This window comes from Scleropages formosus, chromosome 1 (genome assembly GCF_900964775.1).
Source record: "Scleropages formosus chromosome 1, fSclFor1.1, whole genome shotgun sequence".
Classification (NCBI taxonomy): domain Eukaryota; kingdom Metazoa; phylum Chordata; class Actinopteri; order Osteoglossiformes; family Osteoglossidae; genus Scleropages; species Scleropages formosus.
Window position 1 is genome coordinate 40,364,262 of NC_041806.1, and position 121,686 is coordinate 40,485,947.

General features: G+C 43.0%; 5 protein-coding genes across 11 annotated transcripts; 3 read left to right on the forward strand and 2 right to left on the reverse strand.

The window, feature by feature from the left end:
* Positions 1-3,462: 3,462 nt before the first annotated feature.
* Positions 3,463-43,899, reverse strand: mboat2b (membrane bound O-acyltransferase domain containing 2b). 4 transcript variants are annotated; one of them, XM_029253999.1, is made up of 13 exons: positions 42,953-43,899; positions 26,340-26,485; positions 22,996-23,073; positions 16,962-17,057; positions 15,163-15,218; positions 11,750-11,804; positions 10,627-10,810; positions 9,526-9,718; positions 8,633-8,736; positions 8,418-8,482; positions 5,838-5,970; positions 5,470-5,621; positions 3,463-4,967 (listed from the first exon to the last, which is right to left on the reverse strand). In XM_029253999.1, the coding sequence occupies exons 1-13, from the start codon at positions 43,034-43,036 to the stop codon at positions 4,793-4,795; spliced, it is 1,521 nt and encodes a 506-aa protein (XP_029109832.1). In that variant the 5' UTR covers positions 43,037-43,899; the 3' UTR covers positions 3,463-4,792. The 4 variants fall into 4 exon arrangements, with proteins under 4 accessions (XP_029109832.1, XP_029109839.1, XP_029109838.1 ...); XM_029254006.1 differs by lacking the exon at positions 42,953-43,899 and adding an exon at positions 42,371-42,385; XM_029254005.1 differs by lacking the exon at positions 42,953-43,899 and adding an exon at positions 42,177-42,201.
* Positions 43,900-44,038: 139 nt separating this feature from the next.
* Positions 44,039-50,289, forward strand: e2f6 (E2F transcription factor 6). 2 transcript variants are annotated; one of them, XM_018743822.2, is made up of 9 exons: positions 44,039-44,486; positions 46,407-46,486; positions 47,182-47,246; positions 47,676-47,904; positions 48,190-48,345; positions 48,663-48,777; positions 49,092-49,251; positions 49,458-49,500; positions 49,771-50,289. In XM_018743822.2, the coding sequence occupies exons 1-9, from the start codon at positions 44,148-44,150 to the stop codon at positions 49,817-49,819; spliced, it is 1,236 nt and encodes a 411-aa protein (XP_018599338.1). In that variant the 5' UTR covers positions 44,039-44,147; the 3' UTR covers positions 49,820-50,289. The 2 variants fall into 2 exon arrangements, with proteins under 2 accessions (XP_018599338.1, XP_018599339.1); XM_018743823.2 differs by lacking the exon at positions 49,458-49,500.
* A 2,650-nt stretch (positions 50,290-52,939) lies between these two features.
* On the forward strand, positions 52,940-77,664 carry asap2b (ArfGAP with SH3 domain, ankyrin repeat and PH domain 2b). The gene is made up of 28 exons (XM_018743821.2): positions 52,940-53,519; positions 59,380-59,452; positions 63,275-63,420; positions 63,586-63,660; positions 64,468-64,517; positions 65,353-65,482; positions 65,637-65,722; positions 65,828-65,903; positions 66,075-66,161; positions 67,903-68,006; positions 68,288-68,357; positions 68,696-68,783; positions 69,035-69,083; positions 69,287-69,453; positions 69,849-69,982; positions 70,460-70,554; positions 70,991-71,180; positions 71,821-71,906; positions 72,031-72,146; positions 73,100-73,167; positions 73,472-73,579; positions 73,855-74,101; positions 74,442-74,570; positions 74,700-74,922; positions 75,500-75,558; positions 76,208-76,284; positions 76,378-76,497; positions 76,880-77,664. Exons 1-28 carry the CDS (start codon positions 53,394-53,396, stop codon positions 76,952-76,954), a joined length of 3,054 nt encoding a protein of 1,017 aa, XP_018599337.2. The 5' UTR covers positions 52,940-53,393; the 3' UTR covers positions 76,955-77,664.
* Positions 77,665-82,380: 4,716 nt separating this feature from the next.
* Positions 82,381-90,648, forward strand: cpsf3 (cleavage and polyadenylation specific factor 3). The gene is made up of 18 exons (XM_018743744.2): positions 82,381-82,558; positions 83,286-83,349; positions 83,439-83,536; positions 83,672-83,800; positions 84,279-84,456; positions 84,567-84,656; positions 85,025-85,175; positions 85,731-85,906; positions 86,080-86,238; positions 86,558-86,704; positions 87,049-87,201; positions 87,300-87,408; positions 87,566-87,664; positions 88,085-88,179; positions 89,009-89,096; positions 89,218-89,284; positions 89,538-89,634; positions 89,825-90,648. Exons 1-18 carry the CDS (start codon positions 82,488-82,490, stop codon positions 89,924-89,926), a joined length of 2,073 nt encoding a protein of 690 aa, XP_018599260.1. The 5' UTR covers positions 82,381-82,487; the 3' UTR covers positions 89,927-90,648.
* An 81-nt stretch (positions 90,649-90,729) lies between these two features.
* ywhaqa (tyrosine 3-monooxygenase/tryptophan 5-monooxygenase activation protein, theta polypeptide a) lies at positions 90,730-102,553 on the reverse strand. 3 transcript variants are annotated; one of them, XM_018743745.2, is made up of 6 exons: positions 102,483-102,553; positions 99,820-100,296; positions 93,814-93,937; positions 92,872-93,035; positions 91,877-91,972; positions 90,730-91,734 (listed from the first exon to the last, which is right to left on the reverse strand). In XM_018743745.2, the coding sequence occupies exons 2-6, from the start codon at positions 100,111-100,113 to the stop codon at positions 91,675-91,677; spliced, it is 738 nt and encodes a 245-aa protein (XP_018599261.1). In that variant the 5' UTR covers positions 100,114-100,296; positions 102,483-102,553; the 3' UTR covers positions 90,730-91,674. The 3 variants fall into 3 exon arrangements, with proteins under 3 accessions (XP_018599261.1, XP_018599263.1, XP_018599262.1); XM_018743747.2 differs by having other exon boundaries at positions 99,820-100,163; positions 102,483-102,530; XM_018743746.2 differs by lacking the exon at positions 102,483-102,553 and adding an exon at positions 101,250-101,286.
* Between the last annotated feature and the right edge of the window lie 19,133 nt (positions 102,554-121,686).

The following is a 121,686-nucleotide window of genomic DNA, read 5'->3' on the forward strand; positions in this document are numbered from 1 at the left end:
TGCAAACATTTCTTTGTAAGTCCTTCATAAAGACATTCCTCAATTTATTCACAGTCTGGGTTGTGAAAAAAATCCTGGTAATAGCTGTAATACAAAAGTACTTTTTTTTTTTTTTTTTTTTATAACGTCTACCTTTTGGCTACCTAAACACGAAGACCACAATTTGCTCTGCAACAACCTGAAAAGGAGAAAAAACAGAGAAGTGAAGAAGATGTAATTAAAAGCAAAAAAAATATGGTAGAAAATGTGAGGGATCTTTGAAAACTCATAACCGGGCCATTCATAATAGAAGGTAGAAGACACCACTGGACACAGAAGCCCAAGTCCAGCCAGAAACACCAGCTGATGGCCTTCTTCTAATATTTCATCACAGGTTTTTTGAAAAGTTTATCCCAGAGTATTTTATTTGGTACAAACAGGACTATTATGAAGAACATGGTTTTGTAGCAGGGATGCAGAGATGAAATGAAAGAAGCAGTAAAGCTTAGTCTTGTGCAGAATGGACTCCGTTCACCTCAAAGTGTCTGTCAAGTGCGCAGAGGTTAATGCCACTTTAAATAACTTTAAATACTGTCACATGAAGTGGCAGACTCTCATAAAGGACATTTCTTTGGTTTCTTACAAAAAAGTCTAATGGAGACCTTACCTTTATGATAAACTTTGTGTTCCTTTTGTCCCGAACCAGCTTCGTTAAGAGAAGTGCACACAGTTAAAACGTGAACAGCAAAAGCAAAAGTGTGTATCCTCGCGCACAGGTTGTGTACCAGTATCCTAGCAACTGTAACAGTCCACCCAAAATACAGCGCCACCCAGCTCACTAGCCCTCAGAAGACTGGTAAGAGAGACATCATCATCATCACTACTTTACTAATATCAGTCACATGGCTGCTGGTGGAATTTTACCAACACCTTGCTCTCATGGCTGGGGTGCCTCCAGGAAACCTTTGGGAACTGAACCTCTTCTTCTATTGCTTCTCGACCTCTTCTCTCACAGCACGTCTGTCACTTTCTATAAAATCCAAAAAATCTCATTTATTGCATTTGATTATTTGTACTTGTTCTACACTAGAGTCCATTAGCGTTTGCACGAGAGCATATAGAAATGAGTGCCAATTCTCTCCTTTATGGTCTGGAATTCTTCTCTTGGCATTAGAGGAACACCAGCAAGGTGATAAGAGCTGCATTTGGGAATGATGGGAAGGCCTTTGTACTTTTTTTTTTTTTTCCTTTACTTTTAAAGGGGAGGACAGCAAAGGTTTTCATCTAGCTCTTCCACTTGATTTTATTTATTTATTTTTTTTTTTTTTTAAAATGCAGCAGCATAGTAAGAATTATAGTAAAATATTGTGTGGGAGAGTAAAGGACTCAAGTGATCTGTCTAGAGCACTTCTGATTGTTTGAATTAGGGTTTACCTGTGTTAATTTTCTTTTTAAAAAAAAATGTGGCTTAGGAATACATTGAGTCTTCCATTTAAATTTATGGTAATGAGTTTGTTATACAAGAATTCCTTTTATGAGCAAATTTTCCAGATGAAATGTTCATTATGCAAGGGAAGTCTGAATTACAGTAAAAACTACCCAGCTGTATAAATGAGAATTTAATTGTAAGTAGCCAGCATCAGCTAAATAGACACACACACACACGAGCTGAATTAAAGAGGTCCCACACGCCTATTCTGTTTGGCTGTGCTTGACAGACATCCCTTGGCTGAGCACATTAAAACAAGTCATGTTCACATGCCTGCAAGCTGGTGTTTTAGTTTAATTACATTTAGAAAATGCAATTAGAAATAGACTGGACAATGTATGCTCAAAATTCATGTTAACTTTGTTACACAAGGAACCATTGTATGTAGCTTACAGCCTTCACAACGGTCTTTCGAGACAAACCTCGCATACAACAGAATAAACAACTGGGATGCACACAAATATAGATTGTGAGCAATATGCACTGTGCCCTTCAGACAAGATTAGTGTCCATAGGAACTAAACCTCCACTGGATTAAACATTTGTCTTAATACAGTTCTTGGAGCCTTTCCAACATGAAGAACGAACATATTTGTTGAGCGTAAAATTCACATATGGCAGGGATCCTAGAAGCCTGGCAGGAAGAACTTGGTCTTTGTTACAGATGATCAGTTTGAACCTATGGGCTGTTCCCCCTGGGGCTTGTACTGTGGTATTGCTAGCTGCAAACCTACAGGTTCTCACCGAGATCTACAGATCAGCCTGCAAGACTATATCCCTTTCCATAGCAGTGCAACCCAACAGCTGCTCTGCAAGGGAGGGTGGTGGAGGCAGAGCAATCATACACGTAAAATCACTATAGCATTAAAGTGCTATTTTCTGACACAAACTTGTTCAGTTTAACTACTTGTAAAACATGTCAAAAAGTGATTTTTGAAAAAGAATAATCCTTACCTTTCTAGTAGACAATCCTGACATAGCTACTTAAAAGTACACTCCCTTTATGAAGTACTCTCAGGTTTGGCTCAGGAAGTTCAGTTGTATGTATGCAGATTTTGCATACTGAAGTGAGAAACAGTGATCCAGTCAACATTTTACAGTACGAAGGTCAAACGATGGACAACATGTGTAAGGGAGTCTCTTGGATGGAATCCCTGCACACGTGAACTGATGTCCTGTCAGCTTAAGGACAGTGACACTCATGCACAGCAAATCTAGATAAGGCTTAGTGAAGAGCCCTTTTCTTTTGAGCAGAATCAAGCTAAAAGTTGGATGTTTCCAGTAATTTAGTTTGCAGTTCAACTATACCATATTGATAATTGGGGGGGAGAGGAAAAAAAAAAAAAAAGTTTGTCCAGGCAGCCTCTGTTTTGATAGAATTCTTTATTTTACAGAATGTTTTCCAGAGCATCAATCCCTTTGAGTCTTTCCCTAGAGCCCTTCTGATTAACAATCTCTTCTGTCTGTAGTATCTGCAGACAAGGTGTGAACCAGATACCAGAGCAGGTGATGCAGAGCAGTTCAGTGACTTTGTGCTGGAAGAGAGTTAGCCAGCTGCACTGGGAGGTGCTAGGAGTTATTATTTATTAATATATTTGTTACACAACTGTACAGAGCTACTTGTGTTGCTGTGTTACAAACACTAGGGGGCATCACTGAGTATGTCATTGGCAAAAGACCATTGAAAAGAGCCCTGCAAAGTTTTGTAAAAACCAGCATCTGTCACTTCAGACAAAATGCATTTATCTCTTAAGCACATTTTATACCAGAGAGGAGGGGGGGGGGAAGGAGGGGGGAGGGGAAAAAAAAAAAGTCATGATGTACAAAAATCTGCACATACACAAAAAAACCCCACGCACTGCAGATTTGAGCTTCATTCAGACTTGCGCCTCCTGGTGTCTCTCTCTCTCTCACTCTCACACACACACACACACACACACACACACACACACACACACACACACACACACACACACACACACACACACACACACACACACACACACACACACACACCCTCTGAATTAGGGCACCTTGAAGAGGGTTGGTTCTCTCCAAAACCAAGTTCTGGAGAAAACATACCCAGCTTTTTGAAGATATGACCAGCGAAGGGGGGGGAGGAGTACATCTCAATCAGAATAGGAACCATTGAGGCAACATTTTTCCCCATACTGGAATTAAACTTTGCTTTATTTACAAATTAGTATGATACTGCTTCCATAACCTGTTCAATGACTTGACCCTACTGTCAAATTTCACAAAATATTCCTTAAAAAGCAACTTCAGGGAAAATTAGATTTGAGCAACTCTGTTCCAATTATCAAAATTTAAGTGATGCATTACAGACCCACCAACTTTCCCCCCCCAAAATAAAGACCCAAGTCAACAGTTTTAATGACCTTTTTGTGAATTACCAAGGTAACCAAACAGTGTTTGTCATGTCTTATGCCCACATCCTCTGGAAATTCACCCTGGACTTGACACCTGTAATGTGGAACTTAAAAGGTGGGGAAACTTCCAACAAAAATACAAATCAAATTTAATTTCAAAGGACTGAACACAGGGGAACCGCTTTACCCCTGTAGTGCTAGAGTGCAGTTTGTCCCTATGATGTCAAAGATTGTTAGGTCTCCTTCCAGGAGGGAAAGGTGCGAGTGACAAACCCAATTGTGGCAAGAGGACGACTTCAAGGATAAACAGAGGAGACTGGAATCTGAAAGTCATCCTTCACTTACCCCACCACACAAATATATAGTCTTAAAGAATGCCCTGATCTCTGCCCTGACTGGGACATTATGATGTTTGTACACAGACAAGATCTACTAGTGACAGAGCACCTCCTGCTGGATAATCGTGCAAGTCAAACGCTCATCTGATTGGACACCAGAATGTGGCATCACTTCTGACAGAACCCCCATGGCAAGGGGCTGCTGAGTAGATAGTGGATTTAAGGCAACACAAGAGCCATTTTGCACATTTCAGCAAGCTGCAGATTCAACCAGAATGCTCTGTCCTGTCAGTCCTTTAGTGCATCCACAATTTTTTTTGCCATCCAGGTCATTGTGTCCCTGTGCTCAGTGTCAGTTCCACAACTTCCAGCAAATGGAGGGAATCCCCCTCCTCACAATGAGAATCTTCCCCCCTCCATAGCAGCTGTCAGAAGGTTGCCATTTGTTGCTTGTCTGTCCATCTTTTGCTGCCCCCCCCCCCCCCCTTTTGCAAGAGGGGGGAAGAAAAAAAAGGTAAGAAAAAAAAAAAAAATCTGCAGTGGTCTCAGTGTTTGAGAATTCCCCAGCTCAGCAACTGGACTGTGACTCCACTCCCTCATGTGGTCTTCAGCTTCAGGCTGCTGTAATGGTCTGTGCCTGTGAGGGGCTGCTGGTCAAGGGTCTGATGCGCTCCGCTGTTGGACATTTCCTTGGTCCGCAGGTGCCTGGGCTTCACAGGCAGAGCTACTGCCAGCAGGAGGCAGGCGATATGACCACAGAAATACCACGACCTGAGAAGAGGGCAAGGTAGGTATGGGAACTGGTGTGCATAGTAAACAAAGATTTATCCTTATTGCATATTAAGTGCTCATCAGAAGCCCACACGGACTTCAGATGACCTCACTTGAGAAGATGCCACATCCCTGCAGCTCAGTAAGCAGCTAGCCAGTAATCTTAGCCATTTGGAAAAACTTAAATGGCCATTTTTTTTTATGCTACAAGTACATCTATCCTTCAAATGACACCATAGATCTTTGTGCCTAATAGTCTGCTCATATTCTGCCATTTTGTCTGCACTCTAGTAAGTTACTTTGCTCAAATATACATGGCTATGTCTTTCCAGTTCTGTGGGTAATGCTAATGCAAGCATGAAGGTGAAAGTTGATGCATCTTATTCAACACGTTTACTCGACTCATTTAACAGCCGACACAGCCATGCTTATGGGCAGAATGTCACAGCAATATCTGTCTGAGCGTAGATGCTGGCTCAGGCAGTTCCACGTAGTCACTCACCTGTAGAACTTCAGTGACGGCGCTACTGAGAGAAGTACAAATGGCACTACGGTGTAGCATATGGCTATCTGAGTTCCTGCCCATGTGATTATATCATAGACCAGCTTGTGTGTTGGGGAGCCCAGAAAATATGGTCGCACGTTGTGTCTCATCTGAAATGAGGAGAAAAGCAGACAAACAAACACTCAGAGCAACATCTTTTCAGATTTCATTTGGTCTCCAGGTTGAGACCCCCCCCCAAAGTGTGCTTTTCTGTAGCACTTCTTGCCAAAGAGAATGTCAATGCAAGATAAACAAAACTAATCATTACATTGAAGCAAACAAAAGGAAGGATTCCACACAAGCAGGGAAGGGTGCAAGTGTCTCACCGCTCTGGCTGCAAGCGTGACCAGGATTCCGGTGACAAAGGTGAGGTAATAACCAGGGTATGCGCCATGCCACATGGCTGACAGCAGGAAGGTGGCAGCCGTTGGGTTGTAGGGACAGCGTTCGTAACACACCCTGCACACAGCAGGTCTTGGTCACTTCACACAGCCACTTGACAGTGCAAAGTCATTGTCTAATGTATAATCTGTTAATACATGTACAATAAATGACAGAAGCAGCAGACAGTCAATCCACCTGGTTCCTTTAAAAACTCCAAAAACTGTCAGGCAAGAATTAATACAGTGGTATTTCTTAAATGTTAGTGTTCTTTATGTTCACACATCCTTAAGAGGCACACCCCAGTCAGTCACAATATAGTAAGCAGAGACTGACAGTAACAAGTTGCATTTACTCCCTTATATTTAACTGGGGAGAAATTATACTTTGAGTTTGGCATCACTATTGTTTGTTTTACTTCTACTGAAGTACTGTAGAGTCAGGTTTTAGTGCATTGGCAGGAAATGGCTCTTCTACAGCAATTCAGAGATGTACGACACTTTTCTGTTCAATTCATCCTAAAGAGATAACTGCCCAGGTGTATTTTTCATTGGTGCTTGGGGGGGGTACAGACAATCCCCAGGTTACAAACACCCGACTTAAGTACAACCCGTAGTTACAAACCAACCCTGGTAAAGCCCATTAATTTGTTACATACAATGGTCCATAATGACAGGCACTACTTTGCATGTCAAAATTTGCACATCTACAGCAGTTTGTTGGCCCAAGGTAGGACAGACTTTCAGCTGGACCACATTGATGTCGTGTCACTATTTGGCTTTCATTTTGTTCTCCATTAGTTATTACTGTATAAGTATAGAAACATACATGATATGACAAACATTTGTTAGACAAACTGTACCCAACTTCTACATTTATTAATTTAGCCAACACTTTTCTCCAAACTGACTTACAATATTGTCAGCCTACAATTGTTTACCCATTTATATAGCTGGGTAATTTTACTGGAGCAATTTCAGGGTAAGTACCTTGCTCAAGGGTACTACAGCCAGAGGTGGGGGATTGAACCTGTGACCTTTGGGTTCAAAGGCAAAAGCTCTAACCACTATGCTACCAGTTGAGCCTTACTTTTTTGACTTGCATACAAATGTAACTTAGGACCAGAACTTGTTTAAACTGGGAACTGCCTGTACTTTTACTCATTGTCACATTCTTTACTTTTGTTACTGTGTCACTTTAAAAACCATAGCGCCGTAAACTGAGAAACCATATGTTGGATTTATGGCAAATTCAGGTCATTTGCTGATCAGCGATTCCCCCCCCCCAAAATAAAATTGATTCAACGTGAGCACATTATCTTGTCAACTTCACAAAAGCACTTCTGTACTTCCAATACTAAGATTGGAAAGCAACTGAAGTGGAACCAAAAATTAAAGTGCACTGAACATACCACATACAAAAATAAGTTTCCATAAGTTTTTGTCTCTGAGAGGAAAAAAGATGAGGATGTGAAGAGAAGCTTGCTTATTAGGTGTGCAGTTACAACAATTAAGCAAAAAGACATCACTGGCTCCCATGCTCTGAATACCAGTTTGGATTCTTGAAAAACCTGTACTTGATCATTAGTTCACAGCAGCAAAAACCCACAAGAGTCATGTATAGCTTATGCATTTACATTTAGCTGATGCTTTTCGCTAAAGCAACTTATGCTAAAATAAGTATGTTATTGACCCATTTATAGAGTTGGGTAATGTTACTTCAGCAATTTATGGTAAGCACCTTGCTCAAAAGGTATTGCTGCTGGAAGGGGGATTTGAACCTGTGACCCTTGGATCTAAAGGCAGTAGCTCTAACCACACTACCAGCTGCCCTGTAAAATGTACAAGTAACTGTTCTATCTGCAGTTAACATAGTGGTGCTCACACTTACCACACAGTTTCTATACCTCTCTGCAGCCATTAGATGGCATGCTTTTTCAAAAAAAAGTACCAAAATGCACAAGACAAGCCATTTCAGTCCTGTTTAAACTAGTTAAGGACTCTCACCAAGTGAATAGCTGGCAGTTAAACCCCTATGAGCAGCCGAAGTCCACACTACATCAGCAGGAGTGTTCTGCTGTGGAATGTAACCAACAACTCTTTTCAGAAGGAAGGGGTTTGAAATAGACAGCACACCTGTTGGACAAACCCCTCTGACCCATCTCTTAATATGCTGTCAGCGAGGGGGTGCAGTGAAGTAATGTACCATGTGACCCACAGCATGTGCAATGAAAGCGGAGCATGAGTTAAATATGGACATCCTGCCTTTAGGAAGGCAAAGGATAGCTCAGCAGTGTTTCATGGACTTGGGGGGAAAAAAAAATATTTAACTGGAGTGAAATTTAAGTGCACATTTTGACATGATTGTGCAATTTCCTTGCAATTAGAATTGGCTTTGGGGCTACATTAAGTATTTATATTAATGCTGTATCAAGTCAAGGGCTTTCACATCCTCATTGTTAATGGCAAAGCCATTGTTTCACACAACATTATGAGGTGGATGAGAAAAATTTGTTAATCATTTACCTTTTAAGCCAGTGCGCCGTTTGGATATTCCAGTTATCAAGGAACATCTTGAAGCTGGTGGCAAACTGAAAAATTCCAGGTAAAACCATAAGTAAGCATTATGGGATATGGTTTGCCCTGGATGGTTTTCTGTTCCCACTGGCAACTGAATATATACTTGTTGTGAGTGAATGAAGATACAATTCAGGACATCAAGGCTTTTTCCTTTGTCTAACCTCTATGTTTAGGATTCTCAGATTGGATATGAGATCCCATCTAGGCGATCCATCTTTGTTGTAGCCATTGAAGCCGAAGCCAGCAGCATTGTTGATGGCGTCAGCTGTCCGCAGAGTTCATACAGAAATGAAAGCAAAGAAAGTTTAACACCAACCAGCATATGAAACTAGATTAGAGGACAAATTGTTCCTTCATATAAAAGACATTTGTTCAAGAACATGAAAACAGTAACAGCAGCACCCAAATCCAGGGACCAATAGCAAACTCTACAGGAGACTTGTCCTGTTAGACTGGTTTCCTTAAGAACATTGCTGTATGTTAGGTACTGGGACCAATACAATCAATGTTTAATGCTCCTTCCTTCATCTTACAATACAATTTACCACTGTTCTGTCTTCATGTCTAATGATTATGTACCATTGTAAGCAATGTCAGGTATCAATTTTTAAAGTCAGAGCTGAAGTCCTGTATAAGAGACCGATTATATGCAAAGGCAGAAGACAAACTGCACATGAACACATGCGTTATGATCTTGATCATGACACAAGCAGTGAAAAATGTGTACATATCCCAGAGGTACTGGGATTTTTTTCCCCCCTAAACACTGAAAGTATTGAGGCTGATTGCATATGTACCCAAGAGGTCCAAAGTCATAACATCCCATCCCAGTGCTTGATAGGATGGAAAATCTGCACAAAATAGCCTGATTTATGAAATTAACTTCTGAAGGTCCATCATTTAGAAGCAACCGTAAGCAGAAGTTTAATATTAAACGTTTGTTCAAAACATCCAGATTGTTATAGTAGTTACTTACAATGTTATTTAGCATTTTTTGCCTTGATGCAAATCAGCCTCACAGTACAAATGAAATATGCCAAGACATAATGCTTACCTAGAGTCCACACAAAGTAGTACTTTGGTCTGGTTGTTAACATGGAAAGATAGAGGTAGACCACCTGTCCGTAGAAGGGTGTGGTAGCAATAAATTCATCATCGATGTTGCGCTCCACAGGAAACACCTTGCACACAGACAGGAAGACCAGCAGCGAGATGGCGCAGGTGCCCAGCTTCTGGATCACATCCGCCTTGACACAGGTGAGGATGTGCCGTCAGCCATGGCATGCATCCAGCACAGTTTGACCTTTTGGGAACAAGAGGCTCTGGTGTGCCACACCAGTCACTGAACTAGCAGGGAAAGGCCACCATCACTAGTGAATTTAGAATCCCTCAACATCCATTTTCTACAACAGAGTCCATTCTCCTCATGAGCATATACAATGGAAAGCGTGCAACAAAATTTCCTTTTCACCTTCTGGGGGGCGGAGTTAGGATGCTGCCTGGCTGTAGGATAGTGTTTCAAATAATCTTGAATATTTAAAAGGAATAGTAACTTTTCAGACAATGGGACAAATGAGGGACATGTAGCAAAGCCCTACCTTGTCTGCTGTAACAAAGCCTAGATAAGAACTCCAATAACCCTGGACTCCAGCTCACATCTTTCTACAGCAGGCTTGTGTGCCTCATACTAAGATAGTATTCCCTGCCCTGGAAACATTTCTGCACAAACTGATTTTACTTCAATAAAAAAAAAAAAAAAAAAAAACTAAATGCTCCATCAAAAAAAAAAAAACATTATGGTATATATGCATTAGCAATGAAATTCTCCTGCTCCATTTAACAGGGCATTCTGATGTTTACAGTTCCTCCATGTTCTGCTGTGGAATGGAAAATGACCACAATACTGATCCTGTAGAAAGGGGAAACTTGTCTAAGTTAATTTCACCTATAATCCAGAAGCACCAGGCTATCTAGCAAAAGCTGAAACCCCAAATACAGTATGTACACTTCTAATCACACTAATGCATAAAGCAACTTTAGTGTCACTTGGTTTCTCACATTAATAGTGTGGTTATGTGACACAGCAGTATGCCCTGCTGTAGTCTGTGGCTCCATCACTATTTTTGCAAGGGGCTAGTGCAGAAGAAACACTTGCCTTGGGAGAGGGGTCGTTCTGCTTGTGCGCGCCATTGACCTTGCTGTTGGTGTCCAGCTGCTTGGAGCGGTATGACCGGCCTTCGATGAAGGCAATGTAGTCATTGTAGGAACACGTGGGCCCAGCAAGGATGCCCATAAAGTTGCAGTTATAACTCAGGTACTCAAGCAGGCTGGGCATTCGCCTGCAGGACAAAACATTGACATCCTTCTGAACTAAAGGCAAGTAACCCAATACCCTCAAACTGAAAATAGATGCATTTGCTTGTCTGAAGGATCAATGTGCAAACGAAATTAAATTCACACCACTTCCCCTTTAGTCAGATTTTTTTTGCCAGGGTACATTGTTTAAGGGAAGGCACCAAACATTTCACCCAGGCCTTTTCTGTTCTTTCACAATCATGTAATAGTCATTTTTATTCTAGCAAACCATTTCTCAGGTCACATTGTCAACTTTTTTTTTTTGCTGCAAACTAGATATCCTCTGCTTAATGTCTCCAGGTTTTTATTATTCATTTTGGGGTGTGTTCCAGATTGTGCTGTAGCAAAAGCTAGTGTTCGTGGCATGACAAACTTCAGTTACAAACTGGTTGAACTTCCTATTGCATTTTAAACACTTCATAAAAACTGTTTGTCCTCAGTGTAATCAACATTAAGTTATAGTTCCTCTTTTGTCAGACCTTTCTTGGTAACTTAAGGCATTCTGCCTCAGCTCTTTGTACCCAAGCAGTGTTTTAAGCAGATAAACACTCTACTCTGCCAAATATAATACAAAATTACAGCACTTGTAATATAAATGACTCCACGACTATAATTACATGATTGCATTTAGCATGGATACCCAACCTATCCCTCTGCCTTCATAAAGCAAAGCAACAGATTAAATTTGGAAATGAATAGAAGTTTCTGTACTGCTGGTAAAAGCAACACCCTGTCATCCATACCCAGGACAATGAATGTTGTAACTCTGGATGAGAACAAAAAGGTAAAACCATGCAAGCCACAACGAAATAGTTTAAAATTAAAAACCCACCCACAGACCCTCTTTCTGCTTTGGAAGAGGTGCAGATGGAACATGTAAACCACCCAGGTCACCCCAAGCAAGATATACCTTTCAAACATACCTTACAGCAAGATACTGCTGACTAGGTGTGAGTTGCTCTTCCTTGCGAGCCATACCTGGGGAAATCATGTGGGCAAAAACAGTGTGAACAGTCAAACATTTTCCAATACTATCCACTTGGACACAACATAGCACACAAACAGGGCACACATACATCTGAATGTATACAGTAAGACAACATCCATTTTAATAATCCAATAAACCCAATGACCAATACAAACACTTGTCAAAATACATTTCCATATGAATGTGATATGACATGTTTCCCCAAGTACTATGCATGTCAATACATTGAATATCCCAAAACAATTAAAAACCATTAAGTTTGTTGGACCCCTGTGCTTATTTAAAAAGCAACATAGAAAGTTGGCACATTTATGCTCAGGAAGGAAGGTGCCTTTTGAAAAGGCAAAAGTCAATCACATTGGTCACAAGTCAATGGCCTTAAGTCATTGCCCAGTGGAAGATGGGCAGCCAAGCTGGCAGGAGACAGTAGCTAGGTCATGGCACCTAGATCAGTATCAAGGCCAGGTCTATGACCAGTAGGACACATGATCCAAATGTGGCAAGTAGTCCACTGTGTTTGGCACTTAAAACAAGCGGTCTTGGCACAGGTTAACATAAGGCAATTTTCCAAGCACAAACTGACAAAGTACAGATTAACATCTGTGTCTAGTGACCAGCAACCAGTTTTTTCCATTTCAACTGAGTCACTTAGTTGAACATTCTCCAAAAGTCAGATATGCCAACATTTGCATTGCCGACCGATGTCATTAAAGATGTGTAATAAAGCTACTAGTTATGAGAGAAGCATTTTGATTAGCCAAATATTGCAAATCATTTGAATTTCTGAATTTTATTTCCCCTAACCAAAACAGACCTCTAAGGGTATCAGAGACAGGGCAGGGGTGGGTGAGCAGACTGTCCACTGACAGAATACAAAAAGAAATCTCATTAGATTAGTAACATGAGAAATGTGCTCTTTCCACGCTGCAGATTTTATGCAATCTGCTTCTGCAATGTGTCCCAACTACTGCATCACATACAAGACAGGAGGATGAATAACAGCATACAGAAATAATGGTGGAGTCGTCATCATAAACCAAGTTTTTTGCTTTATAAGTCACATTGGACAGTGTGAAACTCTGCCATTACCCATAGTCTATAATGCATAGAGTGGAGGCAAACCTATTCAGAATCTCACCATCAAGAGATCTCTGGTGTAGCTATAAATATTCAATTTTTTGTCATCAGCTTTTGCATTCTATAACAGTTTTTGAATCAAGTTTAATACTTTGTTCCTGCAGACTGTTCAGTATTCATAAGAAAAAACAAAATGACATCTCTTGCTATACTCCACATCTATTCATATGCATCCCAGTCTTCCTCTAGGTTTGGCTGAGTTGTAAAATGAATAGCCGTTTCATCAGCACCCTTTTGCTCTAGGAAGGTACAGCACAGTATTTTTAGACATTTACACTTCATGCAAATGAGCCATCATGCAGTTCATTACAATGGCACAATGCAGCATCCTTTCTATGCTGGGGTTTATCTTCAGAGACACTGGTCTGGCAAATCATGTCTACCATTTCAAACAAATGCAGAACATCTTATCTTGATGTACAGAAATTACATTGCTTACTTCAATAGCAATTTGTGGCAAGCATTACAGAAACAATGGAACTAGTAACAAAACTGCATTCAGTTAAGTGCTCATTGTTTTGCATTTGCAAAATAAAATCAGTAGGTACATTCCACAAGAGCCCCTGACATGCCAACTGCTTTCCAAACAACACTTAGAAGACCAAAATTTACTTTGCCCTCTGAATTAGTATCAAAGAGTTCCCACTAAAATGGTCCAAATCTTACCCATCACAGACCTTAGCAGGAAGTTCAGCATCCTGCTCAACAGGTGTTCCACAGGGTTCAGTATTTGGCCCATTAAACTTCTGTACATATACTGCTTCCCTTGGCTCATTACTTCCCACACCTACTTGTATCACTGGTATGCAGATGATATGTAGGTCTCCCATCCCTTCCCTCAAAATATACTTGTATATAGACACACACTGCAGCATGTCTTAATCACATCTAAAAGGATGAAGTCACCACCCACAACTCAACCTCTTCAAGACTGAAATTCTTGATCCCCTTGCTAGACAGACAACTTGCTCGTTTCATCCTCACTGGCTGTAAAAAGCCTGAAAGTAACTGCATGTAGCCTTTGCTTTTCCCAAAAAATAATGCATTCTCACAGGCATAACCTCTTCAACATCTGTCAAATTCAGCAATATCTCCAACATGCCACCTCACTCCTGGTTGAAGCCATGATATTACTATGCCTGAATTACAATACCCTTTCTGCTTGGTGTTCTGGCCTGTGCCATCATGCCTTTTCAACTGTTACAGACTGCCGTGGCATGACCTGTGTTCAACCTGTCAAAGCGTTACCCTCGTTTGCCTGAATGAAGTTCAAGACCGCTTATGGCCTCCAAGACTCAAAGAACTATGACCCTGAATTGCAGAATGTGATCTGTCCCTATATCCCAGCAAGAATGCTACCGCAGTCAATACTACTTCACTGCCTCACCCCCCTCACAAGGGGCCCCAAAATCTAATTTTGACTTTGTCTTGCTCCCCCCCCCATTGTGTTGGAATTAAATCTATATCCGTATGAAATGCTGATTCCTATGAAGCATTCAAGTACCATTAAAAAAAAAAAAAATCAAAAGCCACTCACCCCAAGTGGCCAAATCAATAGTTGTGTGTATTTAAGCCCACTGTTATGGGATGCAGTTTTACTTGCCCTGAGCTGTGTCACTTTGGTGACAAAGGTCTGTCGAATATATCAATGTAAAATGTTTCTCACTGGCCAGAAAGAGCACAGCAAGGAAGGAAAAGATTCAAGAGAATGTTTTGAGCACATCTCATCTCAGAGCTGTGCATTTCTCCACTTTTAATTCCTGCCATTTTGTCATCCATATCCCCATCCTTTATTTTCAAAAATTTTCTGGCAATCTAGCCATCTGTATTCCACTTCCAAGAAGTGTGATGGGAATGACCCTCAAAGTCAGGGCAGTAGACAGAGGTCTGCATTTGGAGCAGGCAACCCCAGAACAGCACAGTGAAATACTACAAGGTAAATTGCTGAGGGTCAAATTCCTAATTAACATTACATTGTGTCTTCAATGGCAGCTTTACAGCAGGGTAAAACAATGTTTTATTACAATTTTACAGCTACTCTGAATTACAGCTTACAAAGGATAGGGTAGCATGTTTACACAGCAACATTTGGCTAGCCAAAAGCCAATAAATACCTCCTGCAAGCACTACTATCTCAGAGCCTTAATCTGACCTACTGCCATTTTCTCAAATTAAACTTGATTAACAGATGGTCTTGCAGTTCTACCTTACCATCATGCATCTCAAATGCCAGGCTGGTGATCTTCTGGGTGATGACCATCATGGGGCTAAGTAAAGGGAACAAATAGTAATGCCATGATTGGACTGAACTCTGCTCAACAGAACTGATCAGGTCTTATGGGGCATTATCTGACAGGTGTGCTGCAGAGTGATATCTGTATGCCTTACCCTGGTCACAGCATTCCTAACTAAAGTCTGGAGCTCTGCACATGTCACAAGTTATCCATAAAGACAATTCACCAGCAAGTGAATCAGTTGGCCATATTGTATGGGATGTTCTTGCCTATAGTGATACCCCACTCAAAGAAATTCCAGCTTTCAGTGTGTATTGCCACTGGATGCTTTTATTGCATGGTGGCACAGTGAGTATCACTGCTGTCTTGCAGCTCCTGGGTGGTGTGAGGATGTGGGTTTGATTCCTGCTCAGTCTGTGTGGAATTTGCATGTTCTCCCTTGTCTGTGTGAGTTTCCTCTGGGTGCTCTGGTTTCCTCCCACAGTTCAAAGACATGTGGTTCAGGTAGATTGGTGTGAGTGACTGTTCCACTGATGTATGGATGAGTGACCCATTGTAAGTAGTGTATCTTGCAGTGTAAGTCACCTTGGTGAATAAGGTATGAGGGCTGATACTACAGAGTTCATTGGAAGTTGCTTTGGAGAAGTGTCTGCTAAATAAATGTAAATCTGACTGACATCATTCTTTATCCAATTACTTTAAAAACAAGTACAGTAGCTTTGTTAAACTGAATACATTGACTTTCGTTTCCTAAAGGAAACAAAAACTAATGAGCTTATACTGGTATTTTTAAAATTAAACAAATGCCACATTTCAGCATGCATTGTATGCAAGGTGCCGATGCACCTCTGGGGCATTCACCACTGAAGGAACCTGACATTTGGGTCAAGGATTACAGCTTAGTGGGCCTGTCCAGAACACTGGACCATCATTCCTGTGCATCCTCCAGCCTGTGACCTTAACTTTAAATAATCACCTTCTGCAGTCACTCATCTCTAAAGGTGTTCAACATTGATTTCCATTGTTTGAGGTACCAATAAGAAGTTTGAGAATGCATGCTGGAAACTGGAAATAAAGTTTGAGCAGGGAGTCAGCCAACATGGCTTTCCAGCTCTTCTCCAGCAATTCCCAGGGAGGTAGGACACCCACGGGTTGTTCCGCTTTCATTCGTCTGTCCAGTTTGTCCCATACGAGTATTTCCCACATTTCTCGGGTATACTTGCATTACTGACTGATGCTGTGCATGTTAAAGGAAATGTTATTTCAACCACTTGACAGATATTGCAGAACTGAGTTCCAGGTCTGACTCCTTATTTCAAATAATCTTAAAAGCTAGTTACATTCCACTACTCAGTTATTTGTTCAATGAGTAAATTGAAAACAATTCACTCCCAAGATTGAGAGAATAAAATGCAAATGCACATTTACAGCATGGAAGCTACTGTAACAGTAGAGTGGATATTCAAAATCAGTATGGATTACATCATTTAAGCACATCAGTGCAAACAGCTACTTAACATGAAACTTGTGAACATTCATTACATACTGGCTGAAAACATTTTAAAGGTAGGCCTTAGATCTACAGCACAGCAGCCACGATTACAAGGTCATTTCTCCTTAAACTATGCTGTAAGTAAAATTTCCCGTTACTCTCTCCTTTGCATATTTAATCAGTTGATTAGCCTAGATATTGTAAAGTACTTGAATGACTCAGTGCTGAGTGTGTTGTGGATTCCACCAGTTCTAGCCAGCTAAACAAATATGGCAAAGGCTTACCCAGTGAAGTCTGCTGAGTACATCCCATAGTCAAACACGTAGACCCGTGTTATCTGGCAGATGCTGAGGTACCCCAGAGCTACCACCAAACAGTACCTGAGAGGAGGAAATGGAGAAACGGACTGAGAAACCATGTCAATTCAGCATACCTTTGCATCTACAGTCTGAAACTGCTTGTCCTGAGTGAGGTTATGGCCAGGTTGGGCTCCGGCTTGCAACATGGCAGAAAGCTGGAGGGGAAAACACCAGGGATGAGACCAGTTTTTCAAAGCACCCAGAGCAGGAACGGAACCAGACCCAGAGAGCAGAACCTGGCTAAACCTGCTGTGCCACCCCAAAAATAGAACATTAAACGGTATTTTGCCAAATTGTGTAATACAAATATAAAAAGCTCTCAGTCTTGGTCAGGAAGACATTTCACATTCAGGACTTAAGGCATAAATTCAGAAGAGCAACCTTGATGCAACTTGCAGCACAACTTAACTGGACAGGTTAGGACATGTTTAACAAAAGCACAGGTGAGGGGGAAAACTATGCAGACTTAACAGCAGACTCAATGTCAGTTAATGGAACCCAACCAAAAAAAAAAGCACTGCCAACAATGGCCCCTCCCAAAAAAGGTTTTGTAGTGAGATTCAAGGTGTTGGGAAATGCAAGTTTCCAATAAGCATGGAAAAGACAGCCCTGCTCTACATTTCAGAGTCCAAGGGTCAGAATGGCGCACACTATCATCGTGATCACATTCCACCTAAACTGACATGAGGTTTCTTGATAAGAGCCATTTGCCTATTCAAAGCTGAAAGCAATAAAAATTTTTGCAGTTTAAAAAAATAAACTGGTGTCCCAAACAGATACACAAATTCAGATCTAACCCAGTGCCACATGGTCCTTTAGTCAGTTCCAACACCTTAAAATACCACAGCACCTGACCCTGTTCAGAAGTAATGGTGAACTACCTTTAACAGCCAATGGCCAAGAAACTAAAGAGAAAAAGGAAGAGAATCCCCTCCTCCCCAGTTAAATTTTGGCATTAGCTTCAAGAGAAAAATTTAGTTCTCCAGCATTTAAATTTGTTTAGCGTTGTTTTCTCCAAAGCAACTTTCAATAAAGTGTTTCATCAGCCCACATACCTTATTCACCAAGGTGACTTACACTGCTGGATACACTACATCAGTGCATCCACATATCAGTGAACCACACCGTCACTCACACTATGGGTGAACCTGAACAGCATGTCTAGACTGTGGGAGGAAACCCACACAATTTCCAAACTTTATCAAATAAGTTAATACACAACAAACAATACATTGAAATCCACAATAAAACAAACCCAACACCATTTTCCTACAGTTGGTCAGCAAAGTTACTAAACAACCATTACATAAAATACATTGTCAAGACAGTCTTTCCCATAACAATCCCTTTCTAGCTTCAACCCACAGACAAGGGGAGAACATGCAAATTCCACACAAGCTGAGCAGGGATCAAACCCACATCCTCATACCACCCAGGAGCTGTGAGACAGCAGTGCTACTCAAGGTGCCACTGTGCTGCCCAGCAGTGAGCAAAATCTGGGTGTCATTTGTAGTAATCTTGAGACCTTTCACCATCACTCACACAGGTTCACTTGCATCTGCCTTTTCCATTTCTGCTGTTTTAAGATAAGTCTTACCATCTCTATTCAAAGATTTAATTAACTGCACAATTTGCATAACTGTAAAAGCACCGATGCTGTAATGGGCTTTCCTTTACATACATCACTTCTTCACAGTAGTACTACTAGTACTTATGGTAGTCATTTCCAAATTAGCAACAAACCAGTATCTGATCCCTTATGGTCAGAACAAAAGCTTCTGGCTTATTGATGTCAAGACAAAAGCACCAGTGCAGTGGCAGAACATTTAGGTCACCATGGAAACACCAATATCAGAAAACCAAGACTGAAGTGGAACTTAATCCATTGTCTTGCTTGCCTTTCTTGCTGATCATCCTAACTAACACAAAGGCTTGAGAGTCTGTCCATTCAAAATACTGACATGCAACAAACCCATGGAGGGAAATCGAAACAAGAGCCACACAATCAAGGAAATGCTTCACTGCTGAGCAGGTTTGCGGACATCCTGAGAAAAGCAGTCATGTGTGGTCCTTTACAGCGCAGCATGTCCTTTGTTGCCATCTTTTCAATGTTTGCCTCCAACCCTGGGCTGGAAAGCTGCTCTGACACTACAACCCCACTTCACCAGAAGGCAGCAGCCAACCAAAACCTAGCATTGTCACAGAGCACACGTAGATACAAGTAGGACACAGTGCTGGGATGAACAAAGCAAAGTGCATCTTAGGATGCTGGGCTTCATGCTCCTGCTGGTAATGCTTCCTCTCAAAAGATGCAGGGATTGCAGAAGCCCTTAGATACCAACTGTGTAACAAAATCACTGTCTATGTGGGGGGGGCTGGTATGGACCTAGAAGCAAGAGTACTTCCAGCTGCCGAAGCTTTTCTATGCCGAGGGTGACTAAGACTTCGTCACCAGCTATTTCCTTCCCGGGTTTGTTCCCATGTTCTTTTCTGAATACCCTTGAACCTGTGGGCTAGTCCTGCTGACAGCAGTACTGGTCCTCAGCTACTATTCCTTGAATAGACCTCACCCAGCAGGACACATTCTTATAACATGGATGACATTTCCAACAGCAGCACTTGGCTGTAGGAGAGCTCTGGAGCATGTTGTACGTTTGTGAATACATCCTAGAGAGCCACTCAAACATGCCACCATTCATGCTGGGAGCATATTGAAGGACAAAACAGAAATAAAAAGGATGAATGATGAAATGAGACATTAAGTTAATTTGATACTATTAAGGCCCATTTTTCATGCATGCAAATGTCTTTGGGAGGCTTACTGCATAGCTGCAACAGGAGGATGCATGCTTTTCATTTACTAGCCAGCTTCACCCCTTCAAACAGGCCAAACAGAATGTCTCACAGCATCTTGTTCCTACTAGTCAGCTTCATCCCTTCCAGTACCTCCCTGGGGCTCAAAGAAAAGAGTGAGAAATGGGGAGGACGGACAAAAAAAAAAAAAGGCACATGAACAAAAATCAGAAAGTAGGTCTATAGAAAACAGCAAAGAAAGGAGTCACTGAAACTGGTCTGCTGCCAGTCCTCACTGCACTGACCGCTTGGCTTGCTGAGTGTACCCAGTGGTTCGTGGTCTTGGCAGCACAGAGCAAGTGGATTATAAATCAAGCAGCTGCTCCATGCCAGCAAGCCCACAATGAGCACCAGGATATCAGCACAGTTGAGCTGCAGAGAGCAGAACTGCTGTAGTGACTGTTCAAGGCTCTGTGCACGAGTGGTGGTACTGCATCAAGTCACTTATCTAGAGCAAGCAGTAATGAAAACAGGCTTGAGGTTCTGCTGTCAAGCCTCACTTCAGCTCTGTCCATAGGCCTTCAGATAATGTCCTTTTTACTCCTAGTTATTTGAGGTGCCCTCCACAAAACTACATTAAATGTAGACATTTCAACTGGTATAAGCAGAAGTTCAGTTATGCAAAAGTTACAAAAGGAATGGATTAATGAACTCAAGAGGCTGGAGTCAGTATTGAGGACAGACTGATACCTTAGTCTTTGCCTTGTTTACCAAGGACACACCTAGAGCAGTAAAATCTGAGATATAGTTGCAGAAACACCAGTAGGTAATGCCCTAAATAATCCAGTTACACAGAAGCAAGGGGCATTTACAGCATATGCTCGTTCAAATTATATTTTTCTGTGCTTTGGTCCACGCAGAGTACAAGTATGAAAAACACATTTCAGATGGAGAAGCATCAGGCATAAGCACATGTAAGAATATATAAATGAAAGCCAAGTAAAGACAAAAAACCATTACCAATTCAATTACATTCAGTGGTTGATCACAGCATCCATTTCTCACACACACAAAATTGTGTGTGAACAGCTGATTTAGGTGTGTCCATTCACATAAACCTAGATTAGTAAGGTAACCTGTCAGGCACCAAAGACCTTTGACCCAACCCTATGCGCATGGATCCAAGAGCAGATGCCAACTAGCACCATGCAGAACCAGCATCTCCAAGAGCATAACCCTACTTAGGGTCATCATGTGAAACTGATGAAGCCTGTTGGTTCCTAGATAGGACTGAAAAGGCACACCAGTTTTTTTTTTTTTTTTTTCCCCCTTGGTTCTTACAAGATTGGCTCAAGATGCCAGGGTGAATGCTGGGTTTACTGAGGCACTAAAACAGCCCTGCCATTTCCAGTAGGTTTATTAAAAACCTGGGAGACAGACAATCTCAGTGTGAGGTGCAATGGGTTAATTATATGCAGTTATCAATTGCTACTTAATCCTATGCAATTAAGAATTTATTAGCCCAATTTGAAAACTATAACCTTAAGTGCTTTGCAACACATCAGCAGCACTGCAAGCTCATTTGACCCAATCTGATCAGGGGGGTGCGGTGGTGCAGTGGGTTTGACCAGGTCCTACTCTCCAGTGGGTCTGGGGTTCGAGTCCCGCTTGGGGTGCCTTGCGACGGACTAGCGTCCCGTCCTGGATGTGTCCCCTCCCCCTCTGGCCTTATGCCGTGTAGGCTCCGGTTCCCCACGACCCCGTATGGGATAAGTGGTTCAGAAAATGTGTGTGTGAGAGAGATTTGCTGAGTGAGATCACATGGTGCAGCATCTCTGTCCCTGACAGCTACCTTTGTGTATAACTGATGACATTCAAGTATGTGGCCAATGAAACTGCAGACTCTCAAGCACTGGTGACCCTCACTGCAGGGTTCTGAGGCCTGCTACCAACAATAGCCTGACAATCAGATTGGGCCTCTGTTGGCTTCTTGCCAAAAAGCACCATTAGAGGCTGCATAGGACTGAACCGCAGTCTGGCAGACCGCATCTCTCCACTATGTCCAGCTAACCCAACAGCACACCTTATCTACAAGCCATTTTCAGGTGTCTGGGCAGTCTGAAACGTGTGTGTGTGTGTGTGTCTTTCCTCCATTAGGTGTTAAAACAAATCCCAAGGGTCATCCTAAAATTACAAGTTATGTATTCAGCCAACAATTTAAGATAACTTGTAATGTTAGGTTTGTATAGCAAGATATTTATCTCAATTATGCAGCTGGCACAAATCTGGGTAAATACTATAGTGCCCCCCCCCCCACAGAACTACTAGAAACTGGCTCAAGAGTCAGGGTAAAGGAACATGCTATTTACAGGGTACATCTTTAGCTGCAGTGTTAAGACACTTCAGACAGTACAAGTCATCCCAAACACTGGAGAATCAGAGTCACTCCCAGCCCCCCTACAGCATCTCAGAGTTGAGGCCACCCCCAGAATTCCCCTCACGACACACCCAACATAGAGAACACCACATGCATGTACAGATATGAACAACTTTACACAGAGACATTACAACTCCCCTTAGTGCAGTTGCAATACATTGCTGAAGGATTTCTACAGCGGGGCAAAGTAACAGTTCCTTCAATTGTAAGGCAACAGCTCTTACCACAGTGTTACCAGCTCCACCTAATTAAGTAACATTCAGCTGATACACAGGTGTACTGCAGACAGAGCTCATCCTTTGGTAAGACAGTTTATATTTATTTAGCTGACACTTTTCCAAAGCAATTTAATTTATGCATTTTGTACAGCTGGGTAATTTTACTTGAGCACTTTTGCATACCTTGCTCAAGGGTACTACAGCTGAATGCAAAAGTCAAATCAGTGACCTTTGGGTCCAAAGGCAGGCTCTAAGCACTATGCAACACAGGGTGCTGCAGCCCCTCAGTCACATGTATGACTGCCAAATGGAGTACAGCAGACTGTTGAAGACACTCCAAAAGCTCATCTATACCCCAGTAGGAAGCAGAGTGACTTCAGAGTTATGTCTGTACCAAAGTGGAGGGCAGAGATTTCCCCAAAGCCCTGGGGTCTGCATCCTAGTGGCTAGTAGAGGGGACTCTAGGAGCCTTGGCAGCTGGAGAATCATTGTGTTCTGTTAAGGAACTCACTTGTGCATGTGCTCCACTCCAGACAAGATCATGATGCCATAGGTGATTCCACTTTGGACCAGAAAGTGCAGGGCATACCTGTAACAAAAAGGGGTACACAGTCAGTACCACAGCACAAAAGCAAATGCCCAGCAGTCACTCTGCAATAAACCTTTCCAAAACTAAGAAGCAGAACATTGACACCTTTTGTGGAATGCAGATTTAAAATGGAAGAAAAATTCTTCCAAGAACATGTCTACACCCCCTCATTAAGTAGAGCATTCACAATTTTTCAGGAAGTCCTATTGAAGAACAGCAGTGACTGCCTTCTTGTTACAATGCCATGATGTTGGGACAGTATTCACAAAGGTGAAATCATCCCCCATTAAGAAGCAAACATGGTAAAACACCCTCCATTCTCATACCCCAGTATGAAAGTACCTCATACCCCTACTAATACACAAAAGAAAATCCAAGAGTGCCTTTGAACAGTTTGCTTTTCTTACTTGCCTTCACTCTTGTCTCAAAGACATCCAGATATTAACAGATAAGCTCTGTTTACAAGCTTTATTCTTTACAAAAGAAAGTATGATACCTCTGATCCTGTTGTGTAGGCTCAGATATATAGGTATTCGAGTTAGGATTTATGAAAACAAGTTGAGAAGTTAGTGACTGGCAGACCTGGACCTTGGGCTAGAGTAAGCACAACACTTGGTGCTTGGGATACTGTCTTGAACTGACAACACATCTTCAGCAAACACCTCAAATGTGAGCTGTGTCATGTACTGACGATCATTCTGGAACCGGTATGGAAAACTGACATGATATAGCTTTTCAGCCAAGGTCCAGGTAGGGCATCTGAGTGGAAGCAGTCTTGCTCTGACCCTAGCAGGGACCTCAAAACCCAATTCCAGGAATGATGGGCCAGCATCATCATCCTTCCCCCTATGATCTGCCCAGCTGGATGTAGTCTATAAACTGAGACCTAGGAGTTGGTTACTGGGTTGTCAATACCCATACATGCTAATATCTCTGGGAAAGTAGCCAGACAACAGAAGCATAGGATATAACAGCAGCTTTAAGAACAGGAGGTGCAGAGAGACTACTCAATGACACCACAAAACTTGACAAGATAGAACATGACTCCAGTACCCAAAGGTCTTGAGGAGTACTCAGGAGACATCTGGAGCAGATATTAGCACCCCAGACACACCAATACCTGGTTACAGAAAGTCAAACTTTGCATGCTGCTTTCCTCTTAGGCCAATCCATGCAGAAAGTCATGGGTCTTAGGTTTCAGGTTCTGTGCTGGAATCTGAATAAGCTCCTGATTATCGGTTTCAATTACCCACACAATAAGAGGATTTAAGCTTTGTAGAGCCATATTAAAAACCACAAGCAGCTGTATGCTGACTTAGGCCTTCTGTGATCAAGGACCCATGATCAAAGTCCTGATTGCTCACCCTGTGGAACCAGCAGAACAGTTCAGGTGTGGTTAATTGCAGCATATCTGCATAAACATGTATTGCCACAACCAGTGGCTGAATTTAAGTGCTCAGTTTTGTACACTGAAACAAAACAATGCTGGTTTATGTACATGGAATGCATCATCTAAGGGAGTGCAACCTCCTGCACAACAAAAGGCAGGACTAGGAGGATCACTGGAATGTATGGAAATTTTCTGGAGCCCCTGTCCACAGGCACAACTAGTTACTGCTTGCATAATCAAAACCAGCAAAAAGGTGCTTGCCCTTCACTGGCACATGTTCAATCTTACTTCAACTTCCAAGTTAAAACCAGTTAAGGCACTGTCAGACTGTTTTAATCACAGCAGTCATGCAACATCTAGTCAGCAATGGTGCATAGGTGTGAGAAGATCCTCTAGAGAATCATAGCTTTCCATTAAAGGGAGGAGTTTCAAATATACAACTCCAGGATTTACTTAACACAAGGAACAAAGTAAAAATCATCCTCAAAGCACATCTTGGCTAATTAGCTTTGGAGCTTCACAGAGTCAATTCAATACACCAACTCATTGATTCCTTTAGCTTATTAAGCTAAAGTAACTGTTTGTCACTCCTAAATATTAAACCCAGAGACAAAGGGGAAGATAATACACTACATATCCATTCAAATAGAAATTCCATTAAGGGTATAGCTTCTCCAACATACAGAAACCAAACTTTGCTCAAATTAAACATTATAGGAGTTTTACTAAGCTTACTGCCAGTAATGAATTCTAGAGTCACTAATTTGACATTCAACAGCAAATTACATTTTTAGTAGGAAGCAAGCCAAGTCATAGTAACAATTACAAATTGCTATATTTACAATGTACAGAAAGACATGACAAATAAGCCAAAATATGAAATTCTCTAGAGTACAACCCCCTGGCAAAACTCTAAAACTCTAGATTTTATTCACTTTGATATTTTCTGAAACCCACATACTACCCTATGGACCTGCCCTTTGCCAACAACCCAATGCATGTACTGCACTGAATTCTGGAAGAAGTGTCTCCTGCTAGTTAATTTTCAGTAATGTTTTAAGAATGTTCAATTCAAGTTTACTCTTAAAGAGAATTCCCCCACTAGAGTGACTTGGCCTATAAAACTGACTCCAGGCATGACCATTTGAAGTCTACTTGTCTCATGAGCTGCACCAGTCCAACACAATGTAGACTACTCCAGATGGGACCTGGACACAGCAGAGATTCAGTATCACTATGTACTGTATTAAGATTAATTCAAGAAACTACAAAAACTTAGCCATCATCCATTTAGTTGTGTGTGTGTGTAGACATTTTGAACAATGTTACTCATCTTTACATTTGGACACTTCTCCAAAGCAACTTCCAATGAAGTCTATAGTGTTACTAGCTCACACATCTTATTCATCAAGGTGACTTGCATTGCTGGTTACACTACTTACACTGGGTCACTCATCCATACATCTGTGCAACAGTGTCATTCACACTACAGGTGAACCTGAACAGCAAGTCTTTGGACTGGAAGGAAACCCATACAGACAGGGAACATACAAACTCCCCAGACTGTGCAGGGATTGAATTCACATCCTGTCACACCACCCTGGCACTGTGACAGCAGCGCTATTCGCTGTACCACTATCACCCAACTTTCATGCTGTAACTCGTTCCAAAAAATTGGTTTGTGCTGTTTGACAATGAAATTATCAAGCAGGAGATACAGAAGCTGACTTCTGCATAAAACACCTTGGTCAAGTCATTTATCCCCCCACCCCAGTTTTTCCCCAGTGTCACCACAATGTACAAGGCATGAAGGTAAGTGAAGGTCCAGGACATCCCATAAACCCAATGGATACGGAGACAGCGGCAGGAAACTCACCAACCAAAGCAGAAGAGTGCAAAGTAGAAGCCCAGCAGAGTTGCTACAACATGCCGGACTAGGGGGCTTGTCTTACTCGGGTGAAGATAGAGCCGGAACCAGACGGCTGTGAGCAGAGCAAAGAGCTGGCACACCACGAAGTTCACCTGAAAGAGAGAGAGAATCAGAGTAATAATGCAAGTAAGGAGTTGATCCACACAAATATGCTACCATATTTTACCTTACAGAAAGTAGAAATGTGAAATTTCTTTAGCCGATTTTGTCCAAGTTGGTTTACATTATTGGGTTGCAAGACACTTCCACAAGTGGCGCAGTGGGTTGGACCGCAGTCCTGCTCTCCAGTGGGTCTGGGGTTCGAGTCCCGCTTGGGGTGCCTTGTGGCGGACTGGCGTCCCGTCCTGGGTGTGTCCCCTCCCCCTCCGGCCTTACGCCCTGTGTTACCGGGTTGGCTCCGGTTCCCCGTGACCCCATATGGGACAAGCGGTTCTGAAAATGTGTGTGTGTATGTGTGTGTTTTGTCCAAAGCAACTTCCAATGAATTCTATGTGGTGTTATCAGCCCACATGCCTCATTCACCAAGGTGAATTACACTGCTATATACACTTACAATGGGTCACACACACTAAAGGTGAACCTGGACAGCATGTCTGATCTGTAGGAGGAAACCCAGATAAAAACACAGAAAGCACATGCAAACACCACACAGACTGAGCAGGGATCAAACCCATATCTTCTCACACCAGGTGTGGAGACAGCATAGCTACTTTTGATGTACACAAGGGACTGTGCCAGCTCCTCATCCACAGCCCAAAGATTAGGTGCAAAATAGAGGCAGATTCCAAACAAAAACAATTTCAGCCTGTGTTCCTACTCTAGCTCAGTCAATGAAGGTCCTATGTGCCCCAGAAATTGTTCCTGTTCACTGGTCTTCTACTCTGGTCAGAATATTCTGAAAGAGCAAGACAAAAACATTTTCCACTGTCTCAACTTTGCCTGCTTTGGGCCTTCTTGCATCATAAAGTTTTACATTTATAGAAAACCACAAAAGCAAGAACTGTTAGACAAAAGCCATGAGTGCCACTGTAAATACACCCACTTAAGTCTTTCACTAACCCTCAGACCTATCTTATGCAACAGATCAATGGTGCTTGCAGTTAAAGGTATCCCAAGGAACCAGGCATGACAAGACAAAAAAAAAAAAAAACGCACTGCAACTGAAGTATGACTTTCCTGTATCAAATGCCTTAACAGCTAGCTACCTATAAGGAATAATCGCCAAAAAGGCCCATTACTAATAAAGTTCTCCAACCGGATGCCTCCAGGAGATCAAAAATAAAGAGATTGAGAAGTACAAGGCAGCAGGACACAGAATGACTAATATTCCGATCTTCAAGAAGCCCCCATGCCTAGTTCCCCACCCCCTGTGGCTCCCTTAATGAGATCTTGGGAGCCAGCTGAGAGCCCAATTCAATGGTCATTTGGGTTAGCTAACCCATCTGCTAAATGCAGCAACAATGTACTGATACCACATGGTTCTGTGCAGGAGCCTGAACGATGCTCCTACAGCATATAGCTGCATGTTCTTTGGCTCTGCCCACCCCCATTCCTATTGAGGAAATCTTCTTGATTGATGAGCCACCTGAACAGTGTCACCTTGAAGCAGTATGGTGTGAGGGCAGAAAAGATTAGTGCTTCTAAATATGCAGATGCAAATACAGGTGGCTTAATTTAAGTGTGCAGTTCTAAAGCATTTTTACCATTTATATGCATACATACATACATTAGATATGTACTGCATGAAGCTGAAACAAACAGCAGTCCTTGCCAGAAAGCAATTGTTACAGACCACCCTTTAACAACCCCCTTCTCTGTCCCCAGAGCACCATAGTCATATGTTCATGGCAGTGACAGCAGTCATCAAAACAGAAGAGCCCTTAGTACAGCATGTCAGAGGGCAGTCACCCCAAAAGATCTCCATGCACGCAATGAAAGTAACATGACAGGATTTTTTTTTTTTTTTTTAAAAAAGAAAAAAAAACCCCAGGGCCAGCATTCCAGCTGGCCCATCCTGCAGGAGTGCTCTTCAGGACCAGACAGCTCAGCCAGCATCTTCCAAATTGTACCGCAATATTTTATTTATGGGCCTGGCAGCTGCCCAGCTAAAAGCACTACCGTTACACTCCAAACAAAGGAGCTATTGTTTTGGTGTGGCAGCTGTTGAAGTTTTCTGAAAAGGCAACAGAACAGAGATGGAACACAAACAAGTTAAGACAGGGAATTACAGAGACCGAGAAGCAGGTGATCACCTCCTTCAGCACAACCTGCCTCTCACCACAATAAGAAGAGCATCAGTCAGCCTAATTTTCTCAATTGTTCTTCCCCTTGCAAAACAATGCACATTGACTTTTCAATAACACATTTAAATTACCCTCACCACAGAGGTCAGCAATACCAAGGTACATTGTCCACACCTCAGGGATGTTTTCCCCTTTATGATTAAAGCTGATCTGAATGATCAAATTAAATGATTTCAGGTGAGGAACACTGCAGCAGCAAGTTGGTTTCAACTGCAGGAGTGTTAGAGAATGGGACCATGATGATTCCTGGTTAGCATAATGTGCGCACAAGCATGCACACATGACACTCCCTTGAGCAAGGCTTGTCAGCACTTTGCCTCCACTGAGATCACGTCACAGGTGGAGGTGAAGGCCAGATGACATGAAGCACACCTGTGTGTGTTTGCACCTGCAACAAGGTCTTTCCAAGGGGGGGCTGTGTGTTTAACCAGCTTTTCCTGCAAAACACTTGCAGACTAAGACAGGAACCCAGACCAGGTTTTTAAAAAAAAAAAAAAAAAAAAAAAAAAAAAAAAAAAAAAAAAAAAAAAAAAAAAAAAAAAAAAAAAAAACTTAGCACTTCTAAAAATTACTCACTGAAATTACTTTCTACAGGGTTTCCTGTGCTGAGCAGGACTCAAGTAACTTTGTGATACAAAAATATTCCCAATCTTGAGATGTCTGTGGGTACATTATCCATAATTACTACATGTGGAGGGTAAACATGTATACTACAGAAATTGCATTATTTGTTATATATAGTGATGGTCACACACTGCAGTATTAGTTTCTGTAGATTTACCTGGAAACATCTTCTGAATCAGACAAGGAAAGGCTAGAGTAATTTCTTCACTTAACTGCATCCCATCTGAATACAGTGCATCTTTAATATGTTATTCAATCAGCAGAGCAGACTGGTCCCCTGGTGCTCCAAGGTTCCCCTTACACCAAGGTGTTGTAGAGCAGTTGAGAGCCCCATCCCCCACCAACCCTCCAGCGGGTGGAGAGGCAATTTGCTCCTTACTGATCCCTAGAAGATATTAATGCCACCAGGGAGTTGAGGAGAGCAGGCTGCACCATCACTGGGGTGGAACACAAACATATCCCAAGGTTCCTAAATGAAACTGTAGGGCAAGCAAACAATATCTCAAGAATAAAACAGTCCATCTGAAAAGATGACTTTCAGGCTAACAGCAAAAATCCTAAAGGGTGTTTGGTGGTTAGCATGTGATTTACTAGAACACTGGCTCAAACAAGGACTGATTTGGAAGGGGAACTGCTCAGAGGACCAACAAGCCTGGATAAGCTTTGAAGCATTGTGACCCTACACTGGAGAAGTGGACCTCAACAACGGAGGGATGCATCTACACAATTTCATGTTTCTCACGGTTAAGCAGTGCTACTTTGTATACATTTTAAGCCAGAGTTGTTTATGTACAAAAGTTACTCCACAAGTGTCAGTTACTCATGATGCCATGTGGAGGTGTTACTGAGAACCAGCCACTTTCAGTAATAGAGACTTATTTATGAACATGTTCATAGATGCAAACTCAAAGTGTTAGGATGAAGTTAAATAAGGAAGGTACACTTGGACAAAAAGCTTATACTACTACATTCACCAGTGTGGGCATGAATACAGCAAACCAGAGGTCATTTGCTTCCCTAACAGATAGTCAGTTTACCCTTAATGGACTTTGAATATTTTAAGAAATGTGGCAGCATGTCCACATTTGGGCAAGACAGTCAAGCTGTCTTAAGTCCAACCTGTTGTGTGTAGGAAGGGTGAGTCCATGTACATCTGTGAAAGGGACACAGGCAGCACAGATCTCACTGGTCACTGATTAAACAAAAAACCCCAAACATATAGTATATGGCAGCAGCACAGAGCTGAGATATACAACAATCAGGATCCAGAAAACAAGCTTTTTATGCTTCATGTCACTGAGGGCAACCCTGATCAGCTAACAAGCAGATTGTTTCACATAGTGATGAACAGCTAGGCAATGAGTTTCATAACCTCTTTCAATGAAGATGGACAAAATGCTGTACAAAGGAAATTAACCTGTGGCGATTTCTCTGCGGAAACTCCAATTATTTATAGCTTTTGCGATGACCCACTAAGTAGCAGTTCACTTGAGAGCCATTTGATGAGTTAAAACAGGACCATAAATTACAGAGCAGCTAACCTCTCCTGCTACCTGACCTCTGCCACAATCTGCACTTCCTCCACAGCTCCTTGACACATGCAGGCCTCTGCTGGCAAAGCTGCTCTAGTCTCTGCAGTTAAGGAGGGAAGACTAAAACAAGCTTTTAAAGAGTACAGCTGATGGGGGGGGGGAGGAGGAGAACTGGACTACCCACCTTAACAGTTTGAGACTGGTTGTGTGGTACATCACTGATGTTTTGACAACCCAAACAGCAGATTGATCTACCCAAGCTTCCCACCACACTAAGCCAGCAAGAGCCTCATTAAAAATACCCAACTAAAAATTAATTGATCTATGTGATATGAAGGAGGGGGCATGGTAGTGCAGCAAGCTTGGGCAGCTCCTGCTCTCTAGTAGGTCTGGGGTTCAAGTCCTGCTTGGGGTGCCTTGCAATGGACTGGCTTCCTGTCCTGGGTGTGTCCCCTCCCCCTCCAGCCTTACATTGCTGGGTTAAGCTCTGGTTGGCAGAAACCCTGCTTGGGACAAGCAGTTTCAGCCAGTGTATGTGTGTAATGCAATGATAGAAAAATGCCCTTCAGATGTGGCAGTGGCTCAAGGGTATTTATCCTTCTGTAAAAATCAGGGGGGGAAAAAAAAAAAAAAAAAAAAAAAAAAAAAAACTCCTGCCAAGAATTTTTCACCATATGTATTGTTCAGAGTCTTCACAAGTTACATGAATGACAGTTGAAAGATACAACTTCCTACTCCTGGATTTGTTCAACTGATTGGTCTTGCTGAATGGAAACTGCTTTCTGGGTTAAGTTGGGTAATGTCATTTCTGTGAAGTCATGCTTTCAGCTTAGCCTGATAGTCACATGAGATGGTTCCCCTTTCTTGGGATTTACCTTCCCCTGCCAACAGCAAAAGAGACAAAGGATACCTTCAGGGCAATTGTGGGAAGCACACAGAGCTCTGTACAGAGCACACAGCTGGCACTGCACTGGAGGACCAGGTTCCTGTTTCACTTGGGGAGGGTAGGGCCAATGCAAAACCCACAGCACAAACAGAACTTTTCACTGGGGTCGTGCTGAGATTTAACTGCTACGGACTGCATGGCAAAAAGCCACATGTGCAGATAGAAACAGGTCCTCAGGATGCAGAGTGGCAGAATGATCAAGACTGGTTAAGAGATGGGAAGTCACATATTCACTGACACAAAAACCATAACTGCACCCTAAGGCCCACCCCATCTAATCAAAGACATTTAAGGAACAAGTCAGTACAATGACAGTACTTGCACAAGAATGTTCATATATGGACTTCTGTAAACTAAAGTAATGCAATTATTCTTGGGTAATGTGTTCAGAGGAAGAGCAGTACTGCCTGTTTTAACTAGCACTGGGGAAGGCCATGGGCTGCTGTGCTGTCACATGGTGGTGGATGACTGCCAGCAGGATTTTTTAAAAAGCAAGCCAAAAGGAAACTGCTTCTCCAATGCCCAGATTTCTCTTTAGGGAAGCCCATCCAGGCCCAGTGAGAAGCAGTTATCAATCTCACATGAGATCAGTTCCATTTGATATGGAAACAAGCACTTGGTAACTACACTGGTATGATGCAAAATAAGATTGAAATCTTTAGCCACCAAGCTATCTTAATTGCCAATGATGGACAGCACCTTCAGTAACTGCTACTGTGGTAAGAGTTGTGTAGAGGTGGTTGTTGGGCAGTGCTCTTCAAGGAGAAGCCAAGATTGACTGAATTCCCTATTCTTGATTTTGAAAATGAAGACTGGGCAGCAATACACCGAAAGGCTGAAACTGATCCAGAAAGACCCATTGATCAATGCTGGAGAACTAAAGAGGAGCAACATCTGCTGATTGTCACAAGTGTGCCTCAGGATGACTTGTGGAAATGACTCACTCCATGCAAGTATGTGTGACACCAGGGGCTTTTCTTGCAAGGGAAAAAAGGAAATGCAAAATCATTTGTGATATGAAATAAAGGTTAAACAGCAGCAAAAAGCTAACCAAGTATCATTTGTACAGTGGACACTGCATAAAAATAGGAGACTCCTAGAGCTGCACTACTGGAAGCCCTGAAGTTCAATGTATTTCTCTGATGTGAAACTGGATTAGGCCCAACCAGCTGGACAAAGTCCAGTTCAATGCTGGGTACTGGGGTCAGCATCACTATCAAATCCAACAGCAGCCTGGCCAGGCCTTTAGTTGTGCCTTTTCTCACCCAAATACTTCAGCCACCATCACTGATCATTGCTGCTGCTGCTGCACAGACAGGTGACAGTGTTTGACTGCAGCTACTGATGACAAGAGCACAAACTCACAGCTGTACAACAGAGAGCTGGAAGGAGATGAAGATGTTTCTACACAACATTTTTGGCATCTATCAGTCTTAAAAGGCTGAGGGGGAATCAATCTGTTCAGTAATTGTGTGAAATAAAACCCAGCATGACTATAACAGCTAAAACGGAACAAAAGCATGCAGCCAATAAGGGATTTTAGGATTTTGTTCCAGGGATTTATTCCACAAATGATAGCCATTTATTAAAAGTGGAAGGAAATTAACCTTCCCATGTGCCAAGATCACTTCCTTAATGTAATGAACATTTTAATCAGTCACAAAAACATGACAAAAGCACCAAAGTTGCACCTGCATTTGATCAATGATTGGGAAAAATTACTCATTTCTTAGTACTGAGCCATGAATATAGATGCCTATGTTATGATTACACCACTGCAAAGATTGGCTGCACAAAAACCATCAAGAGCCTTGATACAGGAAGGACCAACCCATCATAACAGCTCACTATGGTCAGAATGACATGCTACTCCCTGTATCAACATACTTCATTCCAACTGTTCCCCTCTATAGCAGAGGAAGCTCATTGAGGGATTACCATCAAAAACCAAAATTTTCCTAATGTCAAGTGCCATACATAGACTGATTTAAGCTTTACTACAGTAGGAGTTCTATGGGGATTAAACCCATGGGATTTGTGGGGAAAGCCTGTCTGTCCCAGTGAGGCACTTCTACAAGTGCAAGGACCAGTGTCACCTGAAATTAAATATTTAGTCACATCTACTCCAGAGAGAGATAAGGGGGGGCAGCAGGGGCAAAAGAACAAACCATGTTGGAATGAACACAGTACATACTGTGCTCAGATCCTGGGAATCCAACAAGTTCAGATGAAGTTTGTGTATTTATATTGTTATTCCTGTCAGCCATTCCTTATCCATAAGATCTTGTCCAGTGCAGGGTCATAGTATTTGAGTTCATCCTGCATGAGATGCCACTCCATCACAAGGTAATCATTTCCCCACACACACACACAGCAATTTAGAGCCACACATCTTTGAACTGTGGAGGGAAACCAGAGTACCTAGAGAAAAATCCATGCAAACTCCACCCAGACTCCCCATGAGCCCTGACTCGACTGTTCTGGCATCTTCCATTAGAGCACTGCAGCACTGTAAGGCTGTTAATATCCAACAGCCGCTCACATGTATAGGTGAAACCCTCATTCAGCACAGTAACTTTAAGGATGACATGCATGTAGGAATTTAAATCCCTTTTCCATGCTTTCACAGCAGGCTGAAATCACATGATACTTGTATTAATAGAGCTCCAAATTCACACCATGCAGTTACTGCAAAAAGCTTTGGTTAGTCTTGAGAAAAACTGACTTGTATTAATACAACTACTTGGTCTTGTGAATAGAGAGAGACTAATACTTCATCTGCCTCTGAATATCATTAATGCAAATCTGGCAACTGTTTGTCATCTCAAACACATGCCACAAAAGAGGAAAAACCCTGATTCCTCAATGAAAGGGTCATCAGCTCTTCATGTCCTCTGCAGAAGCTTGTTGCTAGGAGACCTGCTCCTAAAGCTGAGGGAAAGGGTGAGGTACAGAACTGGGGCATGCACCCCCCACCCCCCCAAGGAACAGCAAGTCACCCAATACGGACAAGGGACGCATCTCATTATTTATAAACTACTGCAATTCATCACCAGGCTGCTCAGCCGAGTTTTGAGCGCAGGCCTCTCTGTGGAGCAACAACAAGCACAATCGGCAGTGTCCTCTGCCAGATGGAAGGGCCTGAGGCCAGGGAGGGAAAAGCCTGCACTCCAGGGGGCCATATTGTTCACAGGACTTTCCCCTCAAACACATCTGCTACACACCAGCGCTATAGAAACCTATTCCACAGCCCTCCCGTAAAGTTAACACATTAAGAAAATGGCCATAAACAAAAACATGCACCAAGTTTGACAACTGTGGGTACTGCACTTAAAGGGACAACTGTCCTTCAGAGAACACTGCAAAAAGTGAAGGGGGGAATAATTAATGGAGTGATCTGCCCCCCCCCAAAAAAAAAAGGTGGCCAAAAATCCCTTTATAATACAGGAACTATTAAAATGTAAGAATGCTACATGGTTTGATTAAGGTTTTTTCCCTTTAAAAAGCTTTAGTATTCACTTTACCAATACAGAATACTAAATAGTACAGCATTATATTTTCATACAGCAATAGCTCTAGAAGTTAAGATCTGCTTTTCTCTTTTCATTGGCACCAGATCACTCTTTCACCTGTTAGCCATTTTAAAATACAGCAATTTGAAGGAATTCGCAAACTAAATGTTTTGTGAACAAAAAACACAAGTGCTGCTAGACACCCAAACACTGCCAGAGATCAAGGCAATAAGAAATATGGGTGCACTGCAGCAGCACAGCCAATCATGTCATTGTACAGCAGATGGAGCTGTTGTCATTAGATATTACAACCAAATGCCAGGACTCAAAAATAACAGAATATTGTTTATGGGATAGCTGTCATAAGTCAAGGATCACCTGGATTGGTTAAGATTTTCCAAAGGTTCACCAGCCCTCATAACCACACAATCTGACTGTAGACCCAGATCAAATCTCATACACCTGAACCTTGCAAAGGAACAAGACAGCACTTGGGCCAAGTGCATCCCCCCAAAAGGCCTGGTCCCCCAAAGCCTCTGTCCACAGAGATCCTGGCTTCCTTAGTTGCATGAGACTAAGGACCTGTTTTTTTTTTTTTTTTTAAATTGTGAGAAGGTTGTTAGATTTATAAGGGCAGGAATTCTACCCATAGAGGTCCAAAAGCCTAAAGGTTCCTAGTTCTGGCTCCCATGTGGTGGATGAGCTCCCTCAGAATTGCTGAATCCTTCTCAACCTTCAAGGGTCTCAAAACATTTCAGAATCACTTCTCTGCATATGCCATTTACTGCATAAATTTGCATTACATTATCTGTAACAATCATATTTCCTGTCAACTATGTGCTGCTACATATCTAATATTTCCATTAATCTGTTCAAAATATTTACCATCTACCAGTTTTATATGCAGCTACTTGGTGCAACATGCTGGTTGCATCAGACAAACTGACTGTCAATCATGTTTATATCTATCCACTGGTAAAATGGACTTTGTTTTTGTACTATGCTTTAGGGAGAGTGCCTGCTAAATGAATAAATGTAAAAGATGAGGGGAGTGTCATTCATGGAACGAGGAAATGAATCTCAGCAACTAGTGAGGAAACGGCTCAGTGTTCATCAGGAACAAGGAGGTGAAACGGTATTGCCAGCCAGGATGACCAGACAGTATGTTTGCCAGATGTAGTACATCCACTTCAGAGCCCCACTGCAGTGCTGATGTGCTTCAGAGGTCACAGACCTGCAGAGTAGCACAAAAGGTAGGACTGAAGAGCTGTAGAACTTCAGAATTGTCGCCACCCTGCAGGTAGACATGAGAAATGGCACGCATCCATTCAGAGGTGGACACAAACTCCTACAGACATTGTGATTTGAGGAAATTCCCCTCAAACAGGTTGACAAACCCCCCTCCCCCAAAAGCTCACCAACTATGCAGTTTCCTGGCTACTAAGACTTATACCCTGCTGTTCAACTACAGAAAGGAACCCATGAGATGCCAACACTACCCTGCAGTCCTACAGCAACAAGACCTGATGACAAGTTATGCTGCTTATACTTGTCAGGACTGTTTAACAGCAGTTTACAGATATAATTAAAAGCATCTAATAGGTTTTACCAATTAGGCTAACTTAAGAACCCAGACTTAATGGTTCAAACTGACCAATTACAGCAGAGATGAAGAACCATCAGGAGATGGAACAGTGACTGTACTAAAAACTCCCTTGCAACAGAACACAAAGCTCACAGGGAGGACTGATTTGAACAGAAGCAGTTCGTGGGAATGCTGCAAAATCACTCGCACAACCAGGAGGGACTCAAAGATCACAGTCCATAACAGAAGTCTGTTGACCAAGACCTGGTCAAATGCCAAGTAGTCTTATGCACTACATAAAATTCCAGTCCCAAAGGCCAGCAGATGGCTGACCACCTGGGTCTCATTGCCAGATCAGACCCCACATAGCAACACAGCATTGCACTCAGAACCCTTCAAAGTGCATTTCAGACCAAGGCTCAATATCTTGCCCCTGGGTCCCAGCACTGTGTACAAGGTGTCTTGCTGGTGGTGCAAAAAGGGCTTGTGCCTCAGGCCCACAATTACCACACATCCTCTGACCTACATAGCAGGAGAGGAGATGCAAGCCCAGTGGTTACAATGAAAGTTACTGTTGAGAAGCACGCATGTACGCACGCACCCTGCAGCCAGGCCTCCCTGTGTCAACCCATCGTACAGTCCACATCTAGACAGACCCCACCTGGGTCACCTACCTGACCCTGGAACAGGACTTGCACTGGCCCAGCCACTCTCCCTCCCTCCACTACTTAAAAAGATCAGAAGCAGCAGCTTTGTTACAGCACATTGTACCAATCCTTCACCTTCTGGACGCACCACTGAACACCATTAAGCACAGCCCATACAGCAGGGCTTTCCAGTGGCTACTACTGTGTGACATTTCCAAAAACAGCAGGTCCTTAGCATTGTAATGCACTGCCAGTGTGCTGGAGAATGAACATTGCACACACATCTCTTCCATGTGCAGTGTTGAAAGAAGTACATTTTTACAGAAGCCGTTTCCTGTACAATCTTGTCTTGTCTAGTTGACAACCAAGAAGCCACCCATATCACTGCCCAATAGGCTTCCCCAAACAAACAAGAAAACCCACTGCTTCTCAAATCCCTTTAACTTTCAGAATATTACTATGAGAATGATCATGTTCAGACAGGAACATTCAAGTTAATATTCCACTCAAACTGCTAATACTGGGCTGAACAATGCTCTGGTCCTAGAGGGCTGATCTTGCCTCCAATTCTGTCCCTAGGCCTTAATGGTGAAATATCATCAATTCATGTCTCCTAGACAATTGAGAGAACAAAATGTGTTCCTGTATAGAGAGATGCCTGACAGAATGACAGCTGTGTACTTCAGTTGATTTACCTGTGCTAGTCAGCCTGGGGCCCACAAAGCAACACGTTGCTGATGGAGAGGAAGACAGCAAGACCCCTTGACAGCATGCCCAAAAATCAACCTTATTGATTTCTATGCAGCAACATGGCCCCATCAGTTTTGTAGGGATGAAACAGTAATATCACTTTTTCATTTATTTGCTCAATGTATTGAAAGTGGAATCATGTTTATCAAGGGCCCCCCCTCAGGACAAGATTTAATATAAACACCTAACCAGACTTCTAGCAAATTTTTGACAACACAAGGCAGTGCCATATTGAATTGAAGACTTATTGTACTGCTGTGCAATACAACAAAATTAGTGGTACTCAGTTCTTTAGACAATATAATAAAAAAAACCACTTAAAGGCAACTTAAACTGAAAACACAGTAAATGAATAGATAATTTTTATTGTATTAAGTAGCATTCAGTTGTTTCACAGTTCTGGGGAAGAGGCCATTTTTCATTCTTGTGATAAGTGAGTTTTCCTGCATCACCTCCAGTAAGGCACAAAATCTCAGAACAGTACAGTGCAGCAGCTCCAGCTAATTCCATATATACAGGTCCAACACATGGCTCCAACACTGAGCAAAGAATCATCAGAAGAGTGTAGGTTAAGGTCCCAGAAGGGCACTTCCAGAGCATTTCATGAAGCCACAGTACTTGAATCACAATAGAGGTCAGAGGGACAGGTAGATGCCCCAGAGAAGGATAAACTGAGCTGAAATTGTATATTTGCACAGCTCCCAATACTCAATCAACATCTGCAAATCTTACCTCTGCTTAGGCAGAAAGAGGGCGTTCCACAGATGCTCAGTAACAGCACAATGTTCCCCTTATAGCCTGTGGCTTTATTGCTTGCTGCGCCCCCAGAATCCCAAAACCCTGCCTAATTACAGCCTCCTCATTCCACTAGTTCCTTTAAAGTCTAAGCTCGCTGTGCCCGGAAAAGCAAGGGAGCAGCCTTGAGTGAGCACACGAGGTGCAGACAGTAACAGAACACCCTGCGGTCAGATTTCGCAACCCACAGCCAGTCAAAACACTGACTTAAAATGCACCCAAAACAGGACCAACAAGAGGGAACCCAAACAAAAATGAAGCAAAAGTGCTGACAGGTGGGTGTCCATACCTGCAGACCTCCGCTGAACATGATCACCAGCAGCTTCTTGGTTCTTCTCAAACTATAAAACCCATGTCATTCCGGTAGAATGACCAAGGGGAAAACAGTGTTGGAAAGCATAGCCAAGCTTCCTGCTTCTCCTCCAAATCCACATCCAAAGGAGAAAGGGATTATCTCAAAAAGCACAAGTGGCAAAATCAAAAGGAGGATGAAGTGACTCCCTATCTGAAGACACTTGAGCCATTTTAGAAGTTTGACCAATCAATCAAGATTAATTAAACACATGTAATTCACAGAACACAAACATTTAGAAATCAGTGTTCACATGTCTGATTGTCATATGAAGTCCTGGAGACCCTTCTATATTCAAGGCCACTTGTTGACATGTTGTGAAAACTGAAGGCTTGCCTTCCACCCATGAGGAAACATTTGACCCACTCCAATAGTTAGTGGTTTCACAGTTGACTCGGCTGAAGGGCCAGCTCTGCGCTCTTTTACGGCACTGACAAAGAGGCCTTGTCTGCGCTCCTTAGTGTCCAAGCCTGAACCATTTCTCAGATACCACAAAAGAACTCAAATGCTTTTGTAAGCATTCAGCAACAGAGCCCAGAGAAAGAATTAGTGAAATCATACATCCATTGAGATTACTTTTAATTTCTAAGCAAAACAGCTCACTGCAACCTGGCTCAGGACAAGGGGTTGACAAGAGATGGATTCAAACAGGAATTAAGGGGTTGGGGGTAAAAATCTGATGATCCTGGATCAGAGAATAAAAGCAACAGGAAGACGGAGGCTGGTGGTACTATGGAGGGCAGGAAGCAGTCCAGAGACTCCGCAGGCCTTAAACCTGTAGGTCAGACTGAGAAGTGCTGACTAACCCCTACAGACATGGAGAGAGAAGCCACAGGGATCCACACTTGTGGAAATAACACACAACTAATGCACCACAAAGTTTTAGAAACCTGAAGGGTAGAGACTTCATGTGCGGGACAGAGAGGGGGGAGGCTTCAGCCACAGGGGTTTACAGAAACAAAACCCTGCATACAGTGTTGGGTTCCTCTCCCCTCAACCCCATCCCCAGTGCCTTCAGCACTTACATAATGTGCTCCTTGTCCTTGGAAATTTGTTTAAAGGGGGCAATGTCACCATTTATACAAATATTCCCATTTGCATTGTGGGTAAGCATCCAGCCACATTACCATAAACATTAAGTGAAAATGTATTGTATGACCTTTTCAAAGTGGAAGCATAATTAAATTACTTTTGGCAGCAAATGCTGTAACTCAGCCGGTAGTCATGGAGAAACAGGAGCCAAGAGACAACAGGGCAACACAGTATACTGCTGTTCCTTCACAAATGCCATATCTGCTTGACAACATACCATTTAAATTATATTCCAGGGACCCAAATCCCAATTCTGCCATCAAGCACTCAACCGCACAGCTTTTTTTTAAATCTTCAGCTATGATAAGTTTAATAACTCAAAGCCAAAAATACATTTCAGGGTGGGATCAAAAGAAAAACCTGGTCTATTTCAAGTTTGCTGTACACACAATGGAAATAACTGATATATGCAAACATGCAAAAGCTTTTTGAAGAACAAGAGGAAGACCAACTGCTTTCCTGCAGGTAAGGTTAAGACAACATGTCCAAAACAGTGGACTCCGGGCCAAGAGTGAGACAAGCTTCCAGATATTGTTTTACTGTAGAGGGAGGTGGAAGGTTTCTTCCTCCAATAAGGTAATGGGGGCAAAGTACAGATGTTGCTGGACAAACTGGATTCCTACTTTGACAATACAACATGACCCTGCTGAGGTCATAGAGATCCCTTCCACTGGGTCACTGCAAACACTGAATTCAAGTTAGTTTGCAGAACTTAGTGCAATTGCTCCATGAACAAAATCACAATCAAATCAATTTCATCAATTCATTCAAGATTAAAAACATTTCAGTACAGTCACAGCACCAATAATATTTACCCTCAACTTTAAAATTTGCTTACAGATCCTCATGTATAAAAAAGGAAACCGCAACCAAGTATCAAATACTCACTGCCAAAAACCACATGCAATGCTTTGATGTAGGGCATTCTCACAAAGCTACCCAAATTCGTTAGTAAAGGTGGAAAAACAGCTAATAGGTTTACAACTTAACTGGATTGCAAGTAGATTTTAAAGAAGAAATCGGTATATAATTAATAGGTTTAACACAGGAGCTTAAAGACTTCTGTTGCAGCCTTGCGACAGACTACAGAAATCAGTCCGGCAGATCACTGATGAACCTAAAGTCCTTGTTTGTATTTTGGCATTTTGCTTTTTGAAGTGAACCCAAGACACAATCATAAGCCACGGTACCAGTTATGGAAGTACAGAAATCAAATTTCACTCTAAACTTCAGTTATTTAAGTGAAATTACTAAAATAAGATGCCCACAACACTGAATTTCTCAAAGCTCATCAAAACCTCTGCCCCACTGATAATAAACCATAAATCATGAACACTAGAACCTCAGTGTCAGATTCCAGCCTTTAGATCATGCAACTGGAATCCAACTGATTGTAGACTCCAGACCATAAATCTCAGAACTCCCCCCCCTTCCCCCCCTTTCCAGACCACTCTGCCACTCATTCCACACTCTAGGCCATATAAACATCTGAACCCCTGTGCCACTATGAAGATCAGAACTTGGCAGAACAGAATCAAGACCATGAACGTCAGATCCTCTGCTGGACTGAATCACTGATTCTAGACCTGGGTGAACATGAGACGAACCACCTCCCCATTTGACAAAATTTGACTCCAGAACCTACCACTGTCTCACACTGATTCTGGTGGCTCCGCACCACAAACGTGTGATCCTCCACCCCACTACTAGACTCCAAACGACAAACGCGACACTTATGCCCTACTGTTCCAACGAATCCTGGACTCTAAACGATGAGCATCATCAGAACCTCCGCTGCACTGGTTCCGAAAGAGCTGGATAACTTCGGGTCATATTCACCGCTACCGCATGATCCGAGAGCTCCACCAGAAACGTGGCCCGAAGAACAAAAGCGGCGGTAGCAGCACAACCCAGGATGACCCATATCGGGGGCGTAGCGGCGCGTGCCGTCGGAAGGAGGCCGACTGCGCCCCCATCGCAGCCCCCCGCGCTACCCCGCTCTCCGAGGCGACGCTGAGGAACTCAGCCGCGCGCGCGCGCGCCGTGGTTACCGCGCGCAGAGGGACACGTCAAATTATTTCACTGCATTTCCACCACCAGTGACTCAAAAATGCTTCCCAAAGCAATGACTCTGAATTAAGCCCTAAACCGGGAGAATTATTACCGTTCTGTATGTAACCCGCCTACGTTTTTAGAACAAAAACCGTCATACGGTCTCTGTACAGAAAAAAAAAAAAAAAAAAAAAGAAGGACAAAGAGCCCATGTTTGGACAGGCGGAGAGATACCAAAAACACGGCAACTGAGACATCCTGTGCAGTGGACGCCAGAGACAACATTCCGTACGTACGGCATCTCAGTGTCCGCACAGAAAATTGTCTCCATTATCAGTCTTTTTCACTCGGACTACACAATTGAATTACCTGATCCAGAGGAAGGTTGATGATTTCGCTGATAGGCTGCAGCAAACTGGAGCCGGTGCAGGAGGATATCGTTCCAGTGGCCATGATTTTTGGGTCAGGATCGAGTGAGCCCTTCGCTCCCGTCTCTCTCCGGCGACAGATCGCAACCTCGCTCTCCACGCTTCGCGCAGCCCTGTGTCGTCGGTGCGCTATGCCGCTTGTGCCGCTTGTGCCACAGCACCGCCGACCGCCTCAGCGCCCTCACGACAACAAATCCAGTACTGACGAAAAGGGCGGGTAATAAACGTCTTTTGAGCCAATCATCCGGAGAGATTGATGTCAAGTTTGTCCAATCAGAAAACAGGCAGCAGCGCTTTATCTTTGATGGACATTTGTAGAAGCAAAACAGATTGCCGTTTTTATGCCCTCACAGACTCCTATTCTAAGGTTTGGAAATACTGTATTGATAAGAAAAGTATAGGTGGATCCCAGGGAGTTTTGAATTTGGGGGAAGCTACGGGTAATGTCATTTAACTTATTAATCACTATTTTAGAAATACTAACTTTATAAATAAGTTTTTTTTTCACTATTTTTTATTAGCACGTACGCCACTGCACAGACAGAGGTGGCAAAAATCAGGGACCGCGTCTTTTTGATTTAGCACGTAAGATCGTAATATTGGCCCATAGCGAAATCTAAGAATTTGACAGAAAACGAGATTAAATCAAAGCCTCAAATACGGTAGGATTACCTGTCAATATGTGCTGGAACCTTTTCTGCCTTGCAAATAAACTCAAATCTTAATTATTCTCAGCGATGGATTATCAAGTCTAGAATGTGCTTCTCCTAGCCAAGTGACCAGTGATACCGGGATGGGCTCCGGACCGCCGCCATCCTTAAAAGGACAAGCGTCTTTTTTCTGTTATCGCATAGATGTTGTATCCCACTATCACGGTGATCATTGACACAGGAGCTTCTAAATGGGTATGAAGGAAACCCAGCATTTTTTTCCTAACTTCCTCACTTCCCGACACATTCATTGGGCTGCACTTGTCACGTGATACGCACCCTCTGTTTATTGGCCAAAAGTTGTCACGTGACTTTCCACAGATCCGGTCGGTTATGAATGTGCTTCCTACCCGGTGGGAAGGGAGTAGAGTGTAAACAGTTACTCGTGCGGTCCTGTGTTAACTGCACAATCGCTTTCCATTGACCATGGTCAAGTGCGTGGTTCAGGGGTGCCCAAACAAGATCTGCCCCGAGTCGGACCTTAAGAATCGACCGCACAAGCGTTTCTTCAGCTTTCCGAAGGACGAGGCCCGAGTTAAAGTGTGGCTCGCGGCGCTGAGAGAGACAGAGCGCGTTCTTCCGTCCGAGGAGCACCGGATCTGCGAAGACCACTTCCTGAAGGACCACATCACTCAACAGGGCGTGAGTGAGGACGCCATCCCCATAATGCCCCCGTACCTGGACGGCCCGCTGGCGCTCGCGGCGGAGACGGAAATGCCGAGCTGCGAGGAGCTGGGCGAGCTGTCCGAGGTGGAGGACCTGCAGGTGGGAGTCCCACACACACACACACAGTGTGTTACAGAGAAAACTGCTGGAACTGCGCCATTTTTCGTGCATTTAATTTAAATGTCAGACGGATTATTTCGCATTAACAATTATTTAAGACTATTGTAAATTACAAAATGGGGGTATGTAATCCGCTCTTAAGACTTAAGTTCAGCAGATGTTTGTCAAAGCAAACTGCAAAGGTGTCTATCCGGTGAATGTTTTTTTCGTATTGAAACATCCAGTTCCAATTCCTAAAAATATTTCAGGATTTCAGACCTAGGCGTAATGTAGTGATACCTTCCCAATTCCTGCTTGACTACCCTTGAGTAAGGTAATACTCCAGTAAGAAATGACCTAGGCTATCTCTAATGGGTAAATAGTGTGTGAGTCATAGAGAGAGAGTGTGTTCCACTGATGTATGGATGAGTGACCCAGTGTAAGTAGTGTATCTAGCAGTGTAAGTCTTTGGGTGCTCTGGTTTCCTCCCACAATCTAAAGACATGCTGTTCAGGTTCACCCATAGAGTGTGAGTGACAGAGAGAGTGTGAGTGTGTTTCACTGATGTATGGATGAGTGACCCACTGTAAGTAGTGTATCTAGCAGTGTAAGTCACCGCGGTGAATAAGGTGTGTGGGCTAGTAACACTACATAGTATCCATTATAAGTCGCTTTGGAGAAAAGCATCTGCTAAGTAAATAAATGTAAGTGTAAATAATGGTAAGTCACTTTGGAGAAGGTTCTCAGCTAAGTACATAAATGTAACATCTCTGAGACTGGTGCTCACTGCAGCTGGGCCATTTTTTTTAAGGTGTCTGAAATGTCAGATTACAGTGTGGAATAACTTTGCCTCTAGATCTGTAAAGGAGATTTTAAAATGCAGCCTGTCCTGATTGTTAGTCATTGTGCCTCATCTGCTTACTCTGATTTGCAGCAGTAGAAATTCCCCAGGTGAATAAATGGGTAAATTACTGTAACCTAACATTGTAAATCACTTTCTGAATCATTTATATAGCAGAGCAGTGTTGTTTGTTTGTTTGTTTTTTTTACTGGCGCAAGTCAGGGTAAGTACCTTGATCAGGGTGCAACTGCTGGAGTGGGCATTTTAACCTGGGATCTGCAGGTTACACACTCTAGACACCTCAGTCCCTTCAGATCCCCCCCCCCCCCCCCCCCCACCCGAAAGGAAAATTGTCTGTTTATCCTTGCTACAGCATTTACCTGTCGGGCAAATTTGGAACATTTGTGCAAAATTGTAGCAGCACTGTGGTACAACAGATAGTGCTGTTGCCTCACATCCTTGGGCTGTTGTTTTGGATATGGGTTTGAATCCAGCTCTGTCTGTATTCTCACATTTGCATGGATTTTCATCCAGGTGCTTCAGTTTCCTCACACTGTCCAAACTGTGTCCAGTGTGTTTCGGATTTAACGCTCTATAAGTCCCTGTTGCCCTTACTTTGTGAATGTGTTAGAGTAAAGGTATGTGTGATTGCCCTGCGATGAAGTGGCATCCCATCCAGGGTGTATCCTGCCTCACTCCCTCCTCAGGGCAAGGTGGTCCCAAACTGAACAAATGGTTATTGGTGATGAATGGATGGATAGATGGATGGATAAATTTTAAGACACACAATCAACAATGACCACACTGTCCTTGGATTGGTTATATGGTTTTACTCTCAAACGCAGTAGAAAGCCCCAAAAACTGACAGCAAGGAACTCCTTTGTCATATAACTGTAAAGCAAGGTGCATAAACTGAGTTGCTACTTTAAAACACCCAGCTATCTACATAAACAGAAATGTAAATCAGTTTGGTTAAAGGTGATGGTAAGGAAATAAAATAATATGAAAAAATCAATCATAAATAATATATATGTTGGGATTTGCCTTGTCTTCCCTGATATCTCTTTTGGCCATTTCAGAATGAGTTTGATGAAGGCAGAGATGGAGAAGATGAGACGTGGGAAACTGAGGGTGGCGACTGCTTCGAAGATGATCCTGAGTAAGTGTTGTTTACCTGCAGGATGGATGAACTTTCAGATTTTGCTCCAACACTTAGCTTTTCTTGTTTGGTTCTAGGTCTTTATTTCAGTTGAGGATTGTTGCACAAGCTAAATTACCTTGATAAGGCTGAGAAATGAACATTTCTGCCACTGACAGTTTCTAAGCAAGTAGTCCAATATAAGATAGCTTTGTTGCATACACAAACAGTGATGAAGGAGCTGAATAAAGTGTTTAGTTTGCAACTGGGTGGCATGATGGTGCAGCAGGTAGCACAGATGCCTCATGTTGTCTAGACTGTGGGTTTGGATGTGTATTCAAATCTACCTCAGTATTTGTAGAGTTTGCATGATCTCTGTGTGTTCTACATGGATTTCATCAGGGTCTGCAGTTTATTTTTTTAGATGAATTTGAAAAGATACATTTTCTGTAGTGTATCTGTGTGTGTGCTCACGCATTTGTGATATGACCTATGATGGACTGGCATCCCATCCAGTGGTGTATCCTGCTTCATGCTCCGTGCTTTCAGACCACCATGACTCGGCACTGGACGAATAGTTGACAAAAGTTGGATGATCTGTAACTTTAAAGCTGTGGGGAAAGACTTGTTTGTACAGATGTGGGTGAGCAACCATTGTGTGAGTAGTAATAACAACAATCATGCTGTTTTTTTTGTTTGTTTTTTAAACTTTTTAGGAACAAGTTATCCAGAGCGAAAGAAGAAAATGACACAAAAGACAGTATATCCAGGACACCCAGAAGTAAGATGGCTAATTGGTATTTAATAAGGGACTTGTTTGGTGTACTTCTTTTTAAACCCACTTTAAACATGCCTTTTTATTAAACTGTATACTTCAGAAATCTTTAATAGTCAGCTGAATTTTACCATCAGTTTGTTTTAATATGAAGTAATTTTCATCTTGAAGTTTTAAACTCTGTAGTTTGTCCATTGGCTTCTTTTTCTAAAGCTACTAATGTGTGATATAATAAATTGTTGATAGTTATATGCACAATTAAAGCAGTGATCACTTGTTAAAACTCTGCTTAGGATGTGTGTCATACTTTATTATTCAAGGACAAAGATGCTTGAATTTCTTTATGCCATTACTTGTAGCTCATGGTCAAAACAATAACTTGTATATGCAAAGAAAACCCATGGGTGTTTAACCTGAGATCCACACTATCCCTAGACCCAAACCGGGTGCCGTCCTTTCGGAAGAAGTACCGCTGTGACGTGTCACTGGGCAGGCTCACCAAGCGATTCATGGAACTGGTACACGCAGCGCCAGATGGTATTCTGGATCTCAACGAGGCAGCTCGCCAGCTGGGGGCACGCAAACGGCGGGTTTATGATGTCACAAATGTGCTAAGCGGCATCCAGCTCATTAAGAAACGCAGTACCAGTCAAGTCCAATGGGTGTAAGTTCCATTGCTTCTCTAACCCACCCCTTTTACGCTGCCAAGGGCAAGAATCTCTGGAAATTCATACCCCCTCACCTTATGATCCTGTTTTATGCCCCTGCTTTCCAGGTGGGGGGAGAAATTAAGTGAATTCCAAGATTCTTGGAGGTTTTGCTTGTATTTTAATTATAGCATTAGAACACATTTTTATTTATGCAGTTGTCACCATAATGCAACCCAAAAAGAGAGTAATTTTATACATGTGTAATGTGGTGATAATCTGCTTCTACTGTTCCGCCCCAGTGGTTCTGGTCAAGGCAATGAGCTGTGCAACCAATGGGAGAAAAGGCTAAAGGAGGAGCTGCTGAACCTGACAGCCATGGAAGAGGCTCTGGATGAGCTCATCAAGGACTGTGCTCATCAGCTCTTCTCACTGACCGATCATAAGGACAATGCCGAATATCCTTACCGAAAGTTTTGGTTCCTGTAGTCAGTACAGGGGTGTAGCATTGCACTGTTAATATAGTGGTGCGTAAGCAGTTGATAATGTAAAAGTGTCTCATCTTCAGATTTTGCTTTGAACAAGTTCAATAATCTTTCCAAGGGACCACTAATAGAGCCAGACCTTATTTGGGCATGTACAGAAAAACACAGTATCTGCATTATTATTTTGTCGGGGGGTACTGGAGGTCAGTAATGCTTTTAAGGTTTTGTTTTTTTCAAACCTTGGAAATACAGTCGTAGTTTACACCAGTGTTTCTTTAACTCTCTGTCACTTTGGCTTATGTGACACATGATGATATCTGCAGGATCAAGGCTTTCCAGGACCAAGTGGTCATTGCAATCAGAGCTCCTGAAGGGACCAAGTTGGAGGTCCCTGCCCCAAAAGAGGTGAGCTCCAGAAGCACATGCTAACTATGAAGGCAAAGTATACGGAGTGTTACAACGCTGAATTGGAGACAGCCAGGTTATTGCTCTTCATCCTGTTGTTCCGTTAGCCCATAACCATGGATTTCATTTGTTAATTTTATTAGTTTGTAGTATCTACAAAATTCACTATAATAGCTTTAAAGTCAAAAGTGGGTGAACCTTTTTTGTAATTTTTTTTTATTTTATTTTATTTTAAAGATTGTGCATATTACTCATTGCTAGAGCATTCAACATGCTGTGCTATAAAACTGACCAGTGCAAGTTTCTTCTCTTAGGACAGCATCCAAATCCGCTTGAAGAGCACCAGGGGTCCAATCAAAGTGCTGCTGAGTGAGACAGATGGGCCTTGCAGGGGCCGAAACTTTGGAGCTGTCTTGGCAGGCACCTTCTTTACGCTGGAGAACAGCAGAATACGGGTCACCCCACTCATTGCAGGTGAAAATACTTCCTTTGACATCGCTGTTAATGAATCTGTTGCACACTGTAGAATTTGGATCAATACTTTTATTCAGTCATAGGCTGCTGTTATACTGATGGGTGTAAGTTAAACCTCATTTATACCTGAGCTAAGGAATGTCAGCACTGCTAGTATGCTCCCTGTCGTGGACAGAGGGATTCTTATGCTAATTCTCTGTTACCAGACAAGCTCACAATTCACTGTGGAACCACAGACCATCTTTATGGGTCTGTATCAAGCTATGGGCTGAAATGTATTGCTCTTGTCTTTGGGGAGGAAATTCAATGAAAAATAACAGAATAGGAGCTGTTAAATGTATTACTTATAAAACAATTTCTGTGTGCTGTTTATTCATGCCTCTCCCTTATTATTTTTATCTAGATTTGTATTTTGTCATTTGGCTCCACTAAGTCATAGTTTCTGAGTGTTAAATTTAGAATATCTTGCTTCAGATCAGTGGGAACTGCTTAAGTTCATTTGTCATTATCTTTTTGTAGATGGAGCCCCCCAGTAACCCATGGGTGGAAAAAAACTGCACATTTCTGAAAGAATCCTAACATCCTGCTGTTGGAATTTTCATCTATGTAAATAACAAAACACTAAAAGCATCTGTTTTATTTCTGCTTGGATTTTTAATTGTCAGGATGCCCTAGTAAAGTTTTCTTTTCGTTTTCTGATAATTTTTACAATGAAGACTGGAATGCACATCTAAACCTTAAAAACATGGACCAGGTTGACAATCCTAAGAAGGGCAATTTGACAGCTCACAAGCCTAAAAAAAAAAAAAAGTTTATTTTTGTGTATATGAATATGTAAATGCTATTAAAATTGTTGAGAGATTGCACTGCAGTGCCCAGTACCTTTTTAGTTTTTCCTTGACATTGCCTGGAGGAAACTGGCTGCTGAAATTGCCTACTGATGAGAGGCTTGACAACTGTGTTATTACAGCATAGTTGAATATAGCTATCAGTAAAAACTTTCAATATTCTTGTAAATAAACATGCAATATGCAAGTGTGTTTATATCTGAATTTAAAGTAATACAAAATGGTATAAATTACTTGCATTTAATAAATTAACAACTGTAAATGTTTCTTCTTGCTGTCATACTGTTATTCTGTATTCCACCTCCTTCTTTATGTACATTGTACTCTGAACTCCAGAAATGACAACATAATGGCAATGTGCTGATGAGACTGGGCCCCCATGTGTCAGATCCTATGTTCATGTTCTGCTTCCTTCCTGTCAGGAAGTTGCTGATCCACTGACAGGTATTGGGAGGTACAGCTAGCTGAGTTAACTTGCTGTGAAGCAACTCTAGAACAAGAGCGTTGAAAGCGGAGCTGAAATCCACAAACAAGATTCTAACATGTAGGTGTTGGGCAAATCCAAATGTTGAAGGATGTGGTGAAGACAGAAATTAACTACATCTTGAACTCAGCAGTTTGTTCTATAAGCCAACTGTGGAGGGTCAAGGAGAAGGTTTGTGACGGACTTAAGGTAGGTCAGCATGAGATGCTTAAAGATTTTCGTAGCCACTGAGGTTAAAGCAACTGGCCCAAAGTTCTTAAGTCCTGTGATCTTTTCCTTCTTGGAAACTGGGACATTGGTGGTAACTTTTGCGCAGTCTGGGACCCTGCATAAGTGCATGGAGGTTCTGAACCCCGCAGTGCATACAGGACTCAGCTGATCTGTACAATGTCTAAGAGTTGCAGGTAATACGCTATCAGTACCAGCTGTCTTTCTGAAGTTTGGTTTCGCAAATAGCACATGGATGGGCTGAGGGCTGGTACATGTAGAAGCCAATGGATCATCTACAGCTTGTTCACCTTCTGTTTGCTTCTTTTACATATTCTCCTTTCTTTTGGAAAAACTTTCAGCCATTAGCCATTACCAGTTGTGGGCACCCTTTGTCAGCATATTGGATAATACTCTGATGTGTCACTTGAATTTGTATTCTAGCTCTTTTAAAAAAAAAAAAAAATGCTTCTTAAACTTTACGGGTGAAAAGTCAGTACTGTGAAGTTTGTATGCCAGGGACCAACTGTACATTAAGCCAGTTTGTTACACCCCTTAAAGTGTTAATTAGTACAGTTTATTGTTTTAAAAAAAAAAAAATGAGTACTCAGGTTTGTTTTTTACCACATGAAAGTCTTTAGTTTTTGAAGTTGTAAAGAATCTTTCACACACACACACACACACACACACATTTTCGGAACCGCTTGTCCCATATGGGGTCGCGGGGAACCGGAGCCTACCCGGCAACACAGGGCGTAAGGCTGGAGGGGACACACCCAGGATGGGACGCCAGTCCATCACAAGGCACCCCAAGCGGGACTCGAACCTCAGACCCACTGGAGAGCAGGACGTGGTCCAACCCACTGCGCCCCCCTGCTTGTAGAGAATCATTTATGAAAATAGTGGTATCATACTCTATATAGATAAGGCTGATTGCATACTAGAATTTACATTTATTCACTTAGCAGACACTTTTGTTCAAAGCAACTTACAACAGATACTATGTAGCATTACTAGTCCACACACCTTATTCACCAAGGTGACTACATTGCTAGATACACTACTTACAAGGGGTTACTCATCCATGCATCAGTGAAACACACTCACACTGTGACATTCACACACTATGGGGGAACCTGAAGCATATCTTTGGCCTGTGGGAGGAAACCCACACAGACAGGGAGAACATGCAAACTCCACACAGACTGAGCAGGGACCGAACCCACATTCTCTTCTACCACCCAGCCACTATGAGACAGCAGTGCTACTTGCTGTGCCACCGTGCCACCATAATGCATTGTAATAACAGACATCTTAGTAGGTGTCCGTGTAGTTGCTGGATAATACAAATACTGTAAATGAGCCATGAAAAGATGGGGACACAGTAGATGCTCTAGTGGCTGAAACTGACATCTTGAAGTTTCCTGGTTCAAGTCGTACTCTCTTAAGTACCACTGAGCAAAATACTTATCCTGAATTGCTCCAGTAAAATTACCCAGCTGTATAAATGAGTAGCTCATTATAGTCTAGTATACAAGCCATCTTTTTCAAAATTCTCGGCTAAATGATGATAAAATAATAGGCATCCCATTTGCCGCCATTTAGTTTAGGTAACCTGGAAAAGGCGTGATGCTGGTGGACCAATAGAGGGCGCCATTATTCAATGTCTGTTAATTCCCTAGTTAGAGTAATGAGACTTTTACCGTCAAACCAACAGATGCAATTAAATACAGTGAAGGGAAAGTGAACAAAAAACTTATTCAGAAGTAAAAAAAAAAAAAAAAAAAAGTTTTAGTTTTCATGTATGTAAAACATTTTACCAGGCCCGTTTAAAATGACTCAACCAAATAAAAAGCAAAACAAAACAGCTGCTTTGCAGTACTTGCTTGCTGAAACTCTTCTGGAAAAACCTTTTAGTTAAGGCTGTTAATATAAATCAGTACCTAACGGAGTACTTGGGTGGACACCTGAGCACCTAAGACTTCCGCTTCCCACCCTGAGAGTCTCGCCCTGTTAGGGCGCTGAAATAACACCGCCCACGTCTATTGTAATTGGATCAAATCTGTCCATAGCGCTTCCTACTGGGCGGGGCCTGCATTTGACCCCACCCACTCCTCCGCTTACCTTTACTATCTCTGATGGCATTCGTATTCCTACCTTACAGCTTGAGCTGCTCATGAAGTTTACGTCCAGCGTCGATTGTCCAAGAAGCTCAGGAACGGTGTTTTAACTTGTGAAAAAGTGCCACTCGAATGAAATTACTGTCAAAATTTCGTTTGGTATGATCTCTCAAGTTTAAGTGAATTTGAATATTGTAAGTTACGGCCGTTCCTTTTGCACACTTGGTTGGGAGGACTGAGTGAGAACTTTTCAGACTGCTGTGGCGTGTTCTTTTTTTTTTCCGATCGATGTCCTGGAGGAAAGTAAGGACGTCCGTGCAGCTATGATTTTGCTAGGCTAATTTTTTTGTTCTTACAGTTTTCCTACGCTCCTGGCATCGGATGTGACTGAGCTTTTCGGCAATCGCAGGCTGAGGCTAGGAAGAATACGACGGAAAAGAAAACATTATAGTAGCGCTTTACAGTTTAAACTAGAGAACAAAAATGCCAGATCTGATCTCGGTGTCGGAATTCATAACCGAGACCAATGAGGATTACAAAGCACCGACGACCTCCAATTTTACCACTCGCATGTGCCACTGCCGGAACACCGTGTCCGCTCTGGAGGAGGTGAGTGTGGCTGCGCGCGCGCACCTGACCGGAGCTGCTCCGCGCGCCTCCTCCTCGAGATTGTCCCGTGTCCTTGTTTCCGCCGCGCGCGCGCGCGCGCGCGCTGCCCTCCTACCCAACGCCACGGGTGGGAAAAATAAAATGTTCCTTCCGACTGAACTCGCAACAGATCGCTTATACAACTTAGCCAAGCTGACGAGTTTAATGCTAGTATTTTAGCGAGCCTGGAAGTTCAGAACTGACTGAGGCGCGTTGTGTTACCCGCCGGAGAGTCCAGTCTCCATGAGTCCATGTTCGGATGTACAAGCGCCCGAAACAAGCTCGTCCTCCCTCACCTTGTTTGTTTGAATTTTTACTTGTTTGCTTGTCAGTATAAAAAAAAAATTCTCGGCCTGTTTTTCTGTCCAACTGGGTGCCTGGTGGCGGTTTCACTCGCTCTGTGTCTATTAATTTACTACGTTTCCCAGTCCTCCTCCTCCTCCCGTGGCCTACTGACCCTCACTTCACTCCATTTTTTTTTTTTTACCTCACACAGTGTATAAAACCCTTTAGGATTCTAACAGGAAAGTTCTAGAGTCATTATTTTGAACTAAACCCGAATAACCCAATAGAAAAGAAAAGGGAGGGGGAAAAAAACACACATTATGGAGCACAGAGCTCCCACAGGACACACTGCTGGAGAATTTGCTGGATCCTGTAACTAGAGGAATATGGAGGGAAGTGCAAATCCTGTGGACTGTCTAAGGACTTTCAGCAGGTTTCCACGCTAACAGCTGGATCATGGAGATCCATGTCGTTGAAAACACTGTCGCCGCACTGCAAAAAACAAGTGTTGCAAACATTTTGCGGCCGCGTTTTCCGTGTACGCTCTGGGGGAGTTACAGCATTCCGGCCACATATGACAGTTCAAATAGATCTGCAGCAGTCATTTGCCTTTATGTTTGTTTACATGTCTCGTTGAATGGCGTTCTAAATATTAGGGTGGCAGGCAAGTGGCTTTATGACGTTCATCTGAAGTTATGCGTACGCACGTTGTGCAATAGAATGTTCTTAGACGGGAGAAGACCTGGGGCCTGGCAGTCCCTCCGCATGCTGGAGCAAGCCGAAGGAGACTTCTCATTGATTCTTGGTCAATCGGACAGCTTTTTAAGTCGAGTAGCGCTGCTGTCTCACAGCGCCTGGGCGGTGTGAGAGGACGTGGGTTCGATCCCCGCTCAGTCTGTGTGGAGTTCGTATGTTCTGCCTGTGCTGGTTTTCTCTGGCCTGGGTGCTCTGGTTTCCTCCCACAGTCCAAAGACATGCTGTTCAGGTTCCCCCATAGTGTGTGAGTGACAGAGAGAGTGTGTGTGTTTCACTGATGTATGGATGAGTGACCCAGTGTAAGTAGTGTATCTAGCAGTATAAGTTACTGCGGTGAATAAGGTGTGTGGGCTCATAACACTACATAGTATCCATTGGAAGTCACTTTGGAGAAAAGCATCTGCTAGATAAATATAAGTCCTTTAGCCACATGCCGTTATGTGTTAATTTGTTTTGCACACTGTAAAAGTGTTCTTGAGTCATGATGATTCATAACAGATATTTTGTTAATGATAGCCGTGTGCTCAGCTTCTTGTTTATATTATGATCATAGGAGCCTCTCTGAAATATCTTGGCCTGTTATTTGAGTAACCACCTTTGCATATACTTGTTTAGCAGACACTTTTCACCTCTTCAGTGCATGATAAATGTTTAATACTTTTTATTAGAAATTATTGAATAATAGCCTCAGAAAATTGCAATGAGTGCATTTCATCAACAGGAGGAGAGATCTGGATGCAGACATGTGATTCTAGTGAACAGATTATCACATTCCACCATATGTACCAGTATATGTTACATAACTAGCTGTCTAAAAGCTTGTCATAAACACTTTTGCATTATTAGCATCTGAGGCTGTCAGTTGTCACTACAAGCTGTCCCCAGTGCAGTGTCACTATAATATTTAAATTGTACTGTCTGAGTTTGTACTTTGTTTATTGACTCTAATTAAAACTAAAAGCATACAATATTAGCTTTACACCATAGTGTGTCAATTTGTTCTTACATACTGCTAAAGACTATTTAGTGTTCATGTGTCCACTGTTGCTCTGGTCAGCAGTTAAAAGTGAGGGACATGTCACAAGCCCCATCTTTCTACCAGGTTGCATCCATTCAACATTCCAGTTTGATTTCCTGATGTTCAGGGAAGGCAACGCTGTAGCTCCTGATGAATATCTCCAACCCCTGAGCTGTCCTTGAACTGTTCCTGTCTCAGCTTGTATTCTCCTGTCTGCCTTCCCACCAATATCTCCTCCTGTGGGTTTTTTACTTGGAGGAACTTGAGACAGAAAGAGAAAGCAGCCATCGCTTCATCCCATACTCGACTAGTACCCCATGCATTAATTTGTTTCAACAAGTTCTCCAGTCATTTGTTCATATGCAGGCAGGTTCATTCAAGTCTTCATAATAAATCAAACTACAGAGGAGGCCTTAGTTACAGTATCTTTAAAAGTGTGTAATGCTTTATACAGTTTAATGGCAAAAGGCTATAATTGAACACACTCCAAAGGACTTGTTAGGTAAAATCAGCCTGGAGATGGACAGAAAAGTTATCTTAAAGAGCTGTAGTAGAAACAGAAAGAAAGAGACAAAGTGTGCAGTGTGGTCATGTAAAGACTAAAGAAGAACTTGACTCCAAAACTACGTTTCTCTGCAAATCGTTCATAAGTGCAGTTCCAACTTATCCATCGAAGGTTACAAGGCACGTAATCAATACATCTCTGACATGTAGAAGATTAGACACATCCTTGTGTGTCGCTGCTCGATTCTCAAATATCTCTGCATCGATGACTGGTTATCTACAACTCAACCTTTACAAATCCACCACTTAGCAGATCTCACAAGAACCTGTGGAACTGGACAGTTTGCTGGTTCATGGGATAAGAGCCCGAGTAATGATTGGAGAAACGGATAGAGCCAACAACGTTGGTGCCGTACCTGGTACTGCAGGTACCTACTGCTTAACATCCATAGGAGTTACTATTATCTCACAAGAACATTTATGCAGTTTCTGATACAGACCGTGGTGATATCCCACCTGGACTACAACTCTTTCCTCTCTGGTCTTCTAGCCGCCGCCTTCAAACCTCTCCAGCTGATCCAGAAAAGATGCTGCAAAAGTTGTTTGACCTTCCAAATTGGCTCCATGTATCTCCTCTTCTTGTTTCTCTCCTTTGACTTCCTGTAGTTGCTGATATCAAGTTTAAGACTTGGTTACAGAATGCAGGTTCATCAATGGATCTGCTCCCCCGTACCTACAGGAGCTGATCACTTTCACCCTAAGCAGAATGCTACATTCCTCTGGCTCTGGCCGCTTGGTGGTCCCACGCACTAAAGGTCCAAACTCAAAAGCTGAAGGATTCTCGGTTCTGGCTTCAGTGTAGCAAAGTTCCTTCTCAAAACGCATCTCTTTTGTACCTGCTTCTCACTTTATCTGTATTGCATAATTTGCACTACATTATGTGCAAAAAAAACGTTCTACTTGATACCAATTGCAGCCACTCGTAATATTGCTGTTTAGCCAGCATATGCTACACGCTAATTGACTATTATAGATGGAGACATGCGACTCACAACTTTGTGTGTGTTTGAAAGGCACTTGTTTTTTCTTAGTTGTGTGTCACTTTGGATGAATGAATGTAAATGTGGGGTGACAAGCCTTTTCGCTTATTTTCAAATAATGACCACCTTCATGTATGTTGATTTTTCATTCCTTGCTAGCACATGACACATTGGTATCAATGCCCACTGCTTATGCAAATATTTAGAAATGTGGCTTTTTATGAACCATAGTTGTAAATGAGGTAGTGCAAAAAGGGATGTTGTGGAAGAAATGCAGAAAAAGGAAAAGTTGAGGAAAGGAAAGCAAGGTCTGCGATCATCATAAAACATCTTCAGATGAGTGACGTCCTGCTACTGATACATCAGTTGTCAGATTAGTCTCTCCCTTTGACATTAATCATGTGTGCTGGTTTCTTTTCTTTTTTTTTTCTTTCCCCCGTTCAGTCTCCACTCACTGTCTGCCTTACGTTAAATTTTTCCTGGTATTTATCTTTGCTGTCAACCATCTTTTTCAGAGTCATGTTCTCACCAAGGTAAGCAGACCACATATTCGAACTTAGCTTTTATGTGTCTATAGACAGAATAATGATTCGTGTACAAAAAACTTTTTTTTTTTTTTTTTTTTTTTGGTCCATGTCTAATCTGGCCTATATTTTTTTTTTTTTTTTTACGTTTAACATTAGTCAGGTGACTAGTATTGGAAGTACTTTTGGTTGAAAGCTCACAAGCAATTGGTTTCACCCAGTGTTTAGTCAAGCAGCTGAGATTGATGGAGCGCCACTCAATTTCGGAGCGTAAATGCTAATGATTATACACCGTACACGGTATCTGGCAGAGTGAGGTGGTATTGCAATACGCAGGCTCTGTTTTTCAAGAGGTAAACTAATGAGCATTCCCTCAGAATCTTAACAGGCCCATGAATTTTGGCACTACAGACGAGGCTGGGTTTGTGGCCGTGCTCATGTGTCTGCTGGTCAGGGCTCCCCCGATAGATGGATCGGTCAGATTCTGTGGGAATAAGGGATGAGAAAGGGAAGAGCTTGGCATGGTTTGGAGTCCCTTTACGTGGTCGTGTCACTTTTATCCCTTCGGTATTTCTGCCACGTGTGTCGTTTACATTTATTCATTTAGCAGACGCTTTTGTCCAAAGCGATGTACACCTCAGCAAAAATACAATTTGTAGAATTGATGTAGAAAGGGTGTGGAAAAAAATGCCAGTTGATTTTCACGTAAATTTTGAAAATGAAGTATTATACACAACAAGGCAAGATCCAAACAAGAAGTCCAATAGGTCACTGAAGGGTCATGGGGAGATCGATGAAGCAGGAAGAGCAAATTCTGAAGATGAGTTTTGCCAGAGAGAAATGTCAATATATGATCAACATAAACCGTTATTTTATAAAAATGCAACGATGGCTGAGGTCGCGTTTATCGCGTTGTGTTTCGGAAGCTGTATAAGGATGCAGCGTCGTCTTGGTGAGCAATGCCTTCCACAGAACAATAAGCTTCTGTAATGGGCAGAAAATTAACCCAGTGAGTTTCATTCAAAGGGATGTCATTGAACTTCTGAGTAATACTGGAATTCCAGGAAATGTACAGAAAACTCTCTCGCTGGAATAAGAAACAGGGGAACGCTGCTCTCAAACTGTAGCCCAAGATGGCCGTTTGCCCTTCCTGCATGGCTCGACTGAGATCCACCTCCCTTTTTCAGGTGGCGCAGACTGTGTGATCAAGTCCGCTGCGTTATCGCCTGAATAAGGGTACGATGAGAGCGCAGAGGTACAAAGCGTGCTTGCGTCTCTCCGGGTTTCTGGAACGGACACAGCTGCAGCCCTTGCTTTAGCTGCGGCAGAAGTGGAACGAAACGGTGGCTTTCTTCACCGCAACGCGAAGTCCTCTTTCATCATGACAGTTTGCACATGTTTAAATACCCACTTCTGTGACTGTGTGTCACCTTTGTGATGTTCTGTGGGCATCCAGTGAAGATAAACCCTCTCTTGCTTTGTGAAGTGGAGATGAGGAGATCAGATTAGTGCTAAACGTGCCAATGTCCTGCTGCTGGCATTAGGAATGAACCTATGTATGACTTTGAGAAGCTCTAGATCCAGTGTGAGTGAACCTGCATTTCACTTCCCTTTCAGGGTTAGGGTGGCCAACACTTCTAACGCCATGAGTAGGTTAGAATGCCATCTGTTTGACCGGTCCCTTTTGTTACCAGGCCTTGGACGGAGATCGCGGCGTGTTGCACCGGATGAAGAAGTCCGTGAAAGCCCTCTACAATTCTGGCTTGGGTGAGTCGGTGTCCTGACTAGAAGCTTTACCGTACTCTCTCCTGGCCGAGGGAGGTCAGTCACTGTTGATTCACTGTCGTCTTTGGCCTGTCAATATGTGATCATCACTTTACAAGTTTACTACATCCAGCTGCCAGTCAGGGGATGAGTGATCGGGTGTGGGTGTTTTAAAAACAAGAATCCCCAGGTTTTCCCCCGCTTATCTCTGTGTTCTGCATTTGCCTCCCTATCCATGTCAGAGTGGGAGGTGACTAACAGGGTTAACAAAAAAAAAAACCACAACACTGAGTTGGGAGTGTCAGGTGATTTGAAGGCAGGGCATTGCTCACATTCTCCACACTACCTGTCCCAGCAGGCCCACAAGTCACATAAGAGCACAGCTGTGAGGACATGCCCGTGAGGGGCTTCATGAAGCCGTGCGTGTGGAAGAGGAGTTATGCGGAGCAGAAGAGCTATATGTCCTCTGACACGTGCCCTCTCCTTTATGAAAATTGCGCTCCTGCGTGTACATTCCTCTTGTGGTTTGCTGATACAGACGCTAAAGTCTGCGCTCGCAATCGGCGAGGGAAGAGACACGTGAAAGCCACGGAGGACGCCATCGTCTCATTTCTATTTAGGGAACAGAGAATGTGGACTTCTCGCCGCTTCTCTGGGTGTTCCCGTGTTTCGCACTTGTGACCGAGAGCAGCGCTGCGTGAACTCCCAGCCTCTCCCTTGGTCGGGGGCGGGCGTTCGCTCTGTCCTGCCACCCTGCTTTCCGGAAGCGGTGCCTCCGGTAACGTTCCCCGTTAATTAACTGAAGGATGACCCGAGAGCTCGGTCGGCTGCTGAAACCGCCGGGCTTATTTGTGTCGTAAGGCTGAGGTTTTGCTCAATTTCAGTTCCACAAGCAAAGCGGAGCTCCGGCGAGGAAGCGGCTGGGGTCTTTGGTCGGTGGTGGTCTCCTGTCGTTACTCGCTGTTAAAAAAAAAAAACACAGGAAGAACCCACCTGTGCCACTTCAAGCTTCTCCTGCAACGTACAGTGCATTTAGGTTCATTTTGTTAATGCTGTATGAAAGTGCTTTTTTTTTTTTTTTTTTGAGGAGAAGATGGGGTTAGTAATAGTGAAATTCTTGTATTTGCCGTTTGCTTCTTGGTGTCAAACTATGGTAACTGCACGCACAGTGATGGTAAAAGGTTATCAGAGGTCAAATGGGGTTAATTTTTAAAAATCAACGTGTTCAAAAGTGCTCTTAATGGTTTATTCGATTCTAGAAAATCAGAGCTGCATGTATTTGTTGTATGATGGCAAGATTGGGCTTATTCTCCATTTGATCAGTATATCTGGTTCAGCTGTGCACATGTATTTAACGTGATGACATGATTTGGGCTCTGAGGAAATGTCTGTAGGACAACACCATGCTTCAATATCAATAGGATCAGTAGAGATTGAGATGGGGGATGATGACTGAGTAATTTTCAATTATTCATAAATTTAATAAAATTTTTTTATACATTTTTCAAGTACTAAAACCTGTGCTCTTTACATTTATTTATTTAGCTGATACTTTTCGCCAAAGTGATTTACCATGTTAATTTACCTACAGTTATTTACCCATTTATACAGCCAGGTAATTTTACTGGAGCAATTTAGGGTAAATACCTTGCCCAAGGATACTACAACTGGAGGTGAGACTCGAACCTGCGGTCAAAGGCAGCAGCTGTACCCAATACGCTTCCAGCTGTCTTAATATACGTAACTTTGTGGCACGGAGTTACAGTTGTCTGGCATGAAGTCACAAGGCTTGGCAGGTTTGTGGTGGTGTTGGAACTAGTGGCATTCGTGATGGCCCCCAGCTCACTCTCTCACTCTCTCTCTCTCCCCGACCCCTGTCCTCTGCAGAGAGTGCTGGTGTGCTCCAGTATGGTACAGATGAACTGTCAAATTGGGATTTTTTTTTCCATCAGATATGTGAAAAGCCATAAAATAAGTTTTTTATTAAATAAATAAATGGTAAAATCTATTTGTTTTGAAAGTCTGTTCAGAATTTTCTAAACTAAATGAGTGTTCCCACTTCATTAGTTTCCCAAGATACATTATTATAGCTCAATTTTTTTTTTAATTTATCCAGATTTTTCAGTTTCATCCCTGGAGTTCTTTTGTTTTATTTTACACTATAACTTTCGATAAGATGTATAAACCCCCAGAAGAATGAATAGCATTGTGGAACATGGGGGATTATCCAGAATCAGGCCATAAAGCAGGCCTGTAAGTAAGGAAAGTACCAAAACATGCATGTTATGATAGCAGAAGCCGTTTCTTTCGGTGAATTCTCGGATGGATAAAATTGGAGGTGGAAACCTTGGTCTTCAGGCGGTACGTTATGACGCCTTTATATGGACTGAAAGTCACACTGCCTGTTCCTCCAGGTACTTATGAATTTGTGGGTGAGAGGTAACATGAAAACCAGTGACCTTTTTGTTATCAAGGAGTTCAGTTTCCCAGGCCTGGATTAAATAAACTTGGACAACACAACTGGAGACTGGAAAAGAACAAAAAACATCTTGTGTTCCCACACTGATTCCTGGACGAAAGCACTTCCAACCAAATCCTGTATCTTTCTACATAAACAACTCGTCTGATGTGGAAATTCAGTTTCGTGTTTGGCCTTATTTGTAAAGTAGGTTTCTCAATCTTGGTCCTAAGGACCCAGCGCAAGGTGAGTTTTATTCCCACGGAGCTCTGGTCTAATCGGGACTTTCTGAGTGTTTGGAAATACTGATGTGATGTGAGAATGACCACTGTGTGTGAAGCACAGACCTATTGTGTATGCAGGCTGCTCACCTCTGCCATCGAACACTAATCTTCAGCACTTTTACAGGTTGAAAGTCAAACTGATTTTTATGACAAAAGTCCCCCCCCGATACAGTATAACATTTGGCATGCAGCATTTTCCTGGTACTGGTGTTGAAGAGGCTTCTATTAATTTCTGCCCAATAAATATTTATTACGGACTCCTGAACATACATCCATTATGACAGGTTTTCAATTTGAAACTTTTACATACTATAATATCTATACATTATTAATTTTAAAGTACTGAAGATGCTGGTAGTTTTTCAGAAATCAGATTACTTCCCTATTTATCTAAAGTCCTTCTGTTTGTATATAACTCATAGCGATCAGAAAATAATTGTCTGTCTGGGTCAGTTTGATGGTTCTCTATACCCCTATACAGTAGCATGACTCTGTTTATACCCGTTTTAACACTTATCCTTGTGTTTGTGCTGAAGACTCTATCCATGTCTTTTGGTGTCTGTGTATTTATGCTTCTACTTTTGTGCATCCGTGTGTATCGGACACGTGAGCTTGGCTCTTGGTGGTCACTAGCACACAGCTTTGAGTCAGGAGCAGGAGCTGCCATTCTGGTTTTTCCAGCCATGCCTCTTCTCTGTAATTGACATGATCCATGCTTTGGGCTTTAACACATGCTGTGCCCATTGTTTACTTTGGGCATTGTGAGTTTAACAACATGATTTATTTTATGCGTAGTCCTTCTCATAATTATCTCCAAATTCTAAGGTGTTTGAAAAATCAGAGTATTGGAAGCTTTGCATGTGGAGTTGTATCTTTCACTGTATATTCTGTACACTGCACATAATCACACTTTTTTTCTTGGGGGGAGGTGAAGCCTTCCCTCTAGATAGTGAACGTGCCAAGTCTTGGGTACATCTTTGTACATGAAGGGTATCTGGGTTTACTATTTTTGCACATTAAGGGACTGTGGATATTGAGCCTGGGAGTTGAAGAATGTAATTGAGATGTTGCTGTGCATTTCAGCCCACGTGGAGAATGAGGACCAATACACTCAGGCTCTTGAGAAGTTTGGGGAAAACTGCATCAACAGAGAGGAGCAAACCCTGGGATCAGCCTTCATCAAGTTTGCCTTGTTCACCAGAGAGCTCAGTGCCCTCTTCAAAAACCTGGTGAGAGCCCCCTGAGTCTGCATAGTATCTTCTTGCTGAAACCACGTACTCAAACATGCAAATTAGACTCTCACCTTTTAGTGTGAGATGCATTTTATATATTCTAGAACTCTTCAGTTTTTGGAGTGTAAGTCGTTGATAAACGGTTTTCTTTTTTCTATCCAGTTCCAGAACATGAACAACATTATCACTTTTCCCTTAGACAACCTGCTGAAAGGTGACCTAAAGGGAGTGAAAGGGGTAAGCTTTGTTTTAAAAAAAAAAAAAAAAAAACCATGGTGAGCCCTGTATGATACAATCAGAGCAAGCTGCTTACTGTTCGTAGAGTCAGGATACTTTGATTGAATGCAGACCCTCACCAACTGGGAAAGGGGTTTTCTGTGTCATCTACAGTTATGACAGACCTTGAGCAGTTGACTGGCCTTCACCTGCTTGTCCTTGCTTTCTCAGTTATCTCTGTGAGCAAAGGGCACCAGCAACACTAAGAAGCCCTTCTATCATACTATTGAACACCTGGGCCTCTCAAAGGGCAGGAACACCACACTGAGTGACTCTCTGCAGTCTTTCGGAAGCCTTCGGTCTTAGGAAAACCTCCCTGGAAGTGGCGGAGAAGCATTGCACTGTCCTAAGCTCAGTGTAAAAGCCAGTGGAGCATTGAATACAGTGAATTGGGCTTCACATTTTCATGTCAGGCCTTACTCCCCACTTCTCACTTTGCTCTTCCCCATGAGCTAGGGAATAGGTCTAGACCCGTCTGAGTATTTAGCTATGAAATGAAACATGGAAAATCATAACTGCCCTTATAGGAGTGCTCACATCATGGAGGAAGTGTTGCTTCCAATGAGTACAATATGGACCTTAAATCCCATAATTATTAATATTAGTATAATTTATTGCCTTGTTTAAATCACTGTTACAGTAAAATGGCTTTTAAATATGTCCTTTTAAATACATTTGGGAATATACCTAACAATATATCTCTTACACAGAATTGATTTCATGAACCTTGTTTGAAATGGTTTTTTTTTTTTCTTCTTCTTTTTTCAGGATCTCAAAAAGCCTTTTGATAAATCCTGGAAAGATTATGAAACAAAAGTGTAAGATATATCATGTAGTACTCTCTATCCCCTCTGTTCCTGAGACTTTTTAAAAACCCTTCCCTGTATCTTGACTGAAGTGCTAGAGAAAATATTGGCCTGGTTATTATGCTGGATGTTTATTTTTGGTGCTCTGGTTTCCTTCAGTTGCTCAGTTATAATGTCACTGGTTCTTTTGGTTTTACAGTTTTCTAGACAGGAAGTCTGTTATAGAGGCCAGAGTAGAAGTGGTTTACTATTAAACTCTGACTCGCAGACACATTTTTAACAAATGGTTAAACGTCACTATGGCAACATGTTAAGCTTTGGTAAGCGTTCCTGCTGAGATGATCTTAGCATTTTCCCCAAACCTTTTTATTCACAAACCTTTCTACAATGCTGAATTTATTACTTGCATGTAAAGGTCATTTTAGTTTACTCGCAAAGAAAACTTGACATATTACTGTTAATGGTCTTCAGTCTTACTAGTGGTACTAAATGCGCACTAAAAGATATTTGGACCATTTAGGTTTAAGTGTTGGTCTACATTTGGAAAAGTCTTAGTGGCTTTAATTACTCTTGATGATAATGAATGAATGAATTCATGTAGTCTGCCTTGATGAAAAGGTGTTGGTTTTTTTTTTTGCTACATCATCTACCTACAGTGAGTGAATGGCTTTTTCTTCTGTACTTTGAAATACTGTGTCTTATATATCCTGAGGACTACACCTTATATAATATTCCAGACAGTTTCCTGTGTTTGGATTTTTTTTTTTCTTTACATTTTTAATGAATAATAATGTCTGTATCGTAGAATCTCACCCATGTATTCTCTTCAACTCCGTCATTTTGGCAGAAACAAACTCGAGAAAGAGAAGAAGGAACACGCCCGGCAGCATGGCATGATCCGATCGGAGATCAGTGGAGGGGAGATTGCAGAGGAGATGGAAAAGGAGAGGCGCTACTTTCAGCTCCAGATGTGTGAGGTCTGGTGTTTGAATGTCAGCTTGCAAGGGGACTGGGTGCAAAAAAAAAAAAAGATGGCAAACAGTGTAATGTTGGTAAATTTTTTTTTTTTGGGCTGCAAATATTTATAATCTGAGTAAGTTATATTTTCACATTTCATGTTTTGTTTTTCAGTATCTGCTCAAAGTCAATGAAATTAAGGTCAAAAAAGGTGTCGACTTGCTTCACAATCTCATCAAATATTATCATGCCCAGTGCAAGTATGTCGTGGATTCCCTTTTTACATGTCATGTAATTGTTTTGAATTAGTCACATGGTTACATCTGGGTTTAGCGCTTAAACCGTACACGTGAATGTTGTTTCAGCTTCTTCCAAGACGGGCTGAAAGCAGTGGAGAGCCTAAAACCCACAATAGAGAGGCTGGCGACGGACTTGACAACAGTGAGATTGATTTTCAGTACTCTTTAAATTATTTTTCTCTTTTCATTTGACAAATAATTCTGCTCCAGGACATAGTTCAGTGAATATATGAAACGGTTTACTCGCTGATGCCTGCAAATGCCCTTGAGCAGTCTGTTCCCTGCTTGCTCCTGCTTCATCTTCCACTCTCAGATAAAGCAGGCTCAAGATGGGGAGCGGAAGGAGCTTTCTCAGCTGCGGGATGTTCTTAAGGCTGCGCTTCAGGTGGAGCAGAAGGAGGTGAGACTCAGGGACACATTGTGTGACTATCTGTTTTTTTTGTGGTATTTTAACAGCTGTCCGGGGTGGTTTTCCTTCGTTCCCTCTTTCCACTCAAGCCAAAAGTGTTTTATTTCTTAGCGGGTGGAACATTAACCACACACATCAGCAAATGTTAGCAATGCTTTATTCAGTTCAGGAGGGGCAGCCAGTAGCTTAGTGGTTAGACCTGCTGCCTTTTAACGTGGAGGTTTCAGGTTCAAATCCCGTTTCCTGCTCTTGTACAATGTACCTCCCCAAAAAAATTACCCAACTATATAAATGGATAAATAATTGTAGATGGCTTCACGTTGTGTGTCCTTTGAGTAAAAAGCATCACTTAAATGAATACGTGTAAAGGTCTTCCGGCATTAAAATTTGGTAGGTCATAAAGTTCCTGGATTTTCTGAAGATAGTACCTGGCATGTTGGCAGCGCTCATTGCATTCCTATGTCAAGTTTCTCGCTTATCAGTACTGATACATGTTTGTCATGTGACAGTAATAGTGTTAGCTCTGTTATCTGCTGCCACTTGCTGTTCTTTACCAAAGAGATCAGTAGCAGTAGGGTTGTTTTTTAGTGCCACTCTATGCTTGCTCCTTTACACTACCTCTTGTCTTCAAAGTGGTAGTATGTGCATTCAACACTTACACTGCCATTCCAGGCAAATCAAGAATCGTGATTCATATTTGGCCAAACAAAAAGACTGGGTTTAAAAAATCATTACTGGTGTTTGGAAGTATGAATACAAGTTTTACTGAAGACCAAATGCAGACGGTCCCCGAATTACGATGGTCTGACTTACAATTTTTTGACTTTACGATGGTGCGATAGCGATACGCTTCCCCCGCACAAGCAATATGCAGTAGAATACTCTCTCATGATGCTGGGCAGCAGCAGCAATCTGCATCTCCCAGTCTGCCATGCAGTCACTTAGCACATACACCTGATATTGTACAGTGGTCTGTGTTGCCAGCGTTTTTTGGATACCCCCCATATCTATTTTGTGTTGTGCATCCATCATGTCCACGGCATGTCCATCTGTGTCTCCTGCTACATTTACATTTATTAATTTAGCAGACGCTTTTGTCCAAAGCAACGTACATCTCAGCAAAAGTATAGTTTATGCATTATGTTGAGAGAAGGAAACATAGCTGCAGACATGAAAGTCTCAAACAAACCTAGCAAATCTAGTTTGTTCCCTACCACTTGCTACTGGTGAAAAGAAGAGGAAGGCAATTACTCTTGAGGAGAAACTCAAGATAATTGCCCAGCATGAAGGTGGCAAACCCGTAATCGCAATCTCATGTATACTATGCTATGATCGGTAGGTTAGGTGTATTAAATGCATTTTTGACTTACGATATTTTCGATTTATGATGGATTTATCGGAACCTAACCCCGTCGTTAGTTGGGGACCACCCGTATCTTCTTTCAGATGCTTTGAGAGATGGAACACAGGGTTGCTTTCCAACACCGTGCCCAGAAAAAATGTCTATTAAAAACCATTTATCTAAGGAAAGAGCATAATTAACAGGTTCCCTTACTGGGGAATCTCCAGTTTTCATGTAAAGAATCAAGTTGTCCTGTGAGCTTTAATGTGTGCTTGAAATGTGTAAATTGAAATTTGGCTAATGAAAGGCCCCAGATAGGCCTCAGAATTATGTTCTGAAAATGTTTTCCTGACTCTCTTACCAGGGCTTCGTATTATCGCTCTGTTACAGGACTCCCAAACACGGCAGAACTCTGGTTACAGCTTGCACCAGCTGCAGGGCAACAAGGAGTATGGCACAGAGCGCTGTGGGAACCTTTACAAGAAGAGTGATGGGTGAGTGGGCGGATCCTATTTGCAGGTCATCCCCCCCCCCCCCCCCGCCTCAATATGACCCAAGAGATGAAGGTCTACCACATCTAAACCAAGCATCTAGGCTCAATGACAGTTATGCCTCCAGCAGTCCAGACTTAGCAATTAAAATGTTTTTCTTTGTTCTTAACAATGGTGCACAGACATAGCTGAGAGAGACCATGGTAATTCCAACTATCCTGGAGGTATGCATCTGGAGTTTCTGTTGCGGTACAGATTATTGTAATAGTTCCTTTCATGTCCAGCCTCAGGAAGGTATGGCAGAAAAGGAGGTGTTCAGTGAAGAATGGATTCCTGACCATTTCACATGGAACGGTAGGAGAGGAGCGTTCCGGTCACTCGCCGGTTTCATGAATCTCGTCCAGCACACGTCAACTAACGGATGTCGCGAGCAGTCAGACATGTCATCTTTTGCTGCCCAGACGACCGTCCGAGAAAAAAGCAATTCTTGGCTGCTCAGAAATGGTTTACGTCCTCGTAATTGAAAAGAGTCTGTGCTTTTAGGACTTTTGCATAAACATGTAGCCACAGTCAAGTTAGTTCCTTTAAATTTCCACACCATTACACAAGTCCTTGTGAAAGGAGGTTCTGTGTGCCTGGAGAGGCTCTGTGTTCAGCATGTTGCATAACCACCTCTTGATTCTTTCACCCAGGCTAATAGGCCACCGGCCAAGCTCAATCTGTTGACCTGCCAAGTGAAACGCAGCATGGATGAGAAGAAAAGCTTTGATCTAATATCTCGTAGGTCGAACCACTTTTCTCCAAAAGTCAACTCCAGACAGGTTTTCCACAAAACTTAGGAACTTTTCCGGTTTCACGAATATCCAGTATTATAATGTAGTACTTAATATGCCATTCTGTCACAGAAAATGCAGACACCCAGTCACCATGCTCACTATTTGTGTTATTTGATTTACTGTGGTTGTGGACAGACCTTCCTTTGGGGATTTTAAACTGTATCATTAGTCATCGCTCCTTTTCTTCTCTTCCAGATGACAGAACGTACCACTTTCAAGCAGAGGATGAGTCAGAATGTGAGATGTAAGTTAGAGAGCTAGTGTGTCTGTGTGTGTGAATCCATGCATATGTTTTTTTTTGGTCTGTACATAAAGTTGCTGTGGTACAGTCATGCTTCTGCTAAGTACTTTTGCTTCTTATGTTTTCATTCCTTTTTGTTTTTTTTATTTTTTATTTTTAATTTATGGTGACCCGACAGTGAGCCTTTGCTTGTCTGACCTCTTCAGATGGATCTCAGTCCTGCAGAACAGCAAGGAAGAGGCACTGAACACAGCCTTCAAGGGTGACCCAGAAGTAGGTGAGAACAACATTGTGCAGGAACTGACAAAAGCCATCCTTGAAGAGGTGAAGAAGATGCCTGGAAATGATGAATGCTGTGACTGCGGAGCATCCAGTGAGTGAAAATAAGGAGTGCAAACCCCACCACCACTTCAGTTTTCACCTTTAGCTCAATTTGGAGTATACCTGGTCAATGTTAAAATCAGGAAAGGGGAACATTGTTGGATATACAGGGAATACACGAAGAAGCAAATAACTGAACCCTTGTAATGTCTAACAGCAAATATCTTATCTGAGTCCCCCCCCCCCCCCCCGAAATTGTGACCTGGCTGTTTTATATCTTCACACACACTGCCTGAAATCAGTGTCCCCAGAGGGGTTGCGGCAAACTGGAGCCTGACCCGACAACACAGGGTGTAAGGCTGGAGGGGGAGGGGACACACCCAGGGCGGGTTTTATATCTTCAGTTGATTATCATTTTATGTCTGAGTTTTTCTATCTTCCCTGTAGATCCTACCTGGCTCTCTACCAATCTGGGCATCCTGACGTGCATTGAATGTTCTGGAATCCACCGGGAGCTGGGTGTGCACTACTCCAGGATTCAGTCCCTGACACTGGATGTTCTGGGAACATCTGAACTCTTGGTGAGTATGGTATGAAAGAGGTTTGGTGGAAGAGCTCAACTCTCCATCTGACGAGAGTGTAGGAACTGCCAGTATCTGGATTCTTTATCCACTCAGTTGGTTATGCTGATGAAAAGGGATTACAAACTGAAGGATAGAGACTAGGTACAAATGTTTAGAGGCATGCCATTTGTAGTGCTTGATCAGTGTTGACTTCAGGGAACACTTCACGTGCTAAACTTGTACAGTTATTGGTGGCACAAGGTGTTTCAGATTAGCATTGCAGTTTTTTTTTTTTTCTCTCCTTTTCTCTCTCTCCAGAGCACCCTGTGTCAAGAGTTTATCTAGGACAGCTTTGTTTATGATGAACTTTAACACCTCTACATTTCCAGCTGGAAAGAGCAGTATAATATGTGCACATGAACCTTACATGGCTCTGTCTAGTTAAAGTATCCCATTCAAATAGCCCTGACTGGTTGGATATTTGTTTGCATGCAGCTGGCCAAGAATGTGGGGAACATGAGTTTCAATGAGATAATGGAGGCCTGTCCACCAACTGAAGGGATGGCCAAGCCTAATTCCACCAGCGACATGTACGTAACACAGGAGCCTTCTCCCCCTAAACGTGTTCCTTTGAGACACCTCCGGTCCCTCGTGAAGAGGAGCAGGCTGTAGAGCCAACTGACCCAAGGGTGAAAGAACACGCCAGGCTCCTGGCAAACTTCCTGTGATCCCTTCCCACATGAGAGCATTCAAAAACAATGATGACTTGTTTCAGAACTCTCTGTAATTTCCTGCTTAGGAATGTGATGGCAGTATTTCCAAAGACTCAAGTCCAGGGCTTGCTTTTCTAATAGCAGAATGCTTATGCTTTCAGAGAGAGTTACAGAGCCTGCTGAGTGTCTTATGCCTTTCTAATATGTGAGAGACTCAACCTGGCCTCCCTTTATGTTTGGATGTGTGTATGGTTCCATTCCAGGTAATGCTGTACCTATGGATTTTTCTCAGGGGTGTGTCTCTGTCCCTCAGGTCAACACGAAAAGAATACATCACAGCCAAGTACGTGGAGAGGCGCTTTCTGCGTAGAAAGTATCCCGATCTAGCATCACGGCTGCAAGCCCTCAGCAATGCTGTTATGGAGCGTGACATCTTTGCCCTCATCCAAGTGTATGCTGAGGGAGTGGACCTGACAGAGGTCATCCCACTGGCCAGTGAGCACGTGAGTCTGAACCTGTGGTCAGTCTCCTCATCCAGAACAAAATAAAATATTTTCTGTTTCTCAGATCAATTTTTTGCAGCAGCAGCAGGTAGCATGGTAGTTAGAGGTGTTACCTTTGGGCTCAGGTTCAAGTCCCACTTTTTGCTGTAGTGCCCTTGAGTAAGGTTCCTACCTTGAATTGCTCCAGTAAAATTATCCAGCTGCAAAAATGGGTAAATAATTGTAAGTAGCTTAACACTAAGTGACTTTGGAGAAAAGCATCAGCTAAATGAATAAATGTAAGTGTAAGTATGGACATTGAGCCTAATCATTTCAATTTCCATTGGGACTATTTAACAGCCCCTCATAGGCAAAACTATTGGAATTTTTTTCTACTTGTCTAGAGCTAAAACTAAATGAATGTTGTAAGTGATATATAATATTGAAAATCTTGAACTGCTAAACACACTCGCATGTGAAATAGGAGTAAGAATAGAATGAAAGGATAGTGTAAGGTTAAAGGGTACACTGTGTGTCAGGTAACACACCAGGAATGTCGCAATGTAATTCCCATCTTAGATGGATCCAGGGCAAAGTGTGGAGAAGGTTGCTGACTCATGTATTCTGTCTCCCCGTTATGACTCTTTGCCACCGTCTTCAGGAACCAGGGGAGACGGCGCTGCATCTCGCCGTCCGGCTCGTGGATCGGACATCGCTCCACATTGTGGACTTCCTGGCCCAGAACAGGTAAGGAAAACGAGCAAAGCACGTCATTTCTACAGTAAATGCAGCCTCGTTGGTAGCAGTCACCCTGAGGTGTTGAGCCTCTCAGCACTGACTCGCTGTTCTCTTACCTCTCTGCGTCCCACAGCAGCAGTCTGAACAAGCAGACAGCCAAGGGCAGCACACCGCTGCACTACTGCTGCCTGACGGACAACAGCGAGTGTCTAAAACTGCTGCTGAGGGGCAAGGCCTCAGCTGACATTGGTAAGAGGCTTCGCTGGGGGTTGAACGATCAGGTGATTCACACTGCGGTCCGGAATTACACGTTTTTCTTCCTGTCACAAAGCTTAGCTTCTTTTATTTCCAAAACGCATAATTTTGTGAAGTACCTGTAGTCTTCCGCTTACGACAGGGTCTTGTTTTGACTACATCTTCATAAGTTGGCTTTGTCATCAGTTAAGGCTATACAAGGGACATGGTAGCACAGTGAGTAAAAGCTGGTATCTCACAGCTCTAAAGCTGCTTTGTGGGCCTGAGTTCGAATCCAGCCTGCGGCGTGTGGAGTTTGCATGTTTCTCCTTGTCTTTGCAGTCAGTATACATGCCCAGAAACAGACACCCGCAAACCACATTGGTTCCTCCTCCCACTTCATTGCGTTCAAATAATGCTAATACAAAAGTGATATTCTGTACAGTAATTATAAAATGAAATATAGCACAGGTAATTATTTATGAATGCTATAGTTAATACTGCACAGTGTTCGTTAATGAATACTCACTTTTTCTCTGGCAAGTCATTTTAAAAAGTAACAGCAAACAAATTCTACGAAGAAAACGTAGTGGCTGCTAGACGTCCAAAGACTGACTGAGACCCAAACAATGACAAATATGAGCGCGCTGCAACAGTGTGGCAAACCAATGGTATAGAGCAGATGGAGCAGTTTTCATTAAATATTATGATCGAACATATGGACTCTAATATAATATGGTTAATGGGACAGCCATCATAAGTCTGGATGGTCACATAAGTCATTACTCAAGGACCATCTGTACCTATTGGCTGTATATCAGGCTGTGCAGGCTTAAGACACTCTTTTCTTAAACCTAGTCCGCTTCCTTTGGCCTCATTTACCAGATTTGCCTGCGGTGCAGTTCTGTGGGCCAACTTGTCTTTTCTCTGTTCAACCTTACCAACATTCTCAATCTGTGCCTGTGCAGCCAACGAAGCTGGTGAGACGCCCCTGGATATTGCCAAGCGGTTGAAGCATGAGCAGTGTGAGGAGCTGGTAAGCCCCTCTTTCTTGACTCCTTTATGTTCACAGCCATTCATAGCCTCTCATGGAACAAACCCAGTACATTTACATTTATTCACTTAGCAGACGCTTTTCTCCAAAGCAACGGACAATGGATACTATGTAGTGTTACTAGCCCACACACCCTATTCACCAAGGTGACACTGCTAGATACACTACTTAAAATGGGCAATCCTGGTACTCTTTGGAGATTTGTAAATTGTAAATTGTTGAGATTAGTCAGCACAGGCTTTCTGTGAAACTGTTAATTCTTTCCTCTGGCAACGGTGATGGACAGTTGAGCAGGTCACTCACAGGGAAGTTCAATTCCCATGTGCACGTGGAGTACGAATGGCGGCTGCAACACGAAGACCTGGACGAAAGCGATGAAGACATGGAGGACAAGGTAAGACAATGCGGAAGGAGACTGGTCAGTCCTCTGGACGGTGTCTGATGAAAACACTGACAGCAGCTGGACAAGTTCCAGGAGTTCTCCAAAGGGTTATCTTTGTAGCAAAATATCTAACAGCATTTAAATCACATTTTAACCAGTAACGTTTTTTTTTTATTTATTTATTTATTTATTTATTTAAATGAAACACTATTTGAGACTCTGGGATTCTGTGGTCTAATCTCAGTACACATGTAGAAGAGGAATGACAATGCACCCCCTGTCCGTAGCCCATCCCCCAGCGTCGAGATGAGCGTCCAGTCAGTTGCTTTGTACCCGGAACCAACAACATGCAGCCCAATCTGGCCTCACTGGCCCGGGACGCGGCCAGCCTGGTGAGGGACAAGCAGAAGAGTTACCTCCCCAGTCTCATGAACGAGACTTACGGCACCTACATGGACATGGCACTCCCTCCCCCAAGTCAGCTGCCTAACCCTGTCCCCGTACCGCCGCTTCCCCCCCGGCCACCAGGCAAAGGTGTGCATCTTGCTGCTCTTCTCCATCCTGACTTGCTTGACAATAACACTGTGGCCACATTAGCTGCCGGCATTCAGTATGGCAGAGCTTAGTCACACTAGCCCCGATTCCAGCATGCACACACTCTAAACAGAACCCGTACCATTTTAGGGCAGCGTCGTTCATGGTGCACATGATTCTTTCCAAAGGGATTAACAGCAATTGTGTTTGAGTACTGCTAGCATTCTTTGTTCTGAGACTGAACCACAGCTGGAGGAAACACTGGATCACAAGTCCAGTTGTTTTGCATCATTCACCCAAGTTCATATTGAACAACAGTAACCTGCATCTGTGTCTATAGTGCAACTGCCTGGGTTTGGCGGTGGGGAGCTGAATGCAGGTTCCAGCGGGTGGAAGCCTGGTTCTATGGAAGTGGTGGGTAGACAGAGGTCCTCCTCAGACCCCCCTAACCCACCTCCACTGCAGCTGGGTGAGTTTTATGTCCACCCTCTCTTGATCTTTCTCCATTGTAAAGCTTTTTTTTTTTTTTTTTTTTTCCCCCCCCCTCTCTTCTTCTTCAAAGTAAAAATCAACATTTTTGCTTGGGTTTCTGCTCTAGTCGTGCCTCCACCACCTGTGGCTAAGACAATCCCACCACCTGTGGCTAAGACAATCCCACCGCCTGTGCCACCTGTGCTACCTGTGCCACCTATCCCTCCTGTGCCCCCGCCTCTACCTCCTGTCAAGCCAGTTCTGGTGCCTCCTGTGCCACCACATACCAAGCCTTCCCTGCCTCCTTTGCCAGCCCTGCCATCTGGGAGACAAGCAGCATCTCCCCCAAGGTGACCACCTCCTTGCTGCTTCTACACCTTGAATAAGACCTTTGAAGGCTGAAAATGAAATCCCTTCTAACCTTTGCACCTGATTTACAGGTCTAGGTATATCAGTCAGGCAGATGGTGTGAAACTAAGGCTTGAGTGCATTTCTAGGCAAACTACCTGGGGCAGCAGGTAGCATAGTGGTTAGAGCCACCGCCTCTGGACTCAGAGGTCACGGATTTAAATTCCACCTCCTGCTATAATACCCTTGAACAAGGTACTTGCCCTGAATTGCTCCAGTAAAAATTGATGTGACTGTATAAATAGATAAATCACAGTAAGTAGCTTGATATTGTAAGTCACTTTGGAGGAAATAATCATATAAATGTAATGTAAAACAGGTGATGCCACTAAACTGTTCATCTTCCTCAGGATTTGCGAACACAATCTTTCCACATGCAGAAACTGCATGAAGCAAACTTGTTTTTCTGGAACTACAGATGTGGAAGTATAGCAGCAGAATAACTCTCTGCTCATTACAGTATGACATAACAGCTTCCTCTCTGTGCAGTTTCTTGTAAGGTTGTGGTTGTCATTTCAGCACGGATAAAATCTTCCAGAAAAGGTCCACTGCCAAATTCGGGTCACTGGAGAGGCAAGGTAAAGTAACCAGTTTGGTACTTCCTGTGGAAACTGTAAAAATATAAATGAGAAGTAACTGCACTACACTCTTTATTCTTTGTGTTTTGGTTATACCACTTGAAGCGTGGAAGGACCTCGAAAGGGACAGTGTCACACTAAGGAGTGTCCACTTCTCCAGTGATCACGCATGGGAAGTGTGCCACTCAGGGCTTATGAAGCATTTTGTAAAACCATTAACTACTGAAAACAACAAACACAAAAAATATTGATTAGATACCAGTCATATTGCAGCGGGGTTCCTCCTCAGTCTACAAAGTATGGTCTGCTGTCCACACTCAGCAGTCTGGGGTCTGCAGTCTACCATACACACTCCACAGTTTACCAGTTTTCAGTGGACAATACACTCCACAGCACACAGTGACTTGGAAGCTCTATGAAGCCTTGGCACAGCATTATTCATTAGCTGTGCTTTAGCCTCAATGGGGCTACTGTGTTCATGAGGCATGGGTGTTTGGAGGCAAATAAATGGAGAGGAAATACACAAAACTGTTAGAGTAGTTTGGGGGGGGTTTTTTCCCTCTTTTTTGCAAAGTGGAAAAACTACCGTTTCATCTCTTATTGATGCCTTTGAGTTGCACGGTGCTCATGGTTCTTCCTGTCTCTACAGCCAAGGATATTCCCAGCTCCCCTCAGAGCTCTGCCAAGAGTCCACCCCCGGCACCCATGCCCCGCTTGGCCCAGCCTGTGAGTTACCGTGAACAAGGTGGTCTTCACACCTCTCTTCAGATATCACTTACAATGCTAGCAAGTTCACCGTTCTGTCCATCTTTTCAATAGAAACTGAAGCCGAAGCGTGTAAAGGCGATCTACAACTGTGTGGCGGACAACCCAGATGAGCTGACCTTCTCCGAGGGGGAGGTGATTGTGGTCGATGGAGAGGAGGACCAAGAGTGGTGGGTGAGTGCCAGTCGGATCAGGTCTGACACACGATGTAAATGTAGTGTGAGAGGCTCCATAGAAATGAATGTATCGGTGGATGAGCTAACTATTTGACGTTAATGATGTTTTCTTGGGGATCAGATCCCCTCTTGGCCAGTAACTGTGGTCAGTTTCATCATATTATCACTGCCTTCTCTTTTCTGCATGTTGTGCTCCTCCCAGCAGCAGCAGAGAGCTTTTTGCAAAAAAAAAAAAAAAACTATACTGAAGCAAACTCATTGGAAATCTGAATGAATGTAAAACAGTATCCATGCTAATTATGAAATCCACAAGGACTCAAGGCTGAGTTATTTCTGCCATCACTGACAGTGACACCTGAACTGTTGCTCTCGTCTCCCAGGTGGGCCACGTGGAGAGCGATCCCAAGCGGAAGGGTGTGTTCCCAGTGACCTTTGTACACTTCGTCACAGACTGATGGCAGCTGCTGGCCAGCGTGGTCTCTGCCTTTTGATGTGTCTACATTTGTGTGTGACATCTGTATGCATGTGTTGTTTATATGTTTGTGAGTTAGTATTTTATTTTTTGTGTTTGTTTATACAAGTGTGTTTGTTGCTCACTGAAGACAGTGCACTAATGTCTCTTGGTGGCACCTTGAGAAACTGATTTTACCACTTTGATCCTCTGTCTCACTAACCTTGCCCTCAAGGCTTATGAGGAAACATTTTTCTTCAAGTTTTTTATTTTTAAAAAAAAATGTATGCTGCATCTTTGACTTGTTGATTTGGGAATAAAAATAGGAAAGAACTAAAGTCTTTTTGTGTGCCCAGTAGTAATTCAAATATGATCTTATAAAAATAATTCTTCTGGCATCATTTTGGTTTCTTTGTATGGTGGTTGGAAAATCTTTTACATTTTCCCCCCCAAGTTTAGCCTGCATAACTGTTCAGTACTGTAAATAGACATTTTTAACCTTTAATGATCTTGTTCTTGTGAACTTATTTAAAATGAGGATTATTTGAAAGAAGCTTTTTTCAGCAAATTTTCTATTATCTGACAAGGTTTTAATATTGAATCACTGAGTGCTGAAATCAGATGTCTTCTGTTTATAATACCTGAGTTGCCTTTAATACACCAGCCGCTGCTGTGCTGGCATGGAGGTTGTCAAAAGTGGGGAAACTGGAATAAATGCATTATACTGAATATTACAAGATGTTTTTATTCATTTTATTTTGTGAATGTCTTTTTAAAGATCCTATAGGCATGTAATCATTGAATTTTACCACAATGAAAGAAGGAATACACCCATTTGCACTGCAGCAGCATAACCAGAAAAGTTCTTTTCATACTGAATTTATCCATCTTCACGCACTTTCAGCACTTTGCTTGACTTGCCCAGGGTTGTTGATGGGGAAATACCGACAGGGAGCTGCAACTAGGACTTAGACTGACGGAAGATCTTGCGTATGGCCGCTTGGTGGCGCTCTTCGGGCTGCACACCGACTGTTGCTCATTATTCAGTGTCGGGCGGCGGTGTAACGCGGCACGGTGAAACAGTGTAGTACCTGTTGCGTACAGTGAAACCCTAAAGCACAATGGCTGTGCTGTCTTCCCTTGTCCAAAATGACACGTGGTGTGTGTGTGGTTCTCATCTCTGTGTCTCCGAGCGGAACTCCTCCAGACGCTGTGGTCTCGGTTAGGCTTAGATACAAATATCCGCCTATATATTTGGAGATATTATTAGAAGTTGCTGAGATATTCCAGTTTTGAGATATTTAAAAACTGATATCCTGGGATATTTAGAAAAATGAAGCACAGTTTTGCGCCTGCTTTGAGGGTTTCTCTGCATTTCCGTGACAGTCACTTTTTTTTTTTTTTTACGTATCAGAATAGATCACCAACCTACCCAAAGGTGTCTGGCTCCACACACACTGTCCAAATCGACAGAAACTAATATCTCCATTCATCATTTCCGATAATTAAAATCTTTATTCAATAAATAAATCCTAAAAACCTGCCATGCCAAAAATAAAATGAAATAAAACAATATTCAATAAGACCCACTAATAGGGGGGGGAAAAAAAATGCATAGCAGAACCTTTAACACACTTTTAAAAAATAAAAAAATACCCCAAGGCTTAAAACCAAGATAATAAATAATTGAAAGGAAACTTACCAAGTAACACTCACTACTCAAGAGGAGCGGTCCCCTGGCCTGTTCCCAGGGTGTTACCGTACACCTTACCTTCCGTTTCTGGGTGATTCCTTTTCGCCACACATCTCCCCCTATTATCACTTTAATGGAATAGGTGAATGAGGAATTAAATGCACAAAGTTGAAACATGACATGCACCCACACATACAAAAAACAAATCTACACTACCCTAAACTAAAATGTAATAAGTAAATAACAATAAATAAATGATTAATACAAACACACCTGATGGAGCCGTTGCTGCATTGACCAAGCTGTGTCAACAAGTTTGGAAAGAAAGAAGTTGGCCAACGGACTGGAAAAGATCTGTTTTTATACCGATTTACAAGAAAGGAGATGCCAAGAAATGCAGCAACTACCGAACAATCGCTCTTATTTCTCATGCTAGTATGATCTTGCTAAAGATAATCCAGCGGCGCTTACAGCCATACATAGACAGAGTTGCCAGAAACTCAAGCAGGATTCAGGAAGGGAAGAGGAACAAGAGATATTATTGCTGACATTCAATGGATACTAGAAAAGAGCAAGTAATATCAGAAACCTGTCTACCTTTGCTTCATTGACAACAGCAAGGCTTTTGACTGTGTTGATCATAGAAAACTTTGGTCAGCTCTGTCGCAAATGGGAATACCGAAACACATTGTTCAGCTAATGGGAAATCTCTATGATGGTCAACAAGCTACGGTTCGAACAGAATATGGGAACACAAGCTGGTTTTCAGTCCAGAAAGGTGAATGACAGGGTTGCATTTTATCACCATATTTATTCAATCTGTATGCTGAAACCATATTTCGAAAGGCTACCTAAGAAGAAGATAACATTGGAATACGTATAGGTGGAAGACTGATAAACAGTGAGGTATGCCGATGACACAACATTGCTGACTGAATCAAAGACATGGAGCGTTTGTTGAAGAAACTCAGGGAAGAAAGTCGAAGGATGGGATTCAAACTGAACATGAAGAAAACCAAGACCATGTCAACTGATAACATTGATAAATTCGAGTTTGATAGAGAAGAAATTGAGATCGTTTCTAGTATCAATCTTTTGGGAGCACTTGTGAACACTGATTCGACCAGCACTCAGGAAATATTACATCGTTTGGCATTGGGCAAGTCGACCATGAAGTCGGTACACAGAATCTTCAAAAGCAAGGACATCAGACTGCAGACAAAGATAAGGCTAACTCGGACTCTTGTATTCTCAGTTGTCAAGTTTGGTTGTGAAAGTCGGACTATCCGTAAACATGACCAAAGAAAAATTTATTCATTTGAAATGTGGTGTTGGAGGAGAATTCTGCGTGTGCCATGGACAGCGAGACGAACCAACAAGTCAATCATGGAGGAAATCAAATCGGAAATGCCACTTGATGAAGATGTGTTTGTCATATTTTGGTCATACGGTTCAAAGGGAAAGATCACTGGAAAAGGATGTCATGACTGGAAGGATCGAGGGTACAAGGCGCAGAGGAAGACCACCAATGAGATGGATCGATGCAATTACAATAATGACAGGGCGGACGCTCGAGGATCTCATCAGACTAGCACAAAACCAAGCCCTTTTTAATTCATTGGTCTATCAAGTCATCAAGACTCGAACCCGAGTTAATGGCACATGACATGATAAACACACCACACACGTAGTCATTTATAGGTGACTACATTAAAAGTGCAATAAGTGCTATAAGTTTTTTAAAATAGTGTAAAATAAATAAATGTGCCATAAAAATTAAAAACCTACACCTAACATAAAACACATAACACACCACAAAAACACAACACTTACATTCACCAAAAATAGGGTTTTCAGTGTTTTGTAAGTGCGAAAGGACGTGTGTTACTTACCCCAGGATGGAGGCTCTGCCACAAACCTGTAGCATCACAGCGCCTCAATTTGGCTTCTGAGTAACCCCATTGAGTGACATCTTTCTCCATGCTAAACGTTAGGTCGGCCCGGATTTTATGGTACACACCCTGGATGCCCAAGTCTACCCCTGTCTGGACCAGCTGGGTTCTTGGATTCCAAAGCCTTTGCTTGGCCACGCTGATCACCAGCCACGTCCGGGCGGCTACTGCCTTCTGAGCGCCAGGGTTCCACCCCCTCAAGACTTTGTCGTACATCGAAACCATCTGCGGATCGATCTTCCTGCACAGGCAAGTCACCAAACATCAGACCTCCCTCACCTGCCCGCAGTTCCAAAATATGAGTGTTTCACTCTTGCCACACTGGAGTCGCGGGCAGAGTGGGTGGCTAGTCAATTTGTGCCTGTACAGGATTACTTTGACCGGCATCTTACTGTGTAAACAACGCCAGTTCAAATCTTGCAGATGGTGGTCGAGCCCCTTTGGCTGAATCCTGGCCCAGGTGCCCTCCTCGAGCCCCAAAAGAACTCGAGTTCCTCTCCTCTCGATCAAGGCCTTATAGAAGGCCCTGTGCTTAAGGAGGGTCTCTGCCTTGGCCCCGGCGGTCTTACTCCACTTTACAGTATGGCTGTAATGGGCAGGCCGTGCCTCAGCATTTGGCCCGGTGTTGGACCAGGACTTCAACTGGCGCATTGGAAGGGCCAACCGAAGACACAAAGTACTAGTGGGGATGTTCAATCAGAGCTGCCAGTCGGTTACATAACTGGAAGAGGAAGAGACAATCCAGTTTAAGAGGAATGTCAGGCACATCCCTCCCTCCTCACGTACTCATACCTGCCCCCCCCAGATGAGATCGAAAACGTCCTTCGTGAGGCCTCTCCGCATCATGCGGGGCAAGGGGTACACCTGCACAAGGTAGAGGAACATGGGGAGGATGTCCACCTTCAGCGCCAATGTTTTCCCTATTAAGGAGAGGGACCTTGTCCTCCACAAACCCATTTTCCGTCTGGCTTTGGTCAAACGTTCTTCCCAATTGGCCCTGGCGGCACCTTCCGAAAGAAAGTTAACCCTCAGCACCTTCAGAGGACCCTCGCATCGGGAAAAACCACCGATGCAGTCCTCTCTCTGTTTCCAGGTGCCGAAGAACTGGAGAAGAGACTTGTCGAGGTTTAAACCATCGAGGCCGAGAACCTTGCACCGATTCATCTTACCAAGTGCCTCCAACAGCTCGAGCAAAGTGATGGGGCTCTCTAAGCCGCCAAGGACATCCTCAGGAACACGTGAGGTCAAATTATCTAAAAAGCTCTTTTCCATCACTGGGTCAGTTTCCCTGACTTTAAAAAGATTTCTATAAAAGCAAGATGCAACCTCTAACATCTAACCATTAACATAATATCCACTACACTACCAGCCTGCTTAGCACTCCCAGACTTTGCACACTCTCAAACAGTCAGCCCCATTAATTTCCCCAAAAATCACCCTAGTGGTTGAACCCTACAGTTTATCCACAATTCAACTATTTAAAATAAGCAAATCACAAACACACGGTAATGCGGGTTGTTACAATATCGTAGTACAAGAAGGTGCAAAAAGAGTGTCGCTAGGATGAATAAACCATGTAGCCAAGGAGCTAGAGTCAGGACTACAGATGAATCGTTATACATCTTAAAAACCGCAATCAAAGAGAACCAAACGGCAGCAGTTCAGTAAACCATCGATAAGAGGGGCTGTGAGATCGATGCCTTGTCATAGCCCGGATGAATAGCACTGGAACTAATGTGGCTGCTGGTGCTTGTTTCTTACCCGGCCGTATTTCATATGCGGACCCGGAAGTGTCGTTCTCCCGGCACATTCGTGGTGGGGAAAATAGGTTCAGTGACAACCTAGTAAATGTAACGATGTTAAAGTAGTTTCTTTCATTACTTAGATGAACAATGAGTACGAAGCGGAAGGCAGAGGCGTCGGTCCCCGCGGAGGAGAGCGACCAGCTTCTTATAAGACCGCTGTGAGTGTTTTTTTTGTCGTGTCCGGGCCCACGGAACATCACCGTCCCCAGGGCCTTAGGCGCGACAATAATCATAATAATCTCACTGTTTTAGGCTAGCTAAGAATTATGTAGTGCGAAGACGCGCCGAGACATAATGTTGCAATATTCAGTTTGTGTAAAGCTTCTCCAGTTCTGAGTGTACTCGATGGTATTACTCGTCAGCTGCGTAGTTGTCAAAGACCCACGATCATCGGTGTAAATTATTATTAAGAGATCACATCATGACATGACCTACGGCAGCGCCCCATGTTATTGTAAATGAGATCTATACAGCTGGGTCTTTCACTGAGCCGATTTGTTATTTGTGAATTGCCCTGCACCCAGAGTTAAGCGTTGCCTTCGTGTCTTAAATTCATTGTAGACAATTTGTAGTACATGATTGAATATCGGGCTCTTACGGAATTTGCCCTACACAGGTGTACTTCTCTACGAGTCCAGATTTAATAACAGCAACATAGTGCTACTGTCAGGGGCTGTGTGTTATCACTGACTTCCCTCAACACTTAGAACTGCAGCAATCCACAGCGACGTGTGTCAGGGCTTTGAGCCCCCAGATGGGACGATCTGACCTTTGTTTATAGTGATAGAACACCATGCCTTTTTATTTGTGTTTTCTTTGCTCTTGACACAACTGAGAGGGGACAGACTGATCATATTAATTTTGAATTTTGCTGTGTCTTGGCAGTGGGGCCGGCCAAGAGGTGGGGAGGTCGTGCATCATCCTGGAGTTCAAGGGAAGGAAGATCATGGTGGGTCGCCCTGTTGCGTTCCCTGGAGAGGTCTTGGGCAGAAGCACAGCTCTGGTTTGTTAAGATTGTTTTATGTTTGTTCCCTGTAGCTGGATTGTGGGATCCATCCAGGTTTGGAGGGCATGGATGCCCTTCCCTACATCGACTTGATCGATCCAGCTGAGATCGACCTGTTGCTCATCAGCCAGTGAGTTCTATCTTGCTGTTTTGTCCCTAGTCGCTGCCGGTTTTTGTTTACTGGAGACACCTTTTTGGGAGGAAGGTGATATGGTATACTTAGGTGTCAGTGGTGTTTCCTTCTCCTCTTTCTTTTTCCCCCAAGTTTCCATTTGGACCATTGTGGTGCTCTGCCTTGGTTTCTACAAAAGACAAGCTTCAAAGGAAGAACCTTCATGACACACGCAACCAAAGCAATTTACCGCTGGCTCTTATCAGATTATGTTAAAGTCAGGTAATGGAATTGAAACACAGTCAATTACTGTTACAGGTAGCAAAACAATACAGTTAGCAGGTAGTACAGCGGCTAGAGCTGCTACCTTTGGACTCAGAGGTTACAGGTTTGAATCCCACCTCCTGCTGTACTACCCTTGATTAAGGTAGTTACCCTAAATTGCATCAATAAAAATTAACCAACTGTATAAATGTTTAAATAATTATTGGTAGCTTAGCAGTGTGAAGTCAACTTGGAGAAAATCGTCAGTTAAACAAAAAACGGTACATTTTATATTAAAACAAATGGAAAATGTGCAGTAATTAAAGCGTTTTAATCCAAAACAAAAAAAAATTCCCTTTAAATGGAAATGTATTGGTGAAGTTTTTATTTCTTGGCATGTAATTAAAAATTCAGCAATTTGTGGTGTTTTCCAAATGCTAGAGTTGTGTTTTTACATTTTTGATGCTCTCCCCCCCCCAAATAATTTTACCCCTAGCAACATCTCAGCAGATGACATGCTCTACACAGAGACAGATCTGGAGGAGAGTATGGATAAGATAGAAACTATCAACTTCCATGAGGTGAAGGAAGTGGCAGGCATCAAGTTCTGGTGCTACCATGCAGGCCATGTTCTTGGGGCTGCCATGTTTATGATCGAGATTGCCGGAGTGAAGGTGCGTGGCCTCACCCAAATAAGGGAAAGAAGTTGAAAAGACCTGCAAGAGTTTTGAGTAAATGATTCATTTTAAAACAGTTCTAAGTACAGTCTTTCCTGATTCTCCAGCTCCTGTATACAGGAGACTTCTCTCGCCAGGAGGACAGACACTTGATGGCAGCTGAGATTCCCAGCGTCAAACCAGACATCCTTATCATTGTGAGTCATACTTAGCTAAATGCTATATTTCACTCAGACGCAATAAGATTTATAGTGTTCTTTCTGGAAAAATTCTGAACTGAATGAATCTGCTGGAAAAACTACAGCTTGATTTGCGCATACAGATCAAGTGCTGTGCTTTTTGTGACATTAATATATTTCTTACATAAAAGACTAGAGTCTCAGTTGTTGATTCTCAGTGTGGAATTAGGATCAGAAATTTTAAAGATACTGTTTAAATTTATATGAAATGTAGATATCCCAAATCATTGGCATGGGTTCAGATCCCCAGATGGGCTCCAAATGAGTATTACATGCCAAGGGAACCATAGATAGAGGCTCTCATGTCCCTGCCCCCTTCCTCTCAGGAGTCCACCTATGGCACACACATCCACGAGAAGAGGGAGGAACGAGAGGCCCGTTTCTGCAATACTGTCCACGACATTGTCAACAGGGAGGGCCGCTGTCTCATTCCAGTGTTTGCACTGGGCAGAGCCCAGGAATTACTGCTCATCCTCGGTAAGAGTTCTTTCACCTGATGTCCATCTGTATGAATTGCTCCGTAAGATATTTTTATTGTTGCCATGTGTTGGAATTCTCTTCAATATCTAAATTATAAAATGTACACATATGTCCCAATAATTAACTGTTATAAATGAATGGGTAGATAGTGGTTGCGGCTGCTGGTTCTATTTCTGTTGTGGTATCTTTTACCATGGTACTAATCCTGAACTGGTATAGTAAAAATTAGCCAGCTATATAAATGAGGAAATGTATGTTGCTTACTGTTGGGGAAAAAAAGTGCAATTGTAAGTTGCTTTTAACCACGGATTTAGCTGTAATAATAGGCTACCATAAATCTTAAGAAATATCATTTCCTCTTGTTTTTTATTACATGAAAAATTATAAATTATTAGATGAAAAATTTTGAAGTTTTAAAGTATTCACAGTAAGACATTAATTGAACAAGGTTAATAACACACTTGAAATTCGTTGTACGGAACTTTTGGTGAGAGAAGGGTGTGAACTAAATGGCTTTGTTCCATGTCCTCTGTGTTACCCTGTCTGATCTAGATGAGTACTGGCAAAACCACCCCGAGCTCCACGACATTCCCATCTACTATGCCTCCTCCCTGGCCAAGAAGTGCATGGCTGTCTACCAAACCTATGTCAATGCCATGAACGACAAGATCCGCAAGGCCATCAACATCAACAACCCCTTTGTCTTCAAGCACATCAGCAACCTCAAGGTGGGTAAGAAGGTGCATCAGAACCAAACAGTGGGACACGATGCACTTTGTTATAATAAAGCAGAGATCTTCTGCTGGACTAATGACATGTAGGGTGCATCTTTGGAACAGCTTCATTGAATTGGGGCTTGTAGGACATGGCTTTTGTAATGAACTTTATCTGCTGTTCCCAGAGTATGGACCACTTTGATGACATTGGACCGAGCGTGGTGATGGCATCCCCAGGGATGATGCAGAGCGGTCTGTCCAGGGAGCTGTTTGAGAGCTGGTGCACCGACAAGAGGAATGGTGTTATCATTGCCGGATACTGTGTAGAAGGGACATTGGCCAAGGTCAGTCCAATTTTCAGCGTTTTCATTTGGAAAAAGGGTTCCTATGGTAAATGTCTTTAGTGGGTATCAGGATTTGTCTGTCCTGTGTTTTATGCACCTACTTGAACGATGAACCTCGGTGCACCAAGTGGTAGGTAACAAACTAGGTTTACTTGAGTCACATGTCTGCAGCCATGTCTCTTAATGTAATCCATAAATTGTACTTTTGCTGAGATGTACGTCGCTTTGGACAAAAGCGTCTGCTAAATGAATAAATGTAGTGTGTCTGTGTCGCATGTGATGTGTGTAATGTGATTATGCTGTTTATCTCCTGGTGCAGCACATCATGTCTGAACCAGAGGAAATAACTACCATGTCCGGGCAGAAGCTCCCACTGAAGATGTCCGTAGACTACATCTCCTTCTCTGCCCACACAGACTACCAGCAGACCAGCGAGTTCATCCGGGCTCTCAAACCCCCCCATGTGGTGAGCTCAGCAGGGCCCTACTGCGGATTGTCCTGTTTACTTTTCCTCTTACAATATCATTCATTCATTTTTTGTATTAAACATCCATTAATGACCACTTGCATGTCATTGCTTTTTAAACAGGTTGGTTCACCTACATAGAAATTTTTTTGCATGGGTGTTTTTGCCTGGCATATGGTCAAAGGAGCCTGTTAAAAAGCACTTTGGACTGTGTCAGTTTTTAAATGATGCATTTATTATGAATTTTGGGATTATTAACTAACAGAATTTAAGGTGAAAAAAGAGTGGAGCGATGGAGCTGCTCAGAGCACCTTAAATATGCTGGTCTTCCTGTGCTTTCTCAGATCCTGGTTCATGGGGAGCAGAATGAGATGGCCCGTTTGAAGGCAGCATTGATCCGAGAGTATGAGGACAATGACGAAGTCCACATAGAGGTCCACAACCCACGTAACACAGAGGCTGTAACCCTCAACTTTAGGGGAGAGAAGCTGGCCAAGGTGAAATCTCAGTGACCAGGGACACATGCATATTTTGCCTATGAATGAATTTTCTTTATTTCTCTTTGAATTTTCCACATCATTGACTCCGACCACAGGTGATGGGGTCCCTGGCTGACAGGAAGTGTGTGCAGGGCCAAAGAGTGTCCGGGATCCTTGTGAAGCGCAATTTCAGCTACCACATCCTCACCCCCTCAGATCTGTCCAGTGAGTCTGGAAATCAGATTTCAGCCTGTTCTAACAACCTGTCGCTCCCTCGTCCAGCTGCTGTATGAGGAGAGTGTGACTGTCTCCCTTGGCACATCTTCTTGTGTTCCTGTGTGTGAGTAACGGTACCTGCCCCTTTCCTTTCCTGCTTCCTCAGCGTACACAGACCTGGCCATGAGCACCGTGAAACAAACCCAGGCCATTCCCTTCACTGGACCGTTTCCTCTGCTGGTCAGCCAGCTGCGCAGTCTTGCAGGTAGGTCAGTTCTATGATCCCTGCACTGCTGTTCATTTACTGCAGTACAGTCCCCGGTGTGTGTGTGTGTGTGTGTGTGTGTGTGTGTGTGGCACAGAATACTTAAGATGTGCATTTAATTGTGAGTGTTTAATGTACTGATTATTGCACCTCAGAATAAATGTCTCGTATCAATAGTCATTATGGATTTAATGTCATTTTATGTCACTGAGTAACTGCAGAGGTAAATCAGTGTGGCTGTAGGAGCACCGTGTAATCTGTCATCAGATGAGCTCTTGACAGTAGTGCAAGCCATGACACATGTCATCTTTCAGATCGTACCATGCCATAATCCCCCCGTTTAAACACTGTTTTTGTAGTGGGACTGTTGTGTAAATGTTGTTTGTGAAGAGCGGTTTGGTCTTATTCACGTTCTTCAAGGTGATGTTGAGGAGCTGGACATTCCTGACAGGACTACGCTGAGGGTTTTCAAGAACATCACGCTGGTGCATGAGGCTGGAGTTGTAGTGCTGGAGGTGAGAGCAGCCATGTGTGTGATTCTCTGTTTCAGAGAATATATGTTAAACTTTTGAGCGGTGGTTTGTTGAGGTCTGATAAGGTCCAAGTAGAATGGTTTCAGGGAAGGTTTTGTGATTTCACTTTTGAATTTCTCATGGTTTCTATTCACTGACAAAAGTGATTACTTCTAGTTAAAATGTGGCAGCAGGTAGTGTAGTGTGCTTAGAACCACCACCTTGTACTCAAAGGACCCAGGCTTGAGGTCCACCTCCTACTGTAGTACCCTTGAGCAAGGTACACACACACACACACACATTTTCAGAACCGCTTGTCCCATACGGGGTCACGGGGAACCGGAGCCTACCCGGCAACACAGGGCGTAAGGCTGGAGGGGGAGGGGACACACCCAGGACGGGACGCCAGTCCGTCGCAAGGCACCCCAAGCGGGACTTGAACCCCAGACCCACTGGAGAGCAGGACTGTGGTCCAACCCACTGCGCCACCGCACCCCCTTGAGCAAGGTAGTTAACCTGAATTGCTCCAGGAAGAATTACCTGGCTGTATAAATGGGTAAATCAGTGTAAGTAGGTTAACATTGTAAGTTGCTTTGGAGAAAAGCATTTGCTAAATGAACAAGCGCATTTATCTAGTGCAACTTACAGAGAACTTGACTACAAAGGAGATGATGAATCTAGAAAATTTCTGTGCTTGTGGTTATCATCAATACTTACAATTACTTAGGACTCAGGACAGGTAAGTATAAAACCAAACAGCTCTCCCATATACACATGGTGGAATTTGGAAGTGGAATATTTAATGTCACGTTTTTCACCTTAATCCCACCAGTGGATTGCTAACCCTTTGAATGACATGTATGCTGATGCGATTACAACTGTGGTTCTGGAGGTCCAGTCCAACCCAAAAGCCCAGAAAGGTAAGGGCAAAGTCATCCTCTTTTTTTACTGTTTGAATTAGAGCCTAAGTCCCTCTACTGGACACCATTTCACCATCACTGTGAAAACAGAAGCATTATATACATTTTCTTTTCTTTACAGTTATGGATGGCAAAAAAGGAAAAGTAGATATAGATGTTTATCAGAAGAGACTGGAAATCATGCTGCAGTAAGTGTGCATTTGCATCTTAGCTTTGCCATAGATTTCACATGAGTGCACATGTTTTAGGTGATTTAATAAAGGACCACATTTTGAAAGAAAAGCTCATTTGAATCAAATTGGACTTGGATTCTGAGTAGAAGAAAGCTCAGCTTCTGCATCCAGTTGAAATGTATGCCAAAGAGAGTGTCTTTTTTATCACTCTTCTGCTAAATGTCTCTCTCCCGTTTGTGAATTTCTCGACTTTGCCCACCAACCACAGGGACATGTTTGGAGAAGACTGTGTGGATTTCAAGGATCTTAACAACCCTTCTGTGACAGTGGACGGCAAGACTGCATACATCTGCCTAGAGACCCGGGTGAGTCTTTCGACACTTTCTCCCCATTTGTTGCTGAAACTTTACATGCATGGGTACTGGGCCAGTTACTTTGCAAGGTTCCTAACCCTGTAGCAGTTCTTTAGGTGAGTGTCTATGGAAACAGACTTTGGCTGGAGACTTCTGGATGTACATGTGTGCTGACTCTCTCTGTGCTCCCTGGTTCTTTCAGACTGTGGACTATGAGGAAGGCAGTGCTGATGATGAATCTCTAAAGGAGATGGTGGAACTGGCTGTCCAGCGACTCTACGATGCTTTGACCCCAGCGCTCTAACAAGCCCCGAGGCCCTGCAGTTCTTCCTTTTTAGAGCGCTAGGATGTACAGAAATTGCCCCAAACATACTACAGTCTCCAAAGACTTCTCTTCATAGGTTTTTCGGAGCTGAACTAAGAGCCACAAATCTTCGGCTGTAGTTAAGGGGCTGACAGATGGATTTTTTTTTTTTTTGGTCATTTTTGTTTGAAAAATCCTTCCAGGGATGAAATGTCCATTTCATAAAGTGAGTGGACAGTGATTTGTAGATCACATGTATGATGTGGAATTCATGTAATTACAGGAATTGAACTATTGGATAAAACATTTTTGAAGTTCACTTTTACATGAACTATCAATGTATAGCTGTAGGCATCTTGAAATTTTCATTTATTAAAGAGTAAATTTGTTTTTACTGGTTTTAAGTAATTTCTTATTGCTGATATTAAACACCTTTCTAGGACTTGTCTCTGCAAAGTAGCAGTTGTACTAGTATTTGCTAACTACTGTTAAGTCTTCAGTTTAGTTGGCTGATGTCTTTATTCAAGTCTTCTAATAATGTTAATTTACCTCTTTGTGTTACAAAGTAAAATGTTCAAGGCCGGAGCAGGGATTTGAACCTGAGCTTTAACTGCTATGCTACCTGCAGGTTTTCCATGTGTGTCACAAAGGTATACAGTTTGAAATTGCAGGCCTCTTTGTGAATGACTGCTATATCTGTTTTCCTCCCTAACAAGTTTGAGTTTTATCTAAGTCTTTCTAGTCCTCAGGAATTTGACATGGGGTCACATCAAGACCAGGGCAAAGATTAATAAAATCTGATGTTGGTTTATAAAATATTTTTTATTCATGTTATGTAGCTGTTACAGAGGGCATTAAACATTTTCACAAGGCTTTTGGGGACTACACTCAATGAGTAGCAAAACACAATAGTGGTCCAAATCTCTAATGACGATCACAGGACAAACTAAACACCCTCTTGGAAAGGACTCAACCCAACGCTTGGATGTGGTGTGAAACTGGTTCTCACTCCAGTGTACATTAAAAAGGGCATGCGTGTGGTTTTCTTTGTTCCCAATTTCATCTTTTAGTCTTTAGACATTTTTACTCTGACATGCTTCAAAGTAACATTGATGTGAATAGCATAACTAGACAAGAGTGTTCCGTGGCTCCAAAGGTCTGTGACCACCAGCGTTCGTGAAGGATGCTTGGTGCCTCGCTGTCTGGAATGGTACAACGGGGCACACTAAGCTTTACAGTAAGCACTCATGCACTGCTACATTTATCCAGTCCCACATTAAGCACCTTCTGCTGTAATTCTACAGGACACCCTTAAGAGATGCAACACAGGGACAATAAGGTCTAAAGAAAAAGAAAAAGAAAAAGTCAATTTCCCACAACCCCTTCCGATTTCTACGTTGACGCTACGTCTAATTGTACACAACCACTATTGTAGATTCACCAGACAGATGTACCTGAAGATTAACTCCTTCTAGATGACAAGCAATGTAAAGCTATTAAGACTTTCCCACAGAAGCTGCACATAAAGTGAGATCAGGGCAAACAAAGCATTGAATGGAGTCGATTTAAATTCATATTGATTTTTTTCTTCCCAAAAGCAGCAATGTGAAAATAACAGGATTTCCATTTCTACAAACAGCTCGTCAGTGATGATGAGCTTTCATTGCTAGACAAAGTGGAATGATAACAAATGAAGGTGTGTATAAAGGTTTTTTCGTTCCCCCCCATGTAGGGGACCACTCATGCATTTAGTTGTTGCCTCCCTCTCCAGCCTCGCATTCATCTCCTGCGCTGTCAGATGTCCATAACTGGAACAAAGATTTTTTTCTGTTAAAAACAACTACAAAACCAGTCCACATGTTTAAAAAGTAAATCTGGACAGTGTACTCACTCACTCAAGAGTAAGCAGTGTGAGAAAATAAAAGACCCTGCAGAGGTGCAGATACTCACTGTGAGGTTGTCTCTAAGCAGCTGCATGATGAGTGTGCTGTCTTTGTACGAGTCTTCATTCAGAGTGTCAAGCTCTGCAATGGCATCGTCAAAGGCCTACAACACACACACACAACAGGCAACTTAGACACACCACTTCTGAAACACTTCCTTTGGACTATGAGAGGAAACACAAAAACATGGAGAGAACAAGCAAACTACGAGCCAGATTTGAACTCACGCCCACATCCATAGCCAAGGAGCTGTGAGGCACCAGCACTACCCACTGTGCTACCAATTCTCCCCTCATTATGAGCAGTGTCACCCTATTCAGCAGTAAGACAGGCATGTTGTCGTATCAAGTGTCCTGCTGTAATGATGTCCCTCCCTGGCAATGAAAAATAACTTACTTGCCGCCAAGGGCGGATTTTGAAGTGGAGATAATGTGAGGCAGGGTCACCGAGTTGCAGTTTATCTAGCACTTAAATGTATCCATTTGGCAGAATTTTCTTGAGGCTAAAATTTTAAATAAATCATTTCAATTTAATCTGTGCTATTTTTCATGCTGGCTCACAGTCAATATTCCCCGCATGAGCAAAGCTGCAGTCAAGCTACTTAGACCGTCGTCTAAAGCTCAGTAAGAGACTCTTCAGCTTTTAAAAACTGTGTCGTATCTAATCTGTCTTAGTGAAAAGACTCATTACTACAGCTATTACTGAATAAAACTGAAACCGACAACTGAAAGATAAAATGAAAATGAAGTCCATCCTTGAGGTCCGCTCAGAATTAGCGCTGCAAATGTATTGGCATGAGTGCGACAGAAAAGCAGAGCGGCTGATACATATGTTTGGGTGATAATGGCCATCTTAACGCCCCACTTATGATCTTTTACCTGGAACCCTTCTGTACTGGCACTGTCATTCAAGTGTCTAACCTTAACCGTTACACCAGCTGCTGCCCTACACAGTAACAGCCTGCCTAGGACCGTGGATCATAGGAGAAAGTTGTCGAATTACCTGTTTGGCAAGTATACAGGCCTGTTCCGGGTTGTTGAGGATCTCATAGAAGAAGACTGAAAAGTTGAGGGCCAGTCCTAGACGGATAGGGTGTGTGGGCTGCATGTCTTTCTTGCTGATGTCGAACGCTTCCTGGTAAGCGTCCTGGGAGCTCTTTATCGTCTCTGAGGGGGGGGGGAGAGCAGGAATGAGGCTGTGTGAGGAGGAGGCAAGGTGGTAAATGAAGCCATCTGCCTGGGAAAAGAAGCCTTGGAAGAAAGGAGGAAAGCTGGCTGTCTGGGGAAATGTCCCCCGGGAGATGAAGCCAAGGAGAACGGAACCTGCTGGGGAATTCGGCCCACGGAAGGCGGAACATCGGTAAGGCTCAGATTCGGGCTGAGGGAGAAGCGCAGAGTGCGCCGTTACGAACGGCTTTACGTGTGGAGCTGCTTTACATGGGTGGGTGTCTGGGGTGCAGCTGAGAGACAAGCGCTGGGGGAGCTACCCAGAGGCTGGATAAAGACTCTCCGCTTTCCCAGAATGCAGTCGCTCAAAAAGCAAGCAAGAAAATCTTCAATCTTATGCACAGACGTCCAAGCGACGACAGCAGCGGGGAGGTCAAAAATGACACTTAACTCATGACTTTCACCAGAACATCCAATTTGTTTTACCCACTTTCTGAATGTCCTCCCCGGCTATCTGGACCGTATTTCAGTTTGAAACACAGCTCAGAATGTTGATCATTTAATATTCGAGCTTTGGGAAAGACCCCCGCGGAGACTTCATGATTGAAGATATAACTACAATAAATCAGAACTGCGCTGCACTTTTCTTGAACGCAATCAACCACATGGAGGGCGCCACCAATCACATCCGCATGCAAATCCTCTCCTTTGGTTAAGGACCCATTTGACCCAGGTAGAAGTGACCCCCTAGGTGGAGCTCACGCAGAGATTCACTTACCCTTCTTGTCATGTTCAGAGGCAACTTCTGCAAGATATCTGTAGTAATCTCCCTTCATCTTTAAATAGAAGACTTTGCTCTCAGGGTTGGTTGACTTGACAATAAGGTATTTGTCCAGCAGCTCCTGAGGAGAGAGAAATATATACACACACACATTTGTACAAATACTTTTTTCATTTAATAAAAAAAAAAAAAAAAAAAAAAAAAAATTGCTTCTCCTTTACACAGTGCATGTGCAACAAATACACAACATGGACAAAAATTATGACAAGATGAGTCTGGAAGCTGCATCCTGCACTTGACTGCGTAGCGAGTTTGGCGACGTCGGAAGATCAGCGTACAGCTGACTTCACCCGTGAACCCTCGAAGGAAATTGGTAAATCACCCCACATCAGCCACAGCCTCATGATCCAATGCTTGATCAGCAGCAGGCATCTTCCCCCAAAAACACCCAGCCAAGTGTAGTATTAATACTCCAAGTTAACTCGTAGAAGAACCCAACGAAGGGCTTAACCTTCTGAGAAACACTCCATATTCCTCCCTCCGGTTTAACACGGTACCTCTCAAGTACACAAAAAAAAGTGACCTCAGAGAGCAGAGCACAAGTCCGTTCCAATAAGTCCACGTGTTGCTTTGTTTCGGTTGGAAGACAAATGGTCAGACTGAACCATCTTCTCTGACTCATTAAGGGCATAAGAACAAGAAAACCATAAAACACATATAGTCACTGTCCATATGTGACGTTACATTAGAATTCATGAGTCTTTCGTTTAGTCATCTAGCAGTCAGGCCTTTTTAAATAGCCTATTCTTTCTGAGCTGCAAAAGGTATTGAGATACCGCAACATGCAGCATGGCATCACTGATATTTTATCAGTTACCAGGGCTTAGCCGCTGCAAACTGGCAGCATTAAAGACGATACACTTCTCAGCTAAACCTAACAATTATGATCTAACAATAACTAAAAATTTTGCACTTCGTGGTCTGCTGAAAAACTGTCAAATGCCCTAGATGCCCCCTGCAGAAAGACACTGCAGTACCGCCCCCCCCACACCAGAGGGAGCCGCTTCTTGCGCCACAGCACGTAGGCAGTTCTCAGAAGGGGCTCCGACTCGTATCGCCGGACCCGCTTTACGGCTCGGACACCTGATAAGGAAAGGTTCGGTCAATCAGTCGCCCGCAGCACAGGGCAAGGTGGTTCATTTCCTCTACCCGCACCCAGGACAGCACACCTGCCTCACGTAACCGGCCTGCGTGGCTACAGAACTGTGCAAATAAAAGCAGATATCCCACTCTGCAGTTACTTGGGTTTCTCTCGACTTTGGGGGTGACTAACTGTCCACACAAACCTTTGCAGACATGGACTAAAAAATTCAGAATGCCCCGTCACGTGAACTGGAAGTCAGCCAACATCTGCCAACGCCCCACATGCAGAAGCGACACGGTCCATGAGGTCCCAGCGAGCGTGAAAGTTCATCGTCCTTGTCCTCCTCGCTGATGGAACGTCAGCTCTTCCTGCGCAAGCTTCCCCCTCGTCTCCCTCCGAGTCCCTTTTCCAGGCAGCGAGACACCGCTAGAGCGAGGTGTTCCTGGAGGTTCAGGGACAACCATGTTCATCTGAGCTGAACGGCAGGAGAGACACACAGGAGACCGACCCAGGAAAACCTCAGGACCCCCCAGTCAGTGCTTTTATACGTTTCGAGTAGATACGGAACCGCTCATTAACTGCGGAAAATCTGACCGTATCGCCGAATTTCAAGCCACGTCAAATCTTGGCGGCGCTTTAACAAAAATTACGAATCGTGCAGAAAGTAGACGTGCGTGTGCACACATGCAGAGAACAGGGCTGAAGCGCAGGCCACACCTTCCTTACACCCTGAACCTGCTCCAGGGCAGCAAAGCGTGTCGGCGTCATCCCCACCCAGGTCTCGGCGGGACGGCTCGCTGCGATGCACAGGAAAACGGACATTTTTATCAGTCTCACATGAACCCTTTTGTATGTTAGCTCGGACTTGGGTTTTCTAAAAAAAAAAAAAAAAAAAAGAATACTGTTAATACACAGGGGGTGTGGTGGCGCAGTGGGTTGGACCACAGTCCTGCTCTCCAGTGGGTCTGGGGTTCGAGTCCCGCTTGGGGTGCCTTGCGACAGACTGGCGTTCTGTCCTGGGTGTGTCCCCTCCCCCTCCGGCCTTACGCCCTGTGTTACCGGGTAGGCTCCGGCTCCCCGCGACCCCGTATGGGACAAGCGGTTCTGAAAATGTGTGTGTGTACTGTTAATACAAGGGTTAGACACTTGGCCAGCAGAATCAGGCCAACTAGAGCAGCACTCCTCCCGCCATCCTCACTCCACAAAGGTGGAAAAAGGAGGACGCTGTCGCACTTTCCATGGAATCAGGATTCGTCTTTTCTCAATCTGCCTTTGTGAACATCCCTCTGTGATCAGTCTGCATGCCAGACCCCCCACCATCCATTGGGAGAAGGCCTCAAGTTCAAAGAGAGCATCTCAGCAATGCAGTAGAGCCTCACACAACCATCTCCTTAATCCACAAAATTCATTACTTTCTGCAAGAATGGATGGACATGACAGTTGGGTCTTAATCTCAGGAGCACTGACACACATGTGCTTTCCCTTGGAAACACTGCAGTTAGGACACAGGACAAAGGATGCATCTCCCAACTCATCGTTTACATTTATTCATTTAGCTGATGCTTTTCTCCAATGCAACTTACAATTATTTACCCATTTGTACAGCTGGGTAATTTTACTGGAGCAATTTAGGCTAAGTACCTTGCTCAAGGGTACTACAGTTGGAGGTGGGACTCAAACCTGTGGGTCCAAAGGCAGCAGCTCTAACCACTCCGCTACCAGCTGTCCCTCAAGTAGTAGTAATTAATAACAACAACAACAACAACAACAACAACAACAACAACAACAGGATAAACCACTCTAACCACTACACTACCAGTTGTCCCCATATGCCCCATCATCCAAAAGCATAAAGATTTTTCTTCTTAAGGTTAACAATTTGCTGCATTATAATTGTAACACCGAGAATGTCGACACTTATCAAAAGAGGTACAGGAAATATCGGACTGATATCTACCAGTTTAATCCAAGAAGTGCAGTAAGGTGAGGCTCCAGCGCTACCCCCTGCACCAACTCCTGGGCAGTGGACTTGGACATAGGTTCAAATCTGAATCAGTGTGTGTGGAATTTGGACAGGCTTCCTCCCACAGTCCAAAGACATGTCTCAACTAAAGTGGTGATCCAAATTGCCTCAAAAATGTCAGTGTTTTATGGGTCTGTGTGTGTGTGTGTGATTGCTCTGCAATGCAGTTGCATCCCTTCCAGGGTGCACCACGCCTCACCCCCTATACCTAGGGGATAGGCCCTAGATCACCATGACCCTGCACTGGACAAATGATAACGACAAAGGGTGGATACAAGAAGTTGTTAAAGAGCCACGCAAACTGCCACTTCTGTTCATCCCAAACACACCTGTCCAGAGTTAATGGCAAAGCCACAATAATCCAACCTAAAAAAAAAAAAAAAAAAAAAAAAAAAAAAAAAAAAAAAAAAAAAACTGGCCCAGGGTACGAGGGCCAGATGTCCTTGTGCTACAGAAAGAGGATGTGAGGTCAAACCCAGGACTTTGGAAGGAGGTTTGTATCACATGCAGACTCACCAGTGAAAGGAGGAGAATAACATTCCAGGGTAGTAAATTCCAGACACCCCGCTGCCCGTGTCAAAAACAAAGATACCCCTAGATCAGCTGCGCGTAACAGAACATCAGTCTAGGAGTTCTGCGGACACTGGATAGACTCTCCGCGAAAGCTGCCGACACCACCACAAGTTAAAACGTCGCAACGATTTAAAAAACGCAAAAAAGTGAACGAAACGTGTTTGTCACGAGAACAAAAGGTGGGAACGGGGTCGTTCTAAAATTAGAGCAGCGACGCTGCGATGCTCTTCTTCAAATGAGGAAGTTCTATGTTCCTTCCACTTTAACAGAAAACGAGGTATTCAAATGAGGAAGTTCTGCGCCTACTCCAGACTGCACCCCATTTAGGGGGGAAAATCTCACTACATTTTCTTGTCGATACAAACATAACTGAGGCTGGAGGGCAGTTCATAACTCCACAGCCACTTTTACCTCTGAACCAAACTCAGCGGAAGCACAACCGTACCGACGTTCCTCCGTTGATTAGGTTCTGTAAAAGATCACATGCCACTGTTCAAGGTGTTAAAACTTTATGAGAGTCGGTGGGTAAATACAGGTCCGTCTGATAAAGTACAAACAGGAATTTTAGAAAACACCTGTGAGAAAAGTGCATTTTTAAAAAAATGTGGAAAAATATTTGTATCTTCAAAAATTCAGAACTTGTATTTTGAGAAGCTGTACAATGATGTGCAGAAACCAGAGCAGTCAGAATCCTGAAAGCAAAGTTCAAAATGCCCTCCGTCAAAATGCAAAAAATAAAAAAAAAAATGATTCTGCAGAAATCTGACAGGGGTCCTAATTTTACATCAACTGAGCCTGGACATTTTTCACATGTACTGGAGCACGAACTGCCTACTCAAGCGCACTTTGCAGGAGCTCAGTCGGGATTTTGGCCTGCTGGGCCGCCTCTTGATCTCTCGTTTCCGTGACCAACTGTCACTCGGACCCCAGAGGTTATGCAAATTATGCATTTTGATAAATAACCGCACAGTAAATTAATCACTGGATGACAATTATCAGAGGGACTGGCTGCTGGCTGAAGTTGATCTCATGGGAGAACACAAATACACACCCCTCGCCCCACCATCCTCCTCGAATGACTAGTTATGCAAATTTGCTTTTATATTTACCAATGTGAAGAAGAAGAAGAAAAAAAAAAAAAAAAAAACCAACACACAGCCACATTCCTTTCCAGTCTAAACTGAGTAAATTTAAGCTTACATTCTGACAGGGTGGTTGCAATTTTACTATCAAGTTTATATTCACCCAGGGTCTTGCATCCTCTCCTATACAGATTAACCAACATAAATCCAAAGTGAATGGAGATCAGAGTAAAATAAAATTCGGTCTGTGATGAAACATGGTGACGGGTGAAAAACGCGGCACCACCGCCGATCGTTGCCAGAGGGGAGGAGAGGTCGTTCCTGTGCAGCCCGGCAAGGAAGATCGACGGTCAGCTTCTCTACATGATTTCAGAAAAGTATCGCAGCCCCCCAAAATGTGGAGCATTCTGCAAAGGTTAAGCCCACCCGTGAGGTGGGCAAGAGAGGCGACTGCATTTCACACCTCGACTGCTCCCCGCAGCAGCTGTTTTGAGAAACTATTTGTGAGCACTGTTTTATGAATAGTCTGGCATTAAGGTAAGAACGCCATGTATGATCAGTCCACCACTGTTGTAACACCAACCGGGGACAGCTGGTAGCATAGTGGTTAAGGTTACTGCCTTTGGATCCAAAGGTCACAGGTTCAATTCCAACCTCTGGCTGTAGTACCCTTGAGCAAGGTACTGACCCTAAATTGCTCCAGTAAAATTACACAGCTGTATAAATAGGTAAATAACTAAGTACGTGACCATTGTAAGTTGCTTTGGAGAAAAGCTTCAGCTAAATAAAGAAATGTGTTACAAATATCATACTGTGACCCAATACAGCACTGGTCTCAATTTAGTAAAATCTGGTGTCAAAAAAACAAGTATAAAATATGTTCCTCTAACACTTCTATGGCTTCTTGGAAGAACATGAGATATGAAATGAGTTTTTAACCCAAAACCCTTCATCTACCTTTATTCATTTAGCTGGCGCTTTTCTCCAAAGCAACTTACAGCGTTGAGATTACAATTATTTACACATCTGGGTAATTTTACTGGAGCAGTTTAGGGCAAGTACCTTGCTCAAGGGTACTACAGCCAGAGGCGAGGCTCGAACCCGCAACCTTCGGGTTCAAAAGCAGTAGCTCTAACCACTACGCTACCAACCATCACCCCCTTTGTGAAGATGCATCTCACCAGCACTTCCTTGCAGATGTTCTTCAGCTCGGCCTCCACTTTCTCACGGTACTCCTTGGCCATCGCGACCTTATTGTCACTCCCCTCGGTCTTCTGCTCGATGCTGGCGATGACTCTCCAAGCAGACCGTCGCGCTCCCACCACATTCTTGTAGGCGACAGACAGCAAGTTCCTCTCCTCGTTGGACAGCTCGGCTCCCTGCTCGGTCACCTCCTTCATGCAGAACGCCATGTCCTCGTAGCGCTCGGCCTGCTCCGCCAGCTTGGCCTTCTGAATCACCTCTGCTTTATCCATGGCTTCGCACTTACTGCAGCTCTACTTCTTCACCCCCCCGAATCAGCTTCCTGGCAAGTCCGGTAAGGAATGGGGAAAGAAAAAAAAAAGAAGGGCGCGAGTGTGACCGCAGCAATTCCAGCAGACGTCTGGAGCAAAGAGGAGAGGGAACGGAGTTCTTCGGAAAGACCTAAAGGCAGTAACCTGCAAACGAGGAGGAGCGCAACGTCGGTCAAGTTAACATCACTTCGCACCAAACCATTTTAAAGGCGTTACAATATTCTAACTACAGGCTTCCTCCACCTTACCAAGGGAATGCATTCCTGAAAAACCCTTTGCAAGGTGACTTCTCGTGACTAATAGACGTAATTACCGCTAGCTTCAACGCGGTCACGAGCCCTGAAACCGACACCTATTTATGCTGAAATATCAGAAAATCCCATTAAAACGGACACAATTAGCTCAACGGTTAGGGTTAGATATTAGGAAATAAGGCAGTTTCCCTTCATCGATTACTCCGATACTCTAGGACTGCCTACCTGTGGACCAACTGAGCTCTTTCGCAGTGATTTATACATTCATTGTACTGAGTGTGCGGCTGTCCTCTGGGCACCTCAATTCACTCGCGCCGTCCAAAGACACACGTTTCAGGTGAAGCGGTGACTCCAAGTCGCCCCTAGCGCGTACGTGTCACCACACCGTGTTCAGTGAACATGAAGCCAAACCTGCGACCAACCCCGTCTCACACTCACACGCGATGGGACACGCTGCAATAAACTTGCACTTACAACAATTACGTTATTTATTAACATAAGTATCATATTAGCATATAATACTAAACATGTTTATAAAAATAAGTTGTCAATACTTATTTAGCTGAAACTTTTTTCGTGAGTGACAGTGTTGGCCTATATTTAGGGAAAGTACCTTCCTCAAGGGTACTACAGGTGGAGGTGGGATTCGAACCTGCGACCTCCGGGTCCAAAGGCAGCCGCTCTAACCACTATGTTACCAGCTGTCCCTGAAGTAATAATAAAAATAATAATACATTGTAAATAATAGCATAAATGTATGCATATTAATATAAAAACAGCCTTAAAACTACAATAGACACAGAAAACACATAAAGAGCCCCCCTTCCCCCGTCGGTTTCTTACCACAGTCCAAAGACTTGCCTTTCAGGTCAACTAATGACTCTAAATTGCCCGCACTCACTGTGTGTGTGTGTGTGTGTGTGTGTGTGTGTGTGTGTGTGTGTGTGTGTGTTTCCCTTTAAGAGTACGTACGTACACACACACACACGTCTACAACCGCTTGTCCCGAGCGGGGTCACGGTGAACCGGAGCCTAACCCAGCAACCCAGGGCACAGGGCTGGAGGTGGAGGGGACACACCCAGGACGGGACGCCAGTCCATCGCAAGCCTTGCACCCCAAGCGGGATTTGAACCCCAGACCCACCAGCAGGACCCGGCCAAACCCGCTGCTCCACCGCCTTCCTTTTTTTTGAGAATAGTGCCTGTTAAATGAATAATGTAAACGTATGTACAACACTATATATATATTTTATGCCCTGCCGGTTGCCACAGACTGAGCCCACTGACACGGTGACACAGGTATAACCCGGGCCGAGTACACGGTACTGTACGTACATGATGATCATGCCGGGGCGGGGGGTAACTCCGCTGAGGGATACACACACAATCAATTGTCACTGCACAGCAGCACCGAAGCCGGGTCGGCCAGGCAGGTTAACTAAACTAGTCGCTCTCTAACAGGTTACAGAGACGGATTTTTAACGGCCAACACAGTTTTTCCAGCGATCCGACCGCGCGCGCGCACACACACACACAGCAAATCATGCCCTTCATCTTCATGCAGCAAGTCAACTGAGTTCAAAATCAATCAATGTGAGCGCTAGAAAGTTTTCACCTTGCAAAAAAAATTCATTCGAAATAATAAACTACTAACGAATCACTGTAGTCTAGAAAATAAGCCCGGCTCGTCACGTAAAACAAGATTCATTGATTGTCACAGTAACTAACGTAACGGACACGAGCTGAGCGCTCATGATACGAACGGGGCACAGTGATTACAAGCAACATCCTGCAGTCTGGGGGGAAAAAAAAAAAGAACTGGCGGCAAATCAACTGCAAAGAAAATAAATACGGATGCGGCAAGTTTAATTTTCTTCCATCCGTAACTTTAGCCCTGATCAGGCTTCCGACGTCAAAATGGATGCGGTAAAGGACCCTCAAATCCCAGCCCAATTTTACTGAATTTCTGCGCGATCCAGCCACCTTCGTGCCCGTTTAAGTAACTGCACACGCCTTTACCCCTGCATATACTGATCGTGTTTAAAAATCGGAACGTCACAGAAATAAAACAATCACCTTCAAAGATCCCGTCCGGCTCCTCTCAATCGACCTGCTTTCGGGGCGGAAAGGGGTAAAAAAAAAAAAAAAAAAAAAAAAAAAAAAAAAAGAAAAAAAAAAATCGAACCCACTCAACCGACCCTGACAAAAAGGGGCGTGACCTGATGTGTGTGACTGCCAATAAGAAAGAAGTTTTCCAACAATTTCGCCCTTTACCGGTCCAAATGTCCGCCAATAGGAGTTTAACGCGGGGAAAAGAGGGCGGGTTTTCCACGAAGGGCCAGTTCGACTGCTTTGAGGCCGCTGCTGAGGCCACGGGGTTTCCTCCAATTAGAGCAAGGGAAAATACGTCACCATTGCTATGGTTATTCGCCCCTCCTCCTCCCTGTGTTGCTGCACGCACCGACTAGCGCAACCTCAGCAGAGTCCGGGCCGGGTGTGGCACCGGAGCTTGGGCTTTGGTTGGCTTCGAAAAAGCTCAGTGGAAAGGGGTCGAAAGTGGTGTGGCTCGCCACTGCTCTGTGTGTGTGTGTCGCTTGGGGTTAGGGTTAGTCATTTATTCAGTTATGTAACGGTCTTACCCAAAGCGACTTCGGTGTGAGTCGAGAACAAATCATGTGTTTTTGGTTTGAGGAACGTGGTGGTCAGTCACACAGAAACTAAGAAAGTTACTACTGTGAAATGTACTAATATCACAACCTAGATTTAAAAAATATAGTTTCTCGTTATTACTTTGACTTGTCTTCAGATAGCTGTAAAAACGTTAAAAATGTCATTAATTCTGAAGGAAACTCCAGGAGGCTGCAACAGAGTATTGCATTTAACAACGTGGTGATACAAGACGCTGGAGTAATTTAAATGAACTGAAAAGTAAAAGTACAAATAATACAGTGTATTTGCTTCTGAGATACAAACCCATAACCTACTGTATTATGAGGTCCTCAAACTGCTATTCCACAGTGGAGCTTGTAGTAAACTTCAAGACACACACACGCACACTAAGCAGGGTCGCACCAAACCAGAGCCTAACCCAGCAACACAGGGCACAGGGGGAGGGGACACACCCAGGACAGGATGCCAAGCAGGACTCAAACCCCAGTCCCACCAGAGAGCAGGACCTAGCCAAACCCACTGAGCCATCATATCCCCTCGCTTCAAGAGCAAGAAAGTAAAACCATGTAGCACCAGGAAGTGAAGGCTATAATTACCCCATCATCAATTCTTTTTTACAGTAGGATGTCACTATGGGAACCCTGTCAACTTTGCATGTGCTTAACAAAACCTTGGTCCTGCAATAAAGCTGAGGTTAGGTACAGTCTTAGGTGGAACGTGAGTGGAACTCAGTGAGTCTGTATTTTAGTACATGGAAATGGCCTTTCTGGAATTCCCTCTCGACCTCTAAGTTGAATATACTTTCAAATACCTACTCATGTAATGCACTTTTTGTATTGTTCTCAGATATGGCTCTGGAGAAAAGTGTCTGCTAAACGAAGGAACGTTAGCATAAATGTAGGCAAGCAATATCGTAATATCAAACCTCTATAAATTTCAATCCAAATTCCATTCTACAAAGTTGGGAACAACTAGATTAGTCATGCGTAACACAGATTCGTTCAAATCAGATTGAAAAAGTGCTTAGGATATACAGCCAGCAACCTTCAGTATGTTTAATATTTATATAGAAATTATCAAGTAAGTGGATGAAAAGTAATCCTCCCAACCAGATTGAGAAATCTTCTTAAAGCAGGCAAGCAACATGGTCTTCTCCACATTGTTATTCTTGTCCGTAGATTGCAGGTACAAAGCAGCACAAAACCTGTTCAAAACATTTGTGGGACAGGATAAGGCTCCCTGTCAACAGCAGGCTGTGCAAACAGGTCTGCTTTCCCTGTCATTCACACAAGACCACAGCTCTATAATCTTTTATACTTGATAGATTACGGACAAGCATTCCGTAACTTATTACGTTGACGGCCCCACGTGCACAAGTCATTCGTATAAAATATCAGACATGTTTACTGTCAGTTTTCTCACATGTTAAATGATTCACCTAATGACTTCCACATAAAAGATTTTGCCTCTTTTAGTCTAAAACTGTATGGAAGTCAAATCACACAGTAAAATATGAATTCTGGTAGACCTCTGTAGTCTTGTCTTTAGATGCTTTAGATGCTTTTTTTTTTTGCTGAGATGTACACCGCTTTGGAGAAAAGCATCTGCTAAATGAATAAATGTAAATGTAGATGCTGATATTTTTTTAATCCTAGAGAAAAAGGACTGTTGCGCTTTGCAATAATTAAATAATTTCCCATCCATTTAAATTGAAGGTAACCTTTTGTAAGAATGTAAAGCATGTTTTTGCCACCTATAAAATCTAGGTTCTTACTGTTGCTGAAATACCTTTGATTAGCATAAGTTGTAATATCTCCATCAGTTTTCCAGAACTTCGGGAGTTTTTGCCCCGTCTTAGCTGTTCAGAAGCCACGTGCTTTAGTGATTTTTAAAACCTCTAAGTTATTGTATCACAGCCCTGACAACACTTATGCAGAACAGGGAAGTTAATTCAGTTCCCAGGGCTTCAGGACTCCAGCACTATTCGGGGAACAGCGATAAGACACTGAGAATTTCAATTATTGTGTACCTTTTGGACAGTTCTGTGGTACTCTAAATGCCATGGTGGACTGGAAAATATATATGAGATGACCATTAACTATGACTCCTGTACTTAAAGCCTTAAAATTCTCAGACTGCTTTCTGAATTTTGTTTGTAGGTAGGAAAAAAGGACAAGAGTGCAGTCTTGGGGTGTTGAATTCAACAGCTTCTGAGAGATTTTTGTAGCTGTGTTTCTCTGGACAAGGTAGAATGTTGAGAACTGATTTGATGGACAACAGCAATGTTACAGATCCTTCATTAGCCTCAAATGAAATGCTTGTAGATCTGGGAGAAAAAAACTACTGGTGCACTTTAGAGAGGAGACAATAAAACTGGATGTCTCGAGAGGATGTGAGTGCAATTGAATTAGCTGTACTTAGGGAGTGCCAGGTGTTGCTCTGCATCGGTGAAATGAATGCAAGCACAGTTCCTCCACTGTATCAATGGAACCCCTCTTCCTCCAACATCTTGACAAGTCACAAGTGTAATTGTGAAAAGTTCCCAGAATGCTACTGGATGGCTACAATGGTATAGTGCAGAAAAAAATGTCATTCAATGGAAAAAACGTCATTCAAATACATAATCGAAGCCCCACCCCTATTATCCTGACCCTTTATAGATCTACACGCAGGACAGAAGACGGGCACATTGCACTTTGAAGGAGAGAAGGTGGGCAGTCTGTTATCTGAGTCGGAGAATGAAAGAAGATCCCACCCCAATTGGGATCACTTTGTTAAAGTTATTTGTGAAAGTACAGATACCCTGGTGAGACTGACCCCGTGCAGAGGAGAAACCAGAGCTACGTTCCAAAAGATTTGAGGGCTTCCTGCTGTTCTTACAAACTCTGAATTACTTCTCCGCATCTCATTGTATGTTATTGTATGCAACTCACTCCTGTACTACTAATATATTCAAACCCATGTTTAACGTACCCATGACATCATATGTGTTGTGTCACCCAGCTGTGGATCCACAAGCTCACTGCGGTTTGATCTGATAGGCTGGGTTGTGTTGGTCTACATGTGCTTAAAGCATCAAGATCTGCTTACTCACCATTGTGTGGACAAATGCAAAACAGGTTTTAGAAACAGTTTTTTTCAGATCAATTCGGACTTTATACCCTATCAGGTTTCTGTAACAGGAAAAATCTACATTCGTGCAATGTCTTCCGACACTTCTCAGGTTTAAATGTTTAGGGCTGTAGTCTTAAAAGCAAAATTTCAAGAAAGAGGTTTTGGACCAAACCCTTGGGCATGGCCAGCTGTCAATCATGTACAATGCATCTAAACATCCACTAAGCTTCTTGCTCCTCATGTATTGTTTTCTGCCAACCTACTACAAATCCACTTCTATCTCATTTTGTCTAAAGCTATCGCAGTGAGGGGGATTTACAACAGCCGGCACAATCCTTCCACTAGGCTAAACCAAGACGAAAAGTATACTGTAACACTTCTGACTACTAAATTACATCTATTCTAAAATTAAATCAAGTTGTTCTTAAACTCAGATGTGAAAATGTATATGTTTAATAAAATTCCATTTTACCAGGACAACTTGAAAAAGCACATTAGATTTTTTATATGTTGATGAAGTTGAACAGCTTAGGTCATCCACTACTGAGTAATTCCCAAGTAATAATGTTTGCAGTTACATAACAAACCTGCATGGCTAAGTAGATAAACAAATAAAAATCTTGCTTGTTTGGCTGCAATCTAGTGAAAAGTTTTGAACTGAAAGGAGTTCGGTGATAACACATTTTGAGTCTGTGTCCATTGTGTTTGTATTTTCTGTGAGCTCTTGGTTAAAATTAGCCGAGTGTGTGGCTTTTCTTGGGAAAGGAAGAAAACAATAAGGTAGATGCACCCTTCCGGCAGAAGTTCATCCGTTCCAAACAGCACATCCTACATACACTAGTTAACACTAGCAATTGTTCATTCAGCAGAGCCCTGTGTGTTCATCATTGATGGATGCTCATATTGATGAAAGAAAGCCAGGAGAGAAAGGATGCAAATTGAGGAGGGTCCAAGCATCCAGTTTTCCGCTGTGGGGATTCAGAGCCCTGCTGCTTCTGAACTTCCTCCTCTCAGTTGGCTTCCAGCTCAGCAGACTGTTTTCAGTCACCGATGGGCACAGCTAAGAAAAGTCACAAATCACTGGGAATTCAGTTGATTCTCTCAGAGGGCAAATCTAATTTATTATGACAGATAACGTTTCATGTTCTAATATCAGTAATGATGTTTCACTTTGTGCAGCAACAGTTATGTTTTTTCTGACGTTCTTTATAGGCTACAAAATGATTGACTCGCTAAACATAGTTGAACATACCGGAAAAAAAAAAAGATTAAAAAGCAGCTGTAGACCATAAGATCATTATGCTGGAAGAAAACACCCTGTTTGAAGACCAAAATCTTTCTCCTGTGGGCCATAAAGTTATTCACCTTGGGTTTCTTGGCTACTTAAAGCACCTGCCTGTTTTGTAATTCCTTGGAGTAAGGTTGTGTAGGATAAAGACTGCTGGATTACTATGAAGAAAATGCGTGAGGGACAATCCCTGTCTGAAAGCTTAAATGCAGGAAAGATGACAGCTGTTAGGGCTCCTTCCTAGTGGAGGAACAAGATGTATTTGAAAGCTGAAATACCAGAAAGATGACAGAAGTGCTTGCCCTTGCGGGGGTGTAGGATGCCTCTGAAAGTTAAGATTGCAAGATGATGACGGTGCTTTCTCATCAGCACATTTGTCCCCACCTGGAAGGTGTCACGTCATTGAGAACGGAGCAAGACAATGTGCGGCAGCATGTGATGGAAACACAGACACTTGGGCAAGACCATTGGGCCTCAGGTGGCGACCCTCATAGACAAATAAAAGTCTATCTGTGGGCCAGGTGGAGCTGTGAGTATTGGATTCCACTCTCACTGAAAGAACATGCTGTAGATAGAACTTTGGTTTCTACTGTAGAACTTTGGTTTCTGTAGTCCTGCTTAGCTCAGACTCCCAAACACGGTTGTAGGAACAAGGCACGTGGAAGACTGAGTCCACAGATACTGCGAGGACAGCAGACCACATGGCTTTCCACTTTGTCTGCTCTTTTATTGGGATATCACTTGAGCCACATGTGAATTTGCTTCGTTTATTTACTTATTCGGTCATTTATTTATGCTTTCAGTTGTTGTGCAATGGCAAATGTGCAGCTGAAGAAAAAGGGAAAACAAAAGACATATAATTCTGACCACATTTTTCCCAACACTTACACAATCTGCTCTGTCTCCGTTCAGTATTTACCGCTGTATAATAGGGACATCACATTACTTTGAGTACAAGCAGCTATAATAACAGAAGGATCTGAAACGAAGTAGCGTGGTCCCGTGGGAAGAGGCTCTGAGAAGTAAAAAAGACAGAGAGGAGATAATAGCTTCCCATCCATCACCATTACAACTTTGGGTAATGTGTGGGTAATGTGTATGCAAGGGTCTGAGCAAACATGGAGCAGATAAGTGATAAGTGAAGTTTTAAAGGCAGGGTTTCATTGGCTGAGTCATTTATGGCCTCCTGCACACTTAGCCTACCTGAAACACTGACATAGAAGCAAATAGAGTGGTGTCTGGGAATTTGGAGGCCTTGGAACGCACCTAGATGTGGACAATGAGCCACTCACATCAGCAAGGCTCTGTAGAGGACCAGCTGTGGTTACACTTCTGGAATGTTCCCTCCCATTGCTGTAACAGTACACCTGTGTGGCCTGAGGGAAAAAGACGTTGCGCAACCACCTTTAAAAACTTTTCCCTTCATGCCTGATTATCTTGTGCTTTATCCGTGTCTCTACTTTTTCTTGATCCTAAGCACTAAAAACAAGTTTTTGGATGAATTGTGGATCCTTTAATACATATACGCACAACATTTGCCACGTAACGTTTCTTCGATAGCAGTTGCTGACATAGCCGACGACAGGCTTTTGTCTAATACTCCTTGGTATTTGATGTTTTCCTCACAAAAATATTTTTCTTGTGCTCTATATTTTGATCAGTGTATTATTCCACAAAAAGTTGACTGCAGTTTCATTATTAGTTCATCCTGTTTTGCTGTGTATCCAACTTCATACAGACGGAATGGTAACTAATTACATGAAACATGAGATTTAGTTTTGAGATGTACGTCGCTTTGGAGGAAAGCGTCTGCTAAATGAATAAATTTAAATGAAACAAGATAGACAGTAGCAATTCTCCCAGCCTTTATTAATTCTGTAAAGTAATGGCCATGTGGGCGAGTGACAAGCTCAGTTAGGAACTCGGGACATAGTTTAGGTAAATGTAATGTGAACGTGGAGACGTGATGAGAGCAATGACTCTCTCCCTGTAGGAGCTCCCTACTTTACTTATAACCACCCCACCTACCTCCACCCACAAATTACAACTTCTCACCAGCCTTTGCACTAGACACCCACTTTGTCTATTAACGTTTGTTCCACCTACACTTTCAGATTTCTAATCTATCAGTCAGCAGGCCACCTAGATATACCATTTCTTTCTTCTTGGAGCAGTTTGGTGTGCTATTAAAGGCTCAGTCAGTGCATTTAATTAAAGGATGAACTGAAACAAAACAATGCGGGGAATATGCAAAAGGTATTTAGAGTTTCTCAGGATATTGCATTGTCATGTCACTGTTAGAGAATGCTCTAGTTTGTGTTACATAGAACACTCACCCAGAACAAAAAAAAACAGAGAAAACAGCATTGGGTGTAGTCTCCTCTCCTCAAACCTGCCTGGTAACAGAGTCCTGTTGAGCCATCTCACTGTCTGCTCCACGCCCTCATCGCTGTCTGCTCAGCTCCATAGGAAAGCAGAGATGGGCGGCACGACAGGGTGCACTCCCATCCTTAGCCTACAGCCACATGAACTGGCAAGTCAGAAAGTGTTGGTTTTCTTAGGTATGGTGTGATGAAAAAGAAAGCAAGAATTCATTTATGACTCATTTTAACGCCTTATTGTACCCACTAATAACCATGAGAAATCAGACAGCACTGTGAATTATATCCTTGTAGTTCCAAGTATCATAAATCACATCAGGCCAGATTTTTAAATGTACTTTATCCCTGGATGTTCGTTATCTCTGTCACTCTTTAATTGTACATGAAACTGATTTTTTTTAAATTTAATTGTTTAGCAAGTCTCAGTTTATTGCAGTCAACAGCATCACATATGAAGGATTACGTGTATTTCTTTATTGATTTTTGAAGCAGAGATGGCAGCCAGTCATGTTAAATTATTGTCTTTACAGTTTTTCATAAAGCTTTAAACACTTTAAAAAAGAAAAAAATTGTAGGAAGGTTATCAGGATTCATCTATCCTGAGTTTTATGCACCTACTCGTGCGATGAACATCGGTGCATAAAGTGGAAAGAAACAAACTAGGTTTACTTAAGAATCGCATGTCTGTAACTATGTCTCTTTCTCCTAATGTAATGGACAAATTTGTATCTTCTCTGAAACATACAACACTTTGGAGAAAAGCATCTGCTAAATGAATAAACGTAAATGTAAACGTACACTGGAAAGTGCTTGCAGTGATTTTACACTTCCTTCAGCTGTAGTCTCCAAGTTGCAGGCTCTAGAGGTCAAAACTGGCTCAACAGGATGCCATATGTTATCTGCCCTCTCAGTAGTTTCTAGTGACACTCATGTGGTCTTAGTTATTCTATTCTAACCAGTGTTCCTCCAGACCAACTGGGGCTGGCTGTGGAATCTCACGAGAAAAGCCTTTTGGGGAAGTTCAATACAACAGAACTGATTCTGTAAGTAGAAGGTAGGTACAAATAAACCTTGCAATTATAAAGTCTCCTGTAACCTCACACCAATAACCTAATTTATACTTGCTTTGGTAACTGAGTCAAACTGAAGCAAACTCTTTCTTCAAACCCTTTTTTAATTACATCAGGCATCAAATTTACTTGCACTCCACCCACATCACTGACTCACTGGAACATTTGGCATTTTTGGCATGTAGGTTCCATCTACCAGGAAGAAAGTGGCTTGCTGGCCCCACCCTCACCAAAAGAATGCAAGCAGAAACTCAAAGAAAAACACTTAGGGGCCTAATCGGTTTGGGTTAAGGCTGAGACGACACAGACAAATTGCCCGGGAACAGGGTGTGGCTCCTGCCTGAGCAAACAGTACTCAGAAGTTACAATTCCCACCTGGGTATGAACAGTACCATTGGTAAGCCGCTGCTCCTCTACATACTTCAGAGGCGTGAGAAAGTGTGCAGAGCAGTTTTAAACTAGTTGAAGGCCCAGTCTGAATTCAGCTGATTGAATCCTTCCTGTTTTTTTACTAAAGTATTTCTTGGTTAAGTAACAATAAGAGAAAAGCTCAAAGAAGCAGTAGTGTGGTACATCTTTGAATTTAGCCCATTTGATCAGTTCCTGGCATGTGTTACTTGCCTGTTATGCCCATAATTTATCAAAGTGATTATGAATGTATTATTTTCCCAGTATAACATCATTGTAGCCATTCCATATGGACAGGCACTGTAAACCAATCTTCTTTGTGGGGTCTAAAACAAGGTATGCCAGAAAGGGTACATTGGTTAATAATAATAACCTGAAATATCAACAATAATGTAATTAGTATTGCATTAGGTAATTATACAATGGAAATATAACAGTAGATAAATTTTAATCACATATATATAGGGCATATATACTGCTTTCACCACAGTGTTTTAATGTTTTTACTTGTAGGAATTTAATGCAAGCAAATGTCGTTTGACTGCCACCCTGAAGTGATGGGTGATGTGATGTTACCTCTTAAATTAGATCGTCAAGAAGGTTTATTACCTCCTTCACAGAAAAACTCTCGGTTCCAGTTCTCGGATGGCACTCTAGTTCTGTATTTCAGTTGATCAGCCTGTGAAATGTGCCACAGTAGGTGCAGAGGATTCTGTTTTGATCAGCTATATAGGGTGGAGCTGCTAACATAAATACTACGGTCTCTGTGATGTGAGGCCTGTGCCTTTATACAAGTCGTAATCTCTCAGTGGGCGGTGTGTCCCCTTGCTGGATCGGTTCAATTCATATTCATTTCATTTCTTGCTGAAGAAAGCTCTGTTATCTTCGTTTTTGAGTATATCTTTAGTGCAGGCACGCAACAGAGGGCAATTATTTGACCAAGGCGTCTTAAGAAAATAAACTCAGCCAGACCACACTGGACTTCTGTCATGTTTGGCTTGGCTTCAGGATCCTTTGTCAGACATCTCTGCTGGGTTTTACTGAATGTCAGTGGTGAGGAGTTGCAGTTTTGTATAGATCTTTAAAATGCTGAACACTATGATATTTAAAACACATAGGCTTCCGCGGCTGGTGTCAATTGACTGGGGTTTAGGGTTAGGGTTAGTCTTCTGGATGAGACTGTGTTGTGTAGGAAACTGGTTCCGACGTTTCACTTCCCTTGTTGGAAGCATCTTCAGGGAGCTTCCACATCTTGCAAAGGCTGGATGTGAAATGGAGTGTTCGACGAGGGTGGGTGTATTTATGGGCGGGGTCAGGGTCGAAGGTCGTAGCGGGTGGTCCCATTGGGTGGTGTCCTTGCTGTGATTGCCACCTGCACTGTATCTTTCGAGTTACTGGTCGGGTATCTTGTTCCGTAAAATCCCGAATCTCCTCGTCAACTTGAAGGTTTCCTCTCCGAAGAGGTTACATATCAAAACACGTAGGCTTCAGCGTGATACAGTCGGAACCAGTTTCCTACATGACGCGGTCTCATCCAGAAGACTTAAAACCCCAGTCACTATGATATTTGTTGATAGTCACAACAGGTATGTGTATCTCTCTGAAAAACCAAGCACAGGCCACTAAACGCTATTAATTTCCTCATAACTGCAAAAAAATTCTCACAAAACTTGTCAGTATTGTTGCTGTCATGTCTCAAAGCACTTCTGAGAGTGTTATATTATTCCTGGTGGAGTGTTGGATAACATGCATTTACATTGGAGACCCAATGAAATCTAAATCCTGTATACATCACACTTTGACCCTAAACAAGCTGGATGTCAGCTGAATGTTTTTGAGATACAAAATTGTGCAATTAATTATTACTTGCTGTAACAGAGGTATGACTGAACTTGTCAAAGATTTTGTTTTTCAGATGTTGAGGTAGAGCATGCTGCGTGAATCTACTGAAATGTTATCTTTCCATCTGGTGACACTGTCAGCGCACACACATACACATACACATACACATATTCTGAACCGCTTGTCCCATACGGGGTCATGGGGAACCAGAGCCTACCCAGCAACAGAGGGCGTAGGGCCGGAGGGGGAGGGGACACACCCAGGACGGGATGCCAGTCCGTTGCAAGGCACCCCAAGCGGGACTCGAACCCCAGACCCACTGGAGAGCAGGACCCGGTCCAACCAACTGCGCCACTGTGCCCCCCTACACTGTCAGCACAACCCTACATATTTGTCTTATACTGTACCATCCACCCTTTCAGTAACTTTCTAGGATGTGAGGGTTTTTAACTGTTTGTGATGAATGAGACATATTGTCATCTATGTCTAAAATGTCTCACATTTTGTGTATGGCACTAAGTTGGTGGAACAGAGAAAACTGTTTAAATTAATTGTTTGTTGTGATTCTGCAAATGAATGATGGGGAAAAGCAAATCACAACTCATATTTGCATAGCAGGTGAATCTGTTCTAGGGAGTGCTGATTGACAAATATCACTGTAATCCTGATTAACAAATATCACCGTAATCTTAAAGCGACTGTAACAGAATAATTTTGACGGCAATAGTGAAAGCAGACATTTATTCATTTAGCTGATGCTTTTTTTTCAAAGCAACTTATAATGTTAGAATTATTTCATGCTTGCTATTATTTACCCATTTATGTAACTGGGCAATTTTTTACTGGAGCAGTTAGAGTAAGTACATCACACCAAGACACTACAGTCAAAAACAAGGATTGAACCTGTAACTTTTGGAGCCAGTAGTGCTAACCACTATGCTATCAATCAACAGTTTGCCTTCGGAAAAAATACCTGTAATAACAGATCCGTGGGTAGTAGTATGTGTATTTCTCTAATCAGACTGAATTCAGAGACACCAAAGTCTTGAATGTTTACTGGTGAGTGTAGCTTTTGGCTGTGGTGTTGCATAAATACATTTCATGATATACAAAATACTTTGAAATGTATGAAATTCCTTGTGTCATTTTCTCAGAGGTTCCTCTTTTAGTAGAGTAGACAGTGACTCTCACTACCTGGATGGTCTATGGATTAAGATACTGCTCCTCTTAAGGACTCGAGTGGTCTCATTCCCTGAATTGCTTTAATATACCTCATCAACTGAGGCTGTGGTCTGATGTACCTGAAAAACTACAATTAGCAAATAACAGCCTGATCTCCTGATCTCATGATCTCAAAACCGCTACATAAATTTGCATCACATCCTAGGCAGCTTCTACTGGAAACTGCTCATGTAATATACAATATTAAAAATGATGGTATTTGAAAATCCTCTTTATTGCATTGTCTATAACCGCTCATCCCAAGCAGGGTCGCGGCAAGCCGGAACCTACCCAGCAACACAGAGCACAGGGCCGAAGGGGCACACCCTTGTCAGGACACCAGTCCACCACAAGGCACCCCAAACAGGGCTTGAACCTCAGACTTGCCATACAGTGGGCACATACCACACCATGCAATGCCACACCACATCATGCCATGGCACCCTCTTTATTATTTTTTCTTTACTACTTGTGCATGGGAACTGCTAGGAAATTGATCATATATATAAGTTTCATGCTTTTTGTGTTTTTAGTCGGGGGCACTGCCTTCAGATGTTCCACTAGAAGAAGTAATGCTGGTGAAGAACCTCAAGCTGCATGTTGAAGCACAGGCCATCTAGAAAACAGAAACTCTCAATAAGCTACGTCTGCCAGCAGAGGAAAGAATTCAACTGAACTGCTAATAGTGACAGCTTTTTAAAAGTGCATTAATAGAGGTACATCTTGGCTTGGTGGCAATGCTTGTGAAACTAAACTGTGCAAATTTTCGCACTAGACCAACCTAGTTATTCTACATAAAAGACTGTGGGTCAATTCATCATCAAGCAGAGTATAGAGTTGCTTATTGTGTGTATATCATGGCATTGTGGCTGGTAGACTCAGTGAGGTTGACGGGGTGATGACAGCGATGACGATACAATGGTTCGCCCACATTCACTCAGCTACTAGGAAGTGCGGGACCATGTCTGCAGGACATACTTGCCGCTGGTTTCCATGGCAAATGGAAAAACAACATACTGGGTCAGCTATTATACCACAGATTCCAGAAGAAGTGTTTGTGCTCTGTTTGAATACTAGCTCTTTCAGAAACAAAGCAATTCCCTCTGTCCCTGCTACCCTGAAAATACACAGCATTATATACTGGTGGTCTTACGTATCATCAATATCAGTTGTGGACGACTACTTTGTCACATATTACATCTGATAATTTATTCTGGAAGCCTTGAGCAACAATATGTTATTCCCGTCGATTGTTTTCACTTTGTTGTTAATGACAAGACAAGCATGAATTTTTGGAACCTATCTCTTTTAGCCCTGGCAGCAACTCCCTTCTCCCGGCAGTCTGTCTCTGTGTGTGCTTGTCCTGTTTTGGCAGTCACCCAGTGGCCTTTTCTGCCCGAGACAGCGTGCAGTGGCTTGTCATTACCCGCTCCACCCATATGCCAGCCAGCGCCCAGTGGTTCAGGATGAATGCATGAGCTCCCTGATCTGAGCAGAATTAAGGAGCAGAGGTGTTCTACCTGTTGGTTCCCCTGATGGGGTCCCTCGCTCTCTCTACTGCTCCTTCTTTTCACAATCTCCACCTCCTGCATCTTCTATCCTTCCTTCTGCTTCTCCCACTAACATCATACGGGTGTTGGTTCAGTCCACGTTCAGTGTGTGGCATTTGCCTGTTCTCCCTATGTTTGGGCTTCCTCTAGGTGGTCCTGTTTCCTCCCACAATTCAAAGACATGCATTTCAGATAGACTGGTTGCTCTAAATTGCTTGTAGTGCTGCAGTGTGACACTCTGTGAGGGAATATATTTGTGTGACTATTCTGCAATGGACTGGAATCCCATCTGGAGTGCAGTCTGCTTAACCTAGCACCCTGTGTTTCCACAGTAGGTTCTGGATCACCTTGACCACGCACTAAGACAAGCAGTTAATGATTCTGAGTAAATGAATGACCATACCAAGCAAAGTTAATCCAAAAAGTGATGTAGTGTCATTGCTGGGGATGTAGGCCAATGCTATTTTCAGGGCAAGGGTGATGTCATTGTTGAGTGAGAAGGCTCAAGCCACCTTCAAATTCACAGGGTGATGCTATCCCTTGCATGCCAGTTTCCAGTAGGTTGTTTGGTATTTGCTGGTATTTGATATTGTACAATTCAATTCATGTCACATATACACCCAGCCATCATACTATAATTTGTATTATGCAAGGCTTTTGTGTCTCATGGTGAACCACTATCTTCTCTTCAAGAGGCTGGAGAGATGCTTGCTTTACAGTGTAGCCAGATATAAATAAAGCTCCTAAGTCTGTCTGTCTGAAACCACTTGTCCTAAGCGGGGGTTGCGGCAAACCAGAGTCTAACCCGTCAACACAGGGCGCAAGGCTGGAGGGGGAGAGGACACACCCAGGACGGTACGCCAGTCCAAGCTCCTAAGTGGATGTGAAAATTCCACAAAACAAGTTCCACTTTAAGATCTAGCGAAACTGCTGTAGGTAGAATTCCATCCATTTTACATGACTTACCAGGGTGAAGATTGCAGTTTTAGGAAAATGTATGAGAAAAAATAAAAGCCAGAATGGAATCATGATTTGTACAAACCCTGATAGACTGAAAGATAGAAGTAACCACTGATGCCAAAGATCCAGATAACCTTGTAATGCTGATGGAAAGATTACTTTCCCTTTTCATCAGGCTCAAGTGGATCGACCTGTTGACTTTTGTGAAGCAGTATTGCCAGATTCTATGAGCTATCTTTTGAACTCTGCACAGCTTCCAGTTTGTTGCTATGGGTTTTTGAGGAACATTGGTAAAGGCATACCACATCAAAATCAAGTGCCCACAACGACTATGAATCATTTTGCCTTCCCTACATTTGTTCATATACTGATTGCTGAAAGACTGCCGCCTTCTACCCAAGAAACTGCAAGAATTCATTTGTAGAAAGTTAAGGTCCATATACCAAGTTCAGCTTTCTTTGTAGGGTGTTTTGTTCTATGAAGATACAGCTTGCTAATTCCTCTTTGTGATATGAATTTTTATTCCACATAGCAATGGAATATGAGACAAGGTGTGGTTGCCAGACACAATGAAACACAATGAAATGGCTTTTTTTAACGTGGCCAGGTATGTCTGACCAACTAAGAGCCAATGTAGCTGTGCTTGAGGGAGGTTCCAAGAACATCATTCAGTATGGAGTTTCTGAACAAAGGGAAAGGGGCTTAGAACTCATGACATGAATGGTCTTCTTGTAGCTATATATGTCCAAGCTGTGAAGGGTCTTAAACAATTCTTTCAGGAGTTAACCAGTCAAAATTGGGCTTGTTTTTGTCTTGTAGAAAACACTGCTTATCTCTGACAGAGTGCACCATCCAACATTCAACTCACTTTCACTTCATTACTTACTTAGCATGCCTGAAAAAATGGAGACGAGACCAGGTGTCTCCTAAAAAGTCATTTTCATGTTGTCACAATGTGAAAACAGATATACTACTGAGGTTACCTCGTAAGGAGGGCACGGTGGCGGAGTGGGTTTAGCCAGGTCCCACTCTCTGGTGGGTCTGTGTTTTGAGTCCTGCTTGGGGTGACTTGCGATGGACTGACGTCACATCCTGGGTGTGTTCCCTCCCCCTCCAGCCTTGCACTCTGTGTTGCCGGGTTAGGCTCCGGTTTGCCGCGACCCAGCTTGGGACAAGCGGTTTCAGACTGTGTGTGTGTGTGTGTGTGTGTGTGTGTGTGTGTGTGTGTGTGTGTTACCTCGTAAGACCAAGGTGGAAAAAATTATTGCAGTTGTACCCCTAACCCCTTTCAACTTTTAACAATATAGTGTATTTGAGAAGATACACAAAGTTTCCCTATGTCATGTTCTGCAGGGACCATTACGAGTAAAACAGTAGACTTTCACTAAAATGGCTCAGAACTATGTAGAAAACCTTGGAATTATGTGGCATAAGAGAAGGACTATTAAGGCCTCTACCCCATAAATGAATCACCGGGAGAAGAATGAGGTCATTTCAGGAGACTGGGAGGAGCAGAGAACACAGACACAAGGACTGAAAAGGCCACAGCAATATTAGAAATAAACTGTGAAATATGATTATGAGAGAACTAGGCACATAACCCCGATTAAATACTGTCCCCCAGAGCAAATGGGTTCTGTGTGTGCATCTATTAAATGAGAGGAGACTAGATAATTACCAGAAGGCCTTTGTTGTCTTTTTATGACCTACATAATATACAGTATATGGTGTTATAAGTCATGGTGGCAATTAGCACTGTTAGTACCACAGTATTCGCTCTGCATGGGCTAAATACCCATAACACAGGGTTATAGCACATAACCTGCTATAACCTGCTCTGATTAAATTGGGCCCTCCTGTATTTACTGGATCCATTATGTTTTGGCGTTGGGGAATAAGACTTTGTTCTTCTTGACTACACATCTGCAGGGTTAATGATACTCTCGGTGGTGTACAGGGAATGAGGAAAAGAACGCAACAGTCCGTGAACCCAGCCTAAAGATCACAGAACTGTTTTTGCTCAAGATTTTATTCATCATTACTGACTGAGCCGATTGCCCCTACACTTTTCAGCTGTTAGTATTATATTTAAGCTTTTGAACTTCAAACTGTTTTTCTGACATTAAGTGAGACCAAAGGAAACTCATAAAGGCATGTTAGCACTTCCCTAAAAAGAAATCACAAGGCTGGATTTACCCTCCACGAGCAAGATATACACTGACCACTGTGGAACCCATGAAATAATACATGAGCACTGAGATCCAAGGGGTGCGGTAGCGCAGTAGGTTTGACCGGGTCCTGCTCTCTGGTGGGTCTGGGGTTTGAGTCCTGCTTGGGGTGCCTTGTGATGGACTGGCATCCCGTCCTGGGTGTGTCCCCTCCGGCCTTCTGCCCTGTGTTGCCGGGTTAGGCTCCGGCTCCCCACGACTCCATATGGGACAAGCAGTTTCAGATGGTGTGTGTGTGCACTAAGATCCAGTCCACTTCAGCCTCATGCTGGTCTCATAGAAGGTACTGCAGCATCAAAATACTGACTACCAAATTTAAAAAACACTTTCAGGTGCATACTTGCAGGCAGGTGAATACCCATGCACTTTATCAGAAGAGAATTCCAGCTGCTACCTAGTTGTCATCTCACTTGCTTGTATGTGAGCTATACAGTGAAAAAGGGACTGATGGAGGATGATTCCATTGAATAAGAGGGGAGAGGTCTTCTTCTGCCTGCCTGTTATGGGCCAGCAGTGTAACTTCCCCCAGCGAGTCAGCAGCAAAAATATTGAAGCTCAAAGCACAGAGTCAATAACCCTGGCTATGCTTATCGCTGAGGAATCCATCAGTCCAAATTCACACTTTAATTTTTTTATTGTCTTGTTGGCCTGCGTATAATTCTGGGACTTTCTGCTCCCACTGATCTAGTAGCTGTGGGTAGTGTGGGTATGATTGCTAGTTTTATGATATATTTGATGTCTGAACACATTACCCTGTGGTCCCTGTGTCTGAGGAGATTATTATTTTTTTTCCTTTCAACACAACAATTACATTAGCATGATGCAGTCTTCTTGGACTATGATTATCATTAAAATGGGATCTCAAAGTAAGATGTGATCATGGAGCGAGACAGGATTAGTAAGTACCACAAACAGCATTAAGAACAAGTAAGAATGTTGTAATAAAATAGTATAAACAGTAAATCAATTTGACAAACAATCATGAATAAATATAAAGAAAACAATTCCGAGAGGGTGATTTACAAGAGAAATATTAAAATTATACAGCATATTTCAATATATCACCGACTACTGACAAATTAATATTGTTGAGAGTCAAATTAGCCGCAGGCAAGACCTCGTTTTAATGTCTGGTTACAGCAGTCTGAATGAGCTCCTGAGTTACAGGACAGCTGATACCGTTTACGGCACTGTTGCCTCGGTTGCACCCTCTTTGGGGGCGCTCCTTTTTATTTGCGCCCTGGCACTCTGCTCGTTGTGTCGTTCTGTGACGGAGAGCTTCATGGAGCAAGCGAGGCTCGCTGATCCTACATCAGAGATATCCGTGATCTTTGGTTCTCGCAGCCTTCAGCAGCCATGTGACTGAGAAACATCTCAGCTGCGTTGGTGAGACCACTTTAAGAGTGAGCACAGCGTCTGCCCTCGCTCCGTTCCGGCAAACCGCATGAGTGGGCTCTACAGTACAGAGCAAGCACACATGCACACACACACACACACACACACATACTTTGACACATACAGAGTCTGCAGGAGGGAATTCTCTGCTCCTCTACTGGGGATTAATTTACCCTGTACGTACATACATATGAGTGGTCAGTCTGTTTATAGATTTGTACGACTGTGTGCACGTTTGTTATTTGTGTGTATGTTTGCGCATCTTTTTAAATACGTGCATTAGTATTTTTTCTGCTTATTTGTGTGTTTATGTCTTTATGTGTGCCTGTAGACCTGCAAGCTGTATTCTGGACAGCCTCCATGAATGATGCAGTCCCCGTCGTCAGTGTGAGCAGAGTGCAGACTGGTTTCAAGCTGCACGCACCTCCTCACGTACAGCGCTGTTCGCAAGACCGCAGGACGTATGACTTTGATGAAGGTGAGCTTTACCCTTGTACTGCAGATCCCCCTGCTTCCTGCTCCTCTGCTACCATCCTTCTCACTACCTCATCTCTGCTCTCTTCTCGCTCTTCCCCTTCCTCCCTCATATCTCCCCCTTCTTTTCCCATCTTTCTACTCCCTCTATCTCTCCTCAACCCCCTCCACCCCTTCACTCTGTCATCTAACTTGCCTCGTTCTCCCATAGTCGACACCAAGACGATGGCTCCTGGGCTCTCGTGACTCAGCACGAGCATCCAGCTGAAACAAGGTGTGAAGCACCGGTGTACTTTTCCCTCATTCTTCACAAGTGAATGCGTGCGTGATTCCTCAGAGAGCACTAGACAACTGGAAAACATTTTCATAATCATGACTCTCACCAGGCCTTCCTGCGCAGGGGAGAGGGTGCACATAAACCAGGCCCCACCAGGGAAATGTGACAGTGCTGTTCAGCATCACCCCCTGTAGAGGTATCCATGTTGGTCGGCTGAGAAGGACAGGCGGAGCACGTCGTCCCACATTACAAAGTTCCCCAATAAAAAGACTCAGATGATCTGCGCCCATGCTCCTACGTTTAATGTAGGCTGCTTCGACCTGTATAACCGGGGTGCAGCTCTGGAGTTCTTTTATGTCATGTTTCCTTTCGGAAGACAAAGGCCGGACCCAAGCGCGGTGC

Bases quoted from the DNA above. Each gene is read 5' to 3' on its own strand.
- mboat2b (XM_029253999.1), bottom strand. From the start codon at position 43,036: ATGGCCACTGGAACGATATCCTCCTGCACCGGCTCCAGTTTGCTGCAG. The intron at 15,219-16,961 runs GTAAGCCTTTGC...CCCTTTACTTAG, and splicing joins TACTCAGCAGACTTCACTGG to CCCCATGATGGTCATCACCC. The intron at 8,737-9,525 runs GTAAGCATTATG...CTCTGCGGACAG, and splicing joins CTACTTTGTGTGGACTCTAG to CTGACGCCATCAACAATGCT.
- e2f6 (XM_018743822.2), top strand. From the start codon at position 44,148: ATGGTCAAGTGCGTGGTTCAGGGGTGCCCAAACAAGATCTGCCCCGAG. The intron at 47,905-48,189 runs GTAAGTTCCATT...GTTCCGCCCCAG, and splicing joins ACCAGTCAAGTCCAATGGGT to TGGTTCTGGTCAAGGCAATG. The intron at 49,501-49,770 runs GTCTGTATCAAG...ATCTTTTTGTAG, and splicing joins ACCACAGACCATCTTTATGG to ATGGAGCCCCCCAGTAACCC.
- asap2b (XM_018743821.2), top strand. From the start codon at position 53,394: ATGCCAGATCTGATCTCGGTGTCGGAATTCATAACCGAGACCAATGAG. The intron at 59,453-63,274 runs GTGAGTCGGTGT...TGTGCATTTCAG, and splicing joins CCTCTACAATTCTGGCTTGG to CCCACGTGGAGAATGAGGAC. The intron at 65,723-65,827 runs GTATGTCGTGGA...ATGTTGTTTCAG, and splicing joins TATTATCATGCCCAGTGCAA to CTTCTTCCAAGACGGGCTGA.
- cpsf3 (XM_018743744.2), top strand. From the start codon at position 82,488: ATGAGTACGAAGCGGAAGGCAGAGGCGTCGGTCCCCGCGGAGGAGAGC. The intron at 85,176-85,730 runs GTAAGAGTTCTT...TGTCTGATCTAG, and splicing joins GGAATTACTGCTCATCCTCG to ATGAGTACTGGCAAAACCAC. The intron at 89,635-89,824 runs GTGAGTCTTTCG...TGGTTCTTTCAG, and splicing joins ACATCTGCCTAGAGACCCGG to ACTGTGGACTATGAGGAAGG.
- ywhaqa (XM_018743745.2), bottom strand. From the start codon at position 100,113: ATGGATAAAGCAGAGGTGATTCAGAAGGCCAAGCTGGCGGAGCAGGCC. The intron at 93,938-99,819 runs GTGAGATGCATC...CTCTCTCCTCAG, and splicing joins ACATCTGCAAGGAAGTGCTG to GAGCTGCTGGACAAATACCT. The intron at 91,973-92,871 runs GTAATTCGACAA...TGTGTGTTGTAG, and splicing joins CCTGTATACTTGCCAAACAG to GCCTTTGACGATGCCATTGC.